The sequence below is a fragment of the Oreochromis niloticus genome, linkage group LG14 (assembly GCF_001858045.2).
Source record: "Oreochromis niloticus isolate F11D_XX linkage group LG14, O_niloticus_UMD_NMBU, whole genome shotgun sequence".
Taxonomy (NCBI): domain Eukaryota; kingdom Metazoa; phylum Chordata; class Actinopteri; order Cichliformes; family Cichlidae; genus Oreochromis; species Oreochromis niloticus.
The window spans coordinates 24,890,437-25,009,815 of NC_031979.2; the positions used below are offsets into that span (position 1 = coordinate 24,890,437).

General features: G+C 38.0%; 15 protein-coding genes across 16 annotated transcripts; 12 read left to right on the plus strand and 3 right to left on the minus strand.

The window, feature by feature from the left end:
- Nucleotides 1-912: 912 nt before the first annotated feature.
- On the plus strand, nt 913-4,658 carry LOC100711082 (extracellular calcium-sensing receptor-like). The gene is made up of 6 exons (XM_003458899.3): nt 913-1,103; nt 1,304-1,601; nt 1,762-2,556; nt 2,714-2,941; nt 3,112-3,235; nt 3,745-4,658. Exons 1-6 carry the CDS (start codon nt 1,027-1,029, stop codon nt 4,656-4,658), a joined length of 2,436 nt encoding a protein of 811 aa, XP_003458947.2. The 5' UTR covers nt 913-1,026.
- A 6,099-nt stretch (nt 4,659-10,757) lies between these two features.
- LOC100711351 (extracellular calcium-sensing receptor-like) lies at nt 10,758-17,204 on the plus strand. The gene is made up of 7 exons (XM_025898385.1): nt 10,758-10,767; nt 12,945-13,128; nt 13,237-13,534; nt 13,615-14,409; nt 14,589-14,816; nt 15,414-15,537; nt 15,968-17,204. The coding sequence occupies exons 1-7, from the start codon at nt 10,764-10,766 to the stop codon at nt 16,870-16,872; spliced, it is 2,538 nt and encodes an 845-aa protein (XP_025754170.1). The 5' UTR covers nt 10,758-10,763; the 3' UTR covers nt 16,873-17,204.
- Nucleotides 17,205-18,768: 1,564 nt separating this feature from the next.
- On the plus strand, nt 18,769-22,410 carry LOC100711623 (extracellular calcium-sensing receptor-like). Its single transcript, XM_025898384.1, has 6 exons — nt 18,769-18,939; nt 19,048-19,345; nt 19,490-20,284; nt 20,406-20,633; nt 20,887-21,010; nt 21,497-22,410. Exons 1-6 carry the CDS (start codon nt 18,806-18,808, stop codon nt 22,408-22,410), a joined length of 2,493 nt encoding a protein of 830 aa, XP_025754169.1. The 5' UTR covers nt 18,769-18,805.
- Nucleotides 22,411-23,147: 737 nt separating this feature from the next.
- On the plus strand, nt 23,148-26,174 carry LOC100711892 (extracellular calcium-sensing receptor-like). Its single transcript, XM_025898409.1, has 5 exons — nt 23,148-23,423; nt 23,611-24,423; nt 24,504-24,731; nt 24,852-24,975; nt 25,255-26,174. Exons 1-5 carry the CDS (start codon nt 23,175-23,177, stop codon nt 26,172-26,174), a joined length of 2,334 nt encoding a protein of 777 aa, XP_025754194.1. The 5' UTR covers nt 23,148-23,174.
- Nucleotides 26,175-29,887: 3,713 nt separating this feature from the next.
- On the plus strand, nt 29,888-32,179 carry LOC106097071 (uncharacterized). Of its 2 annotated transcripts, none has more exons than XM_019367257.2 (4): nt 29,888-30,070; nt 30,466-30,706; nt 31,301-31,361; nt 31,444-32,179. In XM_019367257.2, exons 1-4 carry the CDS (start codon nt 29,895-29,897, stop codon nt 32,079-32,081), a joined length of 1,116 nt encoding a protein of 371 aa, XP_019222802.1. In that variant the 5' UTR covers nt 29,888-29,894; the 3' UTR covers nt 32,082-32,179. The 2 variants fall into 2 exon arrangements, with proteins under 2 accessions (XP_019222802.1, XP_025753626.1); XM_025897841.1 differs by having other exon boundaries at nt 31,304-31,361.
- A 2,153-nt stretch (nt 32,180-34,332) lies between these two features.
- Nucleotides 34,333-37,203, plus strand: LOC100712162 (extracellular calcium-sensing receptor-like). The gene is made up of 5 exons (XM_025898376.1): nt 34,333-34,521; nt 34,694-35,497; nt 35,637-35,867; nt 36,013-36,136; nt 36,290-37,203. Exons 1-5 carry the CDS (start codon nt 34,333-34,335, stop codon nt 37,201-37,203), a joined length of 2,262 nt encoding a protein of 753 aa, XP_025754161.1.
- A 2,446-nt stretch (nt 37,204-39,649) lies between these two features.
- LOC102077138 (extracellular calcium-sensing receptor) lies at nt 39,650-42,683 on the plus strand. The gene is given in 7 exon segments (XM_025898507.1): nt 39,650-39,738; nt 39,864-40,143; nt 40,258-40,830; nt 41,190-41,312; nt 41,500-41,601; nt 41,603-41,624; nt 41,785-42,683. Coding segments are annotated over 7 exon segments (2,088 nt in total).
- A 6,213-nt stretch (nt 42,684-48,896) lies between these two features.
- LOC100712432 (extracellular calcium-sensing receptor-like) lies at nt 48,897-52,290 on the plus strand. The gene is made up of 6 exons (XM_019367380.2): nt 48,897-49,096; nt 49,241-49,526; nt 49,697-50,521; nt 50,617-50,838; nt 50,971-51,094; nt 51,386-52,290. The coding sequence occupies exons 1-6, from the start codon at nt 48,897-48,899 to the stop codon at nt 52,288-52,290; spliced, it is 2,562 nt and encodes an 853-aa protein (XP_019222925.2).
- A 3,987-nt stretch (nt 52,291-56,277) lies between these two features.
- On the plus strand, nt 56,278-59,425 carry LOC102078847 (extracellular calcium-sensing receptor-like). The gene is made up of 6 exons (XM_025898488.1): nt 56,278-56,366; nt 56,502-56,787; nt 56,898-57,470; nt 57,826-57,948; nt 58,167-58,290; nt 58,527-59,425. Exons 1-6 carry the CDS (start codon nt 56,278-56,280, stop codon nt 59,423-59,425), a joined length of 2,094 nt encoding a protein of 697 aa, XP_025754273.1.
- A 3,071-nt stretch (nt 59,426-62,496) lies between these two features.
- LOC100689813 (extracellular calcium-sensing receptor-like) lies at nt 62,497-65,716 on the plus strand. Its single transcript, XM_025898377.1, has 6 exons — nt 62,497-62,693; nt 62,833-63,115; nt 63,220-63,792; nt 64,146-64,268; nt 64,480-64,603; nt 64,818-65,716. The coding sequence occupies exons 1-6, from the start codon at nt 62,533-62,535 to the stop codon at nt 65,714-65,716; spliced, it is 2,163 nt and encodes a 720-aa protein (XP_025754162.1). The 5' UTR covers nt 62,497-62,532.
- Nucleotides 65,717-70,773: 5,057 nt separating this feature from the next.
- On the minus strand, nt 70,774-75,249 carry LOC100690081 (extracellular calcium-sensing receptor-like). The gene is made up of 8 exons (XM_005464140.3): nt 75,227-75,249; nt 74,739-75,084; nt 74,191-74,478; nt 73,430-73,981; nt 73,115-73,333; nt 71,857-71,980; nt 71,280-71,752; nt 70,774-71,196 (listed from the first exon to the last, which is right to left on the minus strand). The coding sequence occupies exons 1-8, from the start codon at nt 75,232-75,234 to the stop codon at nt 70,774-70,776; spliced, it is 2,433 nt and encodes an 810-aa protein (XP_005464197.3). The 5' UTR covers nt 75,235-75,249.
- A 737-nt stretch (nt 75,250-75,986) lies between these two features.
- LOC100690347 (extracellular calcium-sensing receptor-like) lies at nt 75,987-82,648 on the plus strand. The gene is made up of 10 exons (XM_025898400.1): nt 75,987-76,092; nt 77,638-77,797; nt 78,135-78,423; nt 78,512-78,598; nt 78,985-79,176; nt 79,899-80,168; nt 80,229-80,432; nt 80,530-80,749; nt 81,522-81,638; nt 81,747-82,648. Exons 1-10 carry the CDS (start codon nt 76,089-76,091, stop codon nt 82,646-82,648), a joined length of 2,445 nt encoding a protein of 814 aa, XP_025754185.1. The 5' UTR covers nt 75,987-76,088.
- Nucleotides 82,649-92,356: 9,708 nt separating this feature from the next.
- On the plus strand, nt 92,357-99,148 carry LOC100690618 (extracellular calcium-sensing receptor-like). Its single transcript, XM_025898272.1, has 10 exons — nt 92,357-92,462; nt 94,009-94,168; nt 94,506-94,794; nt 94,883-94,969; nt 95,356-95,547; nt 96,270-96,539; nt 96,600-96,803; nt 96,901-97,120; nt 97,883-97,999; nt 98,108-99,148. The coding sequence occupies exons 1-10, from the start codon at nt 92,459-92,461 to the stop codon at nt 99,007-99,009; spliced, it is 2,445 nt and encodes an 814-aa protein (XP_025754057.1). The 5' UTR covers nt 92,357-92,458; the 3' UTR covers nt 99,010-99,148.
- A 3,339-nt stretch (nt 99,149-102,487) lies between these two features.
- On the minus strand, nt 102,488-106,932 carry LOC100690890 (extracellular calcium-sensing receptor-like). Its single transcript, XM_019367253.1, has 13 exons — nt 106,646-106,932; nt 106,274-106,448; nt 105,971-106,111; nt 105,730-105,882; nt 105,442-105,642; nt 105,058-105,290; nt 104,682-104,910; nt 104,438-104,568; nt 104,199-104,295; nt 103,930-104,053; nt 103,299-103,771; nt 103,120-103,200; nt 102,488-102,844 (listed from the first exon to the last, which is right to left on the minus strand). Exons 1-13 carry the CDS (start codon nt 106,930-106,932, stop codon nt 102,488-102,490), a joined length of 2,682 nt encoding a protein of 893 aa, XP_019222798.1.
- Nucleotides 106,933-111,766: 4,834 nt separating this feature from the next.
- LOC109204908 (extracellular calcium-sensing receptor) lies at nt 111,767-118,328 on the minus strand. Its single transcript, XM_019367140.2, has 12 exons — nt 118,224-118,328; nt 116,990-117,251; nt 116,340-116,820; nt 116,111-116,263; nt 115,797-115,997; nt 115,065-115,655; nt 114,802-114,932; nt 114,527-114,623; nt 114,269-114,392; nt 113,636-114,108; nt 113,461-113,541; nt 111,767-112,883 (listed from the first exon to the last, which is right to left on the minus strand). Exons 1-12 carry the CDS (start codon nt 118,300-118,302, stop codon nt 112,527-112,529), a joined length of 3,030 nt encoding a protein of 1,009 aa, XP_019222685.2. The 5' UTR covers nt 118,303-118,328; the 3' UTR covers nt 111,767-112,526.
- Nucleotides 118,329-119,379: the final 1,051 nt, after the last annotated feature.

Sequence of the window (119,379 nt, forward strand, 5' to 3'; positions counted from 1 at the left end):
GGCTGCTCTCTGCCCAGCCTGGAAGTCATTGCAAACTCTCGGTACCTCAGCAGAGCTGGCAATATCATCAAGGACCATTCTCACCCCAGCAATCAACTGTTTGAACTATTACCGTCAGGCCAACGATACAGGTCACATAAAACCAGGACAAACAGATTCAGGGATAGCTTCTTTCCCAGAGCTATCACCGTTATAAATAAGCACAAAAACAATTGAACCTGCTTAGCCATACCATACTGTCACTGTCATTATATTATGCTGCTATCCTGTAAATATCATACTTACTTTTGTTTGTGTACTTACGTTTGTTTTATTGTACCTTTTATATTTTACATTTATATTTATTATTGCATTTTGCACCAAGGGAGTGGCACTCCAATTTCGTTGCACCCTGCACAATGACAATAAAGGCTATTCTATTCTATTCTATTCTATTCTACAAGTACAAAACTGATTTTCTTTCTAAAATTAGAGCATGCGGCTTTTAATCAGGTGCACTCTGTAGTCCAGAATTTATGGTAAATATATGACTTTTATTGCTATAGAAGAAGAGATCACTGCAAATTTCCCATGGGAAGAATAATTTGTAGTGCATATGTATTTGTAGGGAGTTCTATTTTGCACTGTTAGTTCATATTTAAATGGGCATGCCTAAAGTTTATGTATTTATCTATTTATTTTACACACTTCAACCTACATTAAATTGAAAATTAGGGCATGTCCCTCCTTTTTCCAGACCTCGTAGGTCTACAGAGAATGAACCACCACTCTTCTATCATTTCTTATGTTGCACCAAAAGGTATAAATACCACTGTATATTTCATTTTCTTCAAGACACTTTTAATGCCACTAATTGGTTTAGCTGAAGAAATGACATCAACACAGGTATGGCCTGAGCAGGGATGGGCACTGCTGCAACTGTTGTTGGTGGCGTCTGTCTCTCATGCTGAGGAGCCAGTGTGCAGACAGAGAGGAGATCCTGAGAACCCACTGCTATCTAAGGATGGGGATATTATATTGGGGGGTATGTTTTCATTTCACACCAGCTGGAAAGACAGAAAGGATACCTACACGCACAAACCTCTGCCACTTCAATGCACCAGGTAAGTCTCACCACCGAAATGCATTTAGATTAAAGGAATCTGCTAGAAGTCATTAGATACAAATAAGACTTGAAAAATATTTTGTATTATATATGTTTGTATATATGGTTTCAGTTCTATAAATCATCGGCATTAAATGGTTTTGTATAAAATGCTTCTTCTCTCTATTTTAAGAATTATTCATAATTGTCTCAATTAAGTTTAAATTTCAGAGATTTGCAGTTTGCCCAGGCTATGCTTTTTGCCATTGAGGAGATTAATAACAGTACTGACCTACTGCCGGGAGTCACTCTGGGCTATAAAATCTTTAATACTTGTGGCAATGTTGCCCGAAGTGTAGGACTTACACTGGCTTTGGCTAATGGTAATGAAATTGTGTCTGTACCCTCCAAGGCATCATGTACCAGACCTGCACACGTACAGGCCATAATGGGAGAGACCTCTTCCTCTCCAACCATAGCAATAGCCACTGTTATCGGACCATTTTATGTACCAGTAGTGAGTAGAATTGATATTTTATAAAATGAAATATGTAACTAAATCATTTTTCCCAACACCTCTGAGCAAATTTATTTAAGTGTTTGTCGTATTTTTAACATCTTCATCTTCTCTCATTCTGTGTCTTTTTCAAATATAAGTTCTTTATGTTTAATTCTAGATCAGCCACTTTGCCACATGTGCTTGTCTCAGCGACAAAACCAAGTACCCATCCTTCCTCAGAACAATACCCAGTGACTACTACCAGAGCAGAGCCCTGGCCCATTTGGTCAAGCATTTTGGATGGACTTGGGTTGGAGCCATCAGAACTAATAATGATTATGGAAATAATGGCATGGCCACATTCACAGAAACTGCACAGCAGCTGGGCATCTGTCTGGAGTATTCTGTATCTTTTTTTAGAACAGATCCATCTGACAAAATAAGAGAAATAATTCGCACTATAAAGGCTTCGACCTCCAAAGTGATTGTTGCCTTTCTGTCACACAAGGAGATGGATGTTCTGATACATGAGTTTTCATACCATAACTTGTCTGGGTACCAGTGGGTAGGCAGTGAGTCTTGGATATTTGATTCGCAAACAGCAAAAATGGATATACATCACATACTAGATGGTGCCATAGGTCTTTCCATTCCCAAAGCACATGTCACTGGCCTGAGAGAGTTCATACTGGATGTGAAGTCACTTAATTCATCTAACAATGAACTGTTTACTGAGTTCTGGGAGGCATTATTTAACTGTAAGTTTAGGCAGTCAATGTCATCAGCAGACATTCAGAGAGAGTGTACTGGAGATGAAGATCTGAACGGAGTTCAAAACAGCTTCACTGACATGTCTCTCATGCCTATCTTTAACAATGTCTATAAAGGAGTGTATGCAGTGGCCCATGCACTTCACAACATTGTCAGCTGTAATAAAACATGTAGCAACAATGTGCAGCTAGATCCATTCACGGTGAGCTTAAAACTAACTAATACTATCGTTAACACATTAAGTTCAATTAGAAAGAAAAAACTTTTCTAAGAAAAAAAGCTAATGTCTTATATTCTTAAGTCAATGGGTGTGCAAGATCTCAGTCATGCAATATACTGACTTATGACATATTTCTTAGATTTTACAACACATACGAAAGAGTCACTTCACAACAAAGGAAGGGGATGCAGTTTACTTTAATGAGAATGGAGATCCAGCAGCAAAGTATGAAATTATAAACTGGCAGCCAAGAGAAAATGGTATTGTGGAGTTTGTAACAGTTGGTCTTTATGATACATCATTAGCTGCAGAAAAACAGCTACATCTCCAAAACAAGTCTTTAATTTGGGCAAGAAACTCAAAGCAGGTAAGCTATCAAATATTTGTTTTTTAAATCATATTATAACTGTACATATTTTATAAATATTTTTATATAGTTTCATGCTATTTTTTATGCTTTTTGCTACATGTTGGAAAGATGACACCATGCAGTGTTTTTCACATTTTATATAAAGTTTTATGTAATTATTCATGCAGGTGCCTGTGTCAGTTTGCAGTGAGAAATGTCCTCCAGGAAAACGCAAGGTTCTCCAGAAAGGAAGGCCTGTTTGCTGCTATGACTGTATACGATGTGCAGAGGGAGAAATCAGCAACATTACAGGTTAGATCTTTTTTTTTTTTTAAGTTTCGCACACAGCAAAAATTTCACATGCCATCCAAAAATATGGACTAATTCCTCTGAACAATTATTTAATAATTTTGATGAATTGTTTCCTAAAAAATCTATAAATCCAAAACATTGTCTAAAATATATAGAAAAGCACAATGCATTCATTTGTAAATCTCATAAAGTAATATTTTGATTATTATTTATTGTTGTTGTTGTTTTTTTGCTCATTTTCCTGTATAAAAATATTGAAAGTTAGGGCCTGCAGAAAGGCCTGTTTGGCATTGGTTTCTTGATCCCAAAGTTTTGCTGTTGTGAGAAGTGCAGTATGCTGTTTGCCATCAGCTTGAATGTCAAACTGTTTTCACTGTAAATACTGTTTGTAAGAGAGAAAGCCTTTGCATGTCTTCAGAAATCTTTGTATACACATTTCTTCCTTGGAGCAGTTACAGAAATAACTATAATCAAAAACTGTAACATCTGCTTCAATATTAAAATTCCAGATTCTGCCACCTGTGTGAGATGTCTTCCTGAGTTTTGGTCAAATGAAAGACGAGATGCCTGTATAAAGAAGGAAGCAGTGTTTCTGTCATATGAAGAGATTATGGGAGCACTGCTCACTGCAGCATCTTTATTTGGGACATGCATGACTGCTAGTGTGATACTCATTTTCTTCAAATATAGGAAAACTTCCATTGTGAGAGCAAACAATTCTGAGCTGAGCTTCCTGTTGCTCTTTTCGTTAATTCTGTGCTTCCTGTGTTCTCTGACCTTCATCGGTAAGCCATCTGACTGGTCCTGTATGCTGCGACACACAGCATTTGGCATCACCTTTGTCCTCTGTATCTCTTGTCTTCTGGGAAAAACAATGGTTGTCTTAATGGCCTTCAGGGCTACACTTCCAGGTAGTAATGTTAAAAAATGGTTTGGACATGCACAGCAAAGACTATGTGTTCTGGGTTTCACTCTGATACAAGTTATCATATGCATCATTTGGTTAACAACTTCACCTCCTTTCCCATCTAAGAATTTTAAGGAATCCAAAGATAAAATCATCTTAGTGTGTGCCCTAGGCTCAGCTGTAGGGTATTGGGCTGTGATAGGATACATTGGAATACTGGCTATGTTATGTTTCATTTTTGCTTTTCTAGCTCGGAAGCTGCCTGATAATTATAATGAAGCCAAATTTATCACTTTCAGCATGCTGATATTCTGTGCAGTATGGATTACATTTATTCCAGCATATGTCAGCTCCCCAGGGAAGTTCAGTGTTGCCGTAGAAATATTTGCTATCCTTGCATCTAGTTTTGGACTGCTAATTTGCATCTTTATACCCAAATGTTATATCATCTTAATGAAACCAGAGAAGAATACCAAGAAGAACATGATGGGGAAGAAGTCACTACATTTATTTTGAAAAATATGAAAAAAATCTTTTTGTCATGCTATATAAAAAGTATAGTTGCATTGCACTTGCATGGCAGGACTTTGCATAACAGTGAATAACAATAAATAGCTTAAATAACTCAAATTAAATAAAGTCACTCAACTAATAATTTCTTCACATCTGACAGTAAATGCTTTAATTATGATTATTTTTTATGTATTTAGCATTGCTCTGTGTCAAAGCATGCCCTGAAGTGGTGTCTCCTGAAGTAAAACAAATGAAATCAACAATGTCATATATCACTGATTCTCAAAGTGAGGTCTACAGTTTCTGATTTGGTTTAATCTAATCAACCTAATTAAGCTAATCATTTTTTAGCAGAAGGTAAGATTTTATTGAAAATGAAAATACAAGAAAATAGCTTGTCTTAGGCTTAAATTATTATCAAGTATTATTTTGGGTTTGGGTAACTGAAGTACTACCCATGACACACAGTGTTGTGTGTTGAGTGACATTTTTTTAATGCTTTAGTGCACAGTGTAGACTAGGGGTCTCGAACTCCGGTCCTTGAGGGCTGCTGTCCTGAAAATTTTCCACGTGTCCCTGTTGCAACACACCTGAAAACAATTAGTAGGTCATTTGCAAGACTCTATAGAACTTGACTGCATGCTGAGGTGGTAATTCAACCATTTGATTCATGTTACAGCAACTCATGAGTGAATGAACATGCTGCAATAAAAGTACTCTTAAAAGTACATTTTTCCAAAAACACATTTACTTAAATTTACTTGGATGGAATTATGGGTGGCCACGTTAGCATGCAGTCAAGTTCTATACTCTTGCTAACTACCTACTAATTCTATTCAGGTCAATCAGTCAATCAAAAGTTATTCCTATAGGACATACATACAAACAACAAAGTTGACCAAAGTGTTTCACAGTCAGACAGAGCAATAGAATGAGACAATTAAAACAAAACAGTTAAGAAAGAACAGGGCAAAAAACAATATAGGTGACAACACAACAAGCCAGATAATAGTCAGCTAGTTTGAATCAAAAGCCAAAGTAAAAAGATAAGTTTTGAGATGCAATTTAAAAGACTGGATAGACTCGGAGGTACGAATATGAGCAGGGAGGTTATTCCAGAGTCTAGGTGCTACGGTAGCAAAGGCCCGGTCACCTCTGGAATTCAGACGAGACCTCGGTTGTGTTAGGAGCATCTGATTGGAAGATATTAGTGCTCTATTGGGATTTTACAAATAGGAGTTAGGATAGATAGCTGGGCGCTAAATTGTTTAGAATTTTAAAAGTAAACAAAAGAATTTTAAAATCTATATGATATTTAACAGGGAGCCAATGTAAGTTGGCTAAAACTGGAGAGATGCGATCATAGGTTCCAGTACCTGCTAAGAGACATGCAGCTACATTTTGTGTGTTGGAGGCCCAAGTAGAGGGAGTTACAGTATTCCAGTCTGGACGTGATAAATGCATGGATAAGCTTTTCAAGGTCCTTTAAAGGAAGGAACGGTTTTGCTTGAGATATCTGGCGCAACTGGTAAAAGCTGTTTTTTACCACAATGGAGACCTGTTTCTCTAGATTAAAAGAGCTATCCAGGAACACTCCGAGGTTTCTTACAGTGAGCGAGAGATGGCTAGCAAAAGGACCTAGGGCATCACCTAACTGGTCCAACGGTGTGTGACTATCAAAAACTATGACTTAGGGCTTATTCTCATTCAGTGTAAGAAAATTATGTGATAACCAAATTTTAACCTCATGGAGACAGTTGAACAGAGGTTGCAAAGAAGCAGAGACATCAGAATTCAAAGGGGAATAAATTTGGATATCAACAGCATAACAGTGGAAGGAGATGTTATATATTTTTTTAAAAAAATTAATCCCAACGGCAGCATGTACAAGGAGAAAAGAGCTGGACTGAGCACAGACCCTTGAGGCACACCACTGTAAATTGGGGCAGAATCTGAGGTGTGTTCCCCCTATAGCAACAGAGAACGATCTGTCTGAGAGATAAGATTTAAACCAGGATAAAACTGTGCCTTTAAGACAAACAACATGTTCCAATCTTGATAGAAGAATGTTTTGGTCAACCGTGTCAAAGCAGCAGTCAGGTCTAGTAAAACTAAAACCGCGGAGTAGCCTGAGTCAGTGGTTAAAAGAAGATCATTAAAAACTCCAAGTAATGCTGTCTCAGCTGTCTCAAATTTTTCATTGATACCATTTGCATCTAAAAGGGTCTGAAGTTGTTTTAGAACTACTTTTTCCAATATTTTAGGTATAAAATGGAGTTTGGAGATCGGCCTGTAGTAAGTGAGAGCATTAGGGTCAAGGTTTTTTTTTTCTATAATGGGTTGCACTACAGCGTGCTTGAAAACAGATGGTACACAACCTGATGACAGCAATGCATTCGGTAAAAGTAGGATACAAGGAGAGTATCCAGTGAAGCAGTGAAGTGAGCAATTGACTGGGAGTTAATCGTACGCATCAGCTGCAAAGGACCATCACTGTTCAATTCCACATTGCTCACTACAGTGTTAAATAGAACTGGGAAGTGATCTGAAATCCCAGAATCCTCAATGTCCATGATGCAAATGTCCAGACCATAAGACAGTACCAAGTCAAGTATATGACCTTTTGTGTGAGTTGGTTCACATACCCACTGAGTGAGATTAAAGGTATTAATAAGGGCAAGGAAATTCTTAGGTAGTGAACTGTCCTCACAGTTAAACAATTAAAATACGGTCATAACGTAAGACAACACTCCCCAGTAGATCAGCAAATTCAGGAATAAAATCCTTGACAAATTTCGAAGGGAGATACACGAGCGGAGAAGGATTCTCAGATTTTCATTTCAGATCTAGCGTCTGGTTGTCCAAAGGGCATATATTCAAAACAGTTTGACGATCACAGCCAAATAACGTGAAGACATCAGGGGTCCATTCTTCGTACCTCGCTTACTACATCCAAGATCAAATGACACATACAAGATCAAATCATCGCGCCAACTTTGAGCTCGCTATTCCGGTTCTCCGAACACACCTGTTGTTGACGATTAGTACAGCTGGATGAAGTAATGTGAGATCACTGGGTGGCTTAAAAGGGGGTACGCATCGATAGTAGAAACATTGATCGGCAACCCTTTGATTGGTCGGCGAAAATGTCGAAGGAGCGCGCTCAGTATTTTTCGGCAGCAGAGCAAGAACTCTTGATTGAGGGATTTCAGGAGTTTCAGAGTTTAATTAAAACGCAAGGGAACACTGCAAAGGCTGCAAAAGCAAGGAGAGAGGGCTGGCAGAAAGTTGCTGACAAATTAAACTCGTAAGTAATTTATTGTATTATATTACATAATATCCTCTTTCACATTAGAGCCACAACAGGACCCACTAGAACATGGGAACAAGTAAAAGTGAAATATAAGAATATTCTACAGAATGGTAATATTTATCACTTATATTGCTTTTAGTCTCTTGAAAAGAGACCCTGAAATAATCTGTTTGTTTGTTTATAACAGCAACCAAGAAAAGGGCAGAGCAAATAAAGACAGGTGGTGGTCCTGCACCCCCTCGTCACACCCCGGCAGAGGAGCTGGCCCTAGGGTTGCCACCAGACCCATTGTTGAGGGCATCCCTGGGGGCAGCTCTTCCTTAGACGAGCAGCCGGGGTGCAGTAGCAGCAGCACCTTCATAACTGGTAAATGAGCTCATAATTCTATTTGTACAATGTAAAATATTTGGTTGTTGCCTTAATTAAAATGCTTTTTGTACTGTGACATTTATTGACATTGTGGGTTTTATTGTGTGTAGTTTCACATAACACTCCATCACTTTTACCTGTTCCCATGCAAGGGGTGACTGAAGCATGCACAGTAAGTTGGGAGATATATATATATAATCTTTTTTTTAATTATTTATCGCTTTTATAGCCGTGGTCTCTCATCTTGATTACACGAAGTAATTTACTATTACTACTCTAAAATATGAATTACATCTGAAATAATCAAATACATGAAATAGAATGATTAATAGTACATTTCCCTTTTTTTAGGAAATGACCTGTATGTATCTGTATGAAATCAATAAAAGAATCAAATACTGCATTATCTTTAGTTACATTGATAATATTTATTTATGGAAAAACAGTGGAGAAATATCGCTGTTGCTTTCGTATAAATGAAGCGGACATACCTGAGTGGCCGCGATCTAATCCTGTTTACATAAAGTAAGCCTGCTCCCAAGCAGGTTTACGCTTACGGATCTGTTGCTATGACAGCAAGTCCCGGATGAGCTTCGGAGAACCGAACGATCCAAGATCACGCGAAATCGTCAACAATCAAATCCAGCTAACTTACTTAGCGAGGTACGAAGAACGGACCCCAGGGCAGCACAGAGAGAGGACAACAAACAGCAAATAAAAGCGAAGGAGGCGGTTTGCCGTGAACACTGGCACCATCTTTAATGGCATAGCTGCCAGGTGTGTTGCAACAGGGACACATGGAAAAGTTTCAGGACACCAGCCCTTGAGGACTGGAGTTTGAGATCCCTGGTGTAGACAGTTTAGCTTTCCAGCTATCAGTGTGTAGGCTGGTCTCACTCTCAGGCTCTGTCTTCTGCCACACGCTACTCTCCTTTCGAGGTCCCAACAGCTACTGAAATAGGTGAGCCATAATGGAAATAATGAGAAACAGCTGTGGTCTCCAGCTTCCCCTAACACTACTCTGAACCCGCTTCTCCATTTCTCTCCTGAAGCTGAGCTGCCAACTACACAGAAAAATGTCAGATTTCAAATCAGCCACAGAAGTTCAAAGTTTTGGAATGAATGGTTTGGGTTTTTATTGGAGACACAAATTCAGAGAATGGAGTGGAAATAACAAAACTGACCTTTATTGTAGAAACACAAAATACAAGTTGCAGGTGAAAAAAACAAAATCTAAAGAATTTCTAGTAGCAAGGGACAGAAATAAAGTCCATAAACCAAGGTTGGAAACATGCTAACACAGAAAGAAACCAACAGTACAACATGACAAGGAACTGAGGAAAACAGAGCTTAAATAGGGGAAAGGGGAAATGGCTGGGGTGAATAAGGCACAGGTGAACAGAGTCAAGCTAACAAGACAGGGGAAGCAAAACTAAACAATACACACAAGACACGACTAGCAAAATGAAACAGGAAGTAATCCATACCAAACAGAGACTGAGACTTAACAAAATAAAGAGAACACAGGCTAGGTATGAGTCCAGGCCACATCCTAGCAACAGCTGAGGTAGGCAGCAAAACAGACTGTGGGTTGGACCTGGCGGCAGCACATGCGGGGGAGAGGGTTGGGAGGCCATTTAGCCGAGACAGCCCATATAATGAGCAAAAGTGATTTGTCCCTTATTCTAACTTAAATGTCTTGTATATTGAATGTTACCTGCAATGTCACTTTCTGGCCAATAGATAGCACTCTTACAAATAATAGATCTAATTTGACCACAATTATATCAGATGAGTGCATATCACGCACACCAGATGTAAGGAGTAATATGTGATTCAGAAAAATGCTCTGCGTAGCAAAATGACCTGGGTAATTGAAGTCTGTATTTACGGTATTTTATTTTATTTTTTTTGTTTTTGCTTATTTTTAAAACGAAATACCCATATGATTTCTGTCAGCATTGACTGTATTTTTCTTTGTTTTAGATCAGGTATTGATTAAACTGGATACCAACATTTTAGTGTATTTTTATTCCAAGAATAGGAACATGGAGTGCATATGTAAACTATGCCCCGCTGGCTGTGGATTGTGCTTCTGGCCGCCAGAGTGTCCCTTATTAGATAGTTAAAAAGTTGGCAACCCTAGTGGGCGAAGAAGCAGCTCTGCACCTAGCACTGAAAACTGGCACTGCTGGTGCCAGTCAACTTCGGGCTGGCTCTGGCCAGACGTTGACTGACCCAGGTTGGAAGGGTGAAGAGGAGCTTGCTTGGATGCAAGGCTGATGCTGTGATGAGGGTTGGACACTGGGTTGCTGCTGCGACAAGGCTTGAGTGCTGGGCTGCTGGGGTTCCTCTTCTTGAGAGCGACGGAAGAGCGGGGAGCAGCTGCAGATGTAGTTGGTGTGGTCACAAAGTCCTTAATAAATATGGGTAGGGAGTCTAATCACCAGAGAAAGCCGAAAACCACTGTGTAATTTGTCAGCTTCTCCTCCTTTATACTCTTTGCAGGGGCCAGTCAGCAACAACAGTATAAATAACATCCTCCTTAACCTAGAAGGAGTTTAAGGCTGCTGGGTCCATTACAAAACAAACAAACAACCTTTATTTGTCACATACACAATTATACAGAGTACAACATGTAGTGAAATATTTGTGTCCGAGCTGCAGACGTAGCCGCGCCATTCCAGGGCTTTTTTTAGTATGGGGGGTCTAGCCAGGACCCTTCCTGGATACCGGGTGGGAATCAAACTTGTGACTCCCGCTCCTTAGGTGTATAGTCTTACCACTACAGTATCCAGCTGCCCTTTTCGAGAGAACGACATTACTGGTCATGTCGTTCTCTCATGTGGAGTGCATAATGGGTAATGCAGGCTGGAGTGGGAATAACAAAACTAACCTTTATCATAGGAACAGAAAACCCAGTTTGCACGTGAAAAAAGAATGCAGTATAAAACAACAAAAAAATGAGGAAAGGTCTAAAGAGATTGGAAAGAACTACTAGACTTCTTTAAGTTTCTTGAAAACATTTGAAAATGTTTCACCACTCATCATTCTGAGGAAGCTTCTCAGATGAAAGGAAACTTAAAGAAGTCTGGCTGCATTCATTCCAAACTCCTTAGACTAACATGACCCAAATGACTGAAAACATACAGAGACAAACTGAAAAAAAACCTTTAAATACAAACACAAGGTAATTAGGGAGAAGGGAAACACCTGGGGAAAACTAACAAGATGGAGGAAGGAAAAGATAATGCACACAAGACTCTGGCCATGCCCCATGGTCTGAGTAACTTTCATCCCTCAGGCCACTCACATACCAACCCTATTCAGACCAAGTGTCTTATTTTCACTACCTCTGAGCAATTTGCAATCATTTTGTTCTCCAATGTGTGCCTTTCTCTTATATATATTTCTCTTGTTTTGTATATATCCTTCTTGATTGTATTTATCGATGGTATATAATTGCCCTGTCTACTATTTATATTTTAATCTGGCACAGTTAGTGTGGAGCACCTACAATTTCTTGTATATTACAATGACAATAAACGGCTATTCTAATGTATTCTGTTCTAGACTAGCAAAATAAAACAGGAAGTAACTAAGACCAAATAAAGACCAAAACTTGAAAACAAAATAAAAAGAACGAAGTTTAGGGGCGATAACAGAAATAGGCAACTGAGTACATACAAAATATAATTATGAATTAAACCCAAAAAACTACGACTAAAAGGCCAAAGAACATAAACATTAAGAAACCAACAGAGAAATATCTCCAACAAGGTTAAAAACTCAAGATTGCCAAAACTACAAAAAACCAAGACTCAGACAGAAATTTGAAATGAAAAAAAATAAAAGGTCCAAAACTCCAAGACAGTATGAGTGCGATGAAATTCCAATAACTCTACCCTTACTTTCATTTCGATGTTTGCAAATATATTTTATAATTTTCATTGGAAATTTGAAATGTAAAATGACCCAGTGCAATTTAATATCCTTGTTTTAAATTACATGTATAAGTTATTTAAAATTGTAAAAAGAGTGAGAATGCCTTCAGGAGTTTGTAAAATACAAAATGAAATGAAAGAAAGGACAGTTTTGTACTTCTTTGTAATAAATTCAAAGGAATGCTAATGGAGATCTAAATCGGCTGACTCAGAAAATAAACCATCATTTCCTAACAAAATCAGTTTGCTTTCCTATCTTTTCATACAATAACCTTCATTCGTCTTCCACTATTTTCCACTGTTACAAATCTATGTTTAAATACATGTTTAAAAACAAAATGTCCAAGACAACTTGATGTTTCAGTGAGATAAACTATGTATATATATTAGAGGTTTGCAAAGCAGGCTACAAATGAAAACCCTTTTTTGTTTGCTTTTTTTTTCATTTGGGCATGTCTCTCTTTTTGCTCCACCTACAGGTCGACAGAAATGAGTCATCGCTACTGTATCATTATTTTTCATGTTACTCCAAAATGCATAAATACCAGTTTCAGATTCAAATTTATCTAAAGGCACATGTGATGCAATCCAGTGTTTTATTTCTCACTGACAGCATGACATCAATGCATAGCTGGCCACAGCAGGGCTGGACAATTTTACAAGTGTTATTGGTGGTGTCTTTCTCTCAGGCCGATGAACAAGTATGCAGGCAAATGGGGGATCCTGAAAACCCCCAACTATCTCAGGATGGTAATATGGTATTAGGGGGAATCTTTTCATTTTACAGCAGTTGGAAAGACAGAATGGACACCTACTTGCATAAACCACTGCCACTGCAATGTACCAGGTATGTGAAATACTGAGTATTAAGATAATCCGTATATGCTTTTGCCATACCACTGTTTCTGGTTTAAAGATAATTTGGTTTTAATTCCATATCTCAAACTGAATCAAGTTTGAATTTCAGAGGCTTCCAGTTTGCTCAGGCTATGCTTTTTGCCATTGAGGAGATTAATAATAGTACAGACCTACTGCCAGGAGTCTCTCTAGGCTACAAAATCTATGATGAATGTGGCTCCATTGCAAGAAGTGTAAGAGTTGCATTGGCATTGGCTACCGATAATACAGTTGTTGCTGCACTATCCAAGACGCCATGCACCAGACCTTCACAAGTGCAGGCCATAATTGGAGAGACATCTTCTTCTCCTTGCATGGCAATAGCTACTGTCCTTGGACCATTTTATATACCAATGGTGGGTGAGATAGCTAATAATAAATATTTGTGAAAAAAACATGCAAGTGTGAATGTTATACATAGGACTTTTTCTTTTAGATCAGCCACTTTGCCACATGTGCTTGTCTCAGTGACAAAACCAAGTACCCATCCTTCCTGAGAACAATACCCAGTGACTACTACCAGAGCAGAGCCCTGGCCCATTTGGTCAAGCATTTTGGATGGAGTTGGGTTGGAGCTATTAGAAATAATGATGATTATGGAAATAATGGCATGGCTATATTCACAGAAACTGCACAGCAGCTGGGCATCTGTCTGGAGTATTCTGTATCTTTTTTTAGGACAGATCCATCAGACAAAATACAAGAGATAATTGACATTGTCAAAACTTCAACTTCCAAGGTGATTGTTGCCTTTATGTCACACATGGATATGGATGTGCTAATACATGTGTTATCCCAGCATAATTTGACTGAATATCAGTGGATAGGTAGTGAGGGCTGGATAGTTGATTCTCAAATAGCTGCAATGGATATACATCACATACTGGATGGTGCCATAGGCCTTTCTATTCCAAAAGCACATGTCAATGGCCTGAGAGAGTTCATGCTGGATGTGAAGTCACTCAATTCATCTAATAATGGACTGTTTACCGAGTTCTGGGAGGCATTATTTAACTGTAAATTTAGGCAGTCAGCGTCATCAGCAGACATTCAGAGAGAGTGTACTGGAGATGAAGACCTGACAGGAGTTCAAAACAGCTACACTGATATGTCTCTCATGCCTATCTTTAACAATGTCTATAAAGGAGTGTATGCAGTGGCCCATGCACTTCACAATATCCTCAAATGTAATAAAACATGTAACAAAGCTGTTCCCCTAGATCCATTCACGGTGAGCTTTTTAATAACTTAAATTATAGTTTTAACATTACACAATAACAATCAATAAAAAAATTTATATATATATATTTAAGTACATTAAATTGATATTTTTTGTTCTTTTGCCAATTACATCTCATCTTTTTCCCAAATTACTGATGGGTAATTAAATAAATTAATGCCTTTTTATAGATTTTACAGCACATAAAAAACATTTACTTCAAAACAAAAGAAGGAGATGAGGTTTACTTTGATGAGAATGGAGATCCAGCAGCAAAATATGATATTATAAACTGGCAGCCAAGAGAAAACGGCGCTGTGGAGTTTGTAACAGTTGGTCTTTATGATGCATCTTTAGCTGCAGAAAAACAGCTGCATCTGCAAAACAAGTCTTTAATTTGGGCAAGGAACTCAAAGCAGGTAAGCTATCAATGTAACTAATTTTAATAATTAGTAATTCCATTTTAATAAAATAGTTTGGCACAAGGATTTTAAACTGTAAATATCAACACTTCACTGAGTTCTTTTGATTCCTCAGAGGCATCCGATGGAAGACCAAACACTGCTGAGTAGACCATTTAACACTTTATTACTTCTAGAAGGGAGATGCATCCTGCATGAAACGTTGCCGCGGATCTCAAAATGGTTGTGTGCCACTAACAGTTTTATTACAGAAGCTCTCTCATTCTAGTCTAAACAACAGTGTCTCAGTAACTTTCCACTAGAGATGGTCCCCTCTTATCTACATTTTCTACAGTCTACAGCTTTCTACTCCCCAAGGACACATGGTCTAATGCCTTTATTTTTCAGGGCTATGTCCACTTAATACTACACTATATAACTTTATAACACTTATTAATAAAAAGCATAGCATTATTGAGGCACTGCAAATTATTTAATCCAAACAAAACCTAAATGAGCTTTAATGTTCCATAATTCATCAAAATTAACAATTTATGGTTGCAAGGGCAATATTATACATACATTTTTTTTCTCATAATGCTTTTGTTCATGCAGGTGCCTGTGTCAATTTGCAGTGAGAAATGTCCTCCAGGAACACGTAAGGTTCTCCAGAAAGGAAGGCCTGTTTGCTGCTATGACTGTATACGATGTGCAGAAGGAGAGATCAGCAACATTACAGGTTTTCTAATATATATTTAATGTAATCTTTTGCATTTTTATTACTAGCTTTGCCACAAAACATAAATGTCATGGTTTGACATTTGGCCATGTTAAATCGTTGTGTTTTTCTTCTTGATTAAATCTAAGTAATTAAATTAAAAGTATATGCAACCAGACATAACCGTAATAATTTGCATATTGATAGAAATTTTAATCAACATTAATGTCCTGACATAATGCTTTAAAGAACATTTGTCATGTACTCAATAGTATTCTTATGAGTTTATTTAATAGTTAACCAAACTAAATTATGACTGAATCATAGTACTGTTTAATGATCATGTGGTCATACTGTTATGATATCTTTGTGGCACTGTCCATCAATTATCTATATATATATATATATATATATATATATATATATAATTTTTTTTTTTTTTTTTTGGCAGATTCAGTCACCTGTGTGAGATGTCTCCCTGAATATTGGTCAAATGAGAGAAGAGATGCCTGTATAAAGAAGGAAGCAGTGTTTCTATCATATGAAGAAATTATGGGAGCACTGCTCACTGCAGCATCTGTATTTGGGACATGCACAACTGCTGGTGTGGCGCTAATTTTCTTCAAACACAGAAAAACTCCTATTGTGAGAGCAAACAACTCTGAGCTGAGCTTCCTGCTGCTCTTCTCCTTAATTCTGTGCTTCCTGTGTTCTCTGACCTTCATTGGTCAGCCCTCTGAATGGTCCTGTATGCTCCGACATGTAGCATTTGGCATTACCTTTGTCCTCTGTATCTCTTGTGTTTTGGGAAAAACAATACTTGTTTTAATGGCTTTCAGAGCTACACGTCCAGATAGCAATATGAAATTGTTTGGACACACACAACAACGGCTCTGTGTTTTGGGATTCACTCTGATACAAGTTATCATATGTATAATTTGGTTAACAATTTCTCCTCCATTTCCATTTAAGAATTTTAAGGAATTCAAAGATAAAATCATCTTAGAGTGTGCTCTGGGATCAGCTGTAGGGTATTGGGCTGTGCTTGGATATATAGGAATCTTGGCCATTTTATGTTTCATTTTTGCTTTTCTGGCTCGGAAGCTGCCTGATAATTTCAACGAAGCCAAGTTTATTACTTTCAGCATGCTGATTTTCTGTGCAGTATGGATTACATTTATCCCAGCATATGTCAGCTCCCCAGGGAAGTTCAGTGTTGCTGTAGAAATATTTGCTATACTTGCATCTAGTTTTGGACTGCTAATTTGCATCTTTATACCCAAATGTTATATCATCTTAATGAAACCAGAGAAGAATACCAAGAAGAACATGATGGGAAAGAAGGCATCCCATTAATTTGAAAAATGAAAACAAAATTTTGTTTTGTTTTGGTAATACTATATAAACAGTACAATTGCGCTGCAGTTGCCTTGGAGGATATTGCAAAATAATGAGTCATATGATCAATTTTCTGGCCTTTGATATTTACATGTGCATCAGTCACAATGGCCATGTGTACTGATTTCAGCAAACTGGGAAATAATTACTGGGCTTGATTGCTCAGCATGTATCATCAAAGGACTGCCTAAACCAGTTACTTGAGTATGAACACACAGCACATAAGAAGAGAGCCTGTAGGAAACAGCTGATATTCAGGGTCAGATGCAGACAGAGTGGGATTAAACCCAAAAGCCTACAAATGAAATCATCTGTTAGGGCCACCAAGCTAGCAAAATCCCACAAAAAACAGCACACTCCTGTGTTTAGTTCCTAAGGTCCAAACTAAGCAATTTTGTGTGAGAGGATTGCTGTGAATTAGACATTAAACACAGTAGACAAATTCTGGCTAAACAAATAACACAACACAGAAGAGGTTCCTCATCAAGCCAGGACTGTCCAGTCTACTTTAGCCTTTGTGCCAGTAGTCACTCTTTTAATGATGAAGATGTGTATATCCTAGAGATGAATTTGAGTGAGGAATTAAGGAGTTCATTTATGTAAAAAGGAAATATTCATCTCTGAACCAAGGAGAAGGCCTAATATTAAATCTTTCACTGTCTTACAATGCTGTGATTGCAGCCATTCCTCAGCCATATGGTAGCTATGAATAAGGGACATTACTTATCACCAATCATGAAACTGATTATGTGGATCATTGTTATGTGATGGTGTTAATTGTCATGTAAATGTACTGTTCATAAAGTTGGGGAACTAGCAAGCAATGGAGAGTGGGGGAGTCGGGATGTCAGGATGAGAGTCAGGATGAGTGTTGAAATGTTTCTCCCAATTATAACATTGCGTAAAGATGAACAGAATCCACTTTCTGGGATTTTTCATGATATTTATCCCAACTCCGGATCTCCAAAGACTCTTGAGGCAAATTTGTGATTTGTTGAGTGGCTTAAAAAAAAAAAAGACCCCATCTTGAATTTTGTGTTTTTACATATTCTTCACACCTCTGGGTTTTAAAAAAAATATAAAATTTAATTAATGATTTCATTTATTAAGGTAAAAAAGATACCCAAACCTATGTGACCTTACATGAAAAAGTAATTGCCCCCACGAACACTTTATCTAATTTAAATGTTATAATCAAAGTCATGATTTGGGGCTTGTGTGAGTTACAAAAAATATCAGATTTCAAAATGAGCCACAGGAGTTCAAAATTTTAGAACGAATGCTTTAGATTTTTTTTTAAATGACTGTATGACAATGGTGAAATTTCACTGACTCTAATCTTAATTTCCATTATGGTTAAGTAAATTTAACAGTTAATGTTTTAATGTTTGATTTAAAATATATTTTCTGATATTAATTGTATGTCTATAATATAAAACATCTATATAAAAAATAAAATTTCACTATTCAATTTATGATTGTTGTCAATTATAAACTAACCTTGTATCTAATAATGAATATACTAAAATTTGCCCAGGAGTTGGCGAAATAAAAAATAAATAAAAAGGAAGGACAAAGCAAAGCAGATTAGATAAGAAAAACTTTTTAAATTATTTCTTTTCATTTGGGCATGTCTCTCTTCTTGCTCCACCTACGGGTCGACAGAAATGAGTCATCACTACTGTATCATTATTTCTCATGTTACTCCAAAATGCATAAATACCAGTTTAAGATTCAAATTTATCTAAAGGCACATGTGATGCAATCCAGTGTTTTATTTCTCACTGACAGCATGACATCAATGCATAGGTGGCCACAGCAGGGTTGGGCAATTTTACAAGTGTTATTGGTGGTGTCTTTCTCTCAGGCCGATGAACAAGTATGCAGGCAAATGGGGGATCCTGAAAACCCCCAACTATCTCAGGATGGTAATATTGTATTAGGGGGAATCTTTTCATTTTACAGCAGTTGGAAAGACAGAATGGACACCTACTTGCATAAACCACTGCCACTGCAATGTACCAGGTATGTGAAATACTGAGTATTAAGATAATCCGTACATGCTTTTGCCATACCACTGTTTCTGGTTTAAAGATAATTTGGTTTTAATTCCATATCTCAAACTGAATCAAGTTTGAATTTCAGAGGCTTCCAGTTTGCTCAGGCTATGCTTTTTGCCATTGAGGAGATTAATAATAGTACAGACCTACTGCCAGGAGTCTCTCTAGGCTACAAAATCTATGATGCTTGTGGCTCCATGTCAAGAAGTGTAAAAGTTGCACTGACACTGACTAATGGTAATGAAATTGTTGCTGGACAATCTGAGAGACCATGTACCAGACCTTCACAAGTGCAGGCCATAATTGGAGAGACATCTTCCTCCCCTTGCATGGCAATAGCTACTGTCCTTGGACCATTTTATATACCAATGGTAGGTAGAATAGCTAATAAAAATATTTGCAACTATACAAATGCAACTGTCAATGTTCTACTTTTTTTTCTACTTAATTTTTTCACCGTTTGTGGCAAAAAAATCCAAGTGTGAATGTTATACTTTGGACTTTTTCTCTATTAGATCAGCCACTTTGCCACATGTGCTTGTCTCAGTGACAAAACCAAGTACCCATCCTTCCTCAGAACAATACCCAGTGACTACTACCAGAGCAGAGCCCTGGCCAATTTGGTCAAGTATTTTGGATGGACTTGGGTTGGAGCTATCAGAACCAATGATGATTATGGAAATAATGGCATGGCCACATTCACAGAAACTGCACAGCAGCTGGGCATCTGTCTGGAGTATTCTGTATCTTTTTTTAGGACAGATCCAGCAGATAAAATACAAAAGATAATTGACATTATAAAGGCTTCAACCTCCAAAGTGATTGTTGCCTTTCTGTCACACATGGATATGGATGTGTTAATGTATGTGTTATCCCAGCACAATTTGACTGAATACCAGTGGGTAGGTAGTGAGGGATGGATTTTTGATTCTCAAACAGCAGCATTGGATAAACATCACATACTGAATGGTGCCATAGGCCTTTCCATTCCAAAAGCACATGTCAATGGCCTGAGAGAGTTCATGCTTAATGTGAAGCCACTCAATTCATCTAATAATGAATTGTTTACTGAGTTCTGGGAGGCATTATTTAACTGTAGGTTTAGGCAGTCAAAATCAAGAGCAACCATTCAGAGAGAGTGTACTGGACATGAAGATGTGACTGGAGTTCAAAACAGCTACACTGATATGTCTCTCATGCCTATCTTTAACAATGTCTATAAAGGAGTGTATGCAGTGGCCCATGCACTTCACAACATCCTCAGCTGTAATAAAACATGTAACAAAACTGTGCCGCTAGATCCATTCACGGTGAGCTTTTTAATAACTTAAAGTTTGAAAAAATAATTTATTATCCATTATTTATGTCCTATAGCGAGTTAGTTTGCAAAGTTTTTCTCAGGTAATTAAATAAATTAATGTTGTTTTATAGATTTTACAGCACATAAAAAACATTGACTTCAAAACAAAGGAAGGAGATGAGGTTTACTTTAATGAGAATGGAGATCCAGCAGCAAAATATGAAATTATAAACTGGCAGCCAAGAGAAAATGGTGTTGTGGAGTTTGTCACAGTTGGTCTTTATGATATATCATTAGCTGCAGAAAAACAGCTAAATCTGCAAAACAAGTCTTTAATTTGGGCAAGAAACTCAAAGCAGGTAAGCTATCAAATATTTGTTTTTTTAAATCATATTATAACTGTACATATTTTATACATATTTTTGTATAAAGGTAAGGTATCAGTCTAATTAATTACAATAATTACAAATTCCATTTGAATAAAATAGTTTGGCACAGGAGATATAAACATCTATTGGCTCCAATATTTAATAACCTTTTTTAACATTAGCAGTTGAGGGCTGTAAGGGCAATATTATACATGTTTTTCTCATAATGCCTTTGTTCATGCAGGTGCCTGTGTCAGTTTGCAGTGAGAAATGTCCTCCAGGAACACGCAAGGTTCTCCAGAAAGGAAGGCCTGTTTGCTGCTATGACTGTATAAGATGTGCAGAAGGAGAGATCAGCAACATTACAGGTTATGTTACAAGTGTTATATTCAGTGTACACTTTTGTGTTTCTTTTGCTCGCTGTGCCTCAAAACAAAAATTTTATCATGATTTGGTTATGTTAAGTTCTTGCTTTACTGTTTGGGTTTTTCTTTCAGGACTATCTGTCATGTAAGACTGGAACTTTTTTAAATTTATTTAATAATTAAGCAAAATTATTGTATGGTGCCTAGGTCTAGAGATTTAGAGGTATGCACTGGAGAGATGAGGAATGAAAGCCAGTGGAAGCGAGTAAATGAAAGTGGGATGGGTGTAAAAATGAAAATGCAAGGAGTAGAGATAGTGAAGGCAGATGAATTGAAATACCTGGGATCAACTTTCCAAAGCAAAAGACGGTGCAGAAGAGAGGTGAAGAAGAGTGAAGTGCCTCTATGCAGTGGTTGGAGATGAGTGTCAGGGGTGATTTGTAATATGTTGATATTACAAATAAAATTGTTGATTTTTTTTTTTGGCAGATTCAGTCACCTGTGTGAGATGTCTCCCTGAATATTGGTCAAATGAGAGAAGAGATGCCTGTATAAAGAAGGAAGCAGTGTTTCTATCATATGAAGAAATTATGGGAGCACTGCTCACTGCAGCATCTGTATTTGGGACATGCACAACTGCTGGTGTGGTGTTAATTTTCTTCAAACACAGAAAAACTCCTATTGTGAGAGCAAACAACTCTGAGCTGAGCTTCCTGCTGCTCTTCTCCTTAACCTTGTGCTTCCTGTGTTCTCTGACCTTCATTGGTCAGCCCTCTGAATGGTCCTGCATGCTGCGGCACACAGCGTTTGGCATCACCTTTGTCCTCTGTATCTCTTGTGTTTTGGGAAAAACAATAGTGGTTTTAATGGCCTTCAGAGCTAAACTTCCTGGTAGTAATATGATGAAATGGTTTGGACACACACAACAAAGGCTCTGTGTTCTGGGATTCACTCTTGTACAAGTTATCATATGCATTGTCTGGTTAACAATTTCTCCTCCGTTTCCATTTAAGAATTTTGAAGAATTTAAGGACAAAATTATTTTAGAATGTGCTCTAGGCTCAGCTGTAGGGTATTGGGCTGTGCTTGGCTACATTGGACTTTTGTCTGTCTTATGTTTCATTTTTGCTTTTCTGGCTCGGAAACTACCCGATAATTTCAACGAAGCCAAGTTCATCACTTTCAGCATGCTGATTTTCTGTGCAGTATGGATTACATTTATCCCGGCATATGTCAGCTCTCCAGGAAAGTTCAGTGTTGCTGTAGAAATATTTGCTATACTTGCTTCCAGTTTTGGACTGCTAATTTGCATCTTCATACCCAAATGTTATATAATCTTACTGAAACCAGAGAAGAATACAAAGAGGAACATGATGGGGAAGAAGGCACCCCATTTATTTTGAAAAATGCAAACAATGTTTTCTTTGTATTTATAACATTTATACATAATTGTTAGTCAAACTGAATAGATGGTTCTCTGAAGTTACCAAAATACCTGTCCAGTACCATTCCTGCCTATTTCTACTATATACAGTCATAGCATGAATGCAGTATATCGTTGAAAACAACTGTGATTAGATCATATAAATTCATTAGCCTTATATTGTATGCCCTATGAATTATACTATATACTATAATGCTAATAAAAGTGTGATCAAAACATCTTTTGCCTAAGGTGTGCATATGTCTCTGGAGGCTACACTGAGCCATGACAACTTGAAAAGCGTATAAAGCCCCAGTATGAAATGTAAAGCTGATTGGGGTGATGTTCAGGCAACAGCAGAGATATGGTATTATTGAGACTGCTACTCTTCATTCTATTACTGGAGAAAGGAAATTCTGCATGTCAGCTGCAAGGCTTGGCACAACCACCTGAACTAACCCAGGATGGGGATCTTGTTATTGGAGGCATTTTTTCATTTCGCACAGGCCAGGATTATGTAACTAACACATTTCAGACAATGCCAGAATTTCGAAAATGCAAAAAGTATGTATTGTTTATCCTATATCCTATTTTATATGAGAAATTTGTTAAATTTACGTTTCATTTTAAAGAGTTTATGCTTGTGTGTATTTTGTTCTAAATTGGAACCTTTAACATAAAGTTTTTGTTACTTTTATTAATAATTACAGCTTTAATTTTAGAGAATTTCAATTTGCTCAAACAATGATCTTTGCCATAAATGAAATCAACAAAAATCCCCACATGCTGTCTAATGTTAAACTTGGCTATAAGATTTATGATAACTGTGGAACCATGGACATACTGAGAGCAGCACTGACACTGCTGAGTGGGTTAAATAGAGAACTTGGTGAGGACAGCTGCACTGAGACGGTGCAAGCAATCTTGGGACATTCTGGATCAAGCCCAACTATTGCATTTGCACAGGTTGTTGGAAGGTTTCATATACCTGTGGTAAGTCAAAGAAAACAAGTCATTTAAGTGTAATTTCACTTTTCATATTGCACTTTTGCACCTCTACAGTTCTCTCGCAAAATTGCAAGAGTAAAATTATAGCTACAGGTAATGCATAAGCCTAAAATGGCAATATTTAATGTTTGCTCTGCCAATGCTATTCAGATATTTGTATATTTCTATGCAGATCAGCCATTTTGCCACCTGTGCCTGTCTGAGCAACAGGAAAGAGTACCCTACTTTTTTCAGAACTATTCCCAGTGACTACTACCAGAGCAGAGCTCTTGCAAAGCTGGTCAAGCACTTTGGATGGTCCTGGGTTGGGGCATTAGCTGTGGATAATGAATATGGCTTCAGTGGCATAGCAGCATTTATCCAAGCTGCAAAAGAATATGGAGTGTGTATTGAGTATTCTGAAGCATTTTCATCATCAGATCCACCAAACAGACTACAGAGAATAATAGAAATCATTAAGCAGTCCACTTCCAAAGTTATTATGGCTTTTATGTCTCACAGAGAAATTAAATTGCTGGCTACTGAGCTGTACAAGCATAACATTACAGGACTCCAGTGGATTGGCAGTGATGCATGGATCACAGATCACTCTCTGACTGACAGTGAGGGACACAAAATCCTGGTGGGCTCATTAGGCTTCACCAGCCCTAAAGCTAAGATCTCAGGGCTAGAGAAGTATCTAAAGCAGCTGTACCCCTCACAGTTCCCCGATAGTCAGTTTGTTAGGGAATTCTGGGAAGAAGTGTTTGACTGCTCTCTCAATAGAACTGTAAACACTCAAAAACAGCCATGTAGTGGCCATGAGAGCCTGCAAAACATTGAATCACAGTTCACTGATGTGTCTGAGCTCAGATTTACTGATAATGTCTACAAGTCAGTTTACGCAGTGGCTCATGCTCTCGACATGTTGATCAAATGTGATAATAATCAACTGTCCTTTTCTAATGGGAGCTGCACTGACCCCAAAAACATTAACCCATGGCAAGTGAGTGACTGTCAGTTCATTCTGACAATATGATAAGAGCTGAAATGCTTAATTTAATTTCTATGTAATTTCTTTTTTAGGTCTTACAGTATCTTAACACTGTAAATTTTACAACAAAAGAAGGGGAAAGGGTGTATTTTAACAAAAATGGTGACACCCCAGCAAGATATGAACTTGTTAATTTACAGTTTACAATTCGAGGAACAATGGAGGGACGAACCATTGGCATTTTTGATGCGTCTCTTCCAGAGAGAAATCAGTTTATCATGAACAACATCCGGGTTGTCTGGGGCAGTGGGTTGACTGAGGTAACATAGAGACTGAAGTTTGAAATCTTCATATGAATATTAACTTTTAAGTTTTTTAAATCCTTATTTAACTATAGAGATAGTGCAAAATGAATATGATTGTTTTTATGCCTGTAGGAGGTGCCTGTGTCAGTGTGCAGTGAGATGTGTCTCCCTGGAACACATAAGGTCCTTCAGAAAGGAAAGCCAGTCTGCTGTTATGACTGCATACCTTGCCCAGAAGGAGAGATCAGTAATGTGACAGGTGAATAAATAGAAAAAGAAACAAAGAATATTAAGCAGCTGTATACTGTATTGGTAAGGCTACACACCTTTGGAGTGGGAATTGCAAGTTCAGTTCCCACCCACTATCCAGTAAGGGTCCTGGCTAGACCCCCCATGCTGGAATGGCGCGGCTATGTCTGTAGCCTGACCGCAGCTGGGACACAAGCATTTCACTACATGTTGTACTCTGTATGATTGTGTATGTGACAAATAAAGGTTGTTTGTTTGATAATTCCCTACTTTATTTTTAATTTTGCAGATTCAATACACTGTGCGAAATGCCCACCAGAGTACTGGTCAAACAAACAACGAGACGCCTGCATCCCCAAAGAAGTAGAATTCCTGGCATATGATGAAATTCTAGGGTTAGTGTTAGTGTTATTTTCATTGCTGGGAGTTTTTCTAACTATGGTTACAACATTAGTCTTTTACTGTCACAGAGAAACCCCAGTAGTAAGGGCAAACAACTCTGAGCTGAGCTTCCTGCTGCTCTTCTCCTTAACTCTGTGTTTCCTGTGCTCTCTGACCTTCATCGGACGGCCAACCAAATTGTCCTGCATGCTGCGACACACAGCATTTGGCATCACCTTTGTGCTCTGCATCTCTTGTGTTCTTGGTAAAACAATAGTAGTTTTAATGGCCTTCAGGGCTACACTTCCAGGGACTAATGTGATGAAATGGTTTGGCCCTCTACAGCAGAGACTCAGTGTTCTGGTCTTTACTTTTATACAGGTTTTGATATGCATACTTTGGTTAACAATAAACCCACCTTTTCCTTTTAGGAATTTGCTACTGTATAAGGACATAATCATTTTAGAGTGTGATACAGGCACAGCTGTAGGGTTCTGCGCTGTCCTAGGATATATAGGACTTCTGGCTATATCATGTTTTGCAATTGCCTTTTTGTCTCGAAAGCTACCTGATAACTTTAATGAAGCAAAATTTATCACCTTTAGCATGCTGATATTCTGTGCAGTTTGGATCACATTTATCCCCGCCTATATCAGCTCACCTGGAAAGTTTACTGTGGCTGTAGAAATATTTGCTATTTTGGCTTCCAGCTTTGGACTACTTTTCTGCATTTTTATGCCAAAATGTTATATAATCCTGTTTAGGCCAGAACAAAATACTAAGAAACACATAATGGGAAAGACATCAAATTATGATATACAATATTAAGAGTTTAAATTCCAGGGCTGGGTTGCAACTACACAATCTTCCTATAATGTTTGTTAATGTGAATAAATGTCATATGTTGTGACCAGTGTGACAAGTGAAAGACAGTAGAGTTACATTTGTGATGCTTAGTCCAACCATGATGTTGCCAAATACATATTTTATATTAAACTTACATTTAATTCTATTTGTTTGTTTGTTCATTTATTTCGATCATCTAAACAATATACAAAGTTCATTTAACAAAGTAAAGAAGAGTTAAAAATGCTATACAAAATAAAGCTAATAGATTTCAATATTGCTTCACCTGTTCTGATTCAGTTACATATCGAAAAGGAGTGGGAAAAAGTGCACACTTATTTAATCCCACCTCCACATTTCATGTGACATAACAGAATATACTGAATAAAGTACCCCTAATTCAATCAAATATAAATCATGTGCTTCACCTTCACGCAACATTCAGTGACGTACCTCTAACTGAACTTTTGTTGGCATCTGCCCTCTCTTTCCCCATTCCTTGTTTAGGCCCATGTTATACTGGTCATTTAGATTGAACAGTACATAATTGAAACATTGTGATTTTTGATGGGCTGGATATTGATTGTTATATGCCTTACTTCACAAATATGTGCATTCATTCATACTTGTTAAACCTTGAAAATAATTTAACTTAAAAATCTAACATAATCTAATACTCTGTCTACTAGTAAAACTGAAAATGGCTACCCATACTTAGTTCATAAAAAATGTTAATAGGAATTGTTTAAGATTCATGTTACTATGAACTTTCGAGAAAGTTTTTATTAGGAATTGTTCTTTACTTTTCATTAATGGGGTTCAGTAATGACCAAACTTCTATTCTGAAGTTCAAATGAACAATGATGCAATACAAAACAAAAGATTGCACATACAGAAAAACAACAGACAAGAAAAACTGAGGAAGGCAAATAAGTGCACATCTGTTTCAGGCATGACTTTATTACCCAATAGATTTATTCCACTGGGACAGCTGCACCAGAGTCCAATAAAGGAGCCGCATGGGATTAAATACAGAAACAGATTGCTTCATCCTTTAACACAACAACAAGAGCAACAGGTGGCATATTCCATCAAGCAGAAAATAATAAGGTCTAATTTAGTTAACATCTTTGTCACAACATGTAACTGTTACATGTTTATTAAATTAAGGCTTTGTTTTGATCTCTTGCTCTCTTGCCTCCTTTCTTTCCTCTGTTTGTTTATTTAAGGTATTATCTCAGTGCTACTGAACTGTGCCATTCCTTGATCCATAAGTAATTTAATTAAATTTTATTTCAAACTCTTTTTCAAGTTTGAAAGTTTTTATTGCATTGTACAATATTAACATAGGTATAATGAAAAAGTTTTTGATTAAAAAGAGAGTTCTGGCTTTGTGCTGGCAATCAGTTTGTGTCTTTAAGAGCTTAAATCAAAAGATTTTATAATATTATACCATAAATTTTGAATTCATTGACAAATGTACTATAGTCAGTACAGTACACACACACATACATACAATAGTAACAGCTGCATTTGACATCTTGCAGTGCCTTTATACCAAAAGAATATAAACTTAACAATCTATTTACTAAAAGAGTAAGATAAATGACAGCTTATGCTAATTCCAAAGTTACGAAACATTATCCAACTGGTAAATATAATAATTGCTGCAAAATATGGGGCCGTGGAATTGTATTTGGCACTTCTCATCGGTATTTTTAAGGGTAATCTAATACCAACAGGGCCTGTGTGAACAGAAGTTTCTTAGTTACTAAGTTAAAATAAATAAATAAAAATAAGTTTTAAACTACAATGATAACCTGTTGCAATCCCATTCAATCAAATTATTAAAATACAAACGTATTTTCTTGAGTTGAGTTTCTTGAGTTGATTACATGGGATTGCACAGGAACAAATTTCAGTCCCTCTAAATTCTTTTACCACTTTTCTGTCACAACCCTTTAAAGAATGGGCGGTAGTTTCTATATTCCTTTGAAACAAACAGTCCCACGATAATTTTACAAAAGGGCCTTCTGAATCTCTTTATTTCTTTATATTTTTGCAGACATTTTTGATCTCCTAAGATGGAGATTTAGTTGCAAGGCATGAATGCATACATTTAACTCACATACGTTCAAGGACCGTTCAGATCATGCATTTTTAAGCAGCTGGTGTCTCTTTAAATTAAAATGTCACTTTAAATTTTGGGGTCTTCAGTCAAGATTTCATATATGCGCAGAACTTCCACATCCACCATAATAAAATGAAGCAAATATTTAAGCACAGTTTAAAGTACATATAACTGTGTTATTTTACAGCTATAGTTGCCCTCCATTCCAGGGACTGTTGAAGGTAATACATGATTGCTTTTATGACAACATTCTTTGTGCACAACAAACATTAAGAACATTCCAAATTAAATTTTGGTGTTTGCTATATCTAGAATATGCTTTGTCTTTTTCCTGATTAGCATATTAATTTATCAGTAAATTTTGTTTCTTTCTAAAAACAGACTTGGTGGGGTGTTTCAACTGTCTGACTGATTACTAGCTAATTGGGAGAAAATACTAATAAATACAGAGACTTGCATTCTTGAAGGCAGAAACTACTTTTTTTATGCAGAGCTCCTATTTAACATTATTATTTTTAATAGGCCTGATCAAGTAGTGACCAAGACCTCTGCTGAGCTTCCTGCATGGTGCCACACACAATAATTTGAATCACATTTATATTCTTTATTGCTTCTTAAGGAAAACAGTAATTGGTTTAATGGCCTTCAAGACAAAACTCTTAGGGACTAATTGATACTCTTGCTAAAAATAAAACTTATTTTTTGTCATTATTAATTTATAGACAATATTTTATATAAGCTAATAATCATTTGTGACTAATCTGTAAGCATATTTAATAATGATTTTAGCAATTGTGTTTCCCAGGACACATTCCTAATAAAAGAATTTCAACATAATCTACTCTATTAACAAACAAATTATATATATTAATAAAATTGTTATTATTATTTTGGTTATTATTATTATTATTATTATTATTAGTAGTAGTAGTAGTAGTAGTAGTAGTATTGTTTTTGTTGTTGCTGTTGTTGTACAGTGGTGAAGGTCCTGGGTTTCAGTATACTGACTGGCTGATGTCTTTCTGTGTGGAGTTTGTATAGTTTTCCTGGGCTTGTGATGTTTCTTTCTGGGTATTCCAACTTCCTCAAATAGTCTCAAGACTCCTGTATTTGACATAGATGTGAGTGTGAATAGTTGTCTGTCTCTTTGTGTTAGCCCTTCCATAGACTGGCAAACAACTGAGGGTGTCCTCTGCCTTTCACCCTATTACAGCTGTGATAGATCCAGAATTCCTGTAACTCCAAACTGAGTGAGCAGTGAAGAAAGTGGATGGATATAAGAGCTGATTTACAGAAACAGCTGTAAAAACTTACAGGCCCTTATTATGTTGGTCTCAATAAACACTCTAAGACATTTTTATTAAACATTTTTAGGAAACCAGACACATGTGTTATAGTTGATATTCCTAATTAAAAAAAAAAAAAAAAAAGATTACAACAGCAACAACACAGTTATTCCATGTACCAATGAGAGTGGCTCATTGTTTTGGCTACACTTTTTTTTGCTGCAGAGAAGAAGCTATAAAACATGTCCCTCTAAGAAGCGTGCATGTCAAAGGCAAGGCTCTGAGATGACAACAGTCACATTTGTCTTCCTAACACTCTTCATTTGGGTTTTGTCATGTGACACATGGCTCAACCTGGACCAGTATGAGCATTATGAAGAAACAAAGGCCTTTGCTGCATTGTGTAAAAATGTTGCCATTCATGACAATGACAACACAAAACTAACACAGACATGTGACAGGTGAGTAAATTACAACGTGACCGGTGATCTGTGTGTACATGGGTAGCCGGTGTGGTTTTCCCAGAAATTTGGGAGTCTAAATACCATAAATGATAATATGTTTTGAATCAATTACAATTTCAAGTCATTAGTATATTACTGTAATTATAGGCAAAGTAATAGGCTCAGTGCTGTGTTATGATACTTTTTCTAGTTTTGGATTTCACATTTAAAAATGGTTTGCCATAATTTTATCTTTCCATCTTATTTAAATGAAATCAAGTAATTTTTGTGTGCCTACAAATAATGAATACATGGAAATTCAAGCAATTTGACAGTAAAAAAGTGTAATGAATTCATGAAAACTTGTAAAATGCTATTTAAAAATGTTTATAATTCTTTTCTCACTTTTTTAGAATTTCTGAAATGAGTGTTGGCTCTAATAATATTTTCACACAAGAGATCAAAACAGACTGTACAGTTTATGTGGATCTGGCTTTGAACTGCATGGCCTCCAATGGATGTGTACACCTGCTTCAAGAATATAGGTACACTGTGAAAGAAGATAAGGAAAGCAAGCATGTACATAAATGTAGAATTCTGCAGTTCTTGGTATATTTGCTGTCCAAGACCAACTGTGTTCTACACGTGACACAGGTAACTGCCAGATTTATGATAGAAAAATAAAATAAATCCTACTGAATAGAAAATGAGACGTGAATTTAGAGCACTGCAACAATCATTCCTGTTCTTGTATAGAAACTCAAATTTTGCTCATGCCAATTCAATACAAATTGCACTGATAATGCTATGTATTATCTGTAATTAGCCTTCATCCAGATATAATCTAATCATTACAGGATACATTTAAATTACAGAAATACCTGCCCATCTGTTCTTCTGAGATCTCTGACACATTGAACCCACATTATTACTCTTGTCCTGGTGTACCACCGGGAAAAGAAATGGATTGTATATGCATCTGTAATGTGTACTTTAAGGGCAAATTCATTCAAGTTTCTGTATATAAAGACCCCAAATTTCACAGTGTGTTAATATTTTAATGTTGCTGACAACAAAATGAGCCAAGAATCCTTTGAAAAACTGAAGAGCTTATGTCAAGATCAGCTGCAATAAGATATGTGTGCAATTAATATGTCAAATTGTGTTTTGAGATTTTTGTTTTGTCCATCTCCATTTGTTGTGTCTATGATGACTGTCCAATAACAGATTCTTTTTTTATTTCATCAGCAGATGTCATCCAAGGTCTATTCAACACACTACCCAAAAGAAGTGTTTCTAACACCAGCAGGTAATAAACAAATAAATACACAAGTTCTTTAATACCGTGTCTGAATAGTTGTTTAATAAAGCATAACTTTGTTTTCATACAGATGGCGTCAGAGTTACTGTTTACACGGGCAAAATTGTGCAGCCAACAGATTCCAGTAAATGGGTGGGCAAAATTTTTCAGGCAGCTCTGTTGCTGTTTGCGATGCACATGACAAGAATAGACATGTCATCAAGCAGAGTCAGCCTGCATCATAACTGCAACTTTTCACCATCAGTCAACATGTACCAGCCATCTCAGTGGTGTATAATACTTGCATGCTTGACCAGTGTAGTGGGGAGAACTGTTCATGTATTAATTATCTTCAAGGCAGCTCATCCTGTCATGAAATTGTCTTTTTCAACACACTATCGATTAAATGCCCTACTTGTTACTGTGTTGCTCATCTGGCTGACATTTAGTATTTTTTTCCTCAATAATAACATGAAACATATGTCAAAAGACCTACTTATTGAGGGAACTGATGGATCAGCACTGAGATCCTGGGGTGTGTTAAGGCAGATAGAGCTATTAGCTACTTTGTGCTGTGTGTTAGTTTCCCTTTCAAGTTTGCGACAATCCATCCTAACAAAAGTCAGTTTCTTGAGTATCCTTTTTCATGTGCAATTGGTCACCTGCCACCAGAATTCTAGGATCCCAACAAAGTATCTCTTAATTGTCAAGATCAATAGGTTAATTTGAAGGTCATTTTCAAGCATCCATCTCTCTCCACTACAGCTGTCATATGAAATGTGAAAACAAAATGAACATTTGTATTAATGCAGATTAAAGCTGTATAATAAAAGCATCCGTCTGTGTCCTCTTGTACGTCATTTTCCTGTTCTTTTTTTTGCTTGTTTGCTCCTTGTGGCAAGAAACATTGCTCAGAAGAGTGCGTAGAGCACGTGCCATTAATATTGGTCCAAGAAGTATGGCTTTTATGTTTTTTTAAACACAATTCCTTTTTTTTTTTCACTTTCATTACTTCTTTTAAATGTTTTACAGCTATACGTTAATTTGAATAAGTTCTCGGTTAAAATGAACTGAATATGCTCACTTTTGGTTTCCCTTTAGTTATTTATTTGTAGCAATTCCTTTAACACAGAATTATAACAGAGTAATAAAAAAATCACATTAATCATACTAAAAATAATACAGAAAATTATATGAGACAATCAACTGACAACACATTTTTTTTTTAAATTGTAAAAAATGTATGTTAAAAATAATAAGTAAATAAAAAAATATTAGGGCTTCTATTAGGGAAATTAAATATCCAATTACTTTTCTGAGGTCTCTTTTAATATTCAGCATGGCAGACAGGCTGCATGTTGTATGATACAATTAAACCTGTTTAACACGCAGTTTAACATTTATATTTTGTTGCCTAGTGTTTAATTGTCATACGTAAATATATTATTATTTCTAAACAGGAGTCACATCATTTTTCAGATCCACTTTGCTCCTTCACATCAGTAATTACGTACATCGCTATTCAAATCCAAGTCATAGCGTACATCATAGCCTGTGCTTATTACCATCAGATCAGTATAAAGCACAGGATGTCCAGTACAAAACTACCCTTAGCTTCACAACATTTTTTTCATTTTGTTTAAATCTTCTTTTACATTTTGTATTTTATTTATTTATTTTAATTAATTTAATTGCATTATTCCCTATTAAAAGTTTTCCTCTTTTTTCAGTTGCACCCTGAAGAGAAAACCATACTGGATAATTTGCCTCCAGATCACTCTTTATGTTCTGGCACACCAGCAATCTGCATGTCTTTTCTCACTACATCCCTAAACATTGAATGTTGTTTTCATTGTTCCCTCCTGGCTGGGAATTCCATCTTCAACATCCTTTGTCCAGTATATCCTATATCCCTCTTCTGCCCATGTATAAACCATTGCCTTTCTAACTGTGCCTCCAAACCACTTAACCAGAGCATTATCTCTGTTATCCCATCCATCTCTTTCTTAGCCATCTGTCCAAACTGGACCCTCTCAATAAAATTCCAGCCACCTGTATATTGGCCTTATGTTATCTTTCGATTGATGTGTGGTAGTGTCAGTGTTTGAGTCACAGGTGAATTGTAATGTACTATCCAAATACAAATATTGTTTGTACATGAACAAAGCACCAGCATCAGATAAGAAAAAAAAAACACAATTTGATGCCAGAAACAATAATAATTAAAATAAAAATGTGTTATTATAAAATAAAATAAACAGATAGAATATCTGGCCAGTTAAAAATGAAATACTGATTAGATTACATAATTAAATGTACTTTACTTCAGAATATCACACATAATATAGAGTTAATATTAAACCAATATACCATGAAGTATTGTTTAGATTCCCAAAGAACATTTGAATTGCCTGTCTTTTACAAGTCAATCAGCAGAAGTAGAGATAGAAGTAGTTTCAGTGATGTAAAAAAACAAAATAATCTTTTGAGAATGGGGGAAGTGCTCACAATGGATGGAGACATTTCTCTGATGATTGAAGAAAAACTATAAAGGTCAGCTCCGAGCACACAACTACTTCAGTGAAGGGGAGGGTAGCTCATGATGAGTATGATCACTTTGATTTTATTCACTCTGCTGGCAAGAATAAAGTCAGACAACCATACATGCAGACTGATTGGACAGACAGGATTCATGGAGTTTTCTAAAGAAGGTGATTTAATTATAGGAGGAGTTTTCTCTATGTCTAGTACAAGGACACTTATAGATAATAACTACCAAGCACTTCCATACACATACTGCACGAAGTAAGTGAATATGATTAAAATAAATAAATAACACCTGTATGTTATGCTAGTAGAGTACTTCATGTCTTTCTGATATAATGCATTATGATAATGTGAAATATTTTATGTGTATAGCATCAACAGTTGACACTTTCTTTACAGACGGAATGACAGGGAACTGAAATTTGCCAGGACAATGATTTTTACTGTGGAGGAGATCAATAGAGATGCTATACTGCTTCCTGGAGTGAGTCTGGGTTATAGGGTGTATAATGGCTGCGGGAGTGAAAACCTAATACGGGCAGCTGTAGAGGCTATAAGTGGAGAGAATTCAAAAAGCTGCAGTGATCAGGTCCAGGCTCTAGTTGGCCATTCTTCATCAGGAGTAAGTGGAGACATAAACCTCATATTAAGTTCACTATCAGTTCCACAGGTGAGCAGAAATGACTGGGGGTGTACTATACTGTTACTGGTACAATACTGTTTATTGAGTTTATCTATCTTTAAAACATAAAAAGGATTGTTGTGTTTGCTTTTTTTTTTTTTTTTTTTTGAAGGTGAGTCACCTTTCAACCTGTGCTTGCTTAAGTGACAGAAGACTTTACCCCACCTTCTTCAGAACGGTGCCAAGTGACCGCTACCAAATCAGTGGTCTAGCACAACTTATGAAATATTTTGACTGGCGCTGGGTGGGAGTTATTTATTCAGTAGGCATGTACTCAGAGGAGGGTACAGCTGACTTTGTTAAGGAAGCAAAGAAAGAAGGCATATGTATTGAATACAGTCTGCCCTACTCACAAACAAGCAAAAAACTTTTCAGTGTTATTCTAGACACACTACTGGAGTCCTCATCAAATGTGGTCCTCTTGTTTATGTCCTTGTCTTATGCCAAATCATTCCTGTCAGAAATTGAAACTTATAAAATAACTGGAAAGCAGTGGATTGGCACAGAGTCATGGATAATGCAACCAGACCTGGCTTCTGCTGACAGAAAGCACATTTTACATGGGGCAATGGGCTTTGCGCTCCCTCAGGCATCCATACCAGGTCTTGGAGAATTCTTATTTGGTTTGAAGCCTTCTGATGATCCACAGAGTGCAATAATTAAAGCTTTCTGGGAGGAATTCTTTGACTGCAGCTACTCTCCGTCAAACACTTCTACTATATGTACTGGTGCAGAGGACCTGCGGACAGTCTCAAATGATTACACAGATGTGGCATATTTCAGGGAAGAGAATAATGTATATAAAGCTGTGTATTCAGTAGCATATGCCCTACACGCTCTACTGCAATGTCAGAATGGCTCAAATCCTACAACAGGGAAGCCTTGTGTGAACAAAAATGAGGTTCAACCTAAGTTGGTAAGTCCTGTTATATTGAAATTATTTGATCTTTGTCTCTAATCATTAAATTTATTGTTGTTTTCTGTTTGTTTTCTGTTAAAATCTGACTATTTAATGATTTTATATATGATAAAATGTGCTAATTGTCTTTCTGTAGGTGCTTGAACACATTAAGTATGTGAACTTCACAACTAAGAATGGGGTCAGGGTTTTATTTGATGAATATGGGCAATCAGTTGCCCTCTATGACTTAGTAAACTGGCAGATGAAAGAGGATGGCTCTGCTGAAGTTAGTATTATTGGTCAATACGATGCCTCTTTTCCAAAGGAGGAAAGATTCAGACTAAAAGAAGATGTCATCATAGTTTGGGGAGGAAACAGTAGTGAGGTAATTTCCCTCAACACTATGGACATTTCATAGATTTAAAAATAATCTTTTCTTCACAGCAGTTTTAGAAACAATTTAATGTTATTAAAAAACATATTTTGTGTTTCAGTATTGAGTTTTAACATGTTGAGTTTTGCCTAATCAGGTTCCCAGGTCTGTCTGCAGAGAACCATGTCCGCCAGGGACTCGAAAGGCCATAAACAAGAATAAGCCTGTATGCTGCTTTGACTGCTTTAAATGCCCCGAGGGAACAATTAGTAATCAGACAAGTGAGTAAGGATACCTATTTAAAAAAAGGTTCTAGTGTCCTGAATTAATATATATCAAAATCATTTAAATATTTGAGCCACCGAATGTTTCAATTGATTATATATCTTGGATATTCTATACTTATATTTTTCTGTCATTTACATCTGTCACAGATTCTCCTGACTGTTTGCTCTGTCCACCTGAATTTTGGCCAAATGAAAACAGAGACAAGTGTCTTCCAAAACCTACTGAATACCTTTCCTACAAAGAGATCATGGGGGCACTTTTAACTGCATTTAGTTGTATTGGTGTGTTTTTAGTGCTAATGATATCAGTAATATTTTTGACTCATAAAGAGACTCCTATTGTAAGAGCAAACAACTCTGAGCTGAGCTTCCTGCTGTTATTCTCACTGAAACTGTGTTTCCTGTGTTCTCTGACGTTCATCGGGCGTCCCTCCGAGTGGTCCTGCATGCTGCGACACACAGCATTTGGCATTACCTTCGTTCTCTGTATCTCTTGCGTTCTGGGGAAAACATTAGTGGTTTTAATGGCCTTCAGAGCTACACTTCCAAGCAGTAATGTCATGAAGTGGTTTGGGCCTGTACAACAGAGGCTCACTGTTCTGATATTTACTCTGATTCAGGTTATGATATGTATACTTTGGCTAACAATAACCCCCCCATTCCCAAACATGAACCTTAACTACTATAAAGAAAAGATCATCTTAGAGTGTGCTCTGGGTTCAGCTGTTGGATTCTGGGCTGTGCTGGGTTATATTGGACTTCTTGCTATCTTGTGTTTTATACTTGCTTTTCTTGCTAGAAAACTGCCAGATAGCTTTAATGAAGCTAAACTGATCACTTTCAGCATGCTGATATTCTGTGCAGTATGGATCACATTTATCCCTGCATATGTCAGCTCTCCAGGGAAATTCACTGTAGCTGTGGAAATATTTGCCATTCTGGCATCAAGTTTTGGTTTGTTGGTGTGCATTTTTGTTCCAAAATGTTATATAATCATATTTAGGCCAGAACAAAATTCTAAAAAGCATTTGATGGGAAAAATACCACCAAGAACTATTTAATTTATAATTTATTTGGTCCTGGTGTATGAATCATAGAAATAATTTCACTGTATCTGTGTAGTCTGTATAATGTTGCAATTTGTTTAGCTGTGAGATGCTGAATAAACTGAAAACATAAATTAAAGGGTTTTTTTCCCTCTTTTTTGTTTATCCGGGAGGCTGTTGAGAAAAGGAATGTAAAATTTGAACTTAACTGCTACATATATTTGACACAAGCTTCATTTGTAATATGTTACAAACCTTCTTTGATATATTTTCACACAGAAAAGCTTTTTCCAGTGTTCTTTCTTTTTCTTTTTCAGTGAGAATGTAATAATTTAGACGGCTTAGCTGTTTGTTTTCTTTAGCTATTTGTTACCCTTTGTTTATTAGCACATTCTTTTCTATTTTAACGTTACAACCTGCAATAAAATTATCTAAATCATCTATAAAAACATATAAACCCCCTAAAAATTCTACTTATTTTGTCAAATCTTACTTAAAAATGCCATTATTGCAGGACAGAATTATCCCCTTGTGCAGTTCTGGGGAGTTTGGAATTCTGGCGTACTAGTGTTACTTGAAAAGTAATTAATTATATTATATATATTACTTTACCTCCCCTCTTGCCCCTGTGGGCAGTCTATCCTTTAAGCTCAGGTCTTCTGCCCGAGGCCTGGGAGCTTGAGGGTCCTGCACAGTATCTTAGCTGTTCCTAGGACTGCACTCTTCTGGACAGAGATTTCGGATGTTGTTCAGTATCGCTACGTCTAGCACTACGGCCGTCTTCTTCTGCTTGTCTACCACTACAACATCTGGTTGGTTAGTCACCACCATCTTGCCCGTCTGTACCTGGAAGTCCCACAGGAACTAAGTTCGGTCATTCTCAACCACCCTTAGGATTGTCTCCCATTCTGACCTCGGGACTCTAGGCCATACTCAGCACAGACATATACTATGTTGTACTATGTTACTAAAATTAGCTACATTTAAATCAGGTTGGGATTTTAACTGCTTCCTTCACATTTTCAGGCAAATAGAGCTAGCACTGCTTAGTGAGATTTTGAATTGCTTTAACTTTAGGGTGTAATGTGTTTTTTTCCTTCTTCTCCATCATTTCTGTAGCATTTCATATTGAAGGTGTGACAAGCTTTTTGTGTGTATTTAGTAGAATTGTTGTTGAGATTTGCCCATATAAATAAAATTAAGCTGAACTGGATTGGAAAGGCTTCTTGTTTAAAATTTAATTTAATATTTTTAAAGCAATCAAAATTGTTAAATTCCTAAAAACTTTACTTTGTTTTAGTAAAGACATAGTCTATCCTTTGTTAAGCACAACCTGGAAAATCTAAACAATTATTAATAATAGTAACCTTAGATAATCACAGTTTCATGTAAAATGATGATCTGAGATGTTCAGGTAATATAATGTATACTTTATTAATCCCCGTGGGGAAATTACTCCTCTGCATTTAACCCGTTCACTCAGTGAAGGAGTGGGCAGCCACCAATCCAGCACCCACGGAGCAGTGTGTAGGGACAGTACATTGCTCAGGGGTACCTCAAGGTAGCCGTTCAGTGGATTCGAACCCCCGACCTTCTGATCATGGGGCAACCACTCTACCTACTGAGCTAAAAGCACAGGAACTGACTAAAATATATTTCACTGGTCTGCTCGTTTTAGCTGTCCGCTTTCCAGCCAGCAGAAACATTTAGATACAGTTTCATTGCTTCAGTTTCAGACATTGCAGATATCCCTACAATAGACCCTACAACTGCCTTACGATACAAAGTGCCATGAGGTGACTGTTGTTGTGATTTGGCACTGTATAAATAAAACTGAATAAAACAGAATTGAATTGAATCAATAGCACAACTTTTTCCAAGTTATAAAATGACCAAGCATGTATGATGGACTGAGGGTAATAATGTAATGATCTCACATCACAGCCTCTATTTTCAATATCCAATGTGAATATTGTGTGGATTGAAATGTGAATGGAAAAAAAATATAATTAGGGTTAAATATTTGGCATTTTGTGTACTGTGAAGATAATTCCACATTACTACAACAGATACTTACTTACTATTCAGTACATTATTTGCATTTACACTCTTTGAATTATCAGTGTGTTGAATAAACTGCTTTATCTGTAGGGAATTGATTACATGTGGACACATCTGTTACGTTACATGCAGCACTGGATATGTGAACCTTCTTTTGAGCAGTCACCTTTTCTTGTTGTGCTCATATTGCTGCCTTGGGATAAATACAATTCCCTTCCTTGATATTTGCCTTTGTCCAGCTCATTATAAAAGCTCTATCCTCATCTGATTTTAGAAGTGCAGTGTAAACATGCAGAAAACTGTTTTTGTTTTTCTGTCCATACAGTACTTGAGCATAGTTTCTGGCTGTGAGCTGCTTGGCAAATTTAACATGCCAAGTTTGTCTGAGCAGGGTGACATAATGATCGGTGGGATTTTTCCAGTTTTTAACAAAGAGGTCAGCAGCACTTATACTTTTGAGAGTGAGCCTCCTGGAGTGAATTGTGCAGTGTAAGTCTTGATACATTAGACTTCTCCATACATGCTTCTTTATGCTTGCATCTTTAATGTTATGTTACATACAATTGTTCAGCAGCAATTCTATAATTGTGATTTTTTGCAATGACACATTTTAGATTTGACCTACGAGCTTTTCGATGGACCCAGGCAATGATATTTGCTGTTGCAGAAATCAACAATGATCCTGCTTTCCTTCCAAATATATCTCTTGGTTATAGGATCCTTAACTCATGCTCATCTCCTACTAATACGTTACGTGCTGCACTAACACTAGCTAGCAGACCACAGGGGATAAAAGCTACTGCTTGTTCTCCAATAACTTCCGTCATAGCAGAGGCAGGATCATCTCAGTCCTTAGCTGTCGCTGGAATTCTTGGACCATTTCAAGTGCCAATAGTAAGAGATAAATGTGTTTATTAAGCAATGTTAAGGCTTTGTTATGCTTTATTAGGCAATTTTTTAGAATATTTTCATCACATTTCGTTGGTGTTTTTTTTCCCTCCTCTACAGGTAAGTTACTTCTCAACGTGTGCTTGTCTGAGTGACAGAACTAAATATCCTACATTTTTTAGAACAATCCCCAGCGACTATTTCCAGGCAAAGGCGTTGGCTGCACTGGTCAAACATTTTGGATGGCAGTGGATTGGAGCCATACAGTCAGATAATGATTATGGACGTAATGCAATTCTTGCTTTTAAGCAGGAGGTTGAAAAGTTTGGGGTTTGCATTGCTTTTGTTGGGTCAGTTCTGCGTACATATACAAGGGATAAAATTCTAGAAGCTGTAGAAATGATTAAACAGTCAACTGTCAAAGTAATTCTAGCTTTTGCTCCTGAGGGTGACTTTTCTCCTTTGATGAAGGAGGTAGTAAAACAAAACATTACAGGGATCCAGTGGCTTGGTAGTGAGGCTTGGATAACAGCACCTCAGCCCTCCACACCTGAAATATACACAGCTTTTGGTGGCGCCCTGGGATTTGTAATGCAGAAGATGGCTATTCCGAAACTTAAACACTTTCTTACAAGTATTAGTCCTTATACAGATCCACATGCACCTTTTGTGAAGGAGTTCTGGCAGATTATGGTGGGTTGCACCCCTGTTTTACCTGGGGTGCATGCAGATACTGAGGACACAACCAAAAGATGTACAGGCAATGAAACATTAATGAATTCCGAGCATGTTTTCTTCAATGTCACAGAGCTCAGAGTGACCTATAATGTCTATAAAGCAGTTTATGCTATTGCACATGCTCTGCATCAGCTGGTATTTTGCCAACCAGTTGGAGCAAAAACAGTAAATCCATGTGTGAATCTTTCAGAAATTCAGCCCAAGGAGGTGAGAAATAATCAACTGAATTTTTCTGAATTACTAGGTAAATTAAATTATAATTAGTAATTTATAAACATATAAAAATCTAATGAATAATCACTCTGTTTTTTCAGGTTAGTAATAGCTTGCAAAAAGTGAATTTCATAAATCAGTTTGGAGATAAGGTGTTTTTTGATGAGAATGGCAATCCTCCTGCTTCTTATGAAATTATTAACTGGCAGATGACAAATGGAAAAGTGCAACATGTGACATTGGGTAATTTTACATCTGCTGCAAATGGTGATTACAAGCTCAGCATCGAAGAGGAGAAAGTAGTGTGGAGGACAGGAAAAATGGTAATTATACTGTAATTTTCCATTGCAGTATAGAATTTGACAACTGTATGTTCTCCTGAATGTTAATGTGACATGTCTTTTGCCACAGGTCCCCACATCGGTGTGTTCTAATGTTTGTCCAGCAGGAACCAGGAAAGCTCAAATTAAGGGAAAACCTATATGTTGTTTTGACTGTGTACCCTGTGCTGAGGGGAACTATAGCCAACTTAACAGGTATGTATTACCGTCCCCCAGTCCCACCCATCCTGCAAAAAAAGAACAAAACAAACGACATAGTGATGTACTCAGTGTTTGTTTATGTTTCAGGTTTAAAAAAATCTATGCACATCTAGATACACAACACAGCCTTTCTATTTATCCTCAACAGGTGCAGCAGACTGCACACCTTGTCCAAAGGAATACTGGTCCAATGACAGGAAAGATGAGTGCATTCCTAGAACAATTGAGTTTCTGAAATATCATGAGCCCATGGGAATAGCTCTAACACTTGTATCCCTGTTAGGGGCCTCTCTCTCCCTGGTGACAATGGTGGTTTTTATCAACTACAGAGAAACTCCCGTGATAAAAGCCAGCAACTTTGAGCTGAGCTCTTTCTTATTGTTTTCTCTTTTTCTGTGTTTTCTCTGTCCTCTCACTTTCCTTGGTATGCCAACAGTCTGGACATGCATGCTGCGCCACACCGCTTTTGGTGTGACATTTGCCCTTTGCATTTCCTGTGTCTTGGGAAAAACCATTGTTGTTGTTACAGCCTTCAAAGCTACATTTCCTGGCAACAAAGTTGCTGGACAGTTTGGTCACGCACAACAAAGAATTATTGTTTGCTCCTGCACTTTGATTCAAATAGTAACATGTGTGTTGTGGCTGACTTTAAATCCACCTTACCCACATATGTTGTTCACATACAGCAATAGGATGATTGCTCTGGAATGTAACACAGGCTCTGAGTTTGCTTTTTATGCAGTGTTGGGATACATAGGGATCCTTGCAATCATTTGTTTGATCCTGGCATTTATGGCAAGAAAACTTCCTGATAATTTTAATGAAGCCAAATTGATCACATTCAGCCTGCTGATATTCTGTGCTGTGTGGATTACCTTCATCCCAGCATACGTCAGTTCTCCTGGAAAGTTCACTGTAGCTGTAGAAATATTTGCAATTTTGTCTTCAGCATTTGGCTTATTAATTTGTATTTTTGCACCCAAGTGTTACATAATATTTCTTAAGCCAGAAAAAAATACCAAGAAACATGTTATGGGAAAAAGTATTAAGTAAAAAAATATATAATTCCTCAATTTTAAAACACCAGTTTTATGTTTTTAAATACATGTCTTATCTATTCATTCATTCTCTTCCACTTATCCTTATCAGAGTCGTTTGGGTGCTGGAGCCTATCCCAGCCATCATAGGGCAAGCCAGGGGCGTAATTTCCAGGAGGGGTTAGGGGGGTTACGAGCCCCCCCCCAATAAAATTATGAATTGTCTTGCATAAATAGGCTGTTGATTTTCTTTACTCATTTCAGGTATTACCAGCAAAATAGTTGCATGTTGAATCATCTGGGAATTTACCCAGATTCATTTATTTATTTAGACAGAGATCTTGACCTCCCCAAAGTTCAGGACAAAATTATGCCGATGGGGCAAGAGTAGGGGTACACCCTGGACAGACTGCCAGTCTTTTGGAAGGCTAACACAGAGGCACGTGGCTGCATGTGGTCTTTGGACTGTGGGCAGAAGCCCAAGTACCTGGACAGAACCCATGGGGAGAACACGAACTCCACACAGAAAGGTCCCAGCCAGACATTGGTGTCAAACAGTGCTAACCACCATGCCATCATGCCTCCTTTGAAATATATACAATAATAGATATTGAGCCACTTAATATTATAAATACTTTATGTACAAAATTACAGTACACTGCAAAACATTAAATGTGCTGCAGAAAGAAATGGATGTGAGTAATTATTTCCATACCTGTATACAGTGTCAATCTTTTCTCCACTTGTAGTGGCGAAAATATGCAAATCTGAGATGGTGATGACCAGTTCCGTACCCAGTGAGTTTTGAAAGGAGAACTATATATACAATGCTTAATAATTTTTTTTGACCCACTGTAGAGTTTATCCCAAGCAAGCTGCTCTAAAGTAATAGTAAAGGTAACAACATGGTTAATTTACCATTGAAACTATTTAATCACTGTATTTTAAATGCTAAAATATAATATTTGTTGTTATCCATGAATTTTAAAAATTTCCTGTTTTACAAAAAAACATAGTAGAACACAGTTTCATTCCGAGCAGAAAAAGTAGTTGACTAACTCTTTCCTGACTTCTCAGGGAAGTTCAGTGTGCTATCTCTGATTTGCATATAAGAAATCATGAATTCAGCTTGTTATTTGCCTACAATATGATTTTTACTTTTAAACAAGTTTTTGAAAGACTTCTAAAATATTTGTGTTTTCTTATTGTTATGATAGGTGGTCTAATCAATTTCTAAAGCACTGTATATATAGAAGCAAAAGCAAACTGTAGCCTGCCCCAAATAGACAGCTATAAAACGACGGTGGGCAAGGTAAAGCATTCGGAGTAAAGGTGGGCTCCATGGAGGGAATACACATGGAACCTTATGAGATGAAAAAAGAATAACTCACAACTTTAGGCTAGATTAATCCACTTATATGCCCTGCTGCAGCTATTGTGTCACTTCTAGTTAGAAGTTAATTTACTCCAGCAAAACTAAGAATTACATTATGCACTATTTGTATGCGCACCTTCTTCTGACATGCCAAATAAATAAATGCAAGTAGAGAAAACTTTCCCCCCTATATAAGATTTTATAAGACTTTGTCCAGTGCAAAAGTAATTGTTTCAATTTCCACTGGATGATTTCATCTTTGAGTTTTAGCTGGCATGTTAAGGTGGCTTTCAGCAGGCCGGCTTTCAATTATGTATAGCCACCTTTTCATAATTATATTTAACTAAAGATTCATAACAATAATTGGAGTTGTAGGAAGAGGTCTTTAAAAACTCTTAATTAATGGCAAAATGTATTAAAAATGTTATTAGATCCAATCTATTGTGCAAAAGTAAACTTTTTTTCATCAGTTTACATTTTATTTTCACACAACATTTATGGAGCTTCAGTTGGAAGTTTACACAGTTTAAATAATTATGGCTGGCAGAAGGAACTTTAGTGACTTTTCTGTTTTACTTTTCCAGTGGCTGTTCTCATTTTTACTTAGAAAATGCCCATAAAAAATTTTTCCGGCTGCCTATAGATCTACTATTAATGGAGGACCTACAGCTAAGTTCAGAATGACAGAAAGAATAGAAAAAAGAATTTGTTTGGGGTTCAGTGCAATTACAGGCATATCTAACTATTTTAATAGGCAGAGATCATTTGGAAGAACTGAACATGTATTATTGTAGGGTCTACCTTGAGGTGTTGTTATGATTCGGCACTGTATACCATATTTTTTGGACCATAAGGTGCACCGGATTATAAGGCGCACTGTCGATGAACGGGTCTGTTTTCATACATAAGGTGCATCGGATCATAAGGTGCATTAAGCGAAACAAAACAGTCAGAAAAATCAAATTTTACTCGACTCATTCTTATTGCTTCCTCCACTTCCGTACCATTGATTTGAATTTTCTCGCAGCTGCTCTATTCCCATGTTGTTGCAGTATATTAATGACCAACCTCGTATTGTGGATGGATTATCTCTGTTGTTCTCGTGACTGAAGTTTGGTCCGTTTACAGCATCCTGCCATGCGATTGCATTTGTCCCTCACCATCTGGAACACTCACATTAACTTTTATCGAGTGGAAAAAAGTTAGCATTCATCCTCCAGCTTTACTGTGTTTATGTTATGTTAACATAGCTGTGTCGCTAGCGATCACATAGCACATCATTATATACCAGCTAGTCCAACTTCAGTAACCGTACAAAAGTCACTGCTGTTTAGCTTTCTGTCTTCATTTATGTTGGAAGTGATAGCAGAGCTGTACCTTCTAATTTCTCGGTCAGAACATGGTATATCATGATTAGGTTGAAGCTGGCGAGCTAACTTCCTGCTAACTTCTAACTTAAATTTAATAAATTCTGTTTTCATGGATGCCTGGATGTTAAACTCAATTGTTACACCTGGCAAAGCAGCAACGCTGATCATTTTATCAAAGATGAAAGAATTTAGGCAGTTTTTAACTCTCAGTGATGCCGCAGTGTATGTTTGACTTTGGGACCTGAAGCGGATGGAGTTTTGGATCCAGATTACTCCGCGAGGCTCCTGACTACGGTAGACGTAATGCTCCGACAATCCATCAAGCGGTGCAGCTTCGTAGCTTACCAAAGTCGTACTAAAACATTTTTTGACAGATTTTTGAGCGCCATGTACCACATAAAATCAGTTCGAGATCAGTAAGCACAACCAGAATTCATACATAAGGCGCACCGGATTATAAGGCGCACTGTCAATTTTTGAAAAAAATTAAAGGATTTTAAGTGCGCCCTATAGTGCGGAAAATACAGTAAATAAAATTGAACTGAATTGAAGTTTATTGAAATTAATTAATGAATTAGGTGATTAGACTCAGATGACCCATCGTGGCAGAAGTAAATTAAAGTAAGTAAAATAAAAATTTTATTTATATAGCACCTTTCTAGATAAAAAGATCACAAAGTGCTTCACAAAGGGATGACAGAGTATAAAACAGAAACAGACAAAAGTTAACAAAATGCAATTCTAAAAAGATGCGTTTTTAGTTGTTTTTTAAATGAGACCACTGAGTCCACAGATCTTAAACTCAGACGAAGAGAGTTCCACAGTCTGGGGGCCACAGTGGAAAAAGCTCTATCTCCCTTGGTTCTCAGCCTTGTATTCTGAATAACAAGTAGGCCCTGATCACATGATCTCAGGGACCTCCTAGGGACATAGGGCTGTAAAAGTTTAGTAATGTAGGCTGGTGATTGTCCGTGAAGCGCTTTAAACATCAGAACCAGAATCTTAAAATGGACTCTGAATTCAACGGGGAGCCAATGGAGCTGTATTAGCAACGGTGTCACATGAGAGTACTTAGATGTTTTGGTCAGAAGCCTTTCTGCAGCATTCTGGACAATTTGCAGATGCTCCAGAGAGCCCTTGCTTTGACAAGTGAACAATGAATTACTGTAGTCCAAACTAGTCCAAACTGAAATGAATGAATATGCAATAACAATCCAGTTCAGAACGAGATACAATAGGGCTTAATTTAGAAATGTTTCTTAAATGATAGAAGCAGGACCGAACCAGAGATTTGACGTGAAGATCCAAAGTAAGAGCAGAGTCACAAATTACCCCTAGGTTCCTGATAGATGATTTCACAAATGTTGAAAGAGGACCAAGAGCATTCATTATCATAGCTACATGTCTGTCAGGACCACATACAAGGACTTCAGTCTTTTCTTCATTAAGCTGGAGGACGTTGTCAGCCATCCAACCTTTGATGGATTCTAAGCACTCATTTAGAATCTGCAGCTTTGACACATCTTGGGGTTTAACAGAACAGAATCCCAGCAGCAATAGGATATAGGGCATGATCTCCTGGAGTTTGAACACTGGTGATGGTAAAGATGTAGACTTGATGGAGCTCTGAATGACTCAGTTGAGGTGGAGATGGGAAAGGGGTGGGTTGCAAGAATGAGAGTCTGAAAAGGAGAATGACAGAGCACTGACATGGCCATGCCATCATATTAGCTTCTTCTTCATTAGCCATCTTCTTGATGGGACCTGCAAAAAGACTAAAAGCCCCAACTTACAACGTATAAAATACAAAACTCTCCATAAACACTATACAGGACAAAGCATGTTCCAAATGGGGGTTACACACTCAAACATATGCATCCACTGCACAGGCTACTCTGCTAAGTACTATATGCATGCTATCTGGTCTTGTATGCATGTTTAGGGATTCATGCAGAGGATATGTGGAAAAATATCCACATGATTTAATTGCTGTGTCCTATCCTATCCTCACCCAAATTATGGAATTTAGGTGGCATAAGTGAATTACCTATGGAAGTGAACTAATTACAGATAGGTCTGTGAAGGTTCTCAGTCTGTGAAGGTTCTAAATCTGGGACTCTCGGCCATTTGACCTTAGAACTGAAGAAGCTTCTCGGATGAGAGGTGAAACGTCTTCAAACGTCTTCAAGCAACTCACAGAAGTCCAGACGCTTTTCTTTGCAAACTCCTTTGACTAATTACAGATAGTTCTTATTGCCTTATACATTGCTAAGAAAACAATCCTCATTCATTCGAAATCAAAAAATTATTTGTGTGTTAGACAATTCAATTACTTAGTGGGGTGGTCAGCTGTGGCCTCGTCTGTCCATAGAGTAATTATGTAACGTAATGCGTTTATTTAAGAAAGATGGTCTGTGTAACATGTGTATTAATTACTTTTTTCAGTAATGACCCCAGAGTGATCACAACAAAGAAGGGAAATACCAACGGCATGCACAAATGTTTGACGAACAGAATGCATTTAATTTGTAACAAGGTAATTATATGCATGTTAGCTAGTTAGTTAGTTGAGTCTCAAAGCAAAGCCAATGAGACTCAATAAGAGAATTGATAAGGAATCCAGCTGACAAATGATATCAATAATGTAATCAGAATCACTAAATTCTAATCAATTCCCATCCCTATTAATGTATCATGATGTCTCTAAAAGTGATCAAAATTTTCTAAAGAAGGGTAGATCTAACAAACAAGTAAGGCCGCACAACACAGCCTTGTGCCGTACCGTAAAAATTAAAATTAGAAATTAGTTTTTTCAAAGTTTTTTCAGCACCCAACACAAACAACAAGAGTGTAGAAATGAAAAGTATTGTATGACACAGTCAAGAATATAAACAAATGCAGACCTTCTTGCAATGGAATGACATGCGTGGCTACACTCATCAACACGATCAGCTTGTTAAAAAAATTCAGGGTACTACATAATAATTTTAGCATGCCTGTTTTTAAAGTAATGAATATGCATCAATAGTTTAATCATGCTTGCAGTGTTATGCAGCAATTAATATCTTAATTACTCAAAAGCCAGTGCTTTGCAGGCATTTCACATCAATAGCTTCCACAATAAACTGTTGTGGAAGAAATGACTGTCACTTTCTTGAGGAAACACAACATATATTATTCTCACCAACCACAAATGTATACTGTAGTACTAAACACAAAACTCTTGATATCGAACTCTTGGTCATCTACAGGTTATATGTGGAAGTCTCTGTAGAAGAAATATGATTTTTTACTGACAACAGACAAAATAGATTACTGACATTTGAAAATATATAATGAGTAGAGCAATTATTTTCCTTGTTGTTTCAAGCTTACCAATCTGAAATCACTGTGCCCTTTGGGAAATAAGAGAATGTCTGACTACATCTGATAGTGTCGTTATAAGAACTGTGCTCTCATGCATATATGATAATAGAGTGCAAACATGCAAAGAGGTATCCTCTTATTCCTCTGTGTTCTTAGCATTAACACAGTATCTGGCTGTGAACTGTTTGGCAGGTTTGATACGCCAAGTTTGTTTAAGGAAGGTGACATAATAATCGGAGGAATCTTCCCAATTTTAAACAAAGAAATACTCAGCACTTCTACATTTGATAAGGAGCCGCCTAAAGTGCAGTGTGAAGGGTATGATTTAACACAAACTTTTTTTTTCATTTGTCATGCATGTATGTTTATTTGTGTTTTAATTCTTGACATTGTAGTGTATATACATGTAAAGCAAAAGCTTGGTAACTTTATGACTTGTATCAATCACTAAAATGTCTTTAGGTTTGACCTGAGAGTTTTTCGATGGACCCAGGCAATGATATTTGCCATTGAAGAAATCAACAACGATCCTGCTCTGCTTCCAAACATATCTCTTGGCTATAGGATACTTAACTCTTGTGCATCTCCAACAAATGCTTTACGTGCTGCACTAATACTGGCTAGTGGAGCAGAGGAGGTAGATGTATCTTCTCATTGCCCTCCAGCTATATCTGCTCTCATAGCAGAATCTGGGTCATCTCAGTCAATAGCTGTGGCTGGAATTCTTGGACCATTTCATATGCCAATAGTAAGAGATAACTAGACAATAAGAGACAATTATATGTTTTATGATGATGAGTGCCAATAGTAAAAGAGATAAAACTGTATGTTTTATGCCATGTGATATATGTGATGTTTTGGCATTGTATGATGTATCGTTGCATGCACACTGTTTCAGTGTTCTTTTCTCTTTTATAGATCAGCTACTTCTCAACATGTGCTTGTCTGAGTGACAGAACTAAATATCCTACATTTTTTAGAACAATCCCCAGCGACTATTTCCAGGCAAAAGCTTTGGCTGCACTGGTCAAACATTTTGGATGGCAGTGGATTGGAGCCATACAGTCAGATAATGATTATGGACGTAATGGAATTCTTGCTTTTAAGGAGGAGGTTGAAAAGTTTGGGATTTGCATTGCTTTTGTGGGTACAATTCTACGTACATACACTAAAGACAGATTTTTGAAAGTTGTGGAAATAATAAAACAGTCATCTGTCAAAGTAATTTTGGCTTTTGTACCTGAAGGTGACTTTTATCCTTTGATGAAAGAAATTGTGAACCAGAACATTACAGGAATTCAGTGGATCGCAAGTGAGGCCTGGATAACAGCATCTCGACCATCCACACCTGAAATATACACCGCTTTTGGTGGCGCCCTCGGATTTGTTGTGCAGAAGATGGCTATTCCAAATTTCAAACACTTTCTTACAAGTATTAGTCCTCATACAGATACACATGCACCTTTTGTCAGGGATTTCTGGCAGATTATGGTGGGTTGTATGCCCGTTTTACCAGGAGCACGCACAAGTACTGATGACACAACCAAAAGATGTACAGGCAATGAAACATTAATAAATTCCGAGCATGTTTTCTTCAACGTCACAGAGCTCAGAGTGACCTATAATGTCTATAAAGCAGTTTATGCTATTGCACATGCTCTGCATCAGCTGGTATTCTGCCAACCAGTTGGAGCAAAAACAGTAAATCAATGTTTGAATCTTTCAGAAATGCAGCCCAAGGAGGTGAGAAATGGTGCAATTGAAAGTTACAATTATTCTGACTGAAGAAGAAGCTCAAGCATTTATAAAAATCTGATAAATAATCTCTTCCTTTCTAGGTCATTAAAAGCTTACAAAGAGTGAATTTCACAAATCAGTTTGGGGATGAGGTGTTTTTTGATGAGAATGGCGATCCTCCTGCTTCTTATGATATCATTAACTGGCAGTTGATAAATGGAAAAGTGCAACATGTGACACTTGGTCATTTTGCATCTGCTGCAAATGGCAATTACAAACTCAATGTCCAGGAGGAGAAGATCGTGTGGAGGACAGGAAAAACAGTAAGTCTGATGTCTCTTTTTTTTCCATGCATTACACTTTTAGTATCTCAACTTTATTTGAATGGTGGCAGTAAGATCATTTCAACACCTATTTATCATTGCTACAATACTTAAACATTTCTTTTGCCACAGGTTCCCACATCACTGTGTTCTAATGTTTGCCCATCTGGAACCAGAAAAGCTCAAATTAATGGAAAACCAATTTGTTGTTTTCACTGTGTACCCTGTGCTGATGGAACTATTGCCAACTCAACAGGTAGACAAGTAGACCAATATAAGAAGTGTATATGTCTTATCAAATCAAGCACACTCAGTATAATATCACATATTTAGTGTATACGTATAAGTAATATTTAAAATATTAATGTGGTAGGGCATCATCTTGATTTTTAATTAATTTCACTGCTTTTTTTCTGTCAAGGAAGTTGAAAAAAAGAACAAAACAAACGACATAGTGATGTACTCAGTGTTTGTTTATGTTTCAGGTTTAAAAAAAATCTATGCACATCTAGATACACAACACAGCCTTTCTATTTATCCTCAACAGGCGCAGCAGATTGCACACCTTGTCCAAAGGAATACTGGTCCAATGAGAGAAAAGATGAGTGCATTCCTAGAACAATTGAGTTCCTGAAATATCATGAGCCCATGGGAATAGCTCTAACACTTGTATCCCTGTTAGGGGCCTCTCTCTCCCTGGCCACAATGGTGGTTTTTATCAACTACAGAGAAACTCCCGTGATAAAAGCCAGCAACTTTGAGCTGAGCTCTTTCTTATTGTTTTCTCTTTTTCTGTGTTTTCTCTGTCCTCTCACTTTCATTGGTATGCCAACAGTCTGGACATGCATGCTGCGCCACACCGCTTTTGGTGTGACATTTGCCCTTTGCATTTCCTGTGTCTTGGGAAAAACCATTGTTGTTGTCACAGCCTTCAAAGCTACGTTTCCTGGCAATAAAATTACTGGACAGTTTGGTCACGCACAACAAAGAATCATTGTTTGCTCCTGCACTTTGATTCAAATAGTAACATGTGTGTTGTGGCTGACTTTAAACCCACCTTACCCACATATGTTGTTCACATACAGCAATAGGATGATTGTTCTGGAATGTAACACAGGCTCTGAGTTTGCTTTTTATGCAGTGTTGGGATACATAGGGATCCTTGCAATCATTTGTTTGATCCTGGCATTTATGGCAAGAAAACTTCCTGATAATTTTAATGAAGCCAAATTGATCACATTCAGCCTGCTGATATTCTGTGCTGTGTGGATTACCTTCATCCCAGCATACGTCAGTTCTCCTGGAAAGTTCACTGTAGCTGTAGAAATATTTGCAATTTTGTCTTCAGCATTTGGCTTATTAATTTGTATTTTTGCACCCAAGTGTTACATAATATTTCTTAAGCCAGAAAAAAATACCAAGAAATGGGTTATGGGAAAAATTATAAAGTAAAGAAACATGATATTGTTCTATGTTAAACCTTTATAACCCAAGTATCATACAGGCCGCCTGGAGTTGTCTTCTAATTTTGGGTGTAAAATTACAAAATAATTCAGAGCACGGTGGCATGGTGGTTAGCACTGTTGCCTCACAGCAAGAAGGTCCTGAGTTCAGTTCCACCATCAGGACAGGGTGTTTCTGTGTGGAGTTGTGGGTTCTCCCCTTGTACACAGGCTTCCTCCCACAGTCCAAAGACATGCACTTTGTGGGGATAGGTTAATTGAAAAATCTAAATAGCCCATAGGTGTAAATGTGAGTGCGAATGGTTGTTTATCTCTGTTTGTTGGCCCATGCGACAGACTGGCGACCTGTCCAGGGTGTACCTTGCCTCTTGCCCTATGACAGCTGGGATAGGCTCCAGCACCCCCTGTGACCCTGAAAAGGATAAGTGGAAGTGAATAGATGGATGAATGGATAGCAAAAGTGGTTAACAAGTCATTGTAATGTGAAGCACACATGGTAAAATCTAGGCAGAGCTAATTTTGCTGTCTGTGTTTGGACAACAATACCTTGTGTATGCTTTGTGCTAACACGAAACACCACGTATTTTTTTTATTAAAAAGCTTGTTTTTTTTTTTTTTAATGAAATCATTTCAATTTTGTCTCTAGCACAAACAGTAGCAAAGTTACTTCATTTAAAAGCACCTCTAAAAAAATGGAACCACAGCTGGGTCAGTGGTGAAAAAGGGGTCAATGATGTTGCCATTTATGTTTTGATTTACATAATCTATATTTCACTAGTACAGTTATAAGTATTTCAATCTCCTGTAACTTAGTAACACTATCAATGTAGCAATATATGTAACATATATGTTGTATACAGCCTTTCGTTAAATATATACATTGGGGATATTTTAGACACATCTAGATCATGGCCAGTTTTAAGGAGAAGAAAGATTGATTGAGAGCTCAGACATTGCAATGCATTCTTCATAGTCCCCACCATAACACACAAATTTCCCCGCCATGGGATCAATAAAGTCTTATCTTATCTTATTGTGCTGTTTTTCATGTAATATAGACATGCACCCCCTCCACAAACACACTTATGGATGTATATAGATAGATAGACAGATAGGTAGTTCGTGATGGAGAGAAATAGGCTTTTATGTACAACATTAAAAATGTAATGCAATTTAACTTTGAAAAATCAGATGCAAAAAGAATAAATCATAATTTAAAGCAAGATTAATCCACTTATACCATCAATAATTGTATATCCCCTGTCTGTGACCTTGAAAAATGAAAAACTGTGGTAATTTAAACACCATGGAGCTAAAGCGTTTTTTTGTTGTTGTTGTTGTTGTTTTTAGGGGTTGTTTTTCCCTGAAATTAAATGAAATTACATTTACTTTTGTATAAGTAAATATTCATTAAAGCCCTGCTGCAGCTATTGTGCGACTTCAAGTTGGTGGTTGAATAAAATTTCCCTAATTACACACCTTCCTCTTTTTTTCCTAAATAAATAAACACAAGTGGATGCTCTTTGAGCATCTGAACAGCAAAATAGGTTTAGGCAGAACCTGAAATATAAGTAAAAGAAAACCTCAAAAACTCTCTCTCTATGTTATTTATTTGATCACAAATTTAGTGTGACCTTCAACTGGTCTATATAAAATTGCAAATGTGGGCCATTTTTGGAAAGGATGAAGTGACTTTAGTAATGTGTCATCTGGATATCAGGCTAAAGTGGCCCACATGGTGAACTATGAATAATTTGTAGGATTGTTGTAAATTGATCCATAAAAATTGTGCAATTGAATTCTTAGTTATTACATAGTCCTGATCAAAAGTTTAAGACCACTTGAAAAATGGCAAAAATTGCTGCCGAGGTGGGATGCAGTAAGACAGTAATTTGGAATTTCTTAAATGATCCTTAGGGTTATGGAACAAAAATATCAAGTGGAAGACCCAAAAATATTTCACCAGCACTGAGCCGGAGGCTCCAATTGGCTGTCAGCCAAGACACTGGATGATCCTCAACCGAATTTAAGGCTGTTACTGGTGCCGATTGGAGTCCCATAAACATCAGATGGTACCTGAGACTGAAGGGCTTCAAAAACAAAAAATGTCTTCAAAGGCCTAGTCTCCTTAAATGCCACAGAACTGACCATTTGGGCTTTGCAAGAGAGCATCAAACATGGGACCTTAAAGGGTGGAAGAAAGTTTTTTTCTCTGATGAGAAAAAATGTAACCTTCATGGTCGTGATGGTTTCCAATATTACTGGCATGCCAAGCAGATCCCACCTCACCTGACATGTTTTCGACGCGCCACAGTGGAAGCGGTACAATAATGGTCTGGGGTGATTTTTCCTTCAGTGGAACAATGGAGCTTCAGGAGGTGCAGGGGCATCAAAAAGCCACTGTCTATGGCCAGATGGTGCAGACAGCATCCCTCATGACTGAGGACAGGGTTTTTCAAGAGGACAACGCTATGGTACACAATGCCCGCAGGACAAGGGACTTCATCCAGGAGAATACCATCACTCTTTAGGACCATCCTGCGTGTTCTCCTAATCTAAATCCAATTGAGAACCTTTGGGGATGGATAGCGAGGGAAGTTCTCTAAAATGGACAACAGTTCCAGACAGTAGATGCCCGCCGTGCAGCCGTCTTCACCACTTGGAGAAATGTTCCCACTCACCTCATGAAAATGCTTGCATCAAGCATGCTGCAACAAATTTTATAAAGTGAAAACAATAACGGTGGAGTTAGTCATTACTGAGTTCATGTTTGGAACTTTCTGTTTTTGGGGGGGGGTGGAGGTGTGATCCTAAGTTTTTAATAAGCTGTAAAATAACATGTTTCAGTTTAAGTGTTGTTTTCAATAAATTGCATGAGTTTTTGACATTTTTCAAGTGGTTTTAAACGTTTGATGGGGACTGTGTTTAACTCTTTTAACTCCTCAGCTGTAACATAATCTGCCCCATTTAAACATCCCATCCACAACGCATTCAGCTCTTCAGTAATTGTTCATCTTTTATGTAATTACACAGTTCCCTATATATATACATACATATATGTATGTATGTATATGTTACTCACATCTAGGTCGTTCTGGTTGATTTTACAGCAGCCTTCATATTAAAAATATGTGTAAATCATGTAATCATGTTACTAAGCAACACATCAAACCTCAAAATTCATTATATGATGAATAATCCCATCTAAAGAAAAAAAAGAACTTTTTTGCTTTGCTGTTTTGCCTGTCCAGTTGCTATTGCTATTATTATTAAATATATCTATTGAAATCATTTACCGCTGCCCTAGATCTGTTATGAGACAAGGAATTGGCACAAAGGTATAGATTACACAAAATTGTAATTTAATAATAAAGCTGCCAATGAATCACGACAGATTTTTTTTCATGCAGTATAGACACACACACATATGGTGCGTGCACATATTGGCAATGGCAAGCTACATTGTAGCCACAGCTGCCCTGGGGCGCACTGACAGAGGCGAGGCTGCCGGACACTGGCGCCACCGGGCCCTCTGACCACCATCAGTAGGCAAACATGGGGTTAGCATCTTGCCGAAGGATATTTGGCATGCAGCCAGGAGGCAGCCTTGGATCGAACCATCGACCTTCTGATTAGTGGCTGACCTGCTCTGCCACCTGAGCTACAGCCACCTATAATCTACCTATAGGGGCAACAATTGTATTTACCCTGTCTGTGATCTTGAAAACTGAAAGACTATGGATAACTTATACATTATCTAGCTAAGATCACTGAGCCCTTTGGGAAATTATAGCACATTGACTACATGTAATACTGTTGTTATAAGAACTGTGCTCTCATGCCTATATGGCAATGCAGTGCAAACATGCAAAGAGGTATCCTCCTATTTCTGTGTGTCCTCAGCACGAGCACAGTATCTGGCTGTGAACTGTTTGGCAGGTTTGATATGCCAAGTTTGTTTAAGGAAGGTGATATAATGATCGGAGGAATCTTCCCAATTTTGATCAAACAGATACTCAGCACCTCTACATTTGATAAGGAGCCGCCTAAAGTGCAGTGTGAAGGGTATGATTTAACACAAATGGCTTTTTCATATGTCATGCATGTATGTTTATTTGTGTTTTAATTCTTGACATTGTACTTTATATGCATGTGAAGCAATAGCTGGGTTACTTTGATCAATCACTAAAATGTCTTTAGGTTTGACTTGCGAATTTATCGATGGACCCAGGCAATGTTATTTGCCATTGAAGAAATCAACAACGATCCTGCTCTCCTTCCAAACATATCTCTTGGCTATAGGATACTTAACTCTTGCGCATCTCCTACAAATGCTTTACGTGCTGCACTAACACTGGCTAGTGGAGCAGAGGAGGCAAAGGTGACTTCACATTGCCCACCAGCTATATCTGCACTTATTGCAGAGTCTGGATCATCTCAGTCAATAGCTGTGGCTGGAATTCTTGGACCCTTTCATATGCCAATAGTAAGAGATAAAGTTGTTTGTTTTATGTTACTAAATGATATTTGATTTTATGGCATTGTAGGTTGTAGCATTACATGTACACTCTTTCTGTGTTCTATTCTTTTTTATAGATCAGTTACTTCTCAACATGTGCTTGTCTGAGTGACAGAACTAAATATCCTACATTTTTTAGAACAATCCCCAGCGACTATTTCCAGGCAAAAGCTTTGGCTGCACTGGTCAAACATTTTGGATGGCAGTGGATTGGAGCCATACAGTCAGATAATGATTATGGACGTAATGGAATTCTTGCTTTTAAGGAGGAGGTTGAAAAGTTTGGGGTTTGTGTTGCTTTTGTTGCGTCAGTTCTACGCACGTACACAAGAGATGAATTTCTAGAAGTTGTGGAAATAATTAAACAGTCATCTGTCAAAGTAATTTTAGCTTTTTCTGTTGATGGTGACTTTTATCCTTTGATGCAAGAGATTGTGAACCAGAACATTACAGGAATTCAGTGGATTTCTTGTGTGGCTTGGATAACATCATCTCGAACATCAACACCTGAAATGTATAGATCCTTTGGTGGAACAGTGGGATTTGTAATGCAGAAGATGGCTATTCCTAAGCTTAAACACTTTCTTACAAGTATTAGTCCTTATACAGATCCAAATGCACCTTTCGTGAGGGATTTCTGGGAGATTATGGTGGGCTGCACACCTGTTTTGCCAGGGGTACATGCAGTTACTGAGGACACAAAAAAAAAATGCACAGGCAATGAAACATTAATGAATTCCGAGGATGATTTCTTCAATGTCACACAACTTAGAGTGACCTATAATGTGTATAAAGCAGTTTATGCTATTGCACATGCTCTGCATCAGCTGGTATTTTGCCAACCAGTTGGAGCACAAACAGTAAAGCAATGTTTAAACCTGACAGATATTCAACCCAAGGAGGTGAGAAATAGTGCAGCTGAAAGCTACAATCGTTGAAATTGTTTAAACAAAACCAATAATTGAATATTTATATGTATCTAATGCATAATCCTTTACTTTCTAGGTCAGTAAAATATTACAAAGGGTGAATTTCACAAATCAGTTTGGTGATGAGGTGTTTTTTGATGAGAATGGTGATCCTCCTGCTTCTTATGATGTTATTAACTGGCAGTTGATAAATGGAAAAGTGCAACATGTGACACTTGGTCATTTGTCATTTGCTGCAAATGGTGATTACAAGCTCAGCATCGAGGACGAAAAGATTGTGTGGAGGACAGGGAAAACAGTAATCCTGATGTCTCTCTTTTTTACATGTAGTACACTTTTAGTATCTCATCTTTAGTATTCTCTTGATAACACATAATCATTTACAGCTACAATATTTAAACATTTCTTTTGTCACAGGTGCCCACATCAGTGTGTTCCAATGTTTGCCCAGTTGGAACCAGAAAAGCTCAAATTCAGGGAAAACCTATATGTTGTTTTGACTGTGTACCTTGTGCTGATGGAACTATAGCCAACTCAACAGGTAGACAAGGGATCAATAACAAGAGTGCATGTCCCATATTAAGTTAAAAGTGGACAATTTAACATGCTTTTTAGTGTCTTTAGTGTTTTTAGTGTGTTTAGTGTCTACATATAACTAATATTTCAAATATTGTCTTACTGCATGTTTTATTACTATTCCAAGTACAATTTTATATTCTATTAAAATGTTATCTATATACATCACTTACCCTTTCTGTTTATCCTTAACAGGTGCAGCAGACTGCACACCTTGTCCAAAGGAATACTGGTCCAATGACAGGAAAGATGAGTGCATTCCTAGAACAATTGAGTTTCTGAAATATCATGAGCCCATGGGATTAGCTCTAACATTTGTGTCCCTGTTAGGGGCCTCTCTCTCCCTGGCCACAATGGTGGTTTTTATAAACTACAAAGAAACTCCTGTGATAAAAGCCAGCAACTTTGAGCTGAGCTCTCTCTTATTATTCTCTCTTTTTCTGTGCTTTCTCTGTCCTCTCACTTTCATTGGTCGGCCAACAGTCTGGACATGCATGCTGCGCCACACCGCTTTTGGTGTGACATTTGCCCTTTGCATTTCCTGTGTCTTGGGAAAAACCATTGTTGTTGTCACAGCCTTCAAAGCCACATTTCCTGGTAACAAAATTGCTGGAAAGTTTGGTCACGCACAACAAAGAATCATCATTTGCTCCTGCACTTTGATTCAAATAGTAATATGTATATTATGGCTGACTTTAAACCCACCTTACCCACATATGTTGTTCACATACAGCAATAAGATGATTGTTCTGGAATGTAATACAGGTTCTCAGGCTGCTTTTTATGCAGTTTTGGGATACATAGGGATCCTTGCGATCATTTGTTTGATCCTGGCATTTATGGCAAGAAAACTTCCTGATAATTTCAATGAAGCCAAATTGATCACATTCAGCATGCTGATATTCTGTGCTGTGTGGATTACCTTTGTCCCAGCATACATCAGCTCTCCTGGAAAGTTCACAGTAGCTGTAGAAATATTTGCAATTTTGTCTTCAGCATTTGGCTTATTAATTTGCATTTTTGCACCCAAGTGTTACATAATATTTCTTAAGCCAGAAAAAAATACCAAGAAACATGTTATGGGAAAAATTATAAAATAAAATAAAATAAAAAACCCCATTAACCAATTAAATTATTTTGCCATTTTTGTGTTCACATTATGTATTATTACATTAGTAGACATTACGAGTCACTTAAAATTCTGTGGCACATTAAATAACAGAGTTTTGGAAAAATACATACTTATATGTGATTTTTGACTGATAAAGGATTTATAATTAACTGGGCAGCACGGTGGCATGGTGGTTAGTACTGTTGCCGCATAGGAAGAAGGTCCTCCATCAGGCCAGGGTCTGTCTGTGTGGGGTTTGCATGTTCTCCCCTTGTTTGCGTGGGTTCCCTCCGGGTACTCCGGCTTCCTCCCACCATCCAAAGACATGCAGCTTGTAGGGATAGGTTAATTGATTAATCCAAATTGCCCATAGGTGTGAATGCGCGAGTGAATGTGAGCGTGAACGGTTGTCTGTCTCTGTGTGTTAGCCCTGCGACAGACTGGCGACCTGTCCAGGGTGTACCCCGCCTCTCGCCCTATGACAGCTGCGATAGGCTCCAGCACCCTCCGCGACCCTGAAAAGGATAAGCGGAAGCGAATGGATGCATGGATTACAGTACACTGCAAGATATGTTCTATGCTGCTGAAAGAAATGGATGTATGTGAGTAAATATATTTAAATTTTGTCTATCTAATCATTGACACGCACACACATGCGAAACAATTTAAGAAAAAAAAAACAAACTCTTGCCTCCTTATCACTATAACAACATTATAGGTAAGAGACAGTAAATTCCTTTGAATCATGTTTTCCATGCAGTACACTGAGTGCTATTCATAAATGGGAGAGAGATTTTAATAATCATCTTAATAATCCTCTGAGGAGGATTGGAAAGGAGCCATTAAGATAGCTAGATCTACTTTTGCTTACAACCACTTGCGAAACCTAATACAAAATTTAACACTACCTATATACAGCTCCTAATGTCTTGCATAGGATTACACTTCATGTTTCCCCTTTTTGTACCAAATGTCCAAAAGAAACTGGTACCCTCTTCCATTACTTCTGAAAATGTAAACTAATCAAAAGATTTTTGAGTTCCATATCTCAAGAATTGAGCAATATTTTTAAGAATTAGATCTAAAGGGACTCTGGATATTTTCTTCTTGGTTTACTTTCAAAAGAATCTTTATGAACTTATTTGCAGCACAAAGTATTAGATAAAATATTGTTGCTGGCTTGGAAATGTATTCTAATTAACTGGGTCAAGGATAAATGTCCCACTGTTAATTTGTGGTACAGGGAATTGTTTAGAGTTATTTCTCATGAAAGAGTTGCCGCTATACTAGGTGAAAATGAGAATTTGTTCCTCAATGTTTGGTCTCCTTTTCTTATCTAGTTACCAGATGATTTGTCCTAACTGTTGAGAGGGGCCAGTTGTCTTTAGGGTGCCTCCAGGTAATTAGGAAGTGAGGATGGGAGTTCACTTTTGTATCTTCTTCTTTTTTTTTTTTTTTAAAACTGCAGGTGACTAGACAGTAAATATTGGGGGCGGTGTGGGGGGGTGTTCCTAAGTTTTTTTTCTTTCTCTCCACTTTTCACCACATGTGTAGTTGCAAATATATGTAATAACTTTAAAGATGACTGCTGTTTGGCAGTGTGTAGTGGCCCATTACTGGCAATGACATAGTACTTTGAACCATGTAGATTTAATACCTATATATAGTAAATTATGAATAATTTCAGGAATGTTGAAAAGAACATATAAATAAATGTTGTGCAAATAATTTCTTTATATAAATGTCATAGGAATTTTAAATAAAATCATCTGAAATGTTCATGTTGTGGAGGTATGTAAGGATGACACGAGAGATCCCAATATTTTACTCTAACTTTAATCTCGGCGGAACTGGCAAACCAAACTGGCGTTTAGACGGGTTAATGATCAGGTCATGTGCTGCCAAGCGTCAAAAAACCTGATGCAGGTGGGACATGTGCTGTTCCTCCGAGATGCTGGTCCCCAGGATATAATCTAGGTATACAAAAACGGGCACAGAAAAGGACAGCTCACACAATACCAAGTCAGTCAAACGCTGGAAGGTTTGGACTGCACCCTTCAGACCGAAGGCTATGAGCAAAATCTCGAAAAGGCCAAAGTAATTACGGAGTAATTATGGCAATTTTGAGGACACCCTAAGTGCGCACAGGAATCTTGTGATACTGCTGTACTAAAACGATCACAGAAAAAATAGAGGTTTCCGCAAGATGGGTGGAAAAATCCTGGATGTGGTGAATGGGATAACAATCGTTTTCTGTGACGTTATTTAGACTGCAAAGATCCCCACAAGGCCTCCACTGACCGTCAGATTTGAGCACCACGTTGATTGGGGAAGCCCACCGTCACCCAGCCAGCCTGTTTCCCTGGCTGCTTGGGATAGTCTGCTACAAGGGACTGACTAGCTATGGGGTTTTCAAGGGTGCGAAGCGGAGTCTCCAATTCAGTGATCATGGCCTCCAGAGCTAAAAATAGGTTACATTTATTCCAAGTAACATAACTGCTAAAGTTAGGCTGAGGAGTAACTAAACATCTGACACAATGAGCAGGAAAGTGCAGGAGGGACAGGTGAAGAGGCCATGCTGATAGCAAGGTGGCTACGAGCTAAAATAAGCTAGTAAAACCCTAAAGACAAAAAAAAAAGAAAAGAAAAAAGAAACCCTAAAGACAGTGAGTGAATACTTTGACTATAAATTAGCAAGTGACTGCAAGGAGAGTGTGCTTCGAATAAAGCACGTGAAGATTACTCCATGAAAAAATAAGTTATCTATAAGTTTTTTAACTAAATTGCTAGGCAGATAAGCTTCACAAAAACACCACTGTGTGTTAGAACAGAAGGTGATACTCTACTGCACAGAGAGCGAACACCAAGTGACAGCGCCACCCAAAGGAGATCTTGAGTATATGACCATAGGTCATATGTAGAGCATTTCAATGTTGTCCTAAGCTTTCCAACCTTCAATCACTATGCCCTTTGGGAAATGATAGATCATCTGAGTTCATCCAATACTGTTATTATAAGAACTGTGCTCTCATGCATATGTGGCAATACAGTGCAAACATGCAAAGAGGTATCCTTCTTTTTCTCTGTGTTCTCAGCATGAACACAGTATCTGGCTGTGAACTGTTAGGCAGGTTTGATATGCCAAGTTTGTTTAAGGAAGGTGACATAATGATTGGAGGAATCTTCCCGATTTTCAACAAAGAAATAATCAGCACTTCTGTATTCGATAAGGAGCCACCTAAAGTGCAGTGTGAAGGGTATGATTTAACACAAATGGCTTTTTCATATGTCATGCATGCATGTCTATTTGTGTTTTAATTCTTGTCACTGTACTTTATACGTGAAGCAGTAGCTTGGTTACTTTATGACTTGTATCAATCACTATAATGTTCTTAGGTTTGACTGGAGAGTTTTTCGATGGACCCAAGCAGTTATATTTACTATTGAAGAAATCAACAATGATCCTGCTCTGCTTCCAAACATATCTCTTGGCTATAGGATACTTAACTCTTGTGATTCTCCTACAAATGCTTTACGTGCTGCACTAACACTGGCTAGTGGAGCAGAGGAGGCAGATGTGACTTCTCATTGCCCACCAGCTATAACTGCAGTCATAGCAGAGGCAGGATCAACTCAGTCAATAGCTGTGGCGGGAATTTTTGGAACATTCCATGTGCCAGTAGTAAGAGATACAATTACATGTTTTATGATGCTAACTGATATTTGATGTTTTGGCATTGTATGCTGTTGCACACTGTTTCAGTGTAATTTTCTCTTCTATAGGTAAGTCACTTCTCAACGTGTGCTTGTCTGAGTGACAGAACTAAATATCCTACATTTTTTAGAACAATCCCCAGCGACTACTACCTTGCAAAAGCTTTGGCTGCACTGGTCAAACATTTTGGATGGCAGTGGATTGGAGCCATACAGTCAGACAATGATTTTGGACGTAATGGAATTCTTGCTTTTAAGGAGGAGGTTGAAAAGTTTGGCGTTTGCATTGCTTTTGTTGCGTCAGTTCTACGCACGTACCCAAGAGATACATTTCTAGAAGTTGTGGAAATAATAAAACAGTCATCTGTCAAAGTAATTTTGGCTTTTGCTGCCGAGGGTGACTTTTATCCTTTGATGCAAGAGATTGTGAACCAGAACATTACAGGAATTCAGTGGATTTCTTGTGTGGCCTGGATAACAGCACCTCGACCCTCCACACCTGAAATCTACACAGCTTTTGGTGGAACCCTTGGATTTGTAATGCAAAAGAAAGCTATTCCTAAACTAAAACAATTTCTTACAAGTATAAATCCATATACAGATCCACATGCACCTTTTGTGAGGGATTTCTGGGAGAATATGGTGGGCTGCACACCTATTTTACCTGGAAATACAGGTAATGAGGCCACATTAAAAAGATGCATAGGCAATGAAACATTCATGAATTCCGAGCATGATTTCTTCGATGTCACAGAGCTCAGAGCAACCCATAATGTCTATAAAGCAGTTTATGCTATCGCACATGCTCTGCATCAGCTGGTATTTTGCCAACCAGTTGGAGAAAAACCTGTAAAGCTATGCTTGAATCTTTCAGAAATGCAGCACAAGCAGGTGCGAAATAGTGCATCATGTTTAAATTTGAAAAAAAATAAATAAATCAATAATTCAGCATTTATATTATTATTGTATCTAATACATAATCTCTTCCTTTCTAGGTCAGTAAAAGCTTACAAAGGGTAAATTTCACAAATCACTTTGGTGCCGAGGTGTATTTTGATGAAAATGGCGATCCTCCTGCTAATTATGAAATTATTAACTGGCAGTTGATAAATGGAAAAGTGCATCATGTGACACTTGGTAATTTGACATTTGCTGCAAATGGTGATTACAAGCTCAGCATTGACGAGGACAAAATAGTGTGGAGGACAGGGAAAACAGTAATTCTCTCTTTTTTAATACTGTACACTTATAGTATCTCACCTTTTTATTCTTTTGTTAACATATAGTCTGCCATTGATACAAATTACTTCAAAGTTTCTTTTGTCACAGGTGCCCACATCAGTGTGTTCTAATGTTTGCCCAGCTGGAACCAGAAAAGCTCAAATTCAGGGAAAACCTCTATGTTGTTTTGACTGTGTACCCTGTGCTGAGGGAACTATAGCCAACTCAACAGGTACGTAAAGTGTTTATGCATTTCTCTTGCACACAATGTAATACCACAAATTCAGTGTCTCCATATATATAATAATTACAATATCAATGTTTTACTGCGTCTTTTTTCAACTGATTTTTTAAATTATAATTTTAATATATTATAATTTCCTATTCTCCTAGAATGGCATCTAGATCCATCATTCATGTGTTCTGTTTATCCTCAACAGGTGCAGCAGACTGCACACCTTGTCCAAAGGAATACTGGTCCAATGAGAGAAAAGATAAGTGCATTCCTAGAACAATTGAGTTCCTGAAATATCACGAGCCCATGGGAATAGCTCTAACATTTGTATCCCTGTTAGGGGCCTCAGTATCTCTAGCCACAATGGTGGTTTTTGTCCACAACAAAGAAACTCCTGTGATAAAAGCCAGCAACTTTGAGCTGAGCTCTCTCTTATTATTCTCTCTTTTTCTGTGTTTTCTCTGTCCTCTCACTTTCCTAGGTAAGCCAACAGTCTGGTCATGCATGCTGCGCCACACCGCTTTTGGTGTGACATTTGCCCTTTGCATTTCCTGTGTCTTGGGAAAAACCATTGTTGTTGTCACAGCCTTCAAAGCCACATTTCCTGGTAACAAAGTTGCTGGACAGTTTGGTCATGCACAACAAAGAATCATTGTTTGCTCCTGCACTTTCTTTCAAGTGGTAATATGCGCATTATGGCTGACTTCAAACCCACCTTACCCACATATGTTGTTCACATCCAGCAACAACATGATTGTTCTTGAATGCAACACAGGCTCTGAGTTTGCTTTTTATATAGTGATGGGAAACATTGGGATCCTTGCGATCATTTGTTTGATCCTGGCATTTATGGCAAGAAAACTTCCTGATAATTTCAATGAAGCCAAATTGATCACATTCAGCATGCTGATATTCTGTGCTGTGTGGATTACCTTCATCCCAGCATACATCAGCTCTCCTGGAAAGTTCACTGTAGCTGTAGAAATATTTGCAATTTTGTCCTCAGCTTTTGGCCTATTAAGTAGCATTTTTGCACCCAAGTGTTACATAATATTTCTTAAGCCAGAAAGAAATACCAAGAAACATGTTATGGGAAAAACTATAAACTAAAAGATTAAAAAACATTAACAATTTAAAGTTATGTCTTTTTTTTGTTTACATGTATATTACTTTAGTAAACATTCCGAGTCACTTAAAAGTCTGCAACACCGTAGTTTTTCCTGACAATTCTCATTAGGACTGTTGAGAGAGATTTTCAGGCTTAGGCCCAGCATTCACCACCTTAAATCAAACTCTGCAAGAGCAGAAAATGAATTTTTTGACCGAAACTCACTAATATAAGACATCAACTTCGTGGCGAGTATTTTGGTTTTGCAATACTAACAATCTTAGACTAGTTTGAATCTCAGTAACCTCAGATAAAGTTTTCTGAAAATATTGTGAATGCCAAACTCTAGAAGGAAGTTGTCCAGAATTTTCAAATTGATACCCTAGTTGCATCTACTAAAAATCTTGGACAAGTTTGAATCATGGTAACATTCACCTCAAGGTTATTGAGGTTATTATCTTAGATTTCTTTTTATTTGTAATTCTAGCTCTCTAAGTTAGAAAACTTTGACCAGGTCTTCCCAACCCCTTTGGGTGGAGCTCAGAGCCTTCCCATTCCCTGGGTGGATCACCTGTGTCTTATCAACCTCATCATCTGCAGTATAAATGGTCTAGCTCATTAATCCAGTCTCTGCCAGATTATCTGCCCTTAAGAGTGGTAACCAGGCTCAGTTCAGTTGCTTCTTGTGCTCCTTGCTTCCCTGTCTACTAATGTTATCTCTATCTGTTTTCCCAGCGCTCATTCCTCCTTTGCAATAAAGCTGCATTTTGAGTTCAGTCCCATCTCTGAGAGTCCTACATTTTGGATCCAATACTGCTGGTTTCAGTTCCATGACAAATGATTACGACCACAAAATGTCAGTGAATGTCAGAAAAGTCTTTCCACTCGTATACTTTCACGAGTTCTTAGTGATAATGAAATATTGTTATTTTAGCATTAAATTCATATATTTGTCTTCCATATTGTATGTATGTATCGGTTAATATCTTAATTATTGGTAAGTCCTTGTGTTGTACAAGGCAAGTCACATTCTTGTAAAAGGCAAATTTTCACAACTAACTTTTCTCTGTAAGAAAACCCGAATGCTAACTCTTGCTCCTCTGCGGTTTCTATTTCCAATAGTGGTCCAAAAATAAATCTAAAATGACATCATAAAGATCATGAGCTCATCTTATATGTCTGTGGGAGCAAATAGGACTGTGAACTTTTTTGTAAAGCTGACTTAAGAAGGATTGAAGGTGGTGTTTTTGAGCTGCATAAAGAGAAACATTTCTATTCAATCCAATTCAATTTTATTTATACGGTGCCAAATCACAAAAACAGTCACCTCAAGGCGCGTTATATTGTAAGTTAAACCCTACAATAATAGATACAGAGAAAACCCAACAAGTGACCCCCCATGAGCAAGCTCTTTGGTGACAGTGGGAAGGAAAAACTCCCTTTTAACAGGAAGAAACCTCCGGCAGAACCAGGCTCAGGGAGGGGCGGCCATCTGCCGTGACCGGTTGGGGTGAGAGAAGGAAGACAGGATAGAAGACATGCTGTGGAAGAACTACGATTCAATGCAGAGAGGTCTATTAACATAGTGAGTGAGAAAGGTCCAGCCCTAACTATATGCTTTAGCAAAAAGGAAAGCTTTAAGCCTAATCTTAAAAGCAGAGATAGTGTCTGTCTCCCAAATTCAAACTGGAAGCTGGTTCCACAGAAGAGGGGCCTGAAAACTGAAGGCCCTCCCTCCCATTCTACTTTTAAATACTCTAGGAACAACAAGTAAGCCTGCAGTGGGAGAGCGAAGTGTGCTAATGGGTGTGATATGGTAAAAGACCTTGTATGTGAGGAGCAGGATTTTGAATTCAATTCTGGATTTAACAGGAAGCCAGTGAAGGGAAGCCAATACAGGAGAAATATGCTCTCTCTTTCTAGTCCCTGTCAGGAATCTTGCTGCAGCATTTTGGATTAGCTGAAGGCTTTTCAGGGGGTTTTAAGAACTTCCTGATATTAATGAATTACAGTAGCCCAGCCTAGAAGTAATAAATGCATGAACTAGTTTTTCAGTGTCACTCTGAGACAGGATATTTCTAATTTTAGAGATATTGCTCAAATGGAAGAAAGCAGTCCTACATATTTGTTTAATATGTGTATTGAAGGACATATCCTGGTCAAAAATGACTCCAAGTTTCCTCACAGTGTTACTGGAGGCCAAGGTAATGCCATCCAGAGTAATAATCTGGTTAGATACCATATTTTTAAGATTTTCAGGGATGAGTACAATAACCTCAGTTTTATCTGAATTAAGAAGCAGAAAGTTAGCAGCCATCCAGGTCTTAATGTCTTTAAGACATTCCTGCAGTTTAACTAATTGGTGTGTGTTAACTGGCTTCATGGATAGATAGAGCTGGGTGTCATCTGCATAGCAGTGAAAATGTATGCCATGCCTTCTGATGATACTGCCTAAGGGAAGCATGTATAATGGAAACAGAATTGGTCCTAGCACTGAACCCTGTGGAACACCATAGTTGACCTTAGTGTGTGAAGAGGACTCTCTATTTACATGAACAAATTAGGGTCTATTAGATAGATATGATACAAACCACTGCAGCACAGTACCTGTAATACCTACAGCATGTTCGAATCGCTCTAATAGGATATTATGGTCAACAGTATCAAACGCTGCACTGAGGTCTAGCAGGACAAGCACAGAGATGAGTCCACTGTCAGAGGCCATAAGAAGATCATTTGTAACCTTCACTAAAGCTGTTTCTGTGCTGTGATGAGCTCTGAAACCTGACTGAAACTCTTCAAATAAGCCATTCCTCTGCAGATGATCTGTTAGCTGTTTGACAACTACTCTTTCAAGGATTTTTGAAATGAAAGGAAGGTTGGAGATTGGCCTATAATTAGCTAAGACCGCTGGATCTAGAGATGGCTTTTTAAGTAAAAGTTTAACTACAGCCAGTTATTAGAGATAGGTTGATCAGATTTAAGATTGAAGCATTAATTAATGGCAGGACTTCTTTGAGCAGTTTTGTAGGAATGGGGTCTAAAAGACAAGTTGATGGTTTGGTGGAATTAATTATTAAAGTTAACTCAGAAAGATCAATTGGAGAAAAAGAGTCTAAAGGAATATTAATGGCACTAAAGGTAGCTGTAGATAATATCACATCTGTGAGATGATTATTGGTCGTTTTTTCTTTAATGATTAAAATTTTATTTGTGAAGAAGTTCATGAAGTCATTACTAGTTAACATTAAAGGGATGGTTGGCTCAACAGTAATCTGACTTTTTGTGAGCCTGGCTACAGTGCTGAAGAGAAACCTGGGGTTGTTCTTATTTTCTTCAATCAGTGACAACTAGTAAGATGTTCTAGCTTTAAGGAGGGCTTTCTTATAAAGCAACAAACTATTTCTCCAGGCTAAATGATCTTCTAAATTTGTGACACGCCATTTCCTCTCCAGCTTACAAGTTATCTGCTTTAGGCTACATGTTTGAGAATTATACCACGGAGTCAAATACTTCTGATTTGAGGCCTTATTTTTCACAGGAGCTACAGTATCCAGAGTCGTACGTAGTGAGGAGGTAAAATTATTAACAAGATAATCGACCGCTGTTGGAGCAGCGTTCTGGTAGCTGCTCTGCTCTGTGGTGGTACAGGGCATTGAAGATGATAACAGTGGGTGGATTATATTCTTAAACTTAGTTACAGAACTTTCAGAAAGACATCTAATGTGATGAAGTCTATTCCCCACTGCTGTGTACTCAATTGTTGTAAATATAAATGTTATTAGAAAATGATCAGACTGGAGAGGGTTTTCAGGAAACACTGTTAAATGTTCAGTTTCTATGCCATATGTTAAAACAAAATCTAGAGTGTGATTAAAGTGGTGGGTGGGTTCTTTAACATTTTGAGAGAAGCCAATTGAGTCTAATAACAGATTAAAAGCCATGTTGAAGCTGTCATTTTCAACATCTACATGGATGTTAAAATCACCCACAATAATTATTTTATCTGAGCTGAGCACTAAATCAGATAAAAAGTACAAGGCTAGGCATCAGGCTTTCAAATTAATTAAAAGTCTGTCTTGGTCTTTGGTCTTTCTCTTGCATTTGAAAGCTAAGTAATAACAAACTGGCTATATGCCCTGTGCAATGGTCATTGATCAATGGTGGGTGATCAGTGGCCATGACAATTTGCATATTAATGATCAAGGATGTGACCTCACAGCCCATCGCTCATTCAGTGGGCTAGTTCAGTCATGAACTAGCTGACCTGCAGTCAGCTGAGACTGGAGAAGTCACTTGGATGAGTAAACGAATCGTTTCTCCCTCTAAAAAAAACACTATGTCCAGATGAACAGAATCAACTGTTTTTGGAATTGTTTCTGTTGTTTACAAAGTACTTATATGAGAACACACTTCAGCTATAAAATGTAAAAACTAACATGACTACCCTTACATTTTACATTAGATTTTGTAATTTTGTTTGCAATCTACCATATCATCTATCTACCATATTGTTATGAATATATTCATATTTTTCCTTGATTATTGCTTTGGTAATTGAATTTAATGGCCTATTATTAAAATATTTTTTACCAAATTACCAAGCTGTAATGGGAAGTTCTTCCAAAACTGTCTCATTATCATTTTACAATAAAACATATTTTCTATATTTATTCTTCCAGGTTATTCAGTGTGACATAGAAAATTAAAGATATGATCTCTTCAGAGTACTTCCGGTAGAAATAATTGATAAGGAGACAGAGGCAGTGAAAAGTAGATATAAATTTATTATGGACTATCACTTGACAATCAGAGAGAAGATGTTACAACAAGCATGTACCCAGGTCTATCGACTCTCCAAATAAGAAAGTTCTTACAGGTCAGCGATTGTAGGTTGTATAATTGTTGCATGCTGTTCATATGACGCAAGATAATTTCAAGTTGTTTAGTTTTTTCGTTTTTTTTATTTAAATTCCAGGTTTAGCAACACAAGCGTAGGTTTATGTATTTAAAATCTCTTTCTTATTTATTACACTTTTTATCACCAAAAAATGTAGTTTCATCTTTGCATCATTTTTTTTTTGAAGTTTTTTTCTGGTCTTAGCAATATAATGTAGCACTTTGGAACAAAAATGCAAAAAAGAAGTGCAAAAGCTGAAGCTAAAATGGCAAAAATGTGAACCGCTACTGTATATTTTCCAGCTGTGCTCACATAGACTGGGATAAAAGTAATCCACACTGCAAAAAATATTAACATGCTGAAAGTAATGCACTTTGCCTCATTAAAATTATCAGGCAGCTTTCGAGCTAAAAAAGCCATTAGAAGGCACCCACAAGCCAGGATGCCAATGTATCCAAGAACAGACCAGAAGCCGACCTCTGAACCGGGAACACACTCCTTGATGATGGTAGCCCCGTGGTAATCTGTATTATTGTTGGCATGAGGTGGACTAGTGAGCAGCCAGAAAAAACAGATTTTTACCTGATAGAATGCAAAAATAACAGGAGAATGGTCATTTTTAAGTGACACAATGAATAGATATTGATAGCGGACAAGATTTCTACCTGGACAGCTGTTCCTAAAAGCACACTTGCTCTCTGCTGGTTAGATCCAAACCATTTCATAACATTACTTCTTGGTAGTGTGGATCTAAACGCCATCAGAACCACTGCTGTCTTGGCGAGGAGGCATGATATGCAGAGGGCGAAACTGATCCCAAATGCTGGGTACCTAATACGGCAAAGCCAGTCTGAAGGCTCACCAATAAACAGCAAGCCAACAAGGAAACAAATGGCAAGGAACGCCAAGAGGAGAAAGCTCAGTTCCATGTTGTTGGCCCGAACCAGTGGTGTGTCTTTATATGAAATGAATATGGTGATGATGAAAAGGGAAAGACAGGCTCCAAAAACAGATGCAACACATAATAGAATACCCATAAACTCATAGTAAGATAAATATTCAGTAGTCCTTGGTATACAGAGGTTCCTGGCTGTATTGGACCATGTGTCTGCTGAACAGCGTGAGCACTCCAAAGAATCTGGTGATAAACAGAGAACATAACTTTTACTTTATTGAAGCCAAATTTTAAATGCCAACATAAAAATATATGTTTGGATTAAAAATAAAGAAGGAAAAACATACCAGTCTTATTACTAACTTCTCCCTCAGTACAGGGGACACAGTCATAACAGCAGATGGGTTCCCCCTTTCTCCTGACGACGCGAGTACCTGGTGGACAGCTGCTGCTGCATACAGACTGGATAGCCTGATAGGGAGTTTAATCAATCAGAAACTATAGAGTCTAGTTTTAGTTTTAAAGACAAATCCAAAAGTAACTTGTTCTATATGAGAATAAATATGCATTATAGATTTACAAAGTAAACCCAAGTCAAGCTTACAGGTATAATAATAAAGTTTTAACAAAATTTCAAGCAACGAATAAAAGGGTACTAATTATACTTTTTATTATGAGCGCTATATGTTTGTTTGTTTTGTTTTTTAGCTATATTATGTCTTTAAAAAAAGAAAAGATCAGCATACTCATGAATTACATTAAAGTGAAATAAAGTGAAATGCTAACTTTGTAAATAATTTGTGGTGTTCACAAATGTATATATATTACTATGGCATATGCATTCAACTGCAACTTATGGTCATTAATATGAGGTCATCAAGAAGGTTTAAGTCAACATAAATAACTTCAATGCGTTCATTATTGCAAACATACAATGGTGAAAGTTTGTCACAGCCTACATTCTCAGCCCCTGGCTCTCTTTGAGTGTCCATACTGGTCAGCTGAGTCTGCAGCGCTTCACTGCTTCAGCTATGCTCCTCTGGCCTGAAACCTGTCTGATTTGGCTCTTGTGGTCTCTGATTAGTGCTCTACACTCTGGACTCTGCTCAATTCAGCTATGGCTCCTCTGTTGCTCAGCCAACAACCCACCCATTTCTCCTCCTGTTCCGCCATGCACTCCCCAACTCTGACCCAACTCGAAAACCCATCCTTTTATCTAATAAAAGTCCCTGATATAGTTATCTGTCAATCAGATCTAGCTAGCCTTGGCTCATGTTATTGCAGCCTTCATATTTAAATGTCTGTAAATAAAATATGCTGCTAGGCAACTCAGTATTCAGGGTTGTTGTTTTACATATTTTTATAGTGTCAAGTTCCAGATATAAGTGATCATAATTTATTTATTTTATTATCCCACACATCCATTAATAAATCAACTTGAGGAAAAGTCACCAAATGCGAGAAGATGACCCCTTGGTAGTTCTAGTGTTAACAACAAAATATGCTGCACACTAATAAGAACAAATTAGTTGATGTTTTGATCAACAGTGCATACAACAGTCTAAGAGGTGAACATGGTCTCAGGCCTGTTTTCGGAGAACACACCTTCTTCCCTAGAGGCCACTGGATCACTGAGTCATTAATAACTAGGCTGTGTCCAGGTAATGAGGCATCATAGAAGCCGACTTTCACCAAATTAAGAGAGCCATCAGGCGCCCTCTGCCAGTTCATTAGATCATAATAAGCAATGGGGTCACCATTTTGATCAAAATTGACTTTCTCCCCCAGTGCTGAGAAATTTGCACGTTTCATATAGTGAATGAGCTGTAACCAAAAGAAATAAAATGTTATTTAAAGAAAATATATGGGACATTTGACTTCAGTATTTTAAGATAACACTGAACCCATAATTTGACTCACCTGCCACGGTTTAAAATTTTTGGGGTCTGCACAGGTGCCATTAAGAAAAGGCCCCTTTCCTACTTTGCAATTACTCAAATCTTGTAGGGCATAGGCAATTAGGTACACAGCCTTGTAGATATTATATGACACTCTTAGCTGTGTCACATCAGAATAAGGAGAGTAAACATCATTTAAATCCTCTGTCCCTTTACATGGCTGTCTGTCAAAGAAATTGTCAGAGCCATGAGAATGGGTATTCACTGACCCATTTAGTCGACAGTCAAAAGTTTCTTCCCAAAATTCTGCCAGGAAAGCTGATTTATGAAGAGAGGATCCTGTAAGACCGGTGAGATGTTGTTTAAGCCCAGGAATTGTGGCAGCTCTCCTGATCGCAAATCCTAATGTTCCCATCAGAAGATCTCCAGACTTTTCCCAGAGTGACTTGGCAGTCGCCCATGCCTCACTTGCAATCCACTGCAGGCCAGTCATGTTCCGACGCATGATCTCTCTCAGAATACTCTGCATCTCCGACTCACCAGAAAAGTTAATGATGACCTTTGAGGATGAAAACTAATAATGGAAAATTTAGATATATTTAATATTTAATTAATTGTAAAAATCCTAAATAATGGATTGTATGTAGAAACTAGGTCCTCTTTAAATATTCTTCTTTCTTAAAGTTAATATTTTAAATATAATAAATATGAAACAAGTCATTTTTATTACTAATTCTACAAATATAGAGATATAAAAATATATTAACATAGATGCAGAGGTACCTGAATGACATTCAGTAGGTCATCTAGAGCCTGCTGACTGACCACTACAGGGTAGAAATGTGTGTAGGCAGCACACACACCATAGTGCACTGACTCCTGAAGGAAGAGCTGGATGGCAAAACGGGCATAATCAGATTCCACACCAATCACTCCCACCCAGGTCCAGCCAAAATAACTAACCAGTCGAGCCAGAGCTCTAATCTGGAAGGTGTCACTAGGCATGGTGCGCATAAAGGTAGGGAACTCCCTTTGGTTACTCAGACAGCTGCAGGATGCAAAATAGCTCACCTAGATTTACAGCAAACATTAGTTAACCATTAGCATGATGAGTTGCTGAAAGGGCTGTGAAACAAGCATCAACAATGTAATACCACTGCCTTCATAATGATCCACTGATATAGAAAATGAAAATGTTTTTACATTTGAATGTATTTATATATTTCTGAAAATATAATTAGTTAATCTACACTGCAAACCTGATAAAGGTGTAATTACAAACACAGCAGTATTACATTCAGCACTAGCAGATGCAGGTCAGACTGTCTCACCAGAGGGATATGGAAACAACCCAGACTTCGAAGCAGTGCCATAGACACCCCAGAGCCAGCATCTCCTATGATTACTGAAGACACAGTTCGGCGAACAGCATCACAGCCTAAATTAGAGCCATTGTTTTTTAGAACTTTGTCTCTGTAGAAACTCTCAGCTCTGAAGCCTCTGTCTGGCTGCCCATTAACCAACAACAAAGAAGCTCTCAGAGACACAGGTATGTCATCACAACTGTCATGGATGTGAAAACCTAGCTTTAGGTGTGGCAGGAGATCACTGCGGCCATTGATTTCTTTAATTGTGAAAGTCATGGTCTGCATCCACCGCAAGGCACGAGAGCTGAAACTATACAGAAGTGTAGAAACAATTAATCATATGATACACATCACACAAACACACACATGTAAACCGTAAACAGACATAAATGAGTTTGTGTGTTACAGTAGCAAATGTGTGTTCACTACTGTGAATAATAATCACTTACTACTTATACATATTAGTTGTTGGTTTTTCTTTATAGGTTGGACGAGAAAACACAGGACTGTAATGTAAAGGAAATAAGCCCCCTATAACTACATCTCCATCCTCGTAAAGACTATTATTATCCTCTTCTCCCAAAAAAACACATTTATCCAAAACAGCAGCTGAGCCATGTTTGTTGTTCATAAGATAAAGAAATATAAAAAGCCATGCAATCAACAATGTCATAGCTAACTCAGGTTTGAAGGAATGGTGTAAAACCTTAATGATAGAAAATACATAAAAAGAAAACAAGACGTATGATATTTACAGACACAGTTTACTTATATACTGTGGGACACAGATCTGAGAGGACTGCCCACAAAGGGGCTGTAACATCACTTAAGGTAACCAGTAGGTAATTTAGAGCATGCTATTGGGTGAAATACACACGCACACACACACACACACACACACACACACACACACACACACACACACACAAATATTAATAATATTAATTTGACTGACATCCCATAGCTTTAATATGATATTGTCCCACTCTAACTAAAACAGATTCAACTCTTCTGGGAAGACTTTTCACAAGGTTTGTGTTTATTGGGAATTTTCGATCATTCTTCTAGAAGCACATTTGTGAGGTAAGACACTGATGTTGTATGAGAAGGCCTGGTTTCCAGTCTCCACTTTAAGTCATCCTGTAAGTATTATATTAGATTGAAGTCAGGACCCAGTCCAGTTCTTCCATACCAAACTTGGTCATTCACATCTTTACGGACCTTGCCTTGTGCACTGGTGCTCAGCCACATTGGAACAGGAAAGGACCTTCGCCAAACTGTATCTACAAAGTTGGGAGACTGAAATTGTCCAAAATGTGTTAGTATGCTGAAGCATTAAGATTTATTTTCACAGGAACTGAAAAAACAATGACAATAATAGCACGCCAAACTTTACACTTGACACAACTCAATCAGACAAGTACTGTTTGCCTAGCAAAAGCCAAACTTAGACTCATCCATGAAACTGCAAGAGAGAGAAGCATGATTTGTCTTTCCAGAGAACATGTCTCCAATGCTCTTGGGTTCACTGGCAGAATACTTTACACCATTGAACTGAAATGAATTGAAGTGGATTTAAGTTAACTGGACTGAATTTAACTGAATTGAGGTGAATTGGATATATATCCCTCTCACCCCCTTGGGTTGTGTCTGTGTCTTATTTTCAAGCTTGGTCCTCTACCAGAGGGTTTCAGGGTTTTGCATTTTATCTTCAGGACAGAGACCACTAATGTTTTGCTTTGAATACGCTGGATATGCTATCCATCTTGGCCATTAATGCTCCTGTTATCACTGAGACACTTTGGACTTTACCATTGGAAGTCAGGGATTACTAATCCATATGCATCACCAATTTTCCTGTATGCAATCCAAGCTCTTTGGTTGTGCTTTTCAGGGTGTGTGCCCCACCTTGCATCTCATATCTTACTGCTGCTGAATACACTCTGAGGCACCTTTGCACAGTTGTTGAAGAAATTACTTGAACCAAATTAAATTTGTTTATTTTTGCATTTTAATCAAATTCCAAAGGAATGTTTTCTTGAATATACAAACAAAGTTGTGTAAAGGACCAAAACTACTTACATATTGCAGTTTATGGATCCTTTCCGCATTAGAAATTGTTATTCCAGCATTAGAAATGACCCAGAGGCACACCTTTGTTTTGTTTATCACTTTGCTATGTAAGTCTTCTCTGACATGTGAGAAAACAAAAGATATTCTGTTCCAATGCAAACACTTACGGTAACTCACTTTTCAAAACAAATGAGCATAACACACTTTAATTATACTACTAAAATTTCCCTGCAAAAGGGCAGGGAAATATTCAGTTAAACAAGAACCACTCCTAGATTGCAAACCTCCTCCAAGGTCAAAAAAGTTTTACCTTTTTTGACCTTGAAGAAGAGGTCAGAGATCCAACATAATGTGATATTTAGAATTCCCATATATCATTCTCTGTATGCCTATATGTTGTTAATACAAACAATGGCAGTAAGAAGCATAGTTTTAAATCACTCTATATAGCATTATAATCGCTAATAGACCTTGGGATATGTTGTCATGCTGGATATGTTAACATGACCTCACCCCTACAAAGATTTATGGAAATTCAATCAAAACTTTTCAAGCTATTGTGTTTACAGACAAAATGACACAGCCACGCACACTCTAGCTCTGGATTGGATACTGATAATGGGAGGGCCATATACTGACTTTAGATACGGTATATAACCTTGCCTAAAAACTTTTCCTGTTTTTGTGGGAATGTGTTACACTATGCATCTACTTAACTTTCTTCCTTTGCTTTATCGTGTTGGTATACTTACCTTAGCTTACACACAAACCTCTAATTTTACCTCTTCAGCCACATCTGCAGGAAAAGTGTGCATTCTTCAAAACAGCTTTGAGCCAGGCTTTATAGCTGAGGGGGACTACATTATTGCAGGAATCTTTCCCCTTCATTATAACCAAGAAATGCCAGACCTTAACTGTACCTACAAACCACCGCCAGTGAAGTGTAATGGGTGAGCATAGTACACTGTTTCTGTCTATCTATTATTTATTGAATAATGTGTCATTTTGTTGCACTGCCTGTGGACTGTATTATTTTATGGAGTATTTATACATGCTATTTACTACAATTCAGTGTTAATGTTATCTAAAGTTTTAGACAATATGCCTAACTTGCTGTACGAAAGAAAGAGTAAGAAAACAGGGGAAAAGTAATCTACTGTGCTAATGCACAAGACAGCTATAAATCAAATTACTACTAATTTTAAATCAGAACACCGCTTTTCAGTGTTTCTCCACTCTTGTTGTGTGTAATGTGTATTGTATTTTTCTATGTCTTCTGAGCCACAGATTTGATCCCAGGGCTTTCCGCTGGGCTCAGACGATGAGGCTGGCAGTTGAGGAGGTAAACCAGAATCTGGAGCTTTTGCCCAATTACACCCTGGGGTACAAAATCTTTGATTCATGTGCATATCCACTGACTGTCCAGAGAGCTGCTATGGCTATAGTAAACGGGATGAGTGAAGATGACTCTCCCATGTGTAGCGGTGCTTCTCCACTCCTTGCTGTAATTGGTGAATCTGGTTCTGCTGAGTCCATTGTGGTGTCAAGAATCCTCCAGCCATTCCGAATCCCAATGGTAATAATGCCTCTTTTAGTTCTAAATCCTCCAAACCTGCATGTCATCATTATGATCTGTTATACTCTCCTTCTTTTGCTTTACACAGATCAGTTACTTTTCTTCGTGTGCATGTTTCACTGACAGAACAAAATACCCTACCTTTTTCAGGGTAATCCCTAATGATGATTATCAGGTAAGGGCTGAAAACAAAACAAACAGAATGATTTGTCAGTGCTCTATCATTTAAAATAAAGATGTTGAATCTTTATGTATTTTCAGTTGTTCCCTTACTAAAATAACCAAAATGTATAACGAATGTAGTGATTTACAAACCATGGCATTTTGTAGTGTAGTTCTGAAACTACACTGCACTGCAGGTAATCACTACACTGAATATTAAGTAAATAAGTAAGATTTAAAATATTCAGACTAAATACCAGTAATGTAATTACATATATCTTTTGATTTGGTCTTCCACTGATATACTACATCAGAGTCTAAATAGCATATTAAGACTTAATAAAATTATTAAAATATGCCAGTGAACTGATTAAGCTGAATTTATTCGGTTGAACCCAGGTGAAAGCAATTGCTCAGCTGCTGGTACTCTTTAATTGGACTTGGGTGGGGGTGGTGCGAGGAGATCATGAATATGGCCGTTTTGCTGTGCAAGGCTTAATGAGAGAACTACAGGGTACCAGCGTGTGTGTGGCATACCAAGAAATGATTCCTCTGCTCTACAATCAACAGAGGGCACTGGAGATCATGCAGGTAGGTACAGACCAGCCCTGATATGACTTTTATTAGAAAGCTGTTTTTCCTTTTTCTCTTGAAAACGTCTGAATTCCTAATGCCGAAAGAGGTTTGCAAATATAATGTAGTTTGATCATTTAAAGTAAAAAGAGAGTTTAAACTACTCAGTTTGATTCAAAATACCCGTATTGTAAAGGAAAAAAATCAGTAGACAGAGCCAAGGTTCGGGCACTACACTAGTTACATTTTTGTATACTACTGATACATGAATGCTTCTACCAGCAGCACAACTTCATCAGGCAAAAAATAAGAATTTTTTTCTGTCTTAAATTTAACTAAGGAAATATGCAAACATCACACTGGTGTGATATGTTTACATACTTGCGACAGCAAATTTTGCACTCTGCAAGAGAATTGCTTAAAAAAGAATATGCCATGAGGCCAGCCATTAAAAAAATAGCCCTGTCTGTGATTTTCAGTTACCAAAATAACATTGACTTGTAGTATATCAGGAACAAAAATCCTTACAAAAGCTGCTTTTTAATCCCAAAATAGTGTTTTTAGACTGGCACAGGCCTTTAGTCAATCTAACCCCAAATGCCAACAGATGAGATTATTACAAAAATCTAAAATCATATCAATGTGCCTTTTCCTGTCGCCATGTTTTAAAATGAGGTATTTTGCCTTCCCTCTTCCTTGCAAACTCCTTCCTTCTTCCTCATGCATTACCTTTATAAAAGGTAATGCGTAGCTCTTTGGCAAGAGTGGTGGTAGTATTTTCAGCTGAGGGGGAAATGACGCCTTTCTTGAGAGACTACATGAAACAGAACATCACTGGAATCCAGTGGGTGGCTAGTGAGGCCTGGGTCACAGCATCTGTCTTTACAGGGAAAGAGTATTACCCCTATCTGGGAGGTACAGTCGGGTTTGGCATCAGAAAAGGTTATATCTCAAGACTCAGCAACTACTTGGAAACAGTAAACCCACAGAGGTATCCCAATAATATGCTGGTAAAGGAGCTGTGGGAGGCTCTGTATGGCTGTAGTCCTTCACTGTCTTCTGCCTCCCAGTTCCCACCTTGCTCAGGGCAAGAGTCACCACTGAAGCAGCATTCAGCCTACTTGAATACATCAAGCCCTAGAGTGGCCTATAATGTATATAAGGCTGTATATGCAATTGCTCATTCCCTGCACAACCTTCTCATGTGTCAACCAGGCAGTGGGCCTTTTAAGAACCAGTCATGTGCACAAAGTGACAATGTACTGCCTTGGCAGGTACAGTCCAGAATACTTACCATTAGTTAATACCACTTAAAGTCTTGGCTGCTGTATGTCTGTTTAAGTGTTTCATGTTATGTAATGGTTTCTCAAGCTCCAGTACTACCTGCAGGAAGTGAAATTTATCATTGCTGGGGAAGAGGTAAACTTTGACTTGAAGGGTGACTCTACACCCTATTATGATATTATCAACTGGCAGAGAGGCACAAGTGGGAACATTGAATTTGTCAACGTGGGGCTGTTTGATGGAACCAAACCTGCTGGAGAGGAGCTGGTGATCCAGGAGGACATGATAATGTGGGCAGGGGATCAGAGTGAGGCAAGCTGCTCACACTGTGTTTTTACCTTCAGATGTCAACTGTTGAAGTTCTGTAGGTTAAGATTGAGGTAAGTCAGGTGGGCAGGACAGTTTGGATCTGATGTCCGTCCCTTTGCATACATGGATAGTAAACAGTCAGTATTCAAAACATAAGGTCACATAAGGAGACATAAGGCTAAGGTATGTTTGATACTCAATCCTCTCTGTAATCCTTACGGCACAATTCATCAAAGGCATTTGTAATTCTACATTCAAATTCCATCATGACTCTTTTAAAGCAGCTACACAATAACTTTTTTCACTTTTGATGATAGATGCATAAATATCACAGAGCTGCTGGGAATAAATTTGGAGGTAGTAACTCCTTTCTCTGTGGGCAAATGACACCAAAGCCTTTTTTCATTATTTTTTTCCTGGTTACATTGACTAAATGAATAAAGGGGGGAAAAAAGTATGGTTCTATTATTTAATAAGTGAGAAGGGAGAAAATATTGAGCATAGTTTTCCAGGGGTTAAACTGACACAAATTTTAATCTACATTAACCTACATTATAAAATCCAGGCATTTATTTACACTGACTTTAAACAGAAGAATTTGAGGAATAAATATTTTGATTCTTATTTGATTAAGCAATTAGCCTTTATTTAATTGTTTGTATGATCAGTGGCCCAAGCAAATAATTTAGTAACTAACTATTATATTCATAGGACATTCTTTCACTCATCAGAGTTGGGAGTCATATGCTTTCTACATCTCCAGGTGCCAGTGTCTGTATGCAGTGCCAGCTGTCTTCCAGGGTCCCGGAAGGCTGTCCGTCGTGGGGAGCCTGTCTGCTGCTTTGACTGTGTACCATGTGATAATGGCAAAATTAGCAATCAGACAAGTGAGTTTAAATCTAAGTATTACAAGTTGCAGCATTTTAAATGTAATGTTCTAATACAATTAGGCAATATTTAAATGAACTCCTGCTTATTGACTCTCTGTCTTTCAGATGCAATAGAATGCACATTTTGTCCTGAGGACTTCTGGTCAAACAAAGACAGAACAGCCTGTATCTCCAAAAAAGTAGAGTTTTTGGCCTATGATTCCTTGGGTATAGCCCTGACAGTCATTTCTGTGGTGGGGGCTTGTCTCACTATAGTTGTTTTAGCAGTGTTCTTTTACCACAGAAACACAGCCATTGTCCGTATCAATAACTCAGAACTTAGTTTCTTTATCTTATTTGCTTTAACACTGTGTTTCCTTTGTTCTCTGGTTTTCATTGGAGAGCCAACATTTTGGTCCTGCATGCTGCGTCACACTGCCTTTAGCATTACATTTTCACTTTGCATCTCCTGCATCCTGGGGAAGACACTGGTGGTACTAGCTGCTTTCACTGCCACCCGTCCAGGGGAAAACATCATGAAGTGGCTGGGACCCAAGCAGCAGAGGGCCATTATCTTCAGCTGCACTCTTGTTCAAGTAGTTATCTGTGGTGCTTGGCTCATTGATGCACACCCTTATCCTTCACGAAATACTAAATACGAACGCTCAAAGATCATATTGGAGTGTAGCGTAGGATCAACCCTTGCATTCTGGTGTGTTTTAGGATATATTGGTCTCCAAGCCTGTCTCTGCTTTGTACTGGCATTTCTGGCACGTAAGTTGCCAGGCAACTTCAATGAGGCCAAGTTTATCACTTTTAGCATGCTGATCTTCTGTGCTGTGTGGCTGGCATTTATTCCTGCTTATATCAGCTCCCCTGGAAATTATGCAGATGCAGTTGAATCATTTGCCATTTTGGCTTCTAGCTTTGGCATGCTATTCTGTCTGTTTGCTCCAAAGTGTTACATAATTTTATTAAAGCCAGAAAAAAATACAAAACAGCATCTAATGGGAAAAGAAAAGAAGTAATCAGTTAACCATTTTGAAGTTGTTTGATTTGAAATTTCTATTCACTGTGTAATATTATTTCTTGACCAATTCTAATATGCAAACCTATTTCCCAAAAAGTCGTGATCAGGCTGGAGAAGAAAGTGGTACTGAAAAAAAGGAGGAGGAACATTTTGGAACTAGTTAGGTTAACTGGCAGCAGGTTAGTAACCTGATTAACTATAAAAAGAACATCTTGGAGAGACAGAGTTTCTCAGAACTATAGATGATCAGCGGTATGGCAAACTGCCAAATTCTGCATCTACACTTGTTGAACAATTTAAGAATAATATTCCTCAACATTAAGTTTTGTGGAATTTGAATATGTCACCTGTCATGTAATTAATATATCCTTAGTGCGTATTTTCTTATTATATTGTTTTATGTACTTTAATATTGAAGGTTTTTAAGGCAAGGCCACTTTTGACTCATAAACTAAGTGCTCAGCCAGACTGAAAAACAGGAAGTTAGTGTAGAGCTATACAAGTATATTAATAAATACAGGAAGCCAGACAGAAAAGAGGAACTTCTACCATATAAGGAATGTTGGTATCGAAAATAATACCTATATGAGACACAGTTTATGATTCTAATGTTAGAGATCATGCAACTGGCGTTTGGCCTGTGCAGGGGTCTCTCTCTTCCGGAAGATGATTGAAATAAAAGAAATATAAATGTTTTAACACACTATGAGTCGGTTTTCTCTGTTCTGTCATGGGGACAAAAGAATCGGGGTTTAATACACCTATAATACATGTTCAATGTATGCAATATAATCAAAAGTCTTCTCAGAGAACACAGTTTCCCATATCATCCACAAATGTGAGTTAAAGCTCTATCTTGCAAGAAGAAACTATATGTTAGTATGATTGGGCCAAAGACAAGTTAAAATCCCAGCAACTGGTCTCCTCAGTTCCCAGATGTTTACACATTGCTGTTGGAAGAAGAGGGGATGCTACACAGTAGTAAACATGGGCCTGTCCCAACTTATTTGGGATGGGTTGCTTCCATCAAAAATTAGTTGATATATATTTTTTCAACAGTGCATTTTCTCAATTTAAACATTTGTTATGTTTTTCTGTGTTATATTGAAAATAAAACAGAGATTGACAAATTATTGCGTTTTGTTTATTTATAATTTACACAAGATCCCAACTTTTTCTGGATTTGGTTTGGATTATTAGATAAATAGATTAGATTATTAGAACAGGAAATATAGTGTAGTAGGCTGTAGAAGAAAACAAACATGTATATATATATTTTAAAAAAAAAATCTTATATTAGCGTTAAAGAAATTTGATAATATGTTGGGGGAAGACAACATTGTCTGTGGGAGGACTGTGGGAGCGTCTCTTCATTGCCCACCTGGCTGTGTCCTCAGAGTTCCTTCCCTGGTCTGTGTGATTCTGGTTCCCCAAACCTGCTGAACATCTTCTACACCAGTGAGTCCAAAGTGTTCTTGGTCTTCTGATCAGGCCACTTAATGAAACAGGCCACAGATTCGAAAACTTAATGCTTTCCTGTCTTGGTACTGGCTCTCTCTGCCCCCTTTGTTGCACCCCATCACAACCCCGTAAAGCAGGGGTGGCTCCAATCTGGCCACACAAATAGCTATGGAAAACTGTTATTTTATAACTGTTATTTTATAAATTTTACAACTTGTCATGCTGATAAAGACCTCACCCATTCATACTACAGTAAAGTAATAGATGAAAAATTACATGACTGAAAAGAACCAGTTTTTTCACTTTGTACAATATATGTGTTTTCTAGAGTGTGTCCACAGTAAAATAAATAATAAAAATAGTACATTTTCTATGAATTAACAAAAATGTTCTACTTCATAATTACAGGACAGTCTGGGCAATACACTACCAGAATTGTCTGTCAGTTTTTACATTTATTTCTTACAGTTTAAGCAAAAAGATTTGTGCTGACAGGTTTCTTTCATTTACTACAAAATTGTTAATTTATTATATGGAACAACTGAGACCTGCTGTTGAAAGTAATCCTCTTTTTGTTATAATGTGATATCTCATTAAATGTGTAGGTACCTGGCCAATGTTCCCTCTGAGCTGCGCACGTGCGCAATTGTGCACTGCTGGCACGGTCTCTGCGCACAGAAAAAAATCTAACCTGAATTGAAATTAAAATTAAAACTTTAACAATTCTGTTTTGCAGTGGTAGTCAGTAAGGGACTGGCTGCTCCCATATGGGATTAGAACGATGCCACCTTATCCTATAGTCCAGCCAATAATGCGATTCACATTCGTATATACACAGCTAATCAACGTCGCTGACAGGCTATGACAGCGTTCTTATGTGCCGTCACCGGTGTTTTAGCTAGCACAGCAGCGTGGCTAATGTGGAGTGAAGCCACGTTAATGACAACGTGTACAACCATTAGAGATGTGAGCAGGACAGACGGAACAATTGATGGAAAAAGTGTGGACTTTATACCAGTTTTTAAATTGTGTTGATAGGCCACGTAAAACCAGAGTTATGATAAAAGTATATGCAATGTTTGGTTTTCTTCCTGAATACTATCGTTGTTTATATTTACTGCGGGAAGAAACGGTAAAAACTGCATTTTATAAGGAAAATGCTCGAAAGCACTCTCCGCCTGTGAGCAAAAACAAAACCAAAAAACCCCACCCTTTCCTATTCGTCGAAAAAAGTACCGTGTCGACCAATCAAAAAATGATATGGCAACATGGCATTAAGTTGTTTAGGAAGGGGGGAAGTTTTAGGAGTGACGGCAGTGTTTTGAGATGTGAGAGATTTGAGACGTTTAGCGCAAATCTTGTGTAGTTAGTGTGTAGTGTAGTCAATAGTTTTGTTGTGTGTGTCAGAACAATGAGGCGACTGCTGAATGTTACAGGTGTTACAGGAGTGATACATCTCCTGTTGTCAGGCCTGCAGGTATCAGGCTTGTGTTGTTCTCCTTTATCTTATAGTGGACAGAAATTATTTTTTGGAGTTGCACAAATAACTTGTGTGGCATCAGATTTGATGCAGAACACCTGATTGTTCCGCAAATAGTTTGAAAGGTTTATTTAAAAAAAACGCCTTGTCTGCATTTTTAAGTAAACAGCTGCAAAAAACTTTGTTGTTTGCATAACTCAGTTACTTTTTTGAAGAAGTAACTATATAATTAATTGCCCAACACTGGTCATTATATACTGTATTTTCCAGACAGAGAGTTACAGGACTCTCTCCCAGACCACAGACTCATACTCATAATACAAGTCAGAGCTTTATAAAAGAGCAAGAAAGAAAGAAAGTTGTGTTTATAAATTGGAGTTCAAGTTATTTTTACTTCCAATAGAGCTAACATACTACACAGGTCATGAACAAGATTTCTTTAAATTTTCATTGTAAGTGGGCTAAAGCAGTTAATTAAAAGTAGTCTAACATAAATGTAAATGCTGTAATTTGATTATTTTACTAAACCATGTGACTTGGAATGCATTCAATGCTGGCGTGACCACAGTGCACACGTCTGATGTCGCTCACAGTGGTCCAAGGGACTGCTCAGGGAGTTTGTGTGTTCGCTCAGACACATAAAAAATTAGAGGGAACATTGTAACTGGACCACTTATTGTATGTGGCCCATTATGTAAAATTAGTTTATATTGTAAAGCATCAAACACAGACCTTTGTGGTTTGAGACAGTCACCTACAGGCAGTCACCTAACATACTAGTTGATCCTAATATATTCATATATATATTAATATGCTATCCTTCCAAGTCTGAAGACTATGGGACAAAGAAATAAACATGCTCATATGTGTAGGCTAACTATATTTAGTATCAGTCAGTATCAGTATCAAATTTTTTTGTGATGGTAAACTGTGCTTTTTATTAGAGACGTTATTGGTCTTTATAAACTGTGATGCAGTTTCAAATGGCAACTAATTGTAGTTTCTTCAGTAGCTGGTCAGTAGCTTACAATACAAGAAGTAAGTTAGGTAATTAAAATATTTTTAAAGATGCACTGTGTAACAACCCTTATTGTGTTATAGCACTACTAGGGGGGAGGTTGTCCCACTATTGTAGTATTTGGGGGGAGTCTCCTAGGGGGTGTCCAAATTCATAGGCTGCATCCTCCTGAGGCCGCATTTGTAAGCCGATTACGTCAACGGCAATGTGACAAAGGCTGTCCATATTCACAGACTCTTCCAAATGCAGCCGTCAAATGCGTCCTCCTTTTCCCCAGATTTGAAGGATGGGTCAGGTGTATCCTTCGTGGCCCACCATATCCCAGAATTCATAGCGCAACCCAACCAATTCCAGTTTCCAACAATGGCAGCAGCTGCTTAGTTTTAATATTACTCATATTACTATTTCTGGATCACAAAATAAACTTTTAAGATATTTTCAGGCGAGAATGTAATTGTGTAAACTTCAAATATCTGCTCAGTTGATCAAGACATCACATATTTGCAAAAGTGCTCTGATGTTTTCAGAGACATCTGTTACCCACCAGCCTGATAGCTAACTGGAAGGTTGAGGCTCACTAGAGCCGGCGAGAACACTGGACTCCCGGCACATTGTTTGCAGACCCCGTGTGGTCTTTCGCCACTCAGGTTAAACATGATATATAAGCAGTGTTGGGAAGGTTACTCTTAAAATGTATTCCATTACAGAATACTGAATACATGCCCCAAAATGTATTCTGTAACGTATTCCGTTACGTTACTCAATGAGAGTAACGTATTCTGAATACTTTGGAATACTTAATATATTATCATGCTGTTTACAACTACATGAATGTCCTATTGCTGTGATTTATTACTGTTACTGAAGGTACGTAGTACGAAACGTAGTAAAGGGACCTCTGGCTAATACGTCCGGTTCCCTGTCGGGCTGGTAGCCGAAAACTAGCTTTACTTTGTTGTCTGGGTCAACTTTGCTTGCGGAAGACAGAGAGAGGCGTTGAAAGGCTGCTCCAACGGAACTTATTTTTTCCGGAGGAAAACACGAACACAGTGTACAGTTGAGTCTTAATAGCTTACTTACAAATGGGCTCCTCAGGCACTCTTCTTGGCTGCAGTGGTTATTATTATATTTACATGCTTCCAGCTCCCGTTTTTGCTGCGTGACAGCTCGGACTTTTCCTTTCTCTCTCCCTCCCTCGCTCACAGACACATAACGGGTATGGCAGTCCATTCTCGCTGCAGCACGGACTACACTGCCCATCAGGCTACATGCTTTAGAGCTATACCTGTAACATTCTGCCTTTTAGCTTAGCACAACAACAACAACAAAAAAGCGCTCTCTCACCCAGGAAACACGCAGAGAGAGAGCGCGTCACCCTGTAACCATGGCAACCGTAACGCTGCCGCCTGGAACAACAGAACGTAGCTGTCAAACAAACCCAAATAATCCTGACCCGCGACAATATGAAACAGGAAAGTACCGCCGTGTATTCCATTTATTTCAACAAAGTAACTATATTCTGAATACCACCTTTTTAAACGGTAACTGTAACGGAATACAGTTACTCATATTTTGTATTCTGAATACGTAACGGCGGTACATGTATTCCGTTACTCCCCAACACTGTATATAAGTCACTTAGAATAAATGTCAAACAGAAAACTTATTAAACAGTAGTGTGAGATGATCGAGAATTTACACCACTGTCCTGTTATATTTTAGATAGCAAGGAGCAGACGGCTGAGTTTATTAAACTCCACCGAGACAGCTGGTGATGCAAATTTGAAGGCTAGACCGTCCAATTCCACAACCACTCACTTCCGGCCTACCTGGCCTTCGGAGGACCCGGCCCGCGTAGACCGCGAAGGCCGAGTCCTCAGGAGGATGCAGCCTATGAATTTGGACACGGCTCTAGTTTGTGTGTGAGTATAGTGGCAGCCGTTACATGTTGCTCGCGTGGCTGTCCATAGAGAGACCTCATCATTGTAACGGACTGGGGCTGGCGACTACCGATCTCCGCACATCTATGTACGCACAGAGTAGAGCCGTGGAGACCTGGCTTGTATGGTTTTATGTTGCTAACAAGGAATAATGGTCTGTTGTTCGATATAACTGACTGGTGTTGCGAAATCAGTTTCACCCCGGTTCTTTTATTCCTCAAGGCATCCAGTGATGGCACCGGAACTCAGTAGTTATTTCACAAAACCTTTATTCATCTTTATTCATCTTCATTTAAGCATGCACCGTCTAGAAGGGAAGACGAGGCCGGTGTCCCTCTGCAAAATCTTCACCCCTTTGTTAGTTACAGCCAGCTTTATAGAAGCGACTCCATCATAAAACCCCCATGGTGTGCTGCAAACTCTGTGTGTCTGTGTGTGTATGCACGAGCACGTGAGTGCCTGTGTGTGCGCGTACCTGTGTGTATGTGAGTGCACGTGAGTGAGTGTGCATGTGGATGTGTGAGTGTAACAGTTTAAGCACTGTGTGTGTGTGTGTGTGTCTCTCTGCGTATGTGACTTCCTGGGGGTCATAAAAGTCCATCTCCCTTCCAGACCACAGTTATCCAGTTACAAATGTTGAGACCCCCACCCAGGTATCTTCTGGGGAATTTCCACTCAGCATTAACTCCTCTTTGTCTTACTTTCACAGTTCAAACTGGGGGAGGGTCTCCTAAAATCTACTACTAAATTCATGACACAGTCAGGCCTTTATTGCATCCAGGGCAGTGTCATTTCTCTACAACAATTCTACATGCTATCTACACATTTTAAACCTCACAAATAAGCTACGCATATCTTCAATTGCTTTGAGTTATCCGGCTAACCTCCACACCAAATGCCCGCTGGACCTGCTAGGCGCTCCTTCGTTGCCAGACTGCCGTTACAACTGTTAAGGGATTTACTAATCCACCTGTGCAGTCAAAAGTTTCTTCCCAAAATTCTGCCAGGAAAGCTGATTTATGAAGAGAGGATCCTGTAAGACCGGTGAGATGTTGTTTAAGCCCAGGAATTGTGGCAGCTCTCCTGATCGCAAATCCTAATGTTCCCATCAGAAGATCTCCAGACTTTTCCCAGAGTGACTTGGCAGTCGCCCATGCCTCACTTGCAATCCACTGCAGGCCAGTCATGTTCCGACGCATGATCTCTCTCAGAATACTCTGCATCTCCGACTCACCAGAAAAGTTAATGATGACCTTTGAGGATGAAAACTAATAATGGAAATTTTGATATATTTAATATTTAATTAATTGTAAAAATCCCAAATAATGGATTGTATGTAGAAACTAGGTCCTCTTTAAATATTCTTCTTTCTTAAAGTTAATATTTTAAATATAATAAATATGAAACAAGTCATTTTTATTACTAATTCTACAAATATAGAGATATAAAAATATATTAACATAGATGCAGAGGTACCTGAATGACATTCAGTAGGTCATCTAGAGCCTGCTGACTGACCACTACAGGGTAGAAATGTGTGTAGGCAGCACACACACCATAGTGCACTGACTCCTGAAGGAAGAGCTGGATGGCAAAACGGGCATAATCAGATTCCACACCAATCACTCCCACCCAGGTCCAGCCAAAATAACTAACCAGTCGAGCCAGAGCTCTAATCTGGAAGGTGTCACTAGGCATGGTGCGCATAAAGGTAGGGAACTCCCTTTGGTTACTCAGACAGCTGCAGGATGCAAAATAGCTCACCTAGATTTACAGCAAACATTAGTTAACCATTAACTTGATGAGTTGCTGAAAGGGCTGTGAAACAAGCATCAACAATGTAATACCACTGCCTTCATAATGATCCACTGATATAGAAAATGAAAATGTTTTTACATTTGAATGTATTTATATATTTCTGAAAATATAATTAGTTAATCTACACTGCAAACCTGATAAAGGTGTAATTACAAACACAGCAGTATTACATTCAGCACTAGCAGATGCAGGTCAGACTGTCTCACCAGAGGGATATGGAAACAACCCAGACTTCGAAGCAGTGCCATAGACACCCCAGAGCCAGCATCTCCTATGATTACTGAAGACACGGTTCGGCAAACAGCATCACAGCCTAAATTAGAGCCATTGTTTTTTAGAACTTTGTCTCTGTAGAAACTCTCAGCTCTGAAGCCTCTGTCTGGCTGCCCATTAACCAACAACAAAGAAGCTCTCAGAGACACAGGTATGTCATCACAACTGTCATAGTGTTATGGCCCGTCTAGGCGCGGCCAGACCACAACATAAAGGGTGATCCATCCCCGTCCAACCCCAAGCAGCACGTCACACACTTAATATTTTGTGACAGTGATTTATTTACAATGAGTGCAGTTAAACAAAGGAAGGGAGCATATCATAACTTCAGGGTGAACCCAAGGCCAAAACAACAAACAAAAGGTAGCCTATCTCAGGAACAAACACACCTTACCTACTCAAAAGAACTAAACCAAACATCACTTTCCTCCCTGCCTAACAAGAACAGGAGAAAACTGATCAAACAAAAAGTCGGTCCACCCCTACATGCTCTTACATTAGCCAACATAGTACCATAGTGACACAGTGAACGGTCTGCCGGTTGGGTTGGGCCGAGGATGAATGACATGGCAGTCCCTGGCGGTCTCTTCTTATCCGCTGCCTCCCGGTCCTCAGCCAATCGGTGCGAGCCATCCACCCTGGATGCACCAACCACGGAGGAGCACCTGCACACTCAAATTTACATGTGATTACGATCCCAGTCGTAACACTAGCTTTAGGTGTGGCAGGAGATCACTGCGGCCATTGATTTCTTTAATTGTGAAAGTCATGGTCTGCATCCACCGCAAGGCACGAGAGCTGAAAGTGTAGAAACAATTAATCATATGATACACATCACACAAACACACACATGTAAACCGTAAACAGACATAAATGAGTTTGTGTGTTGCAGTAGCAAATGTGTGTTCACTACTGTGAATAATAATCACTTACTACTTATACATATTAGTTGTTGGTTTTTCTTTATAGGTTGGACGAGAAAACACAGGACTGTAATGTAAAGGAAATAAGCCCCCTATAACTACATCTCCATCCTCGTAAAGACTATTATTATCCTCTTCTCCCAAAAAAACACATTTATCCAAAACAGCAGCTGAGCCATGTTTGTTGTTCATAAGATAAAGAAATATAAAAAGCCATGCAATCAACAATGTCATAGCTAACTCAGGTTTGAAGGAATGGTGTAAAACCTTAATGATAGAAAATACATAAAAAGAAAACAAGACGTATGATATTTACAGACACAGTTTACTTATATACTGTGGGACACAGATCTGAGAGGACTGCCCACAAAGGGGCTGTAACATCACTTAAGGTAACCAGTAGGTAATTTAGAGCATGCTATTGGGTGAAATACACACGCACGCACACACACACACACACACACACACACACACGCACGCACGCACGCACGCACGCACGCACACACACAAATATTAATAATATTAATTTGACTGACATCCCATTGCTTTAATATGATATTGTCCAACTCTAACTAAAACAGATTCAACTCTTCTGGGAAGACTTTTCACAAGGTTTGTGTTTATTGGGAATTTTCGATCATTCTTCTAGAAGCACATTTGTGAGGTAAGACACTGATGTTGTATGAGAAGGCCTGGTTTCCAGTCTCCACTTTAAGTCATCCTGTAAGTATTATATTAGATTGAAGTCAGGACCCAGTCCAGTTCTTCCATACCAAACTTGGTCATTCACATCTTTACGGACCTTGCCTTGTGCACTGGTGCTCAGCCACATTGGAACAGGAAAGGACCTTCGCCAAACTGTATCTACAAAGTTGGGAGACTGAAATTGTCCAAAATGTGTTAGTATGCTGAAGCATTAAGATTTATTTTCACAGGAACTGAAAAAACAATGACAGTAATAGCACGCCAAACTTTACACTTGACACAACTCAATCAGACAAGTACTGTTTGCCTAGCAAAAGCCAAACTTAGACTCATCCATGAAACTGCAAGAGAGAGAAGCATGATTTGTCATTCCAGAGAACATGTCTCCAATGCTCTTGGGTTCACTGGCAGAATACTTTACACCATTGAACTGAAATGAATTGAAGTGGGATTAAGTTAACTGGACTGAATTTAACTGAATTGAGGTGAATTGGATACATATCCCTCTCACCCCCTTGGGTTGTGTCTGTGTCTTATTTTCAAGCTTGGTCCTCTACCAGAGGGTTTCAGGGTTTTGCATTTTATCTTCAGGACAGAGACCACTAATGTTTTGCTTTGAATACGCTGGATATGCTATCCATCTTGGCCATTAATGCTCCTGTTATCACTGAGACACTTTGGACTTTACCATTGGAAGTCAGGGATTACTAATCCATATGCATCACCAATTTTCCTGTATGCAATCCAAGCTCTTTGGTTGTGCTTTTCAGGGTGTGTGCCCCACCTTGCATCTCATATCTTACTGCTGCTGAATACACTCTGAGGCACCTTTGCACAGTTGTTGAAGAAATTACTTGAACCAAATTAAATTTGTTTATTTTTGCATTTTAATCAAATTCCAAAGGAATGTTTTCTTGAATATACAAACAAAGTTGTGTAAAGGACCAAAACTACTTACATATTGCAGTTTATGGATCCTTTCCGCATTAGAAATTGTTATTCCAGCATTAGAAATGACCCAGAGGCACACCTTTGTTTTTGTTTATCACTTTGCTATGTAAGTCTTCTCTGACATGTGAGAAAACAAAAGATATTCTGTTCCAATGCAAACACTTACGGTAACTCACTTTTCAAAACAAATGAGCATAACACACTTTAATTATACTACTAAAATTTCCCTGCAAAAGGGCAGGGAAATATTCAGTTAAACAAGAACCACTCCTAGATTGCAAACCTCCTCCAAGGTCAAAAAAGTTTTACCTTTTTTGACCTTGAAGAAGAGGTCAGAGATCCAACATAATGTGATATTTAGAATTCCCATATATCATTCTCTGTATGCCTATATGTTGTTAATACAAACAATGGCAGTAAGAAGCATAGTTTTAAATCACTCTATATAGCATTATAATCGCTAATAGACCTTGGGATATGTTGTCATGCTGGATATGTTAACATGACCTCACCCCTACAAAGATTTATGGAAATTCAATCAAAACTTTTCAAGCTATTGTGTTTACAGACAAAATGACACAGCCACGCACACTCTAGCTCTGGATTGGATACTGATAATGGGAGGGCCATATACTGACTTTAGATACGGTATATAACCTTGTCTAAAAACTTTTCCTGTTTTTGTGGGAATGTGTAACACTATGCATCTACTTAACTTTCTTCCTTTGCTTTATCGTGTTGGTATACTTACCTTAGCTTACACACAAACCTCTAATTTTACCTCTTCAGCCACATCTGCAGGAAAAGTGTGCATTCTTCAAAACAGCTTTGAGCCAGGCTTTATAGCTGAGGGGGACTACATTATTGCAGGAATCTTTCCCCTTCATTATAACCAAGAAATGCCAGACCTTAACTGTACCTACAAACCACCGCCAGTGAAGTGTAATGGGTGAGCATAGTACACTGTTTCTGTCTATCTATTATTTATTGAATAATGTGTCATTTTGTTGCACTGCCTGTGGACTGTATTATTATATGGAGTATTTATACATGCTATTTACTACAATTCAGTGTTAATGTTATCTAAAGTTTTAGACAATATGCCTAACTTGCTGTAAGAAAGAGAGAGTAAGAAAACAGGGGAAAGGTAATCTACTGTGCTAATGCACAAGACAGCTATAAATCAAATTACTACTAATTTTAAATCAGAACACCGCTTTTCAGTGTTTCTCCACTCTTGTTGTGTGTAATGTGTATTGTATTTTTCTATGTCTTCTGAGCCACAGATTTGATCCCAGGGCTTTCCGCTGGGCTCAGACGATGAGGCTGGCAGTTGAGGAGGTAAACCAGAATCTGGAGCTTTTGCCCAATTACACCCTGGGGTACAAAATCTTTGATTCATGTGCATATCCACTGACTGTCCAGAGAGCTGCTATGGCTATAGTAAACGGGATGAGTGAAGATGACTCTCCCATGTGTAGCGGTGCTTCTCCACTCCTTGCTGTAATTGGTGAATCTGGTTCTGCTGAGTCCATTGTGGTGTCAAGAATCCTCCAGCCATTCCGAATCCCAATGGTAATAATGCCTCTTTTAGTTCTAAATCCTCCAAACCTGCATGTCATCATTATGATCTGTTATACTCTCCTTCTTTTGCTTTACACAGATCAGTTACTTTTCTTCGTGTGCATGTTTCACTGACAGAACAAAATACCCTACCTTTTTCAGGGTAATCCCTAATGATGATTATCAGGTAAGGGCTGAAAACAAAACAAACAAAATGATTTGTCAGTGCTCTATCATTTAAAATAAAGATGTTGAATCTTTATGTATTTTCAGTTGTTCCCTTACTAAAATAACCAAAATGTATAACGAATGTAGTGATTTACAAACCATGGCATTTTGTAGTGTAGTTCTGAAACTACACTGCACTGCAGGTAATCACTACACTGAATATTAAGTAAATAAGTAAGATTTAAAATATTCAGACTAAATACCAGTAATGTAATTACATATATCTTTTGATTTGGTCTTCCACTGATATACTACATCAGAGTCTAAATAGCATATTAAGACTTAATAAAATTATTAAAATATGCCAGTGAACTGATTAAGCTGAATTTATTCGGTTGAACCCAGGTGAAAGCAATTGCTCAGCTGCTGGTACTCTTTAATTGGACTTGGGTGGGGGTGGTGCGAGGAGATCATGAATATGGCCGTTTTGCTGTGCAAGGCTTAATGAGAGAACTACAGGGTACCAGCGTGTGTGTGGCATACCAAGAAATGATTCCTCTGCTCTACAATCAACAGAGGGCACTGGAGATCATGCAGGTAGGTACAGACCAGCCCTGATATGACTTTTATTAGAAAGCTGTTTTTCCTTTTTCTCTTGAAAACGTCTGAATTCCTAATGCCGAAAGAGGTTTGCAAATATAATGTAGTTTGATCATTTAAAGTAAAAAGAGAGTTTAAACTACTCAGTTTGATTCAAAATACCCGTATTGTAAAGGAAAAAAATCAGTAGACAGAGCCAAGGTTCGGGCACTACACTAGTTACATTTTTGTATACTACTGATACATGAATGCTTCTACCAGCAGCACAACTTCATCAGGCAAAAAATAAGAATTTTTTTCTGTCTTAAATTTAACTAAGGAAATATGCAAACATCACACTGGTGTGATATGTTTACATACTTGCGACAGCAAATTTTGCACTCTGCAAGAGAATTGCTTAAAAAAGAATATGCCATGAGGCCAGCCATTAAAAAAATAGCCCTGTCTGTGATTTTCAGTTACCAAAATAACATTGACTTGTAGTATATCAGGAACAAAAATCCTTACAAAAGCTGCTTTTTAATCCCAAAATAGTGTTTTTAGACTGGCACAGGCCTTTAGTCAATCTAACCCCAAATGCCAACAGATGAGATTATTACAAAAATCTAAAATCATATCAATGTGCCTTTTCCTGTCGCCATGTTTTAAAATGAGGTATTTTGCCTTCCCTCTTCCTTGCAAACTCCTTCCTTCTTCCTCATGCATTACCTTTATAAAAGGTAATGCGTAGCTCTTTGGCAAGAGTGGTGGTAGTATTTTCAGCTGAGGGGGAAATGACGCCTTTCTTGAGAGACTACATGAAGCAGAACATCACTGGAATCCAGTGGGTGGCTAGTGAGGCCTGGGTCACAGCATCTGTCTTTACAGGGAAAGAGTATTACCCCTATCTGGGAGGTACAGTCGGGTTTGGCATCAGAAAAGGTTATATCTCAAGACTCAGCAACTACTTGGAAACAGTAAACCCACAGAGGTATCCCAATAATATGCTGGTAAAGGAGCTGTGGGAGGCTCTGTATGGCTGTAGTCCTTCACTGTCTTCTGCCTCCCAGTTGCCACCTTGCTCAGGGCAAGAGTCACCACTGAAGCAGCATTCAGCCTACTTGAATACATCAAGCCCTAGAGTGGCCTATAATGTATATAAGGCTGTATATGCAATTGCTCATTCCCTGCACAACCTTCTCATGTGTCAACCAGGCAGTGGGCCTTTTAAGAACCAGTCATGTGCACAAAGTGACAATGTACTGCCTTGGCAGGTACAGTCCAGAATACTTACCATTAATTAATACCACTTAAAGTCTTGTCTGCTGCATGTCTGTTTAAGTGTTTCATGTTATGTAATGGTTTTTCAAGCTCCAGTACTACCTGCAGGAAGTGAAATTTATCATTGCTGGGGAAGAGGTAAACTTTGACTTGAAGGGTGACTCTATACCCTATTATGATATTATCAACTGGCAGAGAGGCACAAGCGGGAACATTGAATTTGTCAACGTGGGGCTGTTTGATGGAACCAAACCTGCTGGAGAGGAGCTGGTGATCCAGGAGGACATGATAATGTGGGCAGGGGATCAGAGTGAGGCAAGCTGCTCACACTGTGTTTTTACCTTCAGATGTCAACTGTTGAAGTTCTGTAGGTTAAGATTGAGGTAAGTCAGGTGGGCAGGACAGTTTGGATCTGATGTCCGTCCCTTTGCATACATGGATAGTAAACAGTCAGTATTCAAAACATAAGGTCACATAAGGAGACATAAGGCTAAGGTATGTTTGATACTCAATCCTCTCTGTAATCCTTACGGCACAATTCATCAAAGGCATTTGTAATTCTACATTCAAATTCCATCATGACTCTTTTAAAGCAGCTACACAATAACTTTTTTCACTTTTGATGATAGATGCATAAATATCACAGAGCTGCTGGGAATAAATTTGGAGGTAGTAACTCCTTTCTCTGTGGGCAAATGACACCAAAGCCTTTTCATTATTTTTTTCCTGGTTACATTGACCAAATGAATAAAGGGGGAAAAAGTATGGTTTTATTATTTAATAAGTGAGGAAGGAGAAAATATTGAGCATAGTTTTCCAGGGGTTAAACTGACACAAATTTTCCTTAACCTAAATTATAAAATCCAGGCATTTATTTACACTGACTTTAAACAGAAGAATTTGAGGAATACATATTTTGATTCTTATTTGATTAAGCAATTAGCCTTTATTTAATTGTTTGTATGATCAGTGGCCCAAGCAAATAATTTAGTAACTAACTATTATATTCATAGGACATTCTTTCACTCATCAGAGTTGGGAGTCATATGCTTTCTACATCTCCAGGTGCCAGTGTCTGTATGCAGTGCCAGCTGTCTTCCAGGGTCCCGGAAGGCTGTCCGTCGTGGGGAGCCTGTCTGCTGCTTTGACTGTGTACCATGTGATAATGGCAAAATTAGCAATCAGACAAGTGAGTTTAAATCTAAGTATTACAAGTTGCAGCATTTTAAATGTAATGTTCTAATACAATTAGGCAATATTTAAATGAACTCCTGCTTTTTGACTCTCTGTCTTTCAGATGCAATAGAATGCACATTTTGTCCTGAGGACTTCTGGTCAAACAAAGACAGAACAGCCTGTATCTCCAAAAAAGTAGAGTTTTTGGCCTATGATTCCTTGGGTATAGCCCTGACAGTCATTTCTGTGGTGGGGGCTTGTCTCACTATAGTTGTTTTAGCAGTGTTCTTTTACCACAGAAACACAGCCATTGTCCGTATCAATAACTCAGAACTTAGTTTCTTTATCTTATTTGCTTTAACACTGTGTTTCCTTTGTTCTCTGGTTTTCATTGGAGAGCCAACATTTTGGTCCTGCATGCTGCGTCACACTGCCTTTAGCATTACATTTTCACTTTGCATCTCCTGCATCCTGGGGAAGACACTGGTGGTACTAGCTGCTTTCACTGCCACCCGTCCAGGGGAAAACATCATGAAGTGGCTGGGACCCAAGCAGCAGAGGGCCATTATCTTCAGCTGCACTCTTGTTCAAGTAGTTATCTGTGGTGCTTGGCTCATTGATGCACACCCTTATCCTTCACGAAATACTAAATACGAACGCTCAAAGATCATATTGGAGTGTAGCGTAGGATCAACCCTTGCATTCTGGTGTGTTTTAGGATATATTGGTCTCCAAGCCTGTCTCTGCTTTGTACTGGCATTTCTGGCACGTAAGTTGCCAGGCAACTTCAATGAAGCCAAGTTTATCACTTTTAGCATGCTGATCTTCTGTGCTGTGTGGCTGGCATTTATTCCTGCTTATATCAGCTCCCCTGGAAATTATGCAGATGCAGTTGAATCATTTGCCATTTTGGCTTCTAGCTTTGGTTTGCTGTTTTGTCTGTTTGCTCCAAAGTGTTACATAATTTTATTAAAGCCAGAAAAAAATACAAAACAGCACCTAATGGGAAAAGAAAAGAAGTAATCAGTTAACCATTTTGAAGTTGTTTGATTTGAAATTTCTATTCACTGTTTAATATTATTTCTTGACCAATTCAAATATACAAACCTATTTCCCAAAAAGTTGTGATCAGGCTGGAGAAGAAAGTGGTACTGAAAAAAAGGAGGAGGAACATTTTGGAATTAGTTACATTAACTGGCAGCAGGTTAGTAACCTGATTAACTATAAAAAGAACATCTTAGAGAGACAGAGTTTCTCAGAACTATAGATGATCAGGGGCATAGCAAACTGACAAATACCGCATCTACATTGTTAAACAATTTAAGTTAAATCTCTGTCTTGCAAAGAAGAAACTATATGTTAGCATGGTTCAAAAAGGCCACTCTTTCCTGTGAGCCAAACACAAGTTAAAATCCCAGCAACTGGTCTCCTCAGTTCCCAGATGTTTGCACATTGCTGTTGGAAGAAGAGGGGATGCTACATAGTGGTAAACATGGGCCTGTCCCAACTTATTTGGGATGGGTTGCTTCCATCAGAAATTAGTTAATATATTTTTTTTTCAATTGTGCATTTTCTCAATTTAAACATTTGTTGTGTTTTTCTGTGTTATATTGGGAATAAAATAGAGAAATACAAAATAGACAAATTATTGCATTTTGTTTATTTACAATTTACACAAGATCCCAACTTTCTCTGGATTTAGCTTGGATTATTAGATTATTATATTAGATTATTAGAACACGCAATATAGTGTAGAAGAAAACAAATATATACATACATACATATGTATGTATACATATATATATATATATATATATATATATATATATATATATATATATATATATATATATATATATGTGTATACAATATAAATATTTTAAATCTTATATTAGTTTTAAAGAAATTTGATAATATTTTGGGGGGAGGACCTGTAAAAGTAGAGTGTTTGTCTCTTCATTGCCCACTTGGCTGTGTCCTCAGAGTTCCTGCCCTGGTCTGTGTGATTCTGGTTCCCCAAATCTGCTGAACATCTTTCCACCAGTGAATCCAATGTGTTCTTGGTCTTCTGGTCAGGCCATTTAATGAAACAGACTACAGATTCGAAAACTTAATGGTTTCCTATCTTTTTACTCTGCCCCCTTTGTAGCACCCCATCACAACCCCGTAAAGCAGGGGTGGCTCCAATCTGGCCACACAAATAGCTATGGAAAACTGTTATTTTAGGGGTTAGGGGTTATCACTTGTCATGCTGATAAAGACCTCACCCATTCATACTACAGTAATAAATTAATAGATAAATAATTAGATGACTGAAAAGAACCATTTTTTTTCACTTTGTACAATAAATATGTTTTCTAGAGTGTGCCCACAGTAAAATAAATAATAAAAATAGTACATTTTCTATGAATTACCAAAAACTTTGTACTTCATAATTACAGGACAGTCTGGGCAATACGCTACCAGAATTGTCTTTCAGTTTTTACATTTATTTCCTACAGTTTAAGAAAAAAGATTTGTGCTGACAGGTTTTTTTCATTTACTACAACAGTGTTAATTTATTATATGAAAAATCTGAGACCTGCTGTTAAATGTAATCCTCTTTTTGTTATATTAGGATATCTCATTAAATGTGTAGTTGAAGCAGTTACACCGGCAGAAACGGTACCTGACCCACTTATTGTATGTGGCCCATGATGTAAAATTAGTTTACATTGTAAAGCATCAAACACAGACCTTTGTGGCTTGAGACAGTCACCTACAGGCAGTCACCTAACATACTAGTTGATCCTAATATATTAATATATATTAATATGTTATCCTTCCAAGTCTGAAGACTATGGGACAAAGAAATAAACATGCTCATATGTGTAGGTTAACTATATTTAGTATCATTCAGTATCAGTACCAAATATTTTAGTGATGGTAAACTGTGCTTTTTATTAGAGACGTTATTGGTCTTGTTTGGTGTGTTTTCAGGTCTCAAAAAACTGTGGTGCAGTTTCAAATGGCAACTAATTGTAGTTTCTTCAGTAGCTGGTCAGTAGCTTACAATACAAGCAGTAAGTTAGGTAATTAAAATATTTTTAAAAATGCACTGTGTAACAACCCTTATTATGTTATAGCACTACTGGGGGGGGGGGGGGGGGGGGGGCTCATAGGGGGTGTCCAAATTCATAGGCTGCATCCTCCTGAGGCCGCATTTGTAGGCCGATTACGTCAACGGCGATGTGACGAAAGCTGTCCAAATTCGTAGACTCCTCCAAATGCAGCTGACAAATGCGATTTGAAGGAGGGGTCGGGTGTATCCTTCGTGGCCCACCATATCCCAGAATTCATAGCGCAGTGGATTTGATGGTTCTCTTGAAGTAGTTTTATTTATTATCCTTATTGCTCTTTTTTGCAGAATGTATATTGGATGGGTAGTATAATAGAACACTAGAGAGTATATAATGATATTTGATTTATGAGATATTACTCTTTATGGATCACAAAATAAACTTTTAAGATATTTTCAGGCGAGAATGCAGTTGTGTAAACTATAAATATCTGCTCAGTTTATCAAGACATCACATTTTTGCAAAAGTGCTCCGACGTTTTCAGAGACATCTGTTACCCACCAGCCTGATAGCTAACTGGAAGGTCTAGGCTCACTAGAGCCGGACTCCCGGCACATTGTTTTCAGACCCCGCATCGTTAAACATGATATAGAAGTCACTTAGATAACTTTAATATGTTATTGTTTAGCTTTTTTCAGTGTTTTATTTGTTCCTGAGATTACAGCTGAATAAACATCAAACAGAAAACGTATTAAACAGTAGTGTGAGATGATCGAGAATTTACGCCACTGTCCTGTCATATTTTAGACAGCAAGGAGCAGACGGCTGAGTTTATTAAACTCCACCGAGACAGCTGGTGATGCAAATTTGAAGGCTAGACCGTCCAATTTCACAGCCGATCATTTCCGGCCTAGCCGGCCTTCAGAGGACCCAGCCCGCGTAGACCGCGAAGGCTGAGTCCTCAGGAGGATGCAGCCTATGAATTTGGACACGGCTCTAGTGTGTGTGAGTATAGTGGCAGCCGTTACATGTTGCTCGCGTGGCTGTCCAGAGAGAGACCTCATCATTGTAATGGGCTGGGGCCGGTGACTGCCGATCCCTGCACATGTATGTATGGACAGAGTAGAGCCGTGGAGACCTGGCTTGTATGGTTTTATGATGCCAACAAGGAATAAAGGTCTGTTGTTCGATTTAACTGACTGGCTTCGAGTTATCCGGCTAACCTCCACACCACATCTCCGCTGGACCTGCCAGGTGCTCCTTCCTTGCCAGACTCCGTTACAACTGTTTAAGGGATGTGCTAATCCTCCTGTGCATGAGAAAACATAAGCTTAAAAAACAAAACAACAAAACAAAGATCCCTTATTTAGTATTTTGTTTAATCTATTTTAATTGAGATGACGTAACATGTATACTCTGAAAAACATATGTTATATAGATGTTCATCTCCAACATTTTCTGGTCATGCCTTTTTTGATATTTCTCTCAGGGTGCAGTAAAATAATGTAGCATTTGGGCACAAAAATACATAGTAACAATCCAAAACTAGATGCTAATATAGCAAATATTTCCACTGCCACAGAAAAGTTTCCAGGAGAGCTGACATAAGCTGGGATGAAAGAAATCCACACAGCCCAGAAAATCAGCATGCTGAAGGTGATGAACTTTGCTTCATTGAACCTGTCCGGTAGTTTGCGTCCAAGGAATGCCAGGAGAAGACAGACAAAGGCCAGGAGGCCAACGTAACCAAGGAGCAGGTAAAACCCTGGAGGCCATGGCTCTTTACACTCCAAAACAATCTAAAGATGTCCAACACTTTGTTAGTATGGATTTTGAGAGATGGTACATTTGATGTGATTATAATTATTTTTTATTTTATGATAATGTTCAACAATTTTTAATATCAGTACAGAGAGATGATTTGTGTTATATTTTAACAACTGATTACTCTAGCTACATTGAGCAGGCCCCTATAGGCCTTCAGGATTAGAACATTTAAGACTATTGTGATGGCTGATGGCAATATCAAAATAAAGAAATACATTGCAGACATCAGTCTTGGTACTTTACTCACTTTTCCAGTTGAAGCTTGGTAGTTTGGATTTCTGAATGGAAAGGGAGGTGCGCCCAAGACCCAACCAGTACAGAGACAGATCTGGGGGGAAGGATTGGATGATAGAAGAATACAAAAAGTACCAAACATGTGCAATATTCAAAAACCATTACATTTAGACAGTTTCATATCCTTCCCACCTGAGGAGCTGTCGTACAGATGATCAGAATCCTCTGCTGAAATGTTCCAAACAGCATCCGACCCCTGGAACCTGGTACGTTCGTCCGGAAAGCCAGGAGGACCACAATGGTCTTAACAAGAAGGCAGGACAAACACAGGACAAAGCTGATCCCAAATGCTGCCTGGCGGAGCCTACATGTCCACCAAGACGGCTGACCAATGAACACCAGACAACACAGGAAACAGAGCTTGAGTGACAGGAGAAGCAAGAAACTTATTTCTGAGTTGTTGGCCTTGACAATGGGTGTATAACGGAAACTGTGAAACACAATGGTGATGATGGTGGTCAGTATGAAACCCAGCAAGGTAACTGCTACCAGGATGATACCCATGGTGTCATTGAAAGACAGGAATTCTTCTTCCCCTGCAACACATTTCACTTTTTCTTTGTCTGACCAGAAGTACTCAGGACATTTGATGCATTCAGTGGAACCTTTGAAAACACAAAGCACAGAATATGCATGTAAACAGTCAGAAACTATTCCTTACATATGAAAATGTATTGATGATTTCTTTTTTTACATTGCAACATATCTGTAATTTTAAATAACTTTAATACCATTTTGAAAAAAATAAACATATATGGGCTACCAGTCTGGTTGCTGATCTCTCCATCTGCACAGGGCAAACAATCAAAGCAGCATTTGGGCTCTCCTTGCCGTGTGGCCTGCCTGCTGCCAGGGGGACATGGAGCACTACACTGAGATACAGGAACCTGAACAAGAAACAGAAAAAAAGATATAATAATGTGAATCAATAGGTTGTTTTGAGGATTTGACATAGTTTATCAAATCATTTTAAACAGCTTAAAAATGTTTAGTTTTAAGTGGCATAAGAAGCTTAGGGTAAAAATGACCTACCTGTAACTGTCCTTTTGTCCATAGAATCATGTTCTTCACTATGTGCAGTTGTTGTGTTTGAGGAGCTGAACCATCATAGCTTCCAACTTTGATAAATCTGGCATAAGAAAACCACGATAACCTATTTAAAATTACTATCAGGCCAAATAATAAATACAATAGAGTAAAATTAATATAAATATAGCTTCTTGTTTATGAATAGTTGCAGTTCAATTGCATCATTAAGTATTATGTTTTACCTAATTTTATCTGTGCTGTCCTTCTGCCAATTAATGATATCATAGAGAGGGACTGGCTCCCCATTGGAGTCAAAATATACATTTTCATGAAACTGGTTGGTGAAATTCACCATTTTCAGATGTTGAAGAAACTACATGAAGGAGAATTAGAAATGAAAAACAAAAATCAACACTGACAAAAAAAACAGACGATTTCAAAAGTTCACAAACCTTGTGCAACATATTTTGTTATAATTTCAATTACCTCGCCATTTGAAAATGAACTGTGCTTCTCACATAATCCCCCGCTAGGTCCCACAGAATCACAGTTCAAAAATGTGTGCAGAGCATGGGCAATAGCATATACAGCTTTATAAACATTATAGGATATTCTGACCTTAGTTACATCACTATAACTGCTGTAAGTGTATCTGAGATCCTCTGAACCTGTGCATAAAGGCTTTTCAACCCCACCTGCATAATCTTTATAAGCTGACACATTAAATACATATTTTTGTCCCACAGTAAGTCCGGCCATGTAACCAGAACTATTTTGAGTGCCTATTTGATAAGTATTCAGATCTTTAAAGTTATCCTGAGTATCCTGTTCATATTTGTTGGTTCTGTCTCTTTGAAACTCCAGCTTACAACCAAACTGTTCTTCCCAGAACATATTGACAAATTCCATTCCTGGTTTGGGAGAGGGTCGGACATCCAAAAGAAACTCTTTCAAGCCAGGGATGCTGACTCCAGGGAAGGAGAAACCCAGTGTTCCCTCCAGAAGAGAGTGGAAATTTGGTGAACCCAGTCGGCTAGCAGTCACCCAGGCTTCACTGGCTATCCACTGTATCCCTGTTACATTTCTCCTGGCAAGCTGTAGAGGCACAAACAAAGGAAAAACAAACATAAAACTACAATATGATCTATTTCATCTGATTTTCATATATTATTATTGAAATACTGCAAAATATCTCATGCTATATACCTAATCACACACTAACATACTTAACAGTTGAGATACTTACTTCTGAGAACAAATCTAACAGCTGTCCTTCTGTGGCAAAGACCACCACAACCCGAGCAGTTGAACTCTGTAATTTGTCTGCTATTTGTTGTATCTCAGCCACTGTGGGTGATTTTGAGATAGTGAGATGAAATTCTACACACCCACCTTGTTGTCCAAACAGATTAGAGAATGCTTGGATCCCATAAAGACTATAGTCATCCTGAAATGTATATACATAAATGGCTTTAAGAGAATGTTGTTATTTAAATCTAACTAATTTTATATTTCCAAAAAGTCTTTATCTCACCGTGGTTCCTATTGTGCCCACCCAGAACCAGCCAAAGAAAGTGACAAGCTGTACAAGGCCTCTAACTTGAAAGAGATCACTTGGCACAGTTCTCAAGAATGATGGGTACAAATGCTTATCAGTAAGACAGGTACAAGTGGCAAAATAACTCACCTATAAAGAGATGGGTTATTTTATAAAACTGACTTAAAACAAACTCTAACCATAAAACATTATTAAATGTCATTAAGTAATGTATTACCAGTGGTATGTTGAAAGGGCCAAGCGTGTGAGCTACAGCTCTTGTAGGGGAAGAGGATGCAAGACCAATAACAGCAGGCACAGGAGAATAATACAGACATGTGGAAGACTCTCTTCTCTTTATTTCTTCGGTTGTGTTTTCCTTTATATAATTTTCTGTATTTTTAAGGCTGTTATGCATTATGGTGTTAACTTTAGTACCTCTATTTTTCATTTGTTTTGTTGTTATTCCTACAGTTGTTAATGTCTTCATTTCAGTACCTCTATTTTCAGTTTCAAGTATTTCTTTGACCTGACTTTTCACAGCTTCAGAGTGGCTGACTAAGGAAAAAAGAACTTTCAGACTGGTGTGGACATGGTCACAACTGTCCATAATCCGGTAGCCTAGTTTAACACCTGGTAATAGGCTTGAATTACGGTTAATTTCCTCCACTGCAAACACCATGGTCATCATCCAGCGAAAGGCTCTGAGGTCAAAGCTGTCGAAAAATAAGGTCAGTATTCTTTAGCGATAAAGCAATCACATTAACACAAACACCCAATGTAAATCATCTTTCTGCACCATAGACAGTGAAACAAAAGGGACAGTATTATTTTTGATACTGAGATTTCAGTATTTTAGGGAAGAAAAACAAAATGAAGACTCAACAGATACAAACAGTACTCTTATACTCACCTGCTGCAAGATGTAATTTCTGGTTTAGTTTTGTAGCTGTACTGTGGATCAGTGGCAACATAATGCAGAGGGAAAAAACCTCCAATCACAACATCACCATCTGAGTGCAAGGCTATGGGCTCGCTGCTTCCCAGTTTTACACATTGAGGTAAACTAGAATCAACCCTTCTCACTTCCCCTATCCGTAAACCAGGTTCTGTCTCACTTCCTCTACCATCCTCTTTTCTCAGAACATGTCCTTCCACCCTTTGGAGCTTTCTTTCAGCTACCAAAACATCAAAGAACATAATACAAGCAGGATTAAAGACACAAAAAAGCAGCCAAAGATAATTACAAACTATGGTTGAATGCATAATCCACTGTAACCCTATAAAATTGTGCTGACAACGATGCATCTCCAACATAGTCTCTAAGAGTCTAATGAAGTTCATTAAAAACTGAGATGGTTATGTTATTGCACTTATTCATATGAGTCATCATGAGATCACCCAATCAGAGTGAAATGCAAAAGGAGAGTGAATATTATTGTTCAAAGTTATGAAATGTCTTAAACCATCTTAATAAGATTACAATAATAATGAAAAAGAAACAAACTGACACATATACAATATAAGTAATGAGACTGATTATATTTGCTGCTGAGTTCGAATTGATTTTGTCAGTATAATGTTTCTTTTAATAGCAAAGTTATGTGGAAATATCCATAGTCATGTTCCACAAATAGTGATGCTCATACCATATTTCTACCACGTAAATATTAATCTTTTCATTATATTATATTTGTCAGAAAACCCAAGTAAAGTAAATGGACTGGTTCTTATATAGCTCTATTCCACCTTTCTAGTGCACTCACAGCACTTTAAACAACAACTTCAAGAAACACAGTTTTTCTATGCCTATGTATATCTAACATTCAGATATCAATGAACGCATAAGAGAGCAACTTGGGGTTCAGTATCTAGCCCAAGAAGACTTTGGCTTACAGAGGCCAGGGATTAAACCCCCAACATACTGTTTTAGTAGATGACCTTCTCTTACATCCTGAGCTACAGCCACCCCAAAAAGTCACAGCTGGCAACAACTTGGGTTGTTATTGATACTTGTGGCACAGCTATGGGTGAGTGGGCCACGCTAAAGCAGATGTGATGAAGTTAGTCTAACACTGACTATATCAAATTTTCTGAGTTCAAATGTGGCCCAAATCTCACAGCACAGCTGCCATCTAACTATAAGATTATAAGTTTAGATAGCTTGACTCACCATCACTGAAGGCCAAATGTACCCCACATTAACTGGCTGGCCAAACACATCTATTGCAGTTTAGAGGTCTGGCAGGCAGATAGTATATTGCAAGTAAACAAAAGAAAATTTTAAAGATTTAGCACCAGTTAAGATTATTGCTCTGAAAATGGGAGAGTCTCAACCAGTAAGATGACACACTGTATTAGGTTCATGTCAAGTCTTGGTCACTGGTTTAAAGTCTTAATTGCACAGACCTTGCATGGGTCAAGGAAATGAAACAAAGACACATACCTGGATTAATCTTAAAAGCTTATATGCTGAGTATATTGTTACAGTAAAAATAGTAGTGGAGCAAAGGCCTGAATGTATTCAGCAACATGTGGCACTAGAGTTTACTTGACAACAGGTGACAGAAGGAGGACAAGTCCATGGGGACCTCAAAGGCCTGAGACCATCGCCTTATTTGGAAGAGGATGCCAGAAAGGGGAACTCCTGTGTCTGCATTTATCTCTTATAATTGTTCATTGTCTGTAAAGGAAGCAAATAATGTTCTTGAGATGCAAATTATGAGCTTGTAAACGCAAGAGGGGGCGTTATAATACCCTGATATTATAAAAGCAATCTGAAGTGTATTTTGGGCGGAGATTTATAACTGATGTTCTGCAGTTTACATCTCCCCACGCTGCGTGTATTCATTAAAATCAATTGTTTGACCAAGCTCTTCTGGACCATCGTTGTTTTACTCTCGTCCTCAATTTCGGACCCTTAACAAGGGACAAAGGGACTCCCTGATGGGACCCCCTGATTGTCCCTCTTTGGGGGGAAACTCCCACTGGGTTTAAATCTGGGACTCCCCAGTTCTAAGGGTCCCCACCATTGACCCCTAGAACTGAAGAAGCTTCTCGGATGAGAGGTGAAACGTCTTCAAGAAACTCAAAGAAGTCCAGACGCTTTTCTTTCCAAGCTCCTTAGACTACGATGACCTGGATGACTGAGAACCTTCACAGACATGGTGTATCCCTCTCCTCTTTTTTACCTGGAGATGCCTCATTGTTCTGACACACAACACAAAACTATCCACAACACTACACACTAGACAAGACAACACATTAACTACACACTCCAAACATGCTAAACGTCACAAATCTCTCACATAACCCTCAAAACCCGCTGTCTCTCTTTTTCTGCTGTTTTTCTTTCTCTCTCTCTCTCTCTCTCTCTCTCTCTCGCCGTCACTCCTAAAACTTCCCCCTCTTCCTAAACAGCCAAATGTCATGTTGCCATATCATTTTTTGATTGGTCGACATGGTACATTTTTCCACCAACACGAAAGGGGAGTTTTTTGTTTTGTTTTTTTATGTTTTGGTCATAAGCAGAGAGTGCTTGCTAGTGCTGTTCTTAGACCAGTTGGCCCGCGGTCCATTTTTAATTGGCCCGCAAGTAATTTTATAAATAGAATAGAAAATGGCCCGCACTTCAACTTTTGCTTGAGTGTATAGCACTTCTTAGTTTTAACACCAGGGGGGGCTACTGTTGATCAAGGCAGTTGCTCCACCAAAAAGGACAATCACAGAAGAAATTTATCCTAAGTTACTAAACATGGCAGAACCAAAGAAGCGAAAGGTAGAAAGTGAATGCAGAAAATTTCAGACACGGTGGGAGAGTGAATATTTCTTCAAAGAATTTAAGGGGACGTGTGTCTGTTTGATCTGCACTGAAACTGTGGCAGTTATGAAAGAGTATAATGTACGACGTTATTATGAAACCAAACATCAGGCCTATGCATCCTACACTGGTGCAGGGTCAGCAACAGTATTTTTTTCGTGCTCAAAAGGTCCAGGAAAAGGCTATGAGCTATGAGGTCGCCCAAATCATCACAAGACTTAGCAAGCCTTGTACAGACAGACCTCAGAAAACACTGCCTCGTTAAAGTTACCGAAATAATGTTCCCGGAAAAAGTGCAGGACTTCAACAACGTCAGCATGTCCAGAAATACAGTTGTGCAACACACTGAAGACTTGTCAGCCAACATTAAACTGCAACTGTCTGATAAAGCTTGTGCTTTTGATTTTTACTCCATCGCATGCGATGAGAGCACCGACGCCACAGACACCGCACGGCTGCTAATTTTTTTTGCGGGGAGTGGACGAGAGCACGAGCACTTTGAGTGAGTAAAAAATATATTCCACAGTACCCGTGTGTTAATAAGCATGCATGTGCAGGTACACATGCTTCAAATATCAATAATGTGCATCACCCTGCTTTTGCGCACCACTTTCTTATATGCGTTTATCTTGTTAACACACAGAGTACACACCGCTGTGCACAGCGCACGCACACGCAAAGTCAGCTGATCTCATCTGATGCAGATTTGCTCCTTGATCAAGTGACATTTGTCCGGATTTTTGGCACGAGTGGCGTACGATCAGCACCGCAGCTGGATGGCCCGATTTACATACCCAGCGCAGCTGATACTCACCAGAATAATTTACTAAAATTATTTGCACTCCTGTTATTATGTCCAGCTCAGTCTGTTAATGTTGATAACCGTTTCAAACGAACGTTAATAGGTGTGTTGCTAAGCCTAATAACTTAAATAGCAAACCTGAAATTTATTTTCCCCTTTATTGTTTTTTCTCTGTGCTGTAAATCTTCTGTCTAAGAAGAAATCTGAGGCTGCTGTTCTGAGAATGAGCTACCAAAGCTTTTTCTGAATAAATCAATGAAGATACATTTATGGAAAGCTGTAATGAAGGCAGTTTTGTCTTTAATTATATTCAACAATATAACATATTTGACCACTTTTAAGTGATTTTTCTAACTTTAATACACTAAAGTTAAGGTTATATACCTAATTTCTAGTAAGTGGCCCAGCCCCTCCTATATTTTTATGGATGTGGCCCTCAGTGAAAAAAGTTTGGACACCCCTGTCTTAGACAGTAAACGTGACGAAACTATTCAGGAAAAAACACGGCATATATATTGTTTATCATGACTCTGGTTTTACGTGGCCTATCAACACAATTTAAAAACTGGTATATATCACCTTGTTGCTTTGTCATCTTGAAGTGGTCATGTGATTGGCTTACCACGACTACTTTAGTCTTCCTCAGTCAAACAGCAGCACTAATGCGATTGTTATGCCCCCTTAACTCCAGGTGTTGTGCCAAAAAGTGATCGAAAAAGTGCTAGAAAATGATTGCCGTCCACGGGAGCGCGCGCAGCTGCTTAAAGCTGTAACGCCCAGATTACTTACGTAGACAGCTACTTCCGTGCAACTGATATAAAATGCGGTAAGCTGAAGACAGCTTCAACCGTCTCTTTGCTGAAAAATAGTAACGCGACCAAACCGCATTTTCTTGTTAGTAACGGTAACAGCATTGTAACGATAGGAATTAGTTAGATTATTCGTTACTGAAAAAAGTAACGCTGTTAGTAACACCGTTACTTGTAACGCCGTTATTCCCATCACTGAGACCTATATTATGCTCTGTTCTGAAAAGTGATATACAAATAAAGTTATTATTTATCTAGAGTGTTTAATAAATTTTTTGGACCACCACCTAATGTAAGTTTTTGCCACAGCTGTCCTGAATTAACAGGACGGTTTTCTGTGCAAGTTATTAATTAAAATTGTTATCCATGAATCCATTTCAAATGTACTGTTTGACAAAAAAGCAGAAGCAACAGTAAAGCACACACTTATTTTTTTATTATTATTAAGATGCCAAATTATAGTTATTTACTTGCATTCCTGAGCAAAATATATATGTATATATTTTGGTGGTTGAAGGTTATGATAGATTGATTTCTGACTTCTCAGAGAAGTATAATTATAAAATTGGTATAATTGTAAAATTATAATAATTGTAAAATATTTTTAAGCACTGCATGTATGTATGTATTGATTCATTAATTGGTTCCACAGTGTTACATATTCAATTCAATTCAGTTAAGTTCAGTTTTCACAATGCCTCAAGGCGCTTTGTAGTTTAAGGTAAAGATCTTACAATGCATTTGCCTAACAAGGAGAAGGTTCTAGACTGGCAGTAGACACAGTGGGAGAGTTGTGTTAGGAAGAATATCCAATGTGTAAACAAGTCCTGAATCAAATATGTGGTTCCATCCACTGTTGCAACCCAAGGGACCTGAAAGAATCTCTCTTTCTTTCTTTCTTTACAGAGGGAGCAAAGCTTCCATACATGGCTGATGAGAGTACGGCTGTGGAACTTAACACTAGGCAAAGGGTTTTCTCATGTGATAGGGGAATCAGGAAAATTTTGACTGTGACAGTAATATGAATGTTCAAAACCCATGCACCATAAGCAGCTAACTTTATCAACGTGAGGCATTATTGAATGAAAAAGAGGGAAAATTTGAGGGATATTTGCAACTTTCCTTAATGCTTTTCTTCAGCTTATCAAACATTTGTAAAATGCCCCCTAAAGAACTGAGTACACTAAAGTCCACATTACATTACAGATGAGGTATAAGCTTTTTGCAACTGGAGTCACAAGTAATTGAATAAGATAAGTATTAGGGGGGAAAACACATGTCATGTGGTATTTTATTTAGTTTCAGATTAAAATATAATAAAGTGATAAATTATTAACTCTGAAAAAATGCAAAATATAAATGTTCATCTTGGATTTTTTCCAGTCATGCCTTTCTTAATATTCCTCTCAGGGTGCAGTAAAATAATGTAACATTTAGGCACAAAAATACAAAGTAACAACCCAAAACTGGATGCTAAGATAGCAAATATTTCCACTGCCACAGAAAATTTCCCAGGAGAGCTGACATAAGCTGGAATGAAAGAAATCCACACAGCCCAGAAAATCAGCATGCTGAAGGTGATGAGCTTTGCTTCGTTGAATGTGTCCGGTAGCTTTCTTCCAAGGAATGCCAGGAGAAGACAGACAAAGGCCAGGAGGCCGATGTAACCAAGGAGCAGGTAGAATCCAGGAGGCCATGGATCTTTACACTCCACAACAATCTAAAGATGGCCAGAAATTTGTTAGAATGGGTTTTGAGAGATGGTACATTTTATGTGATTATAAGTATTTACTCTTTTGTGTCCAATTAAAGTCCCCGTGTGTAGGATTTTTTTATGCTGATGGTTAATGACAATATGAAAATAAATAAAAAACCAATTCAAAAAAGTCAATTATGTAAAATGTAAATAACAGTAGATGAAAGAATTTAATTTACAGATCTTATAGATTAAAACTTACTAACACTTTATTCACAGTAGAACATATAGAATTATATAGAAAATATATTTAATCTTTAAACTGATCAAATGTACCAATTTAGCTCATTTTAAACTAAATGACAAACATGCATTTCACAAAAAATGGGACGGGCCAATTTATAGTGGCTATGACATCGTCAGTGTATTCAGATATATATCTTTGCAAGACATTTTGTTGCTCCCATCCCAATGTTTTTGAGATCAAAACTAACAAAATGTTTTTTTTGTTTGTTTTTTTTTCCCTAAAATTATACATTTGAAATTTCCTGTATTCATTTACAATATGTTGGGCAGAAAAAAATAGTATATTCATACTCACTTTTCCAGTTATAGCTTGGTAGTTTGAATTCCTAAATGGAAAGGGAGGTGCACCCAACACCCAGCCAGTAGAGAGAAAAATCTGAGGGTGAGGTAAAATGATAGAAAAACACAATTTAAACTATACAATGTAAACAAACTGATGTCAAAATTGCAGACATTTTTCTCCCTTTCACCTGAGGAGCTGTAGTGCACAAGATCAAAATCCTCTGCTGGGATGTACCAAACAGCATCCGACCCCTGGAAGCAGGTACATTAGTGTGGAAAGCCAGGAGGACCACAATGGTCTTAACAAGGAGGCAGGACAAACACAGGACAAAGCTGATCCCAAATGCTGTCTGGCGGAGCCTACATGTCCACCAAGACGGCTGACCAATGAACACCAGACAACACAGGAAACAGAGCTTGAGTGACAGGAGAAGCAAGAAACTTATTTCTGAGTTGTTGGCCTTGACAATGGGTGTATAGCGGAAACTGTGAAACACAATGGTGATGATGGTGGTTAGTATGAAACCCAGCAAGGTAATTGCTACCAGGATGATACCCATGGTGTCATTGAAAGACAGGAATTCTTCTTCCCCTGCAACACATTTCACTTTTTCTTTGTCTGACCAGAAGTACTCAGGACATTTGATGCATTCAGTGGAACCTTTGAAAACACAAAGCACAGAATATGCATGTAAACAGTCAGAAACTATTCCTTACATATGAAAATGTATTGATGATTTTTTTTTTTTTACATTGCAACATATCTGTAATTTTAAATAACTTTAATACCATTTTGAAAAAAATAAACATATATGGGCTACCAGTCTGGTTGCTGATCTCTCCATCTGCACAGGGCAAACAATCAAAGCAGCATTTGGGCTCTCCTTGCCGTGTGGCCTGCCTGCTGCCAGGGGGACATGGAGCACTACACTGAGATACAGGAACCTGAACAAGAAACAGAAAAAAAGATATAATAATGTGAATCAATAGGTTGTTTTTGAGCATTTGATATGGTGTACCAAAGAGTTTTCACCATTTAAAGTAACATAAATAATAGGTTTGGGATAACTATGACCCGCCTGTGACTGTCTTGTTGTCCACACTATAGTGTTCTTCAATATCTGCAGCTGTTGTCCTTGCTGAGCTGAACCATCATAACTTCCTACCTTGACAAAACTAGTAGAAAAAAGGACAGATCATTTCAATGACATGCAATCAGGCAAAACAATAAATGCAAAAACATTACATTAAAAAACAATATTGGTATCCTTAAATGTATACAACAAGTGCAGTTCTTGACTTATGATCATTTTAACAAGAAGTTAAAAAGTTAACTTGAAGTCTGGCATTTCACCTAATTTCATTTTTGCTGTCCTTCTGCCAATTAATGATGTCATAGAGAGGGACTGGCTCTCCATTGGAGTCAAAATATACTTTCTCATCAAACTGGTTGGTGAAATTCACCATTTTCAGAAATTGAAGAAACTACATGAAAAAAAAGATTATTAAAAATATTAATAAAAAACTGATAGAAATGAAATAAAATTAAAAAAAACATCTGAAGGTTAATTAACATGTTTAACATTATTTGACATACAAATGAACATATTCAGCTACCTGACCATTTGTAAATGAGCTGTGCATCTCACACAATCCCCCGCTAGGTCCTGTTGAATTACAGTTTAAGAAAGTGTGCAGAGCATGGGCAACGGCATACACAGCTTTATACACATTATAGGATATTCGGACCTGAGATACATCACTATAACTGCTATCCGTGTAACTCAGATCCTCTGATCCTGTGCATACAGTTTTTTTCACAGCACCTTCATTATTTTTATCAACTGATATATTAAACAATATTTTTTGTCCAACAGTAAGCCCAACCGTGAAACCAGAATTGTTTTGAGAACCTAGTTTGTAGTTTTTCACAATATTAGTTTCATATTCTTCACTTCTGTCTCTTTCAAACTCTAGCTTACAACCAAAATATTCTTCCCAGAACATATTGACAAGCTCCATCCCTGGCTTGGGGGATGGTCGGACATTCAGAAGAAACTCTTTCAAGCCAGGGATGCTGACTCCAGGGAAGGAGAAACCCAGTGTTCCCTCTAGAAGATTATGGAAGTCAGGAGTAGTTAGCTGACTAGCGGTCATCCAGGCTTCGCTGACTACCCACTGTATCCCTGTCATATTTCTCCGAGTAAGCTGGATGAAATAGAAAGAAATGATGATTACTGTGAACACAATTCATTTGAGATACCTGTTTTTTCATAATATCATTTAAAACACTACAGAATCTGTCACAATATAGGCAAAGCTACACAATACATCAACTGAGATACTTACTTCTAAAAACAAATCTAGCAAATGTACGTCTTTGGCAAACACCACCACAACCCGAGCGGTTGACCTCTGGAGTTTGTCTGCCATTTTTTGTATCTCAGCCACTGTGGGTGATGTTGGGATTGTGAGATGAAATGCCACACACCCACCTTGTTGTCCAAACTGAATAGAGAATGCTTGGATACCATAAAGACTGTAATCGTCCTGAAATGTATCCCCAAAAACAACTTTTGAGTCATGTCTGTGTATATTAATGATTCTTTTTGTGCCCTGTATGTGACTGATTAGCTGGAGATTTATTAAAGTCTTTATCTTACCGTAGCTCCTATTGTGCCCACCCAGAACCAGCTAAAGAAAGTGACAAGCTTTACGAGACCTCTAACTTGAAAGAGATCACTTGGCACAGTTCTCAAGAATGATGGGTACAAATGCTTATCAGTAAGACAGGTACAGGTGGCAAAATAACTCACCTATAAAGAAACAGGGTATTTTATGATACTGAATTAAAACAAACACATTATTAAATGTCATTAAGCAATTTATTACCAGTGGTATGTTGAAAGGGCCAAGCGTGTGAGCTACAGCTCTTGTAGGGGTGGATGATGCGAGACCAATCACAGCAGGCACCGGAGAATAATTCAGACATGTGGAAGACTCCCTTGTCTTTATTTCTACTGTTAATTTTTCTTTCATGTAATTTTCTGCATCTTTAAGACCCCTAGGCTTTGGCATGTTAACTTCAGCATGTCTTTTTTCTGCTGAGGATATGATCCCAGGCTTCCTTTTCATCCCTGCCATGTTTAATCCCTCCATTTGAATTCTGCTGTTTTCAGTTTCTGCTGTTTTTTTCACAGTTTTGGAGTAACTGATTAAGGAAAAAAGTGCTCGCAGACTGGTGTGGACATGGTCACAGCTGTCCATAATTCTGTAGCCTAGTTTAACACCTGGTAATAGGCTTGAATTACGATTAATTTCATCCACAGCGAAAATCATGGTCATCATCCAGTGAAACGCGGTGTGGTAAAGGCTGACAAACAATAAAGAATGAAAATGAATAAATAATCTAAAGTGACACAGAAATCACAGGAATATTATCAAAACCCCAAATGTTTTTTCTCTTTCTTTTTTCTTTTTAAACACTGAGACTTTGAAATAAAAAAATAAGATAGAAATATTAACATTAGCCTTACACTCACCCACTGCAAGATGTAACTTGAGGTTTGCTGTTGTAGCTGTACTCTGGCTTAGATGCAACATAATGCAGAGGGAAAAATCCTCCAATCACTACATCACCATCTGAGTGCAAGGCTATGGGCTCGCTGCCGCCCAGTTTTGCACACTCAGGTAAACTAGAATCCTTACTTTTCACTTCCCCTTTTTGTAAACCACGCAGTGGTTCTCTCACAGCCTCTTCTTTCCTCATAATATCTCCCTCCATCCTTTTTGGTTTTCTTTCAACTACAGTTTGAGGAACATCAGAGAACATAATACAAACAGGATTAAAAAAGAGATAAAAAAGCAGCCAAAGACAATTACTAAAAAGGATTGAATGCATTTTCTGTTGTATAAAAACTTTGTGTGCTGAAAAGAGTTTGCTGGCTTTGATTTTCTAACATACTCTGTAACAGACTAATGAAGAGAGTTAAAAACTTGATGCTTTTGTCAATACATTTTTTCATATGAGTCACCATGAGATTAACCAATCAGAGTGACACAGACACATGGGAGAGAGGATAGCCACACAATGGTGCTCACACATGTACTCAGCAAAAGTCAATATCTTTATCATAACTCATCCAGTGAGCTAAACACTAAGTACAGAAAGTGTTAGGGTTGCCAAATGTTGTCCTAATGTTAGACACCTGACTCCTCATACTATAATGTTTACAATTGTTTACACACAATTACTTGTACTTTAGATACAAACATGTAACTGATGCCAACCCTGTCACACATAATTGCAATTAAGGGCAAAGGACAACAGGTGAGCTCTTCTGTTTTGGAGCAATGGATGCCAATGTTGGAAACAGAGGCAGAGCCAGAGGAGTGAGAGTAAGAGAGGGAGGACGAGGAGGACAAGGACGACAAAGGCCAAGGAATGTAATCTCTGATGAGATCAGAGCCACTTTGGTTGACCATGTGGTCAACCATGGTCTAACAATGAGGGAGGCTGGGCAAAGAGTACAACCAAATTTGAGCAGGTACACTGTAGCATCCATCATCCTGACTTCCCAAAATAAGAATAGGTAAGAAATCTCACTGTACTCAAAGAGTACATTACTGTGGCACTGTAAGGTCTGTTCTGTAGACTGTGAAAATACTGTAAAGTATGTTTCAAGTATTTGGTATTCCTACTTTGTATTCCTACACAGTAGGACTATTCACACTATTTTACAGTATACTATTTGTATTGAAGAGCTGAAAGCTTACCAAGATGAGGTGGTCGGGAACGTTTTCTGTCTCCTGAACAGGAGACTGAAATCATAAACATGGTTCTAGAAAATACCATCACAGCAAATACAAGCAAAAATAATATAAGCCAACACCATCTTCAATAATATTGATAGGGTCAGCTTATCAACACTGGACCGTGTCTTGCACAGAAATAATCTGAGGATGAACCAGCTCTACAGGGTGCCATTTGAACACAATTCGGAAAGAGTCAAAGAAATGAGATACAACTATGTGCAAGTAAGTCCCATACAATCCCACAATTGATGAGTACTCTCAACACTATATAAATTACAGTAATGTACAGTAATCATACTCTGATTATGCTCCACAATTGTGACCACTCCAAGTCTGTGTTACATATCATTGCATTTCAGAGTCCGTAACTGGTTTGTTGTCAACCCAAGCTTTTTAGGTTTGTTTTTTTTTTTTAAATCCCTACATATTCTCCATTCCTCAATCATATTAAGGAATCTTTTGATGCTTGGAGATGGAAAGTGTATGGCCGAAATCCACACACGTATACCCCTTCCCCAAGCTATGGAGGATGCATGTGGAGATACAGCAGTAGATGCTATTCATGGCTGGATTCGCCATGCTAGGCAACATTTGCCCTGCTGATCAGCCAGGGAAAACATTGTTTGTGATGTGGATGAGGTGCTGTGGCCAGATAGAAACAGAAGAGAAGATGCAGCGGTGTTTTTTTTTGTTTTGTTTTTTTACTGTAACTGTATTCAGTATTCTTTCTCAGTATTCATTCTTCTGTTGTTTGCTTGGCTCATGTTAGAAGTCAATTTTTATTTTTAATACAGGTTGTAGTGGGTGCGTGGTCTCTGGCCTGCTGCAGAGGAGGGGTGACGCAGTGCGCTCGCACTGAAGAGCAGGTGTGCCTGGGCAGGCGATTAACGTGGGGTTGTGTTTTATGTTGTCAGTGAGGAGCAGAGAGACAGAAAGCAGCAGTGAGCCACCAGGGGAGTGTCTGTGTCCCAGGCTGAATGAGTGACACAGGTGTACATCATTATTTTATATATGTCACAACTACCCCATAATTTTAAACACACATTTGTTATATCTTTTACTACAGAAATAGGTGTTGTAGAATAGAGCTTAAAAAGATACTGCCACACCCACCGGA

Coding starts and splice junctions, on each gene's coding strand:
- LOC100690618 (XM_025898272.1), top strand. Junction 95,548..96,269: donor GGGCACTGGAGATCATGCAG/GTAGGTACAGAC, acceptor CCTTTATAAAAG/GTAATGCGTAGCTCTTTGGC. Junction 96,804..96,900: donor ACAATGTACTGCCTTGGCAG/GTACAGTCCAGA, acceptor TGGTTTTTCAAG/CTCCAGTACTACCTGCAGGA.
- LOC100690347 (XM_025898400.1), top strand. Junction 78,599..78,984: donor TCCCTAATGATGATTATCAG/GTAAGGGCTGAA, acceptor GGTTGAACCCAG/GTGAAAGCAATTGCTCAGCT. Junction 80,433..80,529: donor ACAATGTACTGCCTTGGCAG/GTACAGTCCAGA, acceptor TGGTTTCTCAAG/CTCCAGTACTACCTGCAGGA.
- LOC102078847 (XM_025898488.1), top strand. CDS start 56,278: ATGATCGGAGGAATCTTCCCAATTTTGATCAAACAGATACTCAGCACC. Junction 56,367..56,501: donor CCTAAAGTGCAGTGTGAAGG/GTATGATTTAAC, acceptor AAATGTCTTTAG/GTTTGACTTGCGAATTTATC. Junction 57,949..58,166: donor GGCAGTTGATAAATGGAAAA/GTGCAACATGTG, acceptor CTTTTGTCACAG/GTGCCCACATCAGTGTGTTC.
- LOC100711892 (XM_025898409.1), top strand. CDS start 23,175: ATGATCTTTGCCATAAATGAAATCAACAAAAATCCCCACATGCTGTCT. Junction 23,424..23,610: donor GAAGGTTTCATATACCTGTG/GTAAGTCAAAGA, acceptor ATTTCTATGCAG/ATCAGCCATTTTGCCACCTG. Junction 24,976..25,254: donor AGAGATCAGTAATGTGACAG/GTGAATAAATAG, acceptor TTAATTTTGCAG/ATTCAATACACTGTGCGAAA.
- LOC100689813 (XM_025898377.1), top strand. CDS start 62,533: ATGAACACAGTATCTGGCTGTGAACTGTTAGGCAGGTTTGATATGCCA. Junction 62,694..62,832: donor CCTAAAGTGCAGTGTGAAGG/GTATGATTTAAC, acceptor TAATGTTCTTAG/GTTTGACTGGAGAGTTTTTC. Junction 64,269..64,479: donor GGCAGTTGATAAATGGAAAA/GTGCATCATGTG, acceptor CTTTTGTCACAG/GTGCCCACATCAGTGTGTTC.
- LOC109204908 (XM_019367140.2), bottom strand. CDS start 118,302: ATGGTATTTTCTAGAACCATGTTTATGATTTCAGTCTCCTGTTCAGGA. Junction 116,264..116,339: donor GCCCTTTCAACATACCACTG/GTAATAAATTGC, acceptor GTTTCTTTATAG/GTGAGTTATTTTGCCACCTG. Junction 114,624..114,801: donor GACAGCAAAAATGAAATTAG/GTGAAATGCCAG, acceptor TTTTTCTACTAG/TTTTGTCAAGGTAGGAAGTT.
- LOC100711351 (XM_025898385.1), top strand. Junction 13,129..13,236: donor CTGCCACTGCAATGTACCAG/GTATGTGAAATA, acceptor AACTGAATCAAG/TTTGAATTTCAGAGGCTTCC. Junction 14,410..14,588: donor TTCCCCTAGATCCATTCACG/GTGAGCTTTTTA, acceptor GCCTTTTTATAG/ATTTTACAGCACATAAAAAA.
- LOC100690081 (XM_005464140.3), bottom strand. Junction 74,479..74,738: donor GTTGTTTCCATATCCCTCTG/GTGAGACAGTCT, acceptor CTGTAAATCTAG/GTGAGCTATTTTGCATCCTG. Junction 71,753..71,856: donor AGAAGTTAGTAATAAGACTG/GTATGTTTTTCC, acceptor GTTTATCACCAG/ATTCTTTGGAGTGCTCACGC.
- LOC100690890 (XM_019367253.1), bottom strand. CDS start 106,932: ATGTTCTTTGATGTTTTGGTAGCTGAAAGAAAGCTCCAAAGGGTGGAA. Junction 106,449..106,645: donor GAAATTACATCTTGCAGCAG/GTGAGTATAAGA, acceptor ATTTTTCGACAG/CTTTGACCTCAGAGCCTTTC. Junction 104,054..104,198: donor GGACAAAAGGACAGTTACAG/GTAGGTCATTTT, acceptor TTTCTTGTTCAG/GTTCCTGTATCTCAGTGTAG.
- LOC100711623 (XM_025898384.1), top strand. CDS start 18,806: ATGGGGGATCCTGAAAACCCCCAACTATCTCAGGATGGTAATATTGTA. Junction 19,346..19,489: donor GACCATTTTATATACCAATG/GTAGGTAGAATA, acceptor TTTCTCTATTAG/ATCAGCCACTTTGCCACATG. Junction 21,011..21,496: donor AGAGATCAGCAACATTACAG/GTTATGTTACAA, acceptor TTTTTTTGGCAG/ATTCAGTCACCTGTGTGAGA.
- LOC100712162 (XM_025898376.1), top strand. CDS start 34,333: ATGATTTTTACTGTGGAGGAGATCAATAGAGATGCTATACTGCTTCCT. Junction 34,522..34,693: donor TTGGCCATTCTTCATCAGGA/GTAAGTGGAGAC, acceptor TTTTTTTTGAAG/GTGAGTCACCTTTCAACCTG. Junction 36,137..36,289: donor AACAATTAGTAATCAGACAA/GTGAGTAAGGAT, acceptor CATCTGTCACAG/ATTCTCCTGACTGTTTGCTC.
- LOC100711082 (XM_003458899.3), top strand. CDS start 1,027: ATGTTTTCATTTCACACCAGCTGGAAAGACAGAAAGGATACCTACACG. Junction 2,557..2,713: donor TGCAGCTAGATCCATTCACG/GTGAGCTTAAAA, acceptor CATATTTCTTAG/ATTTTACAACACATACGAAA. Junction 3,236..3,744: donor AGAAATCAGCAACATTACAG/GTTAGATCTTTT, acceptor TTAAAATTCCAG/ATTCTGCCACCTGTGTGAGA.
- LOC100712432 (XM_019367380.2), top strand. CDS start 48,897: ATGCAAAGAGGTATCCTCTTATTCCTCTGTGTTCTTAGCATTAACACA. Junction 49,097..49,240: donor CCTAAAGTGCAGTGTGAAGG/GTATGATTTAAC, acceptor AAATGTCTTTAG/GTTTGACCTGAGAGTTTTTC. Junction 49,527..49,696: donor GACCATTTCATATGCCAATA/GTAAGAGATAAC, acceptor TCTCTTTTATAG/ATCAGCTACTTCTCAACATG.
- LOC106097071 (XM_019367257.2), top strand. CDS start 29,895: ATGACAACAGTCACATTTGTCTTCCTAACACTCTTCATTTGGGTTTTG. Junction 30,071..30,465: donor CTAACACAGACATGTGACAG/GTGAGTAAATTA, acceptor TCACTTTTTTAG/AATTTCTGAAATGAGTGTTG. Junction 31,362..31,443: donor AGTGTTTCTAACACCAGCAG/GTAATAAACAAA, acceptor GTTTTCATACAG/ATGGCGTCAGAGTTACTGTT.